Here is a 119,439-nt window from a genome sequence, read left to right as displayed (position 1 = left end):
ATGAAAACACGCTGATGCTGTATTTTGTTTCAAAAGTATTTGTGTTTTGAGAGACCACATCACTTTTGGTTATGGATTTGATGGGAATGTGTTGGAGTCACACACAATCAAAATGCAATATATCGGGTTTGTCATTGACAGGTCAATGTGACCTATTAATTTTTTAAGCTTTACAACATTGATGTATTATGTTTCTTGTGTTATTGTAATCTGTATTTGCAGATTTAGATGATCTGAGTGAAAAGTTTTGAAACTGAGCTACCTTAACTTTTAAGCTTCAGGACGCTCACTTTTTGGTTTAATTTGCTGCTCATTTCTTATTGCACCTTCCCTCTTTCCAGATACCTCTTCCTCATGTCTGGGCAAAGGAAATAGATCTCTCTCAATACCGTTTGCTCACTGAGCATAGCTGGCCAACATCAAACAAGAGGCTGCTGCATGGAGCATGGTAATGCAAAGCAGTGCACCAAAACTCAGGTTTTGTTCTAAGCATGACACCTTTACCAGCAAATGCCAGAAGAGAAGCAGGATATGGAAATGCTTAAAGACCTGGGGAAATATCCATAAGAGGATTCGGGGGGGGGGGGGGGGGGGGGGGGGGGCGGGAGTAGAGGGATATGGGTACTCAAGGAGACAGAGAGGTAGTTAGGCCTTGCTCGCATATTTTGCTGAGGAGCTGAGAAAAAAAAGCACCTCCCGTGGGCACGGAAGGCAGCAATTTAAAAGCCAATACACCAAAATAATTTTGGCTTAGTTCTGCAGAAATTAAGGGCTCTGTATATATATGTGTGTTTCCCTGGCTGCCGCATCCCAGCTGGCCATTTGTGTGCAAGCTTGAGCAGAGAGATGGAAGATTTGAAGGTGATGGTGTTTGTGCAAGTTTGGCGGAAAGAGCTGGTTGCGGATGAGAAGTGGGGAGGGCTCCAAGTAAGTAGGACAGATGTGTGGCTCCACCTTAGAGAAGGAAGGTTGGAAGAGCATCAGTCCAAGGTCACAGATAACTGCTACTGCAGAAATCCAACCTTTATTCAGGGTGATGATCCCAGACCTCTCCCCCAGCTCCTCCTCGGTAGATGTTGCATGGGTGATCTGAAGACAAAGCAGTTCCCAGTGGTATCCTTTCAGAGGGGGTGAGATTTCCCATTTTCTCCTTTTCCAGCCTGTGCTTCTTTGCAGAGGTAAGACACAATGAAAAGAATAGGCTTGTCTTCTCCTGCTCCCTTCAGCACCCTGGGCACCTCTGTCCCTCTGAGGAGAAGGCAGAGGACACACATGGCTGTGACCATGACCTCTGGCATCCATTTGTCATTTCACATGCACTGCATGAGATGCTCTGACTTGTGTATGAGTCTTTAGCTGTCTGAATTCAGTGTAAGCGAAATGTCAGAGGGCTCGTTTCTCTCTTGTGAGTTTGTGTGCCTACCAGATGATGAGTGAAAAATCACCTATGGATATGGTAAAAGTCTTTGGTCAGCTCTTCAGTTGTGTCTGTTGTTGATTGTCAACAAGATTAGATTAGAGCTTGAGACAGCAGGCTTCAGAGAACCAGCACTCATACCCACATTTCCCACTGGCTTCCCAAGAGGCTATCTGGACAAGCCATTTTTCAGACCAAGGACTCAGTTTATCCTCCTGTAGGCATGAGAATGATGAAAAGCTAGGGACCTCTCTTGGGATACACCAGTTGTGATAGTGATTTAATCATTGTTGTTAACTAAAGTGAAGATAGCTCTGGGATGGAAAACACTACTGACAATATTGAACAACTTGATTCGTTCAGCAACTGCTGAACACTTCTGGGATGTTGAAGAGATGATTTAAGTAGCTGGATTATGGTCTGGAGGAGAGCTTGGCTTTGGGATGAATACAAGATGGAGGCTGGCAGCTGCTGAGCTGCCTAACCAAGCTGTTGACACACTCAAATGCACCCCAGAAATACAACCACGCTTTTCCCTGCAACGTGGGAATGCTCAAGTGTGGTGTATCTGTGCTGAGCAGTGCCCATCCTTTGCATTGTGGTTGTGCTTGCTGACCTTGAAGAAACACCTATTCTGCTTGAAGGATTTTGCTCAGTTGCCTTTTTTACTCACTGCCGGGGAAATCCTTCTGGTTTTGGCTTCTCTGGCAGTCCCATGGAAGCCCACAATGCTGGTCATGGATGGCTTCTCAAAGTCATACTCGAAATGCCCATGTACTTAAAGAGCACCAGCTTGGCCACCTCCAGGCAGATGATAATTCTTTGCTGTTCTGACACTGGTATGCGCTACTCTTGGTGGTAATTAGGGCTTGAAAAATGAACTAGCTGGCAGTGACTGAGCTTACAACATGTTGCAGTACCATGACACATCCTCTTATCGGGTATTTCCAAGTACCCGTGTGCAAAGTATCTGCCTCCCACGTCCTTTTCTGAGAGGTGTCTTGTGCTGGCTAACACTTGTATTCACAACTAGTTGCTTTCTCCATGTCTCATCATGACTCACTGCTTCAAGGGCTCTTTAATATGCAATCCACTTTGTTCCCACAGCCCAGACCGCTAAATGATTTAGCAAGTGGCTGCAGAGAAGAGCACTGCGTTTGGCTCCTCTGTTGGGAAGGGTGGGCTTCAAGGCACCTCTGGAAAGTAAAAGTTCCTCTTCCTCAAGGATTTTGAGTGTGTATGTCTTAACACCACCTCTGCAGACATTAATCACAACGTAAGCAACTCCAGAACTAACCCATGTGCTTTCAAATCAGGGAGGTGCAGGGGAAAGGATGATATGATGGCTTAGGCATGGAATGCACACAAAGGAGCATAAATTCAACTGTGCAGCAACCCTGTGAGATCCTAGAGGACCTCCATACAGTTGCATATGAAGCAGAGTAACTCATGAAACAATCAGTTATGAGCCATCTGAAACTCCTTTGGAGAGCTACTGGGAGAAGAGAGCTTTGCTCTTTGTCCTCTTTCCTTTGATCACGATGGGAATAATTTGAATGGACTCGTGCCTTGGACATACATGGGTAGGAATTTTCTCACCCCCAATGTGAAAAGCATTGCTGCAGGCTGGAATGTGTACGAATCTGGGTAAAAGATAGGAAAGTGTTTCCACTGTAGAGTCATCTCAAGCAAAAATTTTCAGGGCAACCTTGGTCTGAACAGAATCATGGGAAAGGGCCAAGGGAACAGTAGGAAGTGATTGGTCAACAATGAGCATGAGTTTACAAACAACACCTGCAACACAGTGTGCTGGGCCAGTGGTCTACATATTCCTTTATTTCAAGCTGCACTAATAATTTCTCCTGTTTTGCGACTTGTGGCCAGATATTAGCGGTAAAAGTGATGCTATACAGAGCAGAAGGCTTCGTTAGGGTGGAAGGGTACCCAGAAGTGATGCAGCAACTCAAGGGCACTGGGGAGGTGTAGAGAAACCTCCAGCCCATCTGAGTGTCACTGCCCCAGCCCTACTCACAGCAAGTGCCTAGGAGGTGGAGTAGGAAGCTATGGCTTGATGTGTAGAGGAGCATGAACAACCAGAAAGTGTTTATTCAAGGCGGGTCCAATTGCTGGATGCCGTGTGACAAGACAGTTATTATGCGGATGGTTGAGCAACTGTCACTGCACGACTGGTAATATCAGAATGAAGCCATTCGTGCAGAACAGAGCCTCCTGGCAAATGCATGTTATCACATCCAAGGTGCCTGGGGTATGGGCTCAGGGTACGCTGCCACTTGCAAATGCCTCCAATGCCCCACGTTTGAACCTGTTTCCCGGAGGAACCTGGCCTACCTCATTCTTCAAGGGAACATAATGCTTTCCAAAGCCTCTGCATGCTGCCACATCTCCAGGTGCTATCTCTCACTGTTCTGTGTTGGCTGTTCACCCAGCCTGAGGATTAGCCAGCACTTGGGCAGGACCTTCATGCACGGTGTACTGGCTCTGGCTGGGACGGCGTTAGCTTTCTTTGTACCAGCCCATATGGTGCTGTGTCTTAGATTTGTGACCAAATGAGTGTCGATAACACACCGGTATTTATTGCTGAGCAGTGCTTGCACAGCATCAAGGCTTTCTCTGCTTCTCGTGCTGACCCACCAGTGAGCAGACTGGGGGTGCACAAGAAGTTGGGAGGGGACACAGCCAGGACAGCTGACCCCAACTGACCGCAGGGTTATTCTATACCATATGCCATGCTCAGCGATAAAATCTTGGGTAAAGGAGGAGGAATGGGGGATATTTGGGGTTATGGCATTTGCCTTCCTAAATATCATTAAGCATGATGGAGCCCTGCTTTCCTGGAGATGGCTGAACAGCTGCCTGCCGATAGGAAGTGGTGAGTGCATTCCTTATTCCGTCGGTTGCACATGCAGCTTTGCCTCACCTATTAAACTGTCTTTATCTTGACCTGTAAGGCTTTTCCCTTTACACTGGATCCTGCATTCGCATTTTACTGGTACTAAAGCATCCAAAAGTCACGCACCTCCAAGGATACATTTTAAACTGCTATTGCAGGTTGGTCCTTGGATAAGCTCCAGGTGACCCTGTTACATTTTACCCTGAAAGCAGCACACAGATGTTGTGGTTTCATATATCTGATCACCTAAAAGGCACCAAGGCCTCTTCTCCAGCCCCAAAACCAACTGGCAGGGTCCTGCCTGATACATGCAGTTATGAGCTCAGCTTCTAAATCAGGCTGGCTGATCCAAACTGCCTTCTGGCAATGGTCCCTGGCCTGTGCTAAGCTGGGAAGCGTTTGGGTTGATGCATCTTAGTCTGGGCTAAAGCAGGGCCAGGCCCATCTACGAACCACACAAGGTGAGCAAGTTCCTGCAGCCACTCAACCCTGTTTGATTTACCAGTACAGAGCTACAGCTTGTGCATCACCCGCTCCTCCAAGCCCTGCTTCTTTCCCAGCATTTCTGCCAATGATTCCTGCTCTACCAGCCTCATCCTCCTACCAGCTTGGCAGGCTCGCTCAAGTGATGAAGCCGTTATTCAAATCCTCAAATGGGCTTAAAAAGTACGGTTTGGTGTTCTGTTTTTCCCACTGTGTTTAGAGGCACACTGAGTCACTGTTGAAAAGGGCTTTGACCAACCCGCTGCCTGCCGTTACAGGAAGGGCTTGCATCACAAACTTTTCAATACCACCTACGTTCCTTCTTGGCTGCCAGGATTTCAAAGCAATCACTGCACAATTACAGGCTAACTATACAATAAAGAAAAGGGAATGGTACCATCCCACTGTGATCTCTCGGAGAACCACAGAACTGTTCTTTAATAAAGGTAAATCGGTTTCTGCTTTGCTGCATAATCAGCCTCTGATGATTTCAGCAGGAGAAATCCCAATTAGAAATGGATGGAAAAGGGGCGTTCCGTCTTGGGAGCATGTTGGAAAGCCTGAGAATTTTTCCTGTTGTGCTTTGTGGTTAAATGAAAGCTTTTACATTTAGAAAAACACCCTGAATTAGCCAGACACAATGCTGTGAAGTAGGATTCAAGCCTCCCTTGCCCTTTTTTTCATCTGCTACAGTCTGTTGAGAGGAACATCACCTTCCACCCCAGTTATGATCCAGAGCACTAGTGTATGGGCTGTTTGGTGGTGGGATTCTCTGTGGGACTTGTTCTGCTTCATATAAATGACTATTTGCAAGGATAAAAGGGTAAGACATCAACATATTTCTAATAAAATTTTAAACAGAATTTTGAAAAAAACCCAAGGTAGCTGCAGTGGTGAAGGAGAGGCATCTGCTGGTTCATCCTGAACCAGACCCCAGAGAGGGCTGTAGGAACTACAGACTTGTATTGTACCACTTGTAAGAGCATTCTGTCACTGAAAAACAATGGTGTTAGCCAGGAGGCAATCTCACAAGGCCAAATGGCCTGTTGCGGACATCTCCAGGCTACTAAGGGCTCTGTCTGCCCCATACGGGTGCCCTTAACCCAACAGCCTCTTGGAAAATGACTGCATCCAGGAGCACAGGATGCAGGTCACCAACTGGATGTCTCCAAATATGCAACCTCCCGCTTGTGAGTGGGCACCTTCTTGTCCTCATGGGAGGTCGTTTTCGTGGCGCATTGCTCATCAATTAGGCCAGTGCAAGTAGATGCATCTAAAGGGGTGCCCATCCAGTGCTGAGGTTTTGCAGCTTCCAGGCAATGCAGGCTGCAGTTTCACCAGGTCACTGGCCATTTCTGCCTCCCTCAAGGGAGGAAGGAAACTTTGCTTCTTTTCCTCCTCCTGGCAGGTGAGGCAAGTCAACCCTATGGGCATGAAAAACCAAACCTAGTCCAGATCAGCAGCCCCTCTACTGCTTTGGGATTTCACAAGCAAGAAAGAGCTGTCTGAGGCTGGGTGCAGAGGGAGAGCTGGACTATGATAAATGTGAAACCTTGCTGGGCATCTCAACTAGCCTCACAATGGGGTGAATCCAGACTAGGTGCCCTCACGCTGGTGATGGTACACCAGGTAAGACCACTGTGAAGACAGAAAGACCACAAAGTGATACAGTACATGGATGTTTGGAGGTCTACCTAAAGGTTTAAAACATTAAACCCAGAAGATGTTTGCTTTACCTGACTTCCAGAGTGGCACTGGGAAGCTCTGGGTTTTTGGGGGGGAGTTCAATATCACCTAAATCTAGTGAAGCAGACAGGCTACGTGCAAGCCCAGCACACATCAGCCCATAGTCTGCTCCTGGTTGCTATTTCCTGCAACAGGACCCTGACATCCATGTGTTCCAGTTTCCATTATGTGTAGCAGCAATAATCAAGGGTGTCTTCTTGTAGTGGGATCTACGAAAGCAAACTTTACTGGGGCTTTTCTGGGGCTTAGGGAGCAAGCAGGGAGCTCCAAAATACAGACAAAACAGAGCAATAGGAAAAAATACCCACCCTGCAAGGTAAAAGCCAAAGGTCCAGACTTGGAGCGATGCCTGCCTTTAGTTTCTCCACTAGGAGCAAGCTCTGGGAAGTTGAATTTACATATCTAACTTCCAGTTGAATTTGCATACCTAATTACAGTTTATTGTGTATATTTCTGCCCAACCTTTTGTGTGGGATTGCTTGGAGGTAGGGTACTGTCTTCTGGCAGTTATTCTCTGCAGCATAAGCAGGGACAGCAGCACCATGGGTCAGCTGAGCTGGAAGGGTGGAGGGTGTGCAAGGAACCTGCCTGAATCCAGATATGTTTTCCGTGAGATAGGGCTCAGTTCTTCATTTTTCTGGCGGATGGGGCAGTGCTGCCTCTGTGACTCCTTACAGAAAGCATGCAGCCACCTTGCCACATGGTCCCACGGGCAAAAGGTGATCTAAGACTCGATCCCCTCTGACATTTTAAACCTAGAAAGCTTTACTGTAAAGTCTTCTAAAACAGGTGTTTTGTTGTTTTTGGCATACAACTTCTGGCATGTGGATCTTTTTTTTTTCTCCTTCTGGAGGACAGATGTAGCTAAGCATGTATATCATGTATATGCCTTTGTAATTTGCTACCTGTTCTGCCGTGATTGAGCTTCTGTGCCATGTGCTATGGGTTCTGAGCACTTGAAAAATCTGATGCTAAAGCTCTTCTACTTTCTGGCTTGTGGAACAGATGGCTGGTATAACTAGAAATTGCTATTTATTTTTTAAGAGATATTTCATCCCTTAAGAAAACATTTTTTCAAAAAGCAGAATGAGGAAAAGGAAATCCTAGAATCATAGACTCATTTGGGCTGGAAAAGAACTTAAGATCATCGAGTCCAACTGTAAACCCAGCACTGCCAAGTCCACCACTAACCCATGGCCCCAAGCACCACATCTACACAATTTTTAAACACCCCCAGTGATGGTGACTCCCTCACCTCCCTGGGCAGCCTGTCCCAGTGCTGGACACCCTTTCGGTGAAGAAATGTTTCCCAGTCTCCAACCTAAACCTGCCCTGGCGCAACCTGAGGCCGTTCCCCCTTGTCCTGTCGCTTGTGACCTGGGAGCAGAGACCGACCCCCCTGGCTGCAGCCCCCTCCCAGGCAGCTGTAGGGAGCGATCGGGTCCCCCCCGAGCCCCCTCCTCTCCAGGCTGACCCCCCAGCCCCCCCATCAGACTGGTGCCCCAGCCCCTGCCCCAGCCCCCTGCCCGGCTCTGGACACGCTCCGGCCCCCCAAGCTCTGTCTGGGAGTGAGGGGCCAGAACGGACCCCAGGGCTCGAGGGGCGGCCGCACCGGTGCCCAGCGCAGGGGGACGGTCCCTGCCCCGGCCCTGCTGGCCACGCCATCGCTGACACCAGCCAGGGTGCCGCTGGCCTCGGCCACCTGGGCTCGCTGCCGGCTCATGCCCAGCCGGCTGTCAACCAGCATTTCCTAATGAGCGTAACTATTTGGTGGGGAACGGTTTTCCAAAGGAAACAGTCAAAGCCTTGTCACGGGAGTTTTAAAATTATAGTGAATAAAATATTAAGGACTACCCTGCAAGATGGAAACGGTCAGAGGCAGATACAGGTGCCGAGGGCTCGAGGGCTGTGGGGTTTGCTGTGCCTTGCACTGGGGGTCTGGCCTGCAGAAAGGAGCTGCAACCTCATGCAACACAGCTGAGCTCCTGGACAGCATGCCAGACAGTGCAGTGTCCTGTGACACTAAATCCAACATTTCACAAAGCAAGACTGACCTCAGGCTGGGGATGCTCCTGTTTTGGTACAAGGAAAAGGATTGTTTTCTCCTTGTCATGCTCTTACAATTTTCCCCTGAGCACCTCCCAGGTACCAGTTTTGGAGATATAAAACTTGGCCAAACAGACCCAGTTCGGATCTGACTCAGTGCACTGCACCACTTTGGTGCAGAAATGAAATGTAATGAAAATAAGACAAGTTTTTAATTTGCTTCCCGAATTTTTAGATCTTTGTCAGCCAGGTAAGCTAGTGAAGTTTGAGAAATAAAAGATGGAAATAGGGAAACTGTGTCCAAGTCATAAACTGGGCATGTTGGATTTTCCTCTGTAATACCACATTCAGGGAATCAATCCCCTTTGCATTACTGAAAGCACTAGGTATGAACATTGAATGGAATTTCATAGGGGTCTTCAAAAGGGCATCCACTACCCCTAAAATGGGGATTTTCAAAGAATTTCAACAATCACAGACAGATTCTGACATTCAAAAAAGATTTGCTCAGACTTTAAGGGACTTTCAGGTCAGAAGAAACTCTTCTTATCATATAATTTGGCCATCTATGTAGCATAGTGCAACAAAAACATAAAGAAATAAAAACGTTGTTAGTTCATTAAGATTTTAAAAGCTGTGCTATAATGCTCAAGCAACAAAGAGTGTGGCACACTTGAAATATCAAGCCACTGTTTTGTTATTTAAACAGAAGTTGAATTATTTGAAAGGCTGACCTTAACTCTGGGTGTTAAGCATCAAAATCCAGATGTTACTGGCTATCTTATGCAAATTGAGGTTTAAAAGAAAGGAGAAAAAAAGACTCTATGACTTCTCCCCCTCAATTGTGGCTTTGTCTAAAAACTTTCCTCCCTTTCAGGAAATGAAAAATAAACTTTGGTTTCTCATGTGCTTTATCCAGCGCCTTTCTAACACAAACAATGCTGAGATATTGCAGTAAGAATAACACAGAAATTGCATGGAGTTTCTTGCTGCAATTTCATAACGAAAAGGGAGTAGCTCAGCGTTTTTCCTTTTTACAGCTTATTTTTTGAAATTACATATACATAGATATTTACATGCATATATTTGAGAGGTGAAATTACGGTTTGCCTTTCCAGCCGTGATTGTAATTGAAAAATACGACCTCTAGATGGCAGAAACTCCCTCTTTTGAGTGGTTTTTTTGTTTGTTTGTTGCTTTATGCTGTGAGGTTTTTTGATCCCTGCACAGGATGCCACAAAACTAAGATTTAGTATAATAGATGGATTTATAAACATTCAGCCTTTTCCAAGCCTGGGGATATCACATGGTGTGGCATCATCCAGCTGTAAGCCACACCGAATTTGCTTTATGCTTATACTGCAAATCTTGCATCTGTCCTCTTAGACAGACAGGTCAAAGTGCTTTTTGGTGGCCAGTCATTCAGCGTAAGTCTGAGTGAAATCAGGATGAGCTAAGTGCCTAAACAGTAGAGGATCTGGATTATTTGGATGCATGGTGCAGCACAAGACAGAGAAGTGATGGGGACATTACAGAATTGTTTACACAGTCTAGCTAATGTATCTCTCAGAAAAGAGCCTGGTTTGGGGGGTAAAAGTTGGTTCCCTTGGTTTAGTATCTAGGCTAAGGGAGTCACTTAGTTGTTTTTTGCTATCGATGGAGTGAGACGGGTGGTTCATTCCTTCTACCTGGGGCATCCTTTTCATCCAAGGACCGCTGCTGCTGTTTCACCTGTGTATAGCCTCACACCTTCTTATGCTGGAATTTATGGCTTCCAGGCCTCGCCTCTGAAGGCAGGGACTGCACAGGCTGGGAGCTGATGGGGTGGCCTGCAAACAAGGTGTTCGCAAGCAGAGGAGGACAGATTGGGCCACTTAGTGAAAACAGGCTTTGTGTATCTGCCTAGCCATGGCATCACAACCAAAGTACATCTTGTCTTTCTTCTGGCTCTGGGTAATAGGCAGGACTTTTTTCTTCACTCATTTCTCCCTCTTTATATTTTTAATTCTCTTTTCCCACCTCAGTTGTCAGCCAAGGGTTTCTGGACCTTGGCCAAAATTACGCTCTTCTAACATGTTTGCAACTCTTCAAGGTTCGTGGCCATCTCCTACCTTCCAGGAACATGTCCTACACTCACAGCTAGTTACTAAAACCACCTGCCCCCAGCCATGGGAGAGATGGGTAAATCTGAGGGGTATGAGGCAAAATTTTTATTCTGCCAGGAAACTGGAACACATGAAGGTAGGAAGCCAAGGACCAAAACCTTGACTATAGCCCAGCACTGACAAAAGTACATGGGATAATCCTCAGTATCAATAAGTGAGAAATCTACACTCAAGCAAAGATTGTGTAGGTGAATAAACAACAGGGGGAAAATATCTAAGGCAGAATATAGTGCAGGGAGATAAGAATGGCAGAATGGCTTCAGATGATGAGTCCATCCAGTCTCTACTGGTGGCTGAGCAGGAGAGCATGGTGAGGGACCAAATGCCTTTTGGAAGGCTGGCCTGATTGTTCCTTCTGAACCTTGTAATAATAAATCCATTGTTTTGATGGCCAGAAAGGACCATTATAATCACATGATCTGAGCTCCTCTTTAGGTCCAGCTCCTGAGTTTCACGCACAAGTCTTTACAACTCCATAAGCCAGCATGGTGAAACACATACACTGTGAGGATGAGGCTCACTTCAGCTAAGCCCAGCTGCAGCACAGGGGCAGGATCTCCCCAGGACCTGCCCCAGGAAAGGTGCATTTCCCAAGGGGGGTGCCATGTTGGTACCCTGGGGTAGTACAGTCCTTAGGGTGTCAGCACTTTGACTTCTCATGGATTCACCTGGCCCCCGCTCATGTTGTGTGGTGGGTCACTGTGTGCTGCAAGAAGGTATCCTCTGCTCACTGGGGAGCCAGGAAAGCGCTACAGCTCCACAACAATTGCAGTACTTCTCACCTCCCTTTAGATGCTTATGACACATGCTTTTATATCTGATCAGGTCTTTAGGCTCCTGCTATTGCTTATAAATCCCTAGAAAATGATGCCAGCCAGTGATTCACCTCACCTTAAATCAGAAACGTACATTTGGTCCGATGACTCACTTCATTGACTGTGCTGGCTGGGTTTCTGTTGATATTAGCAGGAGGCTAAACACCTACTTTGGATGTAGACATCTATGCTACAGACATGAGGTGCTTGATTCAACTGCCCACACACAGGCACCTAGTGACATTTGAGATGTCCTGCAGTAGCCAAGACATCTGCACCCGCTGACAGGTATGACATGGGAGATCTCTGTTGTCTGAGCTAGTACCTGGGGGCAGATCGGACAGGCTTGGGCATCTCACATAGCATGAGGTGGCCGCAGTTAGAGACCTGAACTGAAAAATCAAGTTTCCAATAATGGATCCCCAGAAGGTTGGTTGAAGAAACTATCTAGGATGCTTGCATGGGGGGATGCAGGTTTAATTCTCTGTTGTGTCGCTGTGTACAGACACCAGAGCCACAAAAGGGGAGTGAGCTGGGACATACTCAGCCCATTCTGCTGATGCTGTTTCTCTCTCCAACTCTCACTTAGCTATTCAGTGGAGGATTTGGATGGTGAGTGATATGGCCACCAGACGTGCTTTCTCCTCTCTCTCCATCCACCCCTGCCTTGTTCTGGCTGAAACAGTGATCAAGTTAAAATCAAGACCAGGGAAAAGGTGACAATGTAATGAGATATAAAAAAAGCCAGACACATTTTGCAATTCATCAGGACAGTGAGCCAGGATCAGCATTTCCACTGCAATCATTTCTGCTGCGTGAAAGAGAGATTTGTGCAAAAGCAAATCACATCCATGGATGGGTTCTGAATTAAAGCTGCTTGCACTGAAAGATATGAACATTTTCCTGTTACACTGATGTCTCTCAGTAAGGAAAACTCCACAAACATGCACAAGTTGCATAGCAGAGAGGAGAAGAGGCCTGGATGAGGTTTCAACTTGTCCCACATTTTGCTTATAAAATTCAAAACCCATTAAGAAATGAATATATGATCCGGAAGGAATCAAAGTGCCTTGAGCTGAAGGGAAGGAGAAGTGAGGCGAAGAGATAGAGGGCATCACCCATGAATACAGCCAGTCCCAGCATGAGACCTGGCTTCCACAAGCAGGCAAGGGCACTCGGAGGGACAGAAAGGGATGCCTCTGGAGGGGCACAGAGCTTGGGAAGCTTTTTTTCCTCCATCCTAGAGCACATGAAGGGCTTTATAAAGGGTGATAAAGAAGGAAAATTGTCATTTAGAAACTAACATAACCCTCTATCATTCTCTCTGATTGAGACATTGAGGGTTGTTGCAGCTTGGTGATGCTCAAACCAGAAGGACTTGTTTCATGCTCTCAACAACCCCGTGATAACCTCAGGCAGGGACCTTCATAGCTCTGTAAGGTAAAATATCCTGAAAACTGCTTGATTTTTGTCTGGGAAGTTATCAAGCAGCAATGGGGGTCACCAGGTCCCAATTAGAAGGTGAAACAAACCATAACCGGGACTTGCACCAAAATAGCCCCCATGCATCCCGCATCAAGAGCAGGAGCTTAGCTGCAAAGCCAGGTCCTTTGAAGAGAGCTTCAGTCTGGCTCCCAAAAAACGCAGGCACATAAGCGATCTTTGCCTGGATGTTGTTATTTCCTGAAAATAATGGCCCTGTGTGTGAGATCTGTAGCCATGTTGCTGCCTGGATCCGGGGGCAAAGAGGGGTCTATCCCTGGATCCGGGGGCAAAGAGGGGTCTATCCAGCAGTGGTGGTAAAGGCTGGTTTGCATCCTCGTGTTCTCCCCAGGGAGAGACCCTGTGAGCCCAGGGCTGGGGGTCTCAGCTCTCTCACTCCTCCACAGAAAGTTAGTTTGGCAAGGAGTGGGGGCAGCAGCAGCAGGATCAGGCCCTGCATCTTGTACACAGCTCCATGGTTTGGTGCTTTCATTCCAACAGCCGCTTGCCTGGGGATTTGGAGAATACTGCGGAGATGGAGAAAGGAAGGAATAGAGTTTCACCTTTTATTCTTTTATCTTGGCAACAACGTGTGGTGGGAAAAAAGAAGAAGTTGTAGATGGCAGCATTAACAATAATATAAGCCCCCCCCTCCCCATCCCTCCTCCCTCTCCCTCTGCCGTCCATTCAGGAGACCGGCGATAAACAAGGTCATTTGATTCATTCGGCTTGGGGTGTAAACAAAGTCTTACAATAAAATCCCCCCACCAGGGCCCCCCTTTTCCTCTAAGAATAGATGTCCCCCCCTATGCTGTACCCCCCCTTCGCTTGTCCTCTCCCATCATCCCCGGACCAGCGGCCGCGGGCGTCCAGCCCTGCTGCCACTTCCGCAGTCCCCATCCCAGCTCCTGAGGCCCCGCTTCCTACTCGGTGTGGGAACCTTGGCTTCCCTGGGCAACATCTGCACAGACGGCCTCGCTTTCTCATGCCGGCAGCAGCACTGCCTCATCGCAGGCTCCTGATCAAGAGAGAGAAAAGGGAAAAAAAGATAATAGTAAAACAAACCTGACCCAACTATAAAGGGATTTGCATCCCCCTCCCCAGCCCGTGGGGAGCAGATCCCAAAAGCTTGTGGTCAGCTTCCTTTTTTCACAGGCTTCGCTGCTATCTGTGTGGCCCATGGAAAAACAGGTCTGGGTGTGTGGGTGTGGGTGTGGGTGTGTGTGTGCACGCACAACGGGGAGGCTATGGATTGTACAGGGAGCTGGGTAGTAGGATCAAGCCTAGGATGGGATCCAGGAGGGTGCATGAGCCTCTGCCTGCACCAGGGGAGGTGTTGAGGGTTCATAGAATCACAGAAAGGTTTGGGTGGGAAGGGACCTTAAAGGTCACCTAGTCCCACCCCCCCGCCATGGGCAGGGACCCCTGCCCCCAGCCCAGGCTGCCCCCAGCCCCATCCAGCCTGGCCTTGAGCCCTGCCAGGGATGGGGCACCCACAGCTGCTCTGGGCAGCCTGGGCCAGCGCCTCGCCGCCCTCACAGGGAAGAATTTCTGCCTCATCTCTCATCTCCATCTCCCCTCTCTCATGTAAAGCCATTCCCCCGTGTGCCATCGCCACCTGCCCTTGCCCAAAGCCCCTCCCCAGCTTTCTTGCCGGCCCCTTTAGGCACTGGCAGGTGCTCTAAGGGCTCCCCGCAGCCTTCTCCTCCCCAGGCTGAGCCACCCCAGCTCTCCCAGCCTGTCCCCACAGCAGAGCTGCTCCAGCCCCTGAGCATCTCCCTGGCCTCCTCTGGCCCCGCTCCAGCAGCTCCGTGTCCCTCCTGTGCTGGGGACCCCAGAGCTGGATGCAGCGCTGCAGGGCGGTCTCACCCGAGCAGAGAAAAGGAGCAGAATCACCTCCCCTGACCTGCTGGCCACGCTGCTTTGTGTGCAGCCCAGGGCATGGTTGGCTGGGTTATATGGTGTTTCTAGGAGTGTGGCTCTATGTTCCTGAAGCCTGGATGTAGAGTTGGATGGCTGTGTGTTGTGGGTGATAAAGTTGCAGAGTGGTGCAGGATGGGCCATGTAGAGTAAGGATCCTTTTGGTGGGTCTGAGCCCTCTGAAGGCAGATGGTTTAAACCCTTTCTCCTGGTAAAAGCCAGTTCAGGGTGGGTTCATGCCAGAAGGCAGGCTTGGGAAGCTCTGAGACCTTCTGCAACTCATACCTTGCTTAAAATAAGTCTAAGTGGGTGCTGAGCCAACAACAGGCACACCTGTGGATGTATCCCAATCTGGCATGTCTACCCTGCTTGCCCCTCCTGCCACCTAGACATGCTGGAATGATATTTATGGGTCCTGCCTCTGGGTTTCTGCCCCAAATGTGGGGATACCTTGCATCATAGGTGTTCACCACAAACTCCGCTTATCCTTGGGATTCTCTCCAGTGCCTTGCAATGCCTCCAGGGTCTGCAAGGGGTGGTGGGATGCAGGAAGGGAGATCTCATCATGCACGTGGCATGTAGGAGACTGCATTTCATGCTTTGGTCAAGACAGATAGAAATTAGTAGTAACTGTCCTAACACATGCAGTTTTGCTCTCTGCGTCACAGCAACATTGATGTACTGCAGGATTTAAGCACTGGGAAAACTGGCTCCACTTTTGCTCTCTTGAGTCCAACATAAACTTTCTGCATGCGACCTCAAACGTCCCAAATCCTCAGGAGCACTGCAGTTTCCTACTTGAAAGAACTGAAACAACACCAGGGCAACGCACCTTCACTCCATGTGCCTCAGTTTCCTACTCGTTTCTTCTCAGTGTTCAACTACCTGCTTTAGTTAAAACTGTAAATTTGCAGCATCAGGGGTTGTCTCATGGTATTTCCACATCCCTTAGTACAATGGAAAACAGTTCATCTTACAATTTATCTAATACCACAGTGCTTTCACAAGGGTGTCTTGAGCTCTGTAATAATAGTAAAAATAATAAAAAGGAATGAGTTGTTCTTTCTCAGGAGAGGAAGGCTATTTTCAGGAATGTTCAAGTGATGGGTAATAACAAATAATTCTAATACAAAATTCTAATACAAAGCCTGGGTTTTGCAATTCAGTACTTGCAAACCCACAAATCTGGCTGTGTTTTTACTTTTTTGGTTGCCCGCTGGATCCCTTCCACAATTTATTTCCAGGAGAAGCCTTTTTTTCCCCCTGTATTTCCTGGGAGAGAGTATACTCCCAAATACAAACTGCGAGAGACCGTGAGGGAGGAAAACTGCAGCCAAACCATCGGGTAAATCTGCTGCAGGAAAACCCAGCCAACGGCAATGAACTCTTCTGCTTCAGTTATCACCTGCATAACATAAATACGTCTTTTAGGCAGGGAAAATGCCTCTCTTTCTACCTTTCTCACACACTTGCTCACACACACACTATAAAAATTTCTCGTTTCATCTGCTAAAATGCCGGCAGGTGCATTGCAGTCCTTGCCGACAGGTCCCCTACTGAAACGCAGCCAATGTAGGTCGTCAAGCAGCCTGCACAGCTTTGTCTCTTCTTTCCAGGAGTGGATCTGTGATGGTCTGTTCATCGCTGCTCTGATGAGACGGGGAAGAGCTGTCTGGCGGGAACCAAGAGACTGATGTTTTGCTGAAATTGCTGGTGATGTCCCTGAACAGAGGAAAAAGGAGAGGTCTGAGGCTTCTGTGTAAGATCTGTGTAGCTCTTGGGCAGAACAAAAAGAAAAAGGGAAATTCAGCAGGGCATCGTTTCTGAGTTCAAGCTGCACAACAGCATATTTAAGCTTCAGACAGCACCACTTTCCTGAAGTTCAACATGGCAAAGCTTCATGCCATCAAACGGCAGAAGACTGATTAGCAGAAGACTTGTACAGACTTAGCAAAGCATCTGGGGTGCATATACTGAAAAGCCAGGCAACGGGATGATCTTGGTGTGTTGCTAGGATTTACCTGGTCTCCCTCTAGTTATATCAGTACCAAATAGTACCCCTCAGCTGGGAAAAGAAGCAAAGGACAAAACGTGCTACATTTTTTCTCCAGTGGGTTTCTTTGAACTGTAATAGAATCACTCTAAATCTGATTTTTTAAGATTTGCAGCCCAGATTTTTGACGGGCTTGGCACCTGCCCTTGAGGAACAATGTGGCCTCTCAACAGGGCAACCAGAAGGGAGGGAAGTTCCCCCTACAAAGCTGTTTGAGGGGATGCATTTCAAGGGAGAAGGAAAACTTCAGCTCAGTCCCTGGGAATTCTTCTACAGCCAAGAAATCTGCATTGTTGGAAAGAGTCTCCCAGAGGAAGTGATTGAAATATCATCGTGTGAATCATATCTGTAACAAGGTTGGGCTGTAGGAAACAAACCTTTGCTGAACCCTGGGAATAGATTAAATGACCTAAAAAGACTTATTTTTTTCATGCAGGATTGGCTTTTAGCAGCCCATGTTGAGTGAAGGGTGCTGGTTTCAGAGGTCCAGCAATGCTGGGTTGTCACACATTGCCTGTCACCAACTGTGCTGCATGAGGTGCTTGAGTACCGCTGTAGGATGGCTTTTCTGCTGTTTAGAGAAGGCTGAGCTACCTCAGACGAGGACCTCTGCAGTGATAAAATCTGCTTGTGCATTCTCATGGTGTGGCTGATCTGTGGTGTTTATTGGTGCTCAGAGACTGGCACCATTGGGGCAGTGATGGAGCCACAGGCACAGGAGACACAGCAGGAGGTGAGTGTGGCAGATAATTTGAGGTTCTGCTCCGGGGATAGTGGCTGGTACAGGGATGGGAAAGGATGTTTGGAGGGAGGCATATGGCCGGGGGAGGTGAGTGTTATGCTGGGGTGAGGAGGCTGGACTGAGCCATGACACAACATCTTGGAAAGAATGGTATCCATGAATTCATTTAGGATTGGGATTGCGAATCTTGCTTAGGGCTGAGCAGGAGTTAATCCCAGACGTACTTTCCATGATGCACCTTGCTCGATACTGTTACTTCTACCTGTCACCCCTATCAAGACCATCATCTCAGGGACCATGTATACAGACAGCAAAAAGACAGTCTGCTCCAAGGAGCTTAAAATCTGCATGCACCTGCTGTGAAATTACAGCAACAGTTGACACATACATGAGGAAGGTACAAAATACATTACAGATCATCCCATCCATCTTAATGGGCAGAAAGAAGACTGCAAACCCATGTAAACTGTTGATTCTTACGTAGCTTTAACAAATATCTGTTTTTTCAATAGTTTCTTTATCCTGCCAGACATTCTTACTGCCGGCTTCAACTCAGTCCTCCTGAAGCAAACATTAACAGCTCATCCAATTGCCTATATTTAACGCTCCAAATCTGGCACAGATTTATACCAGTGCTGGTAACAATGGCATTGAACACCTGTCGGTGACTGCATTTGCCCAGGGATTCGCTTCGTTCCATACTGTGTGTTTAATAATTCCTGTGAACAATGGGACAAATAAACATATTTTTCGCTTAGCTCTTACTCAGGCCAACACCACTGTCCAAATTGTACATGAGAGGCCTGCAGAGGCTGGTGGTTGTTTCCTAGACTTGTTGCCTCTTTCCCTCAAAAACGACACTGTCAGCAGCTCTGTGCTCAGAGAGGGCATTTACCACTTGTATATAAGGAAGGAAGAAGGAAGAATGAGCAGGAAAGGGGCAGCGTCGTGCAGGGCTCTGAAGGCAAGGATGATAAATTTGAACTTGAAGCGGTGGATGACAGAGAGGTCTTCTAAGAAAGGCTGAGGAGGTCTGAGCAAAAAGAATGGGAGGTGCATGTAGTGCATGGCTGAAGTTGGAATAATGAGGGATTACAGGAGCCACTGCAGGAGGTGGGAGCTGTTGATGGTTGACAAGAGGGAATATAGCACATTGCAGCTGTGTCCTGGAACAAGATGTAGGGATGGGGATGGGGGGGATTGGTGGGGGTTGGCAGTACTGTCTTTGGATGGGGAAAGGGCTTGGGAGGGAAGGCAGGCTGTGTTTAACAGGGAGAAGATGGCTTCTTTTGGTGTCCTCTGGAGAACTGTTGAGAGCTGAAGGGTCTCTATGACCCTCTGGACAATATAGGCCTTTGCATAATGTGAGTTAGGGACACACAGCAATTTAATCTGGTTTTCCAGACATCAACCAGTGCTAATATTGCCTGCTTTTTCCACATAAATGAGCCCTGCCTTGTGCCAGTCAACAGTTAGTGTCTTCCTCGAAGTTTGTGGATGGACAACAGTGGGTGTCTCAGTAGTCGCTCACCAGGAAGGATGGGTGGACTATTTAGTATGAAAATTTAGGACCTTAAAGCCTTGGATGTTTGAGGAAACATACTGACCTGAGTGGTGTGGTAGCAGCTTTCTACCTGTCAGCTCTGGAAGGGGATCCACCACAAAAGCTTTGCTGTTGACCTTGTGGGACCATGAACTTGACAGTGGTCAAGGAGACAAATTCACCTTCATTCAGATAAACTGAACTCTGGGTTTACAAAAAAAATAAAAAAAATAAAATAATAATTAAAAAAAAAAATTGGCAGGCTGTATCTGTCCAAAGTCTGAATGAATAGAAACTCCAAAGGAAGCACCTGCTGCTAAAGGAAATCCAGGACAAGTTTTATTATCCTTTTTCACAGGTCTATTCAGGACTACATTAGGGGTTTCCTCTTTCCTTTTCTGGTACTTCACACTCATTCACAACAAAAAACATATTGTGCTTATGAATTATATTCCAGAGAATATGGCTGGAGCTTATAAAGGGACTGGCCAAAGAACTTTATTTTTAACCTTACTCCCTTGCGAATTAATTTCTCAAATGAAAGCTTTGCAATTGTTTGGGGTTATTTTTCTCTCTTTTTCTTGGACGGGGCACAAGGGCAAATCCTGCCTGCTCTGTGTTAACAAAAAATCCCTCTCAAGGAATGAGGAGCAAAGAAGGTGAGTGAGGCTCTCAATGGAGCTCAACTGCAGGGAACAAATGGAAAATATCAATGTGATTCCCTCTAAATCAGCAAAGTGTTAGAAGGCCTCCTGTTAATGATGCTTTGGCCACTCCTGTGCATGCAGAAGCCGATGGCAGTTTTTCCATTTCTTATGTGCTGTCGCTGCACAGAACAAGATGGGAGAAAACCCCCTTTGGGTGATGAAGGCTGTGTAAAGAGCAACTGCTGGGTTTGATCTTGAGACTGTTTGAGCCAGTGGTGAGGTACCCAGGAGGCACTGAAGAGTTTGCTTACCCAACACAGCTGCTCAGCTTAACATCTTCCAGGTACAAAGTACACAAAAGCTGAAGGGCTTTCAAACAACCCAAGTGTAACACAAGCCACTTGTGAACCAATATGTTTGCTTTAGTGGGTCATTTTGTACCTGTGCAAAAAGGATGTGAACAGAGCCCTGAGTAGCCTGGGAAGGTTTTGCACCCTTCTGCACCAGCGTGGGTGCCTAAGAGGCCTAAGACCTATATATAGCAAATATACTGTACCCCATGAGTGCAAGGAGCTTCCTGTGCATGCACGCAAAGCCTTTTCTCATTCTTCTGCTGATCTGTCCTTAAAAGTCTCCTTGGTTTTAAATGCCCTTGTCCAACCTGTCAGGAGGTCACAGCCTTGAGCTTGGCTTGTCATTTCTGCCGCCTTCCCCTGCCCTTCTAAGTGTTGGTTCTCCTTCTCACAGGTTATATTTTGATTGGGAGCCCTTTTTAAGAGAGGAGATGGCCTGCTCTGCTTTTGACCAGGAACCAGTACAAGTATTTCTTCTTCATCCTGAGGCTCCTTGTTGCTACTGCAGCGGAAATAGCAAATTATAGCAATTAACAGTGGCATAAATCAGCAACTGTGACCAGATGAGGTCACGGAGGACTCAAGGGCTGCATCATACCAGTAAATTACCCCAGACAGGAATTCCCTCATCCGCACTGCTGAATTGTTTGAGTATTTCTTGACATGGTTTTGGCCCAGGCCAGCGACACTGACCCCAGGAATGGCTCAGGCATTAGCACGGTCTAGCGATCAGCTGGACATCTTGTATGGGGCCCTTGTCTGAAGGGTTAGAGGGCAACCATCACAGGGGCACAGCCAGGCAGCGAGTCCTGGCACTCGTTAGTAGAGATGCAGCCCATTTTTAATGAGCATGGGCCCATTTTTAATGAGTGTGTTAGCGTGGAGATGACATTTCTATATGGGGAACATGCTCTGCCTCCCAGATTACCATTGCAGCTTTCACTGCCCTTGATGCTCTTCACATTTCTTTCCTTGCAAGGTGTTTGCTAAGGGTGGTTTAAGGTGTTGCCCCAGGGTCAAACTGTTGGTCTTTGTGATTCCAAAGTGGTGTCAGACACTGCGTGTCGCTCTGAGCTGAGGTATGGCACCACTCCTGCCCCCACAGACAGCAGTCTCGGCTGGTTGGAAGGTGCAACACAGAAAGCCCTAAAAGTCCTTGCTTCAGGGTGTTAGCACAACAGGGGCTTCACTGTCCAGATGGGTTTGATCTTTCTCTCTTTGGCTTTTAGGATGGTTTTCTGAGTCTTCTTCTTTGATCTTATTAGATGGCAAGAACACTTCCAGATGTCACCTAATACTTTGCAATACAGGTGCTGAACATACACCAATATATGTGTTGAATATACAGCTCATTTTCTACATTGACAAGCTGTATTACTCCTACCATAAGGTAGCTATGCTGTTTTACAAAGCAATATGAAATGTAAGAACTAAAGTCAATGTATAATGTGCTTGGCCAGGCTGGGGAAGAGGTTGAAATCAGGGTTGCGTCTGATCTTGCAGCAATATTTCCATTTGTGGGCAGCCTGGACTTGGGCAGCCAATGAATCCCACTTCTCCTTGCAGCACAGGGGGTTGGGGTCCTTCCTGGCTGACTCCTTAACTGTCTTGTCTCCTTGCCACTCAACACTGCCAAAAAAGACTTCCACGCTTTAGGCCTTTAGGTTTTTCTCCACCTCTGAACTGGTTGCCCAGGAACATCAATGATGATGCAGAATGGTGCTGGAGTCAGCAGATGTGATCCTGCAGCTGTGTTTGACCACCACATATCCCTGTTTTATGGATGGGATGATGCAGACAGGAATTAGGCCATGTGTGCAAGGGGGAAAGCTACTACCTGCCCACTGAGTGAGAACAGAGCTAGTAGTCAAATATGTCAGAGTGGGAGAAGTACAACTTAGGAGAGTTGTGGCTAGGAAGAATTATGCTCCAAAAGGAAAGATACTTCAACAAATAGTTTTTCAGCCCAGGCTGACTCCATTGCCTGCCCTGGATGCATCAGTCAAAAGCAGCAATCATCTGTCTCTCCCCACCTAGTCCTTGAGGCAATAAAAATTTCTCCATGACAATTCTTCTGGTGCTTGGTTTTCCGGTCTGGGTATGTCCAGAGTCACCACTGTCCTGGCTAGCCTTGACAGTGAGGTAATCCCCACCTATCCCACCTGGCATGGGGCCTGAAACTGTGGACTCAGAACACATCCTGAAAAGAAAGCCCTTTGCAAAGCATGGCTGCTTGCATTCCCATGCTCCTGCACATCCTCCTGCTCTACAGCTGTCCGGTGGTTTGAGCTCTTCATCAGGAAGAGGGAACAGCCAGTATGGGATTAATTTTGTAGCAAGAGAATGTGTACAAGCCATCTTGTACTTTGCTCCTTCAGCTCTTCGTCTCAGGATTATCATACATGGAACCCAACTCAGTTCCCCACAGGTAGATGCCTAGTGCCATTTGTGATGTCCACTAGACCTGTGGAGATGGGTTAGACATCCTCAGGAATGTCATATGGCACTAGGCACTTTTGCGTAGAAAACTGAATCCTGTCTTTCATCTCCACCGGCTGTAATGGAAGTTTAGATGAAGTCACATGTAGATACCTGCTTGCAGACACCTAAATTGATCTGGCTTCAGTTGCCTAAAGACAGGCCCCACGAGCTGCCAGAGACTCCAGGGATCTGAATAGAACGGATACTTAAAAGGGAGGTACATGTCTCTGGAACAGCAGTGGTGGGCCTTCCAATTCAGAGCTCAGACCCAAATGACACTAAAAAATTATGTCAAGATAACTGAATCTTTCCTCTAATCTAAAAACAGACACAGTTCCCTTCCATCCCACCATCCTTTTAATCAAAAAGTCAAAGTGTGACGGTATGGGGCACCTGTGCAACTTTCTACATGGTTCTGCTGCTTCTTGTCCATGTTTACATCCCTTATATATTAATGACAGTGGGACTTTGGGTGTGGGGAAAATAAAAGATGGGACATTTTCATTTTACCACCGGACAAGCCTACTGCAGTATAATATTATTTCTAAAACAGAAAGGGCATAGACTAAAATAGCTGGCATCGACAAGCACAGAGCTTTACACAACTTTCTGCCAAACAGAGGCTGAGACCCACATATCTCTCCATCCCTGTCTTAGCTGGACCACAGTCCAGCATCCCTCCTGCAACAGGGTTTTGTTGTCAGTCCAGGCAAAGCAGCACGGTAATGAGCATCAGGGAGAGGTGCCCTGGTACCAGAGCCCAGCTCCCCAGGCTGTGGCCTCGTGGTGGAGTGCCAGAGTTGCTTCAGCATCCTCATGGCATGCAAGTTGCTTGCTGGATAAGTGCCTCCTCCCACTGTGCTTTCAAAGAAAATAATGGTCCTTGCTTCCTTTAGGAGACAGGACACAGGCACCACAGTTGCAGGCTGTGCATCCCCACCACAGACACTCCTCAGCTGTCTGGGTGCACTTGGACAAGCTCTTGCCTTGATGCTGGTGATGGCCTTGCTCCATGCTGCTGGCCTTAAAGCCACCATAAAGTCCAGCCTGAGATATCTTGCTGTACCAAAGCATGGCAGAAAGAACTTGAATACCTTCAAAAGCAGTACATTTTATATTAAATAATGAATGCTACCTCTGGTATAATAAATGCTCCCTCTGGTCAGGTATTGCATGTGGGAGATAGTCTTCCTGCACTCAGCTTGTGTGGGACAATGTCTACTCCCCTTCGTATCACCTCCTAGAGCGGGGTTTGAGCTGCGCTGCTGGGACAGGGATGCTGGTTTCAAAGGAAGCTTTGCTGTGAGCGAGCAGTGAAGCTAAGGGCTAAAGAGACTGAGTTGTGACTGCAAGGAGTGCTTCAAAATTTTCCGTGTTACAGAGCATATCCTCCTCTCCACAAAGACTTCTGCCAGACAGGGAGAGCTTGTTTCCTGGAGAGCTAAAGGATGAAGGTTTTGTTGTACCCCTCTTGTCTCTGCTGCTGGAGACTTAGCCAAAAGGCTGTTAGGACACAGCAGCTGGTCCTTAACTACTTTCCTATAGGATGTAAAAAAGGAGGCACAGCCCATGTGGGAAAGCTGGGAGATGCTCCACTGAACCTCACGGGGGGTTGTGGAGGGGCTGCACAATGATTGAAGCCTTTATAAAATATGGGAGCTGAGTAGCGATGGAGGAGATCCTCTTTCATTTCTCAGTCACTTTCAGAGGGAGGAAGAGTCTGCACCCCACACTCATTTTGTGGAAAATTAATATTATCTGATATTTCTCCTGCAGCCTTAGAAGGGGGGCTCAGAGCCCCATGACGGTGGGTGCTGTATGGAATCAGAGAGGAAAAAAGGCAGCTCCAACATCCATTGCCAAGGTCAAGGAAGAGGGAAGAGGTTCCCACTATTCTCTGTTTTGCTTCTGGAATTTAATTCAGATCAAGGAGGTGAATTTGGGGACAAGCTAAATGAGCTCAGCAGCTGTGGCATTGAAATGCAGGGATCAGAAATGGCAGGAGGAAGGGAAACCCAGTAAACAGTTTTCAGATCTCAACCAAGCATTGCCTGTGAACTACAAAGACCTACGAGAAAGTGGTATCAAACACCCAGCTCCTACTTTGACCCCTGCCTAAGGGGAAATATATCAATGTTGGGAAAATATGGAAAGCAGGATGAGATTATCTACTGCATAAAAGAAGCTGGAAGAGATGCCTTGGGATATTTGTGTATTGAGGCTCTTTCCACGTCCTATTCCTTTATGGGGGGGTGCTATTGTACCTATTGTGGCAGATCTTTATCGGCCCTGTTTATCACGTTGGGTGCGGGGAATGTCACATTGCTGAATGTCAGGTTGTTGACTGTTTTCATAACAGGAAGCTGCCTGCTGTCTTGCTCTGTTAAGGAACTCCCGTATGCACAATATTTTCCAAAACAAGGAAAAAAAAATCTAAACACTCTGCTGTGGTTGGGTAACTGCACGGATTCAAGTTTCTATTGTTCCTTGTAAGGCAAAATCCTGTATAGATTAATACACTTGATACACATATGCCTGTTATTTCTTTTGTGTAAAGATACAGGAAATATGGCTGTTGTTTTGTCAAGATGAAATATTTCCCAATGCTAAAACTAAATCTCGACACTTTCATCAGTGCTTGGGAGCCTGGAGAGCTGCCATGCTCGGGTGCAGGTGGGACGTGGGAGAGAACAGTGCAAGAGTGAGTTAGTCATTGCAACACCAAGTGTTGCAGGACCTTCATCCCTGTGAGCTGAAGTTAGGCATCCGGCTTCCCCTGAGCACCACAGAGAGGGGATGGCTAATTCAGATTTCTTACTAGAAAACTGTGTCTGCCTCTCCTCACTTGGAAAACAAATCACTCAAATGCCTCCTGGCTTCCCTGATCATAAAATCACAATGACTGAGCCTGGGAGCTGCAAGTAACCCATGTGAGCTGCCTGAGAATGCAATTCAGAGGACACCCTTCACAGGGTGGACACTTCTCCGTTGGTAAGTTTGGGCACAAGGTATTGCAGTTTGGGTGAGAGCACCTTTGTTCACAGTCCTGAACTGCCTGCTAGTTGTAGGCACCTGGACTGCTCATTGGAGCAGTGCTCTAATGGGGCTCCTACGCAAGTGCTCTCCAAGGGATAGTCACTCGGAATGGTCCAAAAAGTGTGCAAGCATTGTGCACGAGGTAAAGTACCTTTGATCACAGCCTGATTCACTTTAAGGTACTCTATACCTTAGTGCAATTAAGAGATTTTGGTCTGAAGCACCCCTAAGATGAGGAATTTGAACCTGAGTCTCCCCTAATCCCTCTGGCTGCTTCAATTGATGGACAGAGGTGAGGATTTTCTACAAAACTGAAATAGCTCAGAGTAAGACAGAGGGGGCACCTAAACTTTGGATGTGGGCTCTCTGTTCCCCAGGGGTTTGCTTTTCAGATACCAGATAGCAGGGTGTTGAAACAGGATTGGTGTGTTTTCAAAAATCAGTCAGAGCACAGCCCGGCTGCTGTTTCTAGCTCCTCCAGTTCTCTAGAATTTGGTCCACAACTCAGACACATGCTCTCTCAGATTGCTGCCTGGGCTGCCTTTGCCTGAATTGGCAAAGGGATTTCTTAAAAGTCCCCACAAATTAAATAATTTTGGTACCAATCAAAAATGCAGCATGCTTTCCCTATCTGCATATAACCCTTGTGGTCAGCATACTCGTATCTCAGCCTGGATAAAATCCTCCTCTGCTCTGCAGTATAACGAGAATTATTAACTCAAGCCTTTCTGGGCCTTTGCATAAAGCACAATATACCTTTTAAAGAGCATCTTCCCCTTCTCCAGTGACCAGGTAACCTCATGAGGCTGCCAGCCCAGTGCGGGACATGCTGGCAGAAAAGGTGGGCATGTCGCCGCAACTGGTTTCTAATTCAAAAGTCTGTGAGCAACCGGCTGGTCGCTCCCCAGCAGGACATCAGCCCATGCTGCTGGTTCCCTCTCAGTGCTCCTCTGCGGGAAAGAAGGTACATTCTGCCGCAGAACAAAGAGTTGCAACCCTTGAAGGAAGAAAACACCAAATCTGTACTTGGAAAGAACAGGTTTTGTTGAGAATTTTTGGAAGAAGTTTCAGCCTGAGAGATCAGCTCTGCTCCCTCAACTTTAGCTGTGTCATCCAGGGATGGGGAGACTAATGACCCTGGGAGCCAAAGCTGAGCCAGACTCTTCAGAGCTTCAGCGACTCTATGAGACATCAGGCCAGTGGTAGTGGGGGTCTCATACCTTCCACTTTCTTCCTCCTGAGGAGCTCAAAGCTGACAGCTGCATCCGTACTGCCAGGATGCGAATGCTGGAAGTCAACTGGTCGTGTTGGCAAGCTGGCAGAGGAGTGCCACAGGCCAGAATGGAGCAGGGGAAAAAATGTTTTCAAAAGAAGTTTTAAGAAGACGGACTCAATTACGGCAATCAGAATTCAAGCAAAATGGATTTCTGTTTTGGGGCAGGGCATGGCCTAGAAGGCCCTTCCATCCCGCATTTTTATTATTTCGTGCTCCTGTAAGAGCAGAGCTGTTAAGACCCAGCGACGCGGGGTCTGGCTTTTGTGTTACAGCGTTGAAAAGCAGAGTACGCTCGTCATGGCGTCACCAGAGGGCGGCAAATGCCCGCGTGTCTCTTCACCCCGGCGGCGCCGAGCCGCGGAGCCCCTGCAGCCCCGGGCGCCTCCGGCCGGGCCGCTGCGTCCGCCCGTGGTGCGGCTGCCCCAGCTGCCTTCGCCGCCCGCCCGGTGCGGTGCCACACGGTAGACGCCGACCTAATTGTTCGCCCCACGGCCCCTGCAGACAGGATACAAGTCCAGTGCCAGGTGTTGAATTATTTTCCTGCGTGGTGGTATAGTGCATGGGAATTGTTGATAACGCTAACAATACAGCAAAGGAAAAGCGGGAGAGGAGGAGGACAATTAAGCAGCCTTTGAAAGCTCTGGGGACATGTAAAATACCCTCCCTCTATTCATGTGTCACCAGGTCCATGTTCTTAAGTATAGAAATGTGGGTGTCGTTACTAGGTGAATCTCTTACAGCCTGAAACCTTTCAGCAAGACCCGGTCTGTCTTGTGGTAACATTCACCCCACTGACAGCGCAGTGAAAGGTGATGTATCCCAGGAGGCTGTCAAGGTGGATCACCTTCCCAGGGAACAGCTACACATCCCCGCTATGTTGTGGCTGCACTGGGGGCTGAGTTAGGGTTGCTGGCCCAACGGGCTCTCAGTGAAGAGCCGGTGGGGTAAGAGGTGGGGAGTTGGGTGAAGGAGAAGTATTGTGGGAAAAGGAGACATAGGATGTAGGAGATCTGGGGTCAGGCCCTGAGTCCAGGCTTACTTCATGATATTAAGAAAGTCACTAGTCCTTCTTCACTCCTGAATGACTACAGGAAATACTCAGGTTTTTAGGGTTGAAACTGTATAGAGGGGTATAGCACCATACTGCACCATCTAGCACCCAGCCGTTCATGCAAAGATCTTGCCACCATCCCAGATGTTATTACATGGCAGCATCGTGTAGGTCTTTCAACAGAGTATTGAGGGTAGATTTACAGAAGAATAAAGGCCTGAGAACTTTTCCCCTGGGGCCCTGAGCCCCCCAGGGCTCAAGCTGAGCCTTTAGCCATGTTTCCAGACCCGCATGCAGCTCTTGCCAAGCTGGCTGTGCCACCAACCCTTCCCATAACACCCAGCTCTGGCACTGTCCAAAAGGCCACTGTGTCCCAGCAAGCTGAGGCGCCTCAAGCTCGCTGCAGTGATGACACTTTCCAGTTGTCCGGCATGCAAATCCCAGTGCAAATCACTGGCACTTCTGATTAGGAACTGTTTTGTCAGCTTTTGGCACCATCCCAGCAAAAGCGACACCAATTACTTGTGTCAGCTCCCCTCTGAAAGCAGGAGATGTATGAAATCTCACCCTGAGACCATCCATCACAGCTTGCAATGGGATTTGGGACCTGTCACCCTGATGGTGTATTGACTGAGTGTGGCTGCTTCCAGGACAGAGAGGTTACGGAGAGCATTATATCATCCCCAGCAAGGCATCACAGACTGAAACTGAAAAATGAGCCTTGGAGTCTCTTGACTTGGGTAAATGGTCCAATGAGAGCAACTGCAGTGAATTCAGGCAGCTCCTGGTTCATGTTTATCTGAGGAGTTTTAATAACCAATACCTGATTAAATGGAAAATGTTTGTTTTAAAGCAGCATGGGACCAGGCCTTATTTGTTTGTCTTAACATCAGCTTAGGTTGATGTTACAGTCTTTCCACCAGGCTATGTGGTGAGCTCTTGCTTTGCTCAAGGGCCTCTGGATTTTCCAAACAGTCCTTTTTTTTTTTTTTTCTTTTTCTTTTTTTCTGACTGGTAGCAGCTGGAGTTTTGTGCTGATATCAGGCTTTGTTTGCAGATGGGGTGGGAAATGGTGGGCACTCAACTTGGAAGACAGGAATTGGGGTTGTTTTGGGAAAGTCACATTGCACCCACGATTCCTTAGTGCCTTCTTGCAGTGTAATGGAAAGAGTGTTAAACATCTTGAGTTATTGTTGAAAGATCCTTATAGCAGCTAGTGATCAAACACAAAGTTACAGCAATGGCTCAGCAAGACCATGAGCTCTAGCTTGGTTGCAGCTGGGTTTACTGGGAAGCGTCCTGTACGCTGCTCACTTCTTATATGCTCTCCTAAAAACAACTAAACATTGCAGAGATGTGGTAAGGGCTAGAAGGACCTCTGGTCAGACCCTGGAATAAATGGTCCCTCAACAATTGCCATTACTGTTTGGTAAGACATGCCTGTTCCTGTTTTGCAGTGGTTGCTGCTTTCTATTTTTCCCCAAGATGAAATTTGCTGTGTGCATCATTATTACACAATACATTATATACATAATACATTATATGTATTAATGTATTAATAAATAATACTGTGTGGTGATCTTTCCCTTTGCATGTCACTGTCTACATGTGGCTGTAATCACCCCACAGCTCAAGTCAGCTCCGTCCTGAGCCTTATTCCTCACATTTTGTTGTCTGCAGCTCCACTTTTCTGCTGAAGGATCACCTTGGATGAGTGCAGGACACCTGCTATGGGCTATCCCCTTTCCTCTTTCTTCATAGCTTCATACTGGTACCATCTAGGGTGAGGATATGCAGATATCATCCACAGGTGCAGGAATGATTAGCACAACCCGTGTCCTGAGAAGTAAATCTAGAAACTCAGGTGAGAGAACAATAGTCTTCTACCTCCATTAGAAACTGGCCACCATCATCATGAAGCAGTGCCCAGGTAACTCACCTAACCTCACCAGCACCCACCTGCCAGCCCATCCAAATCCAAAGCAAGTAGAACTGCAGAGTTTGGGTGCTAGTAGGCAGAAACATGCTCCTTACGACTGCACTAGGTATTGAAGGAACACCCACATCCGCACTCACGCATTAAAACTATTGACAAACAAAAGCACACAGCAAAGCATTGAAGAGGGGAAGAATCAGAGCAGGAGGTGTGCTTACACAGCAGGTTAAAAGTGCATTTTCCCACTATTCAGAATATTTATTCTGATTGTTTTATTATTGCCCTTCGTCAAACCACCAGGAATAGATACTCTGTTAATGGAGGAGAACAGTAACATAATATTACAGCCTCTGAGGTCTCCATTTCCTCAGCACCATGGCCACATTTGGCCTGTAAAGTTTGAGCCTTCTCCTGCCCAAGGGGCAGGTTCAGCCTGTTGCAGTGATTATGGGATTTCTCAGTGTGTGCAGAGAACCACAGGGCGCTTCCTGTGTCCCAGCATGCAAGGGAGCCAGAAAATCTGTTTCTCCATCGGACAGATTCAAGGATTGCCCCAGATCCCGGTGCCAGCCAGAGCTGGAGTGACCCAGTCACACTCCATCCCAAAGCTCTGGGAGAAGCACTTCACACTCACCTCTCAGCGCTGACCTTCATCAAAAGCAGCTCTCCCTTGGGTGTGCCAGTGCTGAGCTGTCCTTCTCTGACAATTCGCTCACCCCGTTTCTTGCCACCCACCAGCTTTCCCCTCTTTCTTTGTCTTTTTGGGCCAGCTCACTCCCAGGTTATGCCATGGTCAGTACAACCTCTTTGGCTTTCTCAAGAGATGTATGTGGTCTCCATTGTGAGTGCAGAGTCTTTCTACTGGAGGAAAAGAGTCCAGGAGAGGCATTTAGGCATCTCAAAGGCCACCTTTGCTCATCTGGGGACTGACTCTTGGCCACAGTCAAGCACAGATCCCAGCAAGAAAAGAGAAGAGGGATTCCCAAAGCAAAGTACTAAGATGCACTAAGGACACCAATAACGGTGGGGTATCTGCAGTTCTGCCCTTTCATAGCCAATGCAGATGTTGGCTGAGTCTGATAGACTGCTTGTCCTGCTTTCCCCAGCCTCACATGATGAGTCCACCTCCAAATCACAGGCAATTTCCCCCAAATGCAGAAGACCAATCTGCCACAGAGATCCCAGCTACCACCAGCCATCTAACCATCACTTTGCCAGCCAGCTAACTTCATGGAAGAACACTAAAGAACTCTAGCAGCATTTCTAGTCCAGTTGGGTTTCCCTGAATTATTCATTATTTTCAAAGGAAAATGAAAGTTTTGACCTGTGAAAATGCTGCAGTGACTATTGGCAGAACTGTTCGTTCATGGTAGGAAGGCATATAAGAAATTTTAAGCAAGGGGTGTGTGTTTTTCTACTTTGCCTTTTGCTTTAAGTATACCATGTACTCTTTCTTTGTGTTGGAAGTGCAGAATTAAATCCTAATTAAAGGCTGTAAAAAGGCAGTGAATCTGAGAGGCCAGAAACAGGGACATATTATTGCCCCTTTCATAGATCATGTGAGCGCTGTGGTGACATAATAAATAATCCACCCAAACTTTTTAGAGGTAAACCCCAGCAAATCATTAATAATGTCTCTGGCACCATATATCAAACTGAAGCCTTCCTCTTACAGCTGATCCCCAGCTATTCCCAGCTGCCTATTTGCCTTGCTGTGTACATTTCTACCTCCCTTTGCATCGCTCGCTCTTCTTGTCTTCCCTGCTACTGTATTTCTGTGCTTTGTCCACCTGCATTTGCTTCTGCAGTTCACTGAATGCTGGTGTGAATAACCCAAGAAAACACACATGACACTGTTTAAACCCATATTCTCAGGAGGTTTAAAACTTGCTCTGACAAGAAAAGACTGGCAGAAACTTTGTCAGGATAGGGAGCAGAACTGGATGATCATATAGTAGTCTCATTTATTTCTGGCACGCATGATTTATTTACGCTCTTGTCTGTAATGGTGAAGCATTTCACTCTATGCAATTTTTGCTGTCTAGTCACCCTCTCTCTCTCTTTTTTTTTAAATCTACTTAACCTGTTTCACTATATGTCTGTCTCTCAATGAGTCCAGTTCTGAAGGGCTGGGATACAATCTGTCATTACTCGTCACTTGTTCATGCTTATTGCAGGGAGTTGCTGGGCTTCTTTGGGGTTATCATAATTAGTATATCTGCATATCACTATTATGAAGTATCATGAATACAATATAGGTATTCCTCCAACGATGCCTAAGTCCAGCTGCCTGATGGGTCTTCTGTCCCATGATGTGGGGTTTTATTTTACCTTTTTCTAGGCATTGAAGGAAGACTGGTCACGTAGAGAGGGACTGCAAACACAGGGATGGGGTGGTCTTGTGCTGGATTCCTCCATCTGGAAGATGCACTGCTAGCTGACAGGTCAAAATGAATCGCCTTTTCCTGAAGAAGGCAAGAACAACAAGGTACTCACCCCAGTGGCCAAATGTAATTTTTAATTTATTTATTTTTAATAGACCTGGGAGTTACGAATGCGGTTACGCCATTCCCGTTACAACACAATCCTCTGCCAGTGCTCTGGGCTGCACTAGCAAGCGAGGGCAAAATTTCTCACTCTGTGCGTTCTTGACTTCTCTGCCTCATGCTTAGGGCAGGATGCACTCACCCCACTTTACAGATATCTTCAGCTTGTGGGCACCTGAATGTAGGACACCTGCAGGTGTCCCCACATGAACTGGCTGTCTAAAAGTCTGTTATGGACAGCAAGGAGTGGTGGCTCAATCAGTTGCCCATGCATAGCTGTCTAGCGCCACTTGAGATGCTCTTTGGTATCTGAGCTACCCACATGCAGCTGGCAAACGTGGTCTGGTCAATGGAGTTTAGACAAATGTTCAGGAGAGGAAATGTCCATGTCTGCTTTGGGTTAAGCTCAGCAGCTCTCTGTGCTCTGCTGTCTGCACTAAATAGATCTCTTTTGACTATAGTGCCATCTCATTCCCACAGGGACATCTGCATTTAGATACCTATGATGTGGAACTGAGCCCCATTTACTTGCTCGCATTCCCACAAGCAGCATGAAGTGCCGTCTGAAGTGTCCCTCTCTGGCTCCCACCTCCTGCTCCAGAGGAGAATGTCTTGCAGAGATCCTGCATCCTGTCAACCCTGTGTGAATATTTCTGAGACCAAGAGGTGATTCATGGCACTGAAATCAAACCCTTTCTGTATCATGAGAAAGCATGTTTCGCATCATGTCCGTGACGAGACAGCTGCAATTTGTACACGTGGCAGTAAGTCAAGCCAAACTCATTCGTCTCTGATACATGCCATTGCAGCTTTGGGGGCTGAACGGGAGCCCAGAATGGAATTGAAATGGGAGGGCTGAACACATTTGTGGGTACAAGGCAATGATGAAATGTTGCCACAGCTCTCAAAGGAGCTAAACTGCAGAGATTTGTACAGTCCTGAGGGGACACACGTCCTTCCAGCTGGTAACGAAGAGGATTGTTTTGGTCTTTCCTTACTGTGTGCACATGTGGATGGGTGATTCTAGCAGAGCAACAGCATGGGGCTCCAAGAAGGCATGGTTAAGTTTCAGTTCAGCACCAATCAACCTTGCACATAGCATTCCCCAAACTGGGAAGCAATTTCTTAGCCTTCACATGAGATGTCAACTGCCTTTGTGGTGTCACTTCTATCTACTTCAGTGCTTAATCATCACAGGGAAGTCCAACCCACTGAATACCATGGGACTCTTGAGGACTTGCTGTAGAAATTTCTGTGGCCATCTGAGAAGGTAAGGAAACCTTTGGAACTGGCTTCCCACAGATGTAGTTGAGTCACCATCCCTGGAAGTCTTTAAGAGTTGTAGATGTAGTACTTAGGAACATGGTTTAGTGCTGGACTTGTCAGTGTTGTGTTTATGGTTGGACTCCATGATCTTAGAAGTCTTTTCCCACCTAAATGATTCTATGATACTATGAAAAATTTGAAGGAGATACCTGTGTTCAGAAAAATATGTAGGGTCCCAAGTCCTACCAACTTCTGTGTGACAGCCTCCTACATGTGTTTCTGAGTGTAGCTGTAGAGCTACCTGGCTACGGAAAAGCTTGTAATTTCAGATACTCCCTTTATTTTCAGTGGAAAGCTATCACTGATGCCCAGCATACCCATCTCAAAGACCATCATAAGCTCAGAACTGTAATTTCCACCCAGCTAAGACTTAGCCCATTCTACTTAATGTCTATCCACAGTAACCAGAAAAAGGGTCAAGAAGTAAACTTAGCACTTCCACCACAAAAATGTGGGTCCTGCCTAGTTCTGCTAAGCGAGTTGCTTCTGCATCACGGATGAGGAGTATTAGTGGGTTCAGCTTTTCAAAAAAAATGTTATTCTGGATTCATAGAATCATAGAATGATTTGGGTTGGAGGGGACCTTAAAGATCATCTAGTCCAACCCTACTACCATGGGCAGGGACACCTTCCACTAGACCAGGTGGCTCCAAGCCCCGTCCAACCTGGCTTTGAATATTTCCAGGCATGGGGCATGTACCACCTCTCTGGGCAACCTGTTCCAGTGCCTCACCACTCTCACAGTAAAGATTGTCTTCCTAATATCTAACCTAAACTTTCCCTCTTTCAGTTTAAAGCCTTTGCCCCTTGTCCTATCACTATGTGCCCTTGCCCAACGCCCCTCCCCAGCTTTCTTGCCGGCCCCTTTAGGCACTGGCAGGTGCTCTAAGGTCTCCTCAGAGCCTTCTCTTCCCCAGGCTGAGCCACCCCAGCTCTCTCCCAGACTCTGATCATCTCCATGGCCTCCTCTGGACCTGCTCCAACAGGTCCATGTCCTTCTGTGCTGGGGACCCCAGAGCCAGATGCAGCACTGCAGGGGGGTCTCACCAGAGCGGAGCAGAGGGGCAGAGCTCACTCCCCTGATCTGCTGGCCATGCTGATGGGGATGCAGCCCAGGGTACGGTTGGCTTACTGGGCTGCAAGCACACATTGCTGGGTCAGGTTGAACTTCTCATATACCAACACTCCCAAGTCCTTCTCCTCAGGGTTGCTCTCAATCCATTCTCTTCCCAGCCTGTATTGATACTGGGGGCTGCCCTGACCCACATGCAGGACCTTGCACTTGGCCTTGCTGAACTTGATGAGGTTCACACAGGCCCACCTCTCAAGCCTGTCAGGGTCCCTATGGGTGGCATCCCTTCCCTCCAGCTTGCTGACTGCACCATGCAGCTTGGTGTCATCAGCAAACTTGCTGAGGGTGTGCTCCATCCCAATGTACATGTTGCCAACAAAGATACTGAAAGGCACTGGTCCCAGTACATACCCCTGAAGGATGCCACTCATCACTGGTCTCCACTTGAACATCAAGCCATTGACTGCAACTCTTTGAGTGCGACCACCCAATCAATTCCTTGTCCATCAAGTGGTCCATCTCTCAAATCCATGTCTTTCCAGTGTAGAGACAAAAATGCGGGGCAGGACAGTGTCAAATGCTTTGCACAAGTCCAGGTAGACCACGTCAGCCACTCTTCCCTGATCAGTCAATGCTAAACTCATTCTCTGAGCTTAGCAAGTGCTTTGTGCTATCCATCTTTCTTAGGGTTTCACAGTGCTGCAAACCTTTAGAGTAGTTGATTTCCATAAGCAAGAGCTATTTGCTAAGAAGACCTTGCAATAGAGATTTTGAAACTCATGTGTGGTGGTCTATGGGGGTGTCAAAGGTAGTAGCACCTAAATGTTACCCTAAGTTTCTGGATGCCTCATCTTACTATTATGGAGAATGTCCATCTGACTTGCCATCCCCACTCATACATGCTGTATCTACCCATGCTCACAACTAGCTTGGAAACTGTCAGCAGGCACATCTCCTTCTTTGGGTGGTAACTGCCTGAACATCCCATTTTCAATTGCGTTGAGTAGCCTATGTTTGTAGCATGGGTTGCAGAAGGAAACATAGCATGTCTGTATTGAGTTGGGAAATCCTGGCAAAAAGTCCTGTTATGTGTAAGCGTGCCACTGATGCCAGCATGATACTGGCTGCAATTCAGATGGAAATTGGATCTTCCTTTCTGCTAGCACTGAAACAACCCCAGATCAAACTAATTCTGTATTACCTTTGTCTCCTAATGTCTCTCAGCAAAAATCTTTGTGTTTCTTTTATGTTTTCTAGGGAGGAGAAGTTACCTCCTGGGGTGCTATTGTCAGGATGTTGCATGTTTTGTAGCTAGGCTAATTGAAAAAAATTATGTGTTCTTAAAGTTATAAAAAAGCTTCAAGCAGAGATCACATCAATTGTCTGTTCCACCTGCTCCTAATAATATTTAACAAGCTTATGTCTTGGACAGTGAATTTTTAATGCCCAAATGATAGTGTCCTCTCTGCAAACTCTTTTGCAACCTCACCAATTTCCTTATGACAATTTTGACTCCAGTATTCAAGCTGCATTACTGGTGCAGCCTGAGCCCACCCACTTCTGAACTTGTGGTGGTATAAGTCAAAGGAGACAGTAGCAGTCATTAGGGATAAAAAGGGACAAAGACTGCGTGCCTCAATTTCTCATATTGACTCATCAGTAAGAAATCTAGAAAGCTTTTGGCTTCACACTGGATAAAAGTACATAAATGGCTGGGAACCATTACTCACATCAAAATTTGCATCTGTGTAGTTCATATCTAAGTGTTGTTTTGCTTTTTTTTTTTTTTTTTTTTAATGTATTTACTTGTTTTGGTATGCTATCCTTTAGGAGTCCACCTTCTGTCCTTGAGCTTTCTTCCTGTGCATTTAATTTCTTATAAGTTTGCAGCCACCTAGCCCTGGATGTGTTAGACACTCTTTATTGCCATCAGTCCAGTCCTCACAGCATATATACTTCCCTGTTTCTGGACGTGTTTGGAGCTGCCCAAGTCTTAACAGTGATGATCAGTGAGGATCTTACTCACCTCTAAACCCCGTTGGGATTCACCAGCTAAGCATGTCCTTACCTGCTTAGCTTTGGGGATTGATCCAGTGGGTGTATTCAGAAGATGCCAACCTGTTCCTTGCACAGCAGGAGGAAGTAATCTCTTGCCTGTTTAGTGGTTAGACCCTCTCTCCTAACTTTCAGGAGGTCCTTGTTCTAATAGCTCCGTATGGAGCTTGAACCTACATCTCCCATGTCATAGGAAAGGGCACACTAATCCATAGGTACCCTGATACTCCTCACTATTTCTCTTCCATTAAACTACCCGATGGTGTATAGCAATGATTGCATAGCTCAGCAGTAAGTGCATTGCCCTGAAAGACCATGTTCTCCCCATGGACACGTTATGCAAACCAAAACAGCTTCCAGATGGGAGATCTTGAGACCACTCAAGATTTTAGTTCCCTACTAATGCCCCTCACAGAAAGACACTGGTGGGACTTGAGAAAGCATTTCTGTGTCCATTTTTGCTGACTGTGTTGTGGGCATAGCCTGTTCTGAGGACCCTGACCAAGGCCAATGAGTACGATGACTGGAGAAATACTGGCTTGTGGACACGGTATTTCTTGGTGTGACCAGAGTTTGGGTGACTGTACATGATCAACAACAGAAGGGCAGGTACCTGCAGAGTTAGCTAGACAGCTGTAAGTGCTAAGGGAAGAGCTGTGGTTTAAGCAGAGTGCCTAAATGTCTTTGCCTGGAAAGGCAGTGCTGTTATCTCCAAGCTCCCCTACGGGTTTGTACAACCCATGCTGGAGGAAAGTGGGGTTTGCTCTCTCCATGGATGATCCACACAAAAGAGTAAGAAGCTATTACCAGACCCAGGTGGTGGAGTTGTCTCTTAAGGTCCTGAGTGTCAAGACACTGTAAAATGTCTTCCCATCTTAGCATCCACTGCAGATGTAACTAGTATAGGCCTGAATTCCAATTCTTGATTATTAATGCTGCTAATCCAAATCCATCCATTTTATTTTCTGCAAGCTGGTCTGCTCCAACATGGCCGTCTGCACCAAAAGCAGAATTGTCTGAACCACTCCTGATTTGGAAAAGAGACTCTAAGACACCTGTACTGGCTCACGTATCCAGAACCCTGTTTTGGGGATGGATGCTCTGTTCCTTCTCTTTTCCTTGGTGGCTGTGGGACATGGGATCTCCCAGCTCCCCTTGATGCCTTCCCTGCCACCCTGGCAGGGAACAGCCTTAAGCTCAAGAGGGATGTTGGGTTCCTGTCATCATGCTGGGAAAAGTTTGGTCTCCAAGTCTCCACCAGGATCACCAGACAAGAAGAGATAGGGAGGAGCAACAGGAAAGTGAGGGGGGTGGGGGTGGGGGGGGGGTGTAGGAGGACTCAGCTTTTTCTCATCTTCTGTTCTTCCTCTCCAGCAGCAGCACTCCCACACGTGATGTGAATCTAGGGTGCGGCCAGAGATGCACAATCCTCTTTCCTTGCTCAAGGGATGTCACAGGAAGGTGAAACCTGATGAGATTAGATGAGGTACCTCACTGTGACTGGCTGGCAGCCTCAAAAGACATCTGATGTAACTAAATCCTTGCAGTTCAGTGTAGGCAACAGCCGTGGGAGATAAAGCTCTCACAGAGTGGTTGTATCTTCCTCCCCATGTTCTCCCTCCTCCTGGCATACATTGCTGTTGCAGACTGATTTTGCCAAGAGTTGCTGTCCTGACTAGCTTGGTCTCATCCCTGTAGTTCTCATATTTATTAAATGCATCACCAGGGCTGTGGCTTGGAAAACTGTTACTCCATGAGTAACTTCCAAAATGTTACTCCTTTGTTGTGGATCTGTCTTCTTGGGATGGGATTTTTAGGTGTGCAATATGCTACCAAGTCTCAATGAAGTTTTCACAGAATCACAGATTAGTTGGGGTTGGCAGGGGCCCCTGGAGCCCATCCAACCCACCCCCTGCTCAAGCAGGCTCTCCTACAGCAGCTGCGCAGGATCGCATCCAGGCGGGCTCTGGACGTCCCCAGAGAAGGAGACTGCACAGCCTCTCTGGGCAGCTTGTCCCTGTGCTCCGTCACCCTCAAAGTAAAAAGGTTCTTCCTCATATTCAGGTGGAAGCCTCATATTCAGGTGGAAAATGTATTTCCTCACCTCTGGGGCAAGCATTATGTCTCTGTCCTCAGGGAACTCCTTAGTGTCCTTCTGTTTTTACTTTCCAGGTTTCTTAAGAAGCCGAAAAATATACAGCATGTTAGGAGTGACGCATATTTGCTTTCAAGGTTAGGTTTGGGGCAAGGTGGGAGACTGGGGAAGAGATCAAGACTCCTGTGATAAAATATAATCTGAGCTTTTCAGAAACACAAGGATGCTTTTATGAACAGGAAACCCCTTTTTCTTCAAATCATTGTAGATTTTAATGTGGAATCTCTATTCTCTTTGCTTCATCATCTGACTGACTTGGAGGTTTAGCAGTCCAAATCAACCTCACATGTCTAACGGCACCACAAAGAAGAGGCGAAGCCCTAACACTCTCCAGTCCATGCCATGGTTGGTGCATCATGGAGCCCACAAGGTGAGAGAGCTGGCAGGGTGGGTGTCCTTCCCCGGGACAACTCGGTGCATGAAGCCCTGCAGGGATTGCAGTGCTGGGCTGCCGCTGCCTCCGTGATGACTGACAGAGAGGTCTGATGAATTGTGCCTGACGCATGGAGGCATCCAAGGGAGAGACTGCAGCAGAGGACAGGCAGGCAAGTGGGAGCCTGACCTGGCTGCATCCTTTGCCTGCTCCTTAACAGGCGTGAGTCCTCCCACCTGGTGACGCTCTCAAGGGCAGGGTTGGTCCCTTGTACTTCAGTAAAGTTTCTGCTCTGGATGACCTGGGGGAAAATTGATGCTTGAAAGAGAAATACAGAAATTCTAATGTTTAGCAACCAGCAAATTATTCTCCAAATGCTTCAGTGTACAACAAAGATATTTTTGCATATTCCAGAGATAGAGCCATGTAATTCATGAAGCTTAACATGGAATTAGCCTTGAGTGGTGGTGGTTGCTGTCATGGACAGGAGAGGCACTGCTTCAAGATAGCACTGCAGTGGGAAGATAAGAGATGCTGTTTATCAAGCCCGAGTCCTAGAGCTGTAAGTCTTCTCTGTACCTCGGCACAAGGCATCAGGACTGCCAGAACAGGAGCCAAACTCACCGTTATGCTAAGACAGCCCTGCCACCTGGGACCGTGGAGAATTCCCAGATCAGGGACCAGCAAAGGGGGAGGGTTTTTGTACTGTGACAGACTAATTAGGCATCACAGCAAAGCATTTCCATCCGCTTAGGAAGCACTGTCCTGACCTTGCTCCTACGCCTACTCCCTGTCGTTCACAGGGCTGAAAGAGCCTCACTCAGCTTTTTTAAAACTGGAAAGGAGCTCAAGCACCATCCTTTATGCAAGAGCTGAAAGGTTAACACATGTCACTTTTGTCGGCCAGGACTTTGCAATAGGCTAAGGAGGAGCCAGCCCTTTTTACTGAGGAAAAAGAAAAACAAGCCTGCCACAGCCTGCCCTTTCAACCCTCATGGTGCTACCCCACTTTCACACCACAGGGCTTAGAATAAATACATTTTCTCTGAGCAGGGTTGTGTCCTCTCAGTTGCAGCAAAGACAAAAAGCAATTCTTTTCTGTGCAGCACAAAAACCGTGCAGGTTGCTTTTAAGGTTTTCGTGTGGATTGCCGGGACAAGCAAGCATCAGGCTCCTGAAATTAGAAAGGTCAGCAGGGATGCTTCCTGTTGAAGTTGCACAAACCCTGGTGCTCAGCTAAGAGGGCATGGAGTTAAAATTAGAAGTGGCTGCAGGGTTACAGAGATTGCTCCTTCAGCCTGACGTGGTGATGGGGTCTGCAGCTTAGGGGCATGAGAAAATAAGCATCTCCATCCTGAATATGTTCCAGAGAATCACAGAAAATACCACTCCTTCTGTCTCAGACACAAGGTTTGGGATATCAGGAATTCCTCCCTCAATAATCCCTTTCTTTCCCTGGCATATAGAGGGCATGTACACACCCAGCTGTCCTCACCAAAATTATAAGGACCAAAATAAGTAGGGAATCCCCAGCTGAGTTGTTTCCCAGAAAGACTGCTGTATGGACATAGCTCAGAAGATGTCTTGGTGTTTGGCACTTTTCTGGGATACATAAGACTTAATAATTCACGATTCAGAAGCCCAGAATCTGAGCCCCCTTCTCTGCCGAGAATGCCCTGTGTCTCTTTCTGGGGATGTTTATTCACCAAAAGCAGGACAGCTCCAACAGAAGAAATGGAGAGAGATTCCACAGTCCCAAACAGGCTGTGTTTGCTTCAGACCTTCTTAGATACCCTCCCCCAGTTGTTTATCTTCCATGTACTCAAGGTACCTAACTTGGAGGAGGGTAGATTGCAGGGACTGGCTACTGCCAAGGACGTGATGTGTGGTTGTATGCAAGACCCACTGCAACAGTTTACACCGGTGTTGCATATTCCTTATCCCATGTCCTAACCACAGCCATTCCTCCTGCATCAATGAGGATGTACCTCTCTGGATGAGTAGTGGGACTGATGGACACTCAAGGTCTGTCTCGTTGCAGAAAAGTAGTGTTGCAATTTTGGAGCAAAACACTGCAAATCCCAAATGCCAAATTTTGTAGCTTGATGTATGCATGGATTTGAGTTTTTACATCCCATTCCTAACCTCGTGTTAGGAGGAGCACTTATTCCTGACACCTGCCAAGGAGCCACCAAGTGCAAGTTCTCCACCTTCAAATTAAAGAAAAGAGGGAACTTGCAGGGCATACACACAGCCAGTTTGGAAACTCTTCCTGCCCTCCAGAACAAAGACCACTGGAGGAGCCTGAGGTCCAGAAATAACAACAATCCACCCTTTCTTGTAAGGCAGCTGGGATTTCAAATGTCTGGGGCTAAATACGGTGCTGGGCCAGCAAGGATCCATCAGGAAAGAGGGTTATTTCTCTCTGTTAATGAGAGGAGTGTCTGCTTGTACACATCTGTAAAGACCTCAGCTTTGGAAAGCACGTTTCTTTCATTTTGATGGTTTACACTCCCATTTTCACCATGTTCTTCATCTTTCACTGAATATTTCCTATCTAGAAAACAAACAATCAAACAAAACCAACATATATAAAGAAGCAATTTGTCTGGCTGGTAAAAAAACAAACAAACAAAAAAAACCACAAAAAAAACCAAACCAAAAACAAAACCCAAAAACCCCAAAAAACAACCACCCAAAAGATAAACAGAGATGCACAGCCAAACATGCCATACAGCTATGCACAGCCAAGCACGCTGTACAGCTGTGCAAGTCTCTTGTTGCTTCTCCTCCCTCCTCCTCGGCTCTGCTGAAAGACAGCAGCTGTAATCCCCTCCAGGTGTTGACAAGCATTATCTTTCCAGCCGGTAGAAACGTGACAGCTCTGGAGCTGGCTGGTAACACGTGTTCCCGTGCTGTAAGAGGGAGAGGGAAGCTGCAAGATCGAACACGCATGTGAGTCATACCAGCCAAGGGGAAATGTAAACTTTGGAAGCGGTGCAAGTGTGAGAGATGTAACTGCAAGGGATCCTTTTCGGCGGCGTGCTCCATTCACAGATGCACTGAGTGATCCCAGGAGAAGCTGATGGAGGTAAGAAGTACCTACTTCAGCAATGTCTGTCTCCTGGATTGACACTGCAGCTGGTACCCAGCCCCTCTGAATAGGCCTTGTGAGCAGGCTGTATGGGTGCTGAGCCCACGCTGCCCCGGGGCGGACAGGCACAGATGTGGGTCACTGCCCAAACAGGGACAGTGGCAAACACAGACATGCATGGGACAGGTCTCATGGGGAGGAGCTCCAGTGACCAGTTTTCACAGTTTGATGATTGCATTTTTGTGTTTTATTTCACTTCTTTCTTCTGGCTGGTGCTACAAGTGGGGAACTTGCTGGCTGAACACAGATAGGGTGTGATGTCGAGTATGCACAGGAGGCTTTAAAATGAGGAAAGTCAACAGCTGGAAGAGAAATCCTGGGAAATGTTCACCCTTCTTCTACTAACCTGTTAGGTTCCAGCAGTAGCTTTCAACAATAGCAGAGAAGGGTGATCTTGAAGTCAACAAGCACTTTTAAAACTTCCATGGAATGACCGGCTTGAGCTGCTGCCTGGCAATCTGCAAGTCACCACTGCAAGCACTGTAAAATGCTTTTGGGTAGCTACACCAGGATCAGGTCTTCCCACATGAGACATCTCCATCTGGGCAACTTGTCTAGACTCCTCGAGCACTCAGCAGAGAGAAACAGGCCTGCCGAGAGTGCAGTTCATCTCCTCCTAACATAGTTGTCTACAGCAGATGAATCATGCTCTTCTCTGCCTCTCTCTCCCTGCTGCTCATAATGGGAGTCTGGATGCAGGCTCAGAGGGAGTCATCTTCACCAGAAATATTTAAAGTTAAGTCAATGCATACCATTTCCAGCGTATGTCTGATGCCAAGATCAGAGCTATCACTACCCGGCTCAGTGCCTTTCTGAATCCTGCAAGAATTGATGTGTCAGAAAGCAACATTTCACTTTGCTCCCTATGAAACCAAAATTCTTCTACACATGGCTCTGTACCTGCCAGTCACTGCTGACATGGAGAGACGCGGGCTGCAGGGCCACCAAGCAGCCATGCTGGGCCAGCTGTTCTGCTGCAGACACTGACAGGCACTGAATAACAGGCTCCTTTCAGTGGCAAACACTTTTTCCCTGGCATCTAGAAGAGCTCCTTGGCAGGCAACAGTGAATAAAGGTGCTGTAGCCTTCACCTGATGTCCCTAGGCTGGGTTTAGAACCAAGCATCCTGGTGGTACCTGGCCAACTTCCGAGCTGCAGGGGCAGTCACAGCTTGCATTCAAACATTAGCTCAAAGTGCCCAAGTTAGGATGCTGCGGTCCATGGGCTTTACCCCTCCAGATGACAGTTCTGTGTCACACTGAATAATTGCTGGGAGACCCTGTCTTCACATTGCCTGGAGCAAAATCCCGACACACATGGCTAGAGTTAGTGGTATCAATCCAATCCAGCGCTAACTTTCCCCTTGGTGCTTTCCCTTAATTATAGATCAATGGATGTAACAATATATTTTACATTATTCACACTGGACACCTTAAAAAGTGTTTTGCCATTGGCTTGTGGAAACCTTGGAAAGGTTTAATATAGAGTCAGAATACTGATGTCATGGGACATCACCACGGAATGGGAAAATTGCCCTGCAGTAGCACTGTTTCTTTCTGACCCAGAGAGTAAATTCCAGAGGGATCGGTGATGCTGTGTTTGTGCTGTCTTTAACCACGAGCATAAGCTCTGACAAGGAGGATTCAGTAGGACTATCAAGTCATTTGAATGTTGGATGCTTGAAGGCGTTTGCAATCAAATCCAGCTCATACAAGCAATGTTCACTTAAGTGCAAAGCCAGGCACCAAGCTCATGCATGACAATTTCTGATTGAATCTTCAAATACCACCCTAAAGGTGACCAGAAGCTACAGGACTGGCCCTTCGAGTAGGTATAGTGTTCATCATGTACTCCAGATATGGGAATTAATATTGAGGTACTAGGAAATGAGTGAGTATTGCTGTGTCAGGGGAGAGTAAGTTTTCATTTGCCTGTTGTGCTCGTTTGGGCTGGGGTAGAGTTGATTTTCTTCATGATGGCTAGTATGGGGCTATGGTTTGGATTTGTACTGCAAACAGTGTTGACCACACAGAGATGGTTTAGTTATTGCTGAGCAGTGCCTACACAGAGCCAAGGCCTTTTCTGCTCCTCACCCCACCCCACCAGTGAGCAGGCTGGGGGTGGGGTATAACAGGAGGGGAAACAGCCAGGACAGTTGACCCCAGCTGACCAGAGGGACATCCCATACTGTACGGCATCATGCTCAGCAATAAAAGCTGGAGGCAGAAGAAGGAAGGAGGGGGCGTTTGGAGTGATGGCATTTATCTTCCCAAGTAACCATTACACGTGATGGAGCCCTGCTTTCCTGGTGATGGCTGAGGACCTGCCTGCCCATAGCAGGTGAATGGATACCTTGTTTTCCTTTGCTTGCACGCACAGCCTTTGCTTCACCTATTAAACTGCCTTTATCTCAGCCTACGAGTTTTCTCACCTTTACCGTTCCGATTCTCTCCCCCATCCCACCAGGGAGGCTGTGTGGGGATCAGTTGCCAGTTGGGGTTAAACCATGACAGTCTTTTTTTTGGCACCCAAAGTAGGGTTCAAAGGGTTCAAGATAACAGCAGGTTTGGCTGGAATGTGCTAGCTCGAATTTATAGCTGTTATTGCTGTTTAGCTATTAATCGGTGGGCTCCTGTGCTTGCCCTTGGGGCTTGCTTGTCTCACTGCATATTAGAGTCTGGCTCGTTAGTGGCTGTTTTTTGCTTTTGCTGTTTACTGTACCGCTGCGCTTCTTACCATTTTACTCTGCTGTGCCTGGGAGCATTTTGATAACAGCAGTGGCGATGTGCCTGGGCTGGCTGATGGCCAGGGCATCATTGCTGCTCTTTCTGTGCTGCTGTACTGGACAGACTGGAGCTCCAGTGTGAACTTGAGACAAGGGGGACTGTGACCTGTGGATGAGTCCATGTGGGAGCAGGACACCCTGAAGTATCTGTGGCTGTGGGTAAGCCTACCCCAGAACAGGTACATCCTGAAGCATCTGTGTCCGTGGTTATGTCTGTTCCACAGCAGGTAGACCTCTGAAGGGAATATGGCCCAAGGACAAGTCCACACTGACAAAGATTCTGTGGCTGTAGATAAGTCCTTGCTGCCACAGGTACACCCTAAAGCATCAGTGGATGTACACAAAGTCATGCTGGAGCACCTCCAAGTGTGTGGCCATGGATAAGCCCATGACAGAGCAGGTACAACTCTGGAGGGACTGAAGCCAGGAGAAAGGCCATATTGGAGCAGCTTTATTTCTGAAGGGACTGTGGCTGTGAGTAAGGCCACGTTAGAGCAGGTCTATCTCTGAAGGCATTGTGGCCCATGGATAAGGCCACGTAGGAACAGGTGCACCTCAGAGCAATTGTGGCTGTGGATAGGACTATGCTGCAGCAAGTATACCCCTGGAAAGACTGTGGCTCATGGCTGAGGCTCCATCTGGAGCAGGTAAAACCCTAAGGGACTGCAGTTTGTGGGTAAGTCCAAGCTGGAGCAGGGGCAAAGGGAGGATTTCATTGCAATGTTAAACCCTATGATCTGGTCCAAAGAGACTGGGGTGGAGATTGCAATGGAAATACCTTTGGTTTGTTGTAACCTGGAACTTGGGTTGCGCGTTAGGGGAATTACCATAGCAGAAACCCCTTGTTGCTAGACAGACTAGGAGCAAGGTGAGGAATGCATTGCAATGTTACACCCTATAACCTGGCTTAAAGGGACCAGGTGTGGAGATTATAATGGAAATACCTTTAAACTGTTGTAACCCATGATTTGACTTGTGTGTTATAGGAATTACTACAGCAGGAACCACCTGAACCAGTGGAGGACAAGACTTGAAGAAGGTGCAAGTGCAGCAGTAACCCACCTGAGCTGCCTGTGGTGCCCAGTAACTCCACACAACACACCATCTCTCCTGTCCTGAGTCACCACCATAACAGATGGACTCCAAAGTCATGGACTAGATGAACTCAATGGACAACTGGTGGACATTTGTGGACATTTATGGACATTTACAGCCATTTCACAGGGGTGGTCCTTGGATTAAGAGAATGATTAAGAGAATGATACCTTTGTACTGTACTAAAGGATGGAAGGGGTGGTGGTGGTTAATGAGGATGTATTGGATAGTATGGAACATGAGCATGATATAAATGGTATGGAATAAGTAGAGTAAGTGGTGCAGAGTGTGCTGGTTTCGGCTGGGGTAGAGCTAGTTTTCTTCATAATAGTACGGGGCTATGGTTTGGGTTTGTGCTGCAGTGTTGATCTCACACAGAGATGGTTTAGTTATTGCTGAGCAGTGCCTACACAGGGCCAAGGTCTTTTCTGTTCCTCACCGTGCTCCACCAGTGAGCAGGCTGAGGGAGCATAAGAAGTCAGGAGGGAAAACAGCTGGGACAACTGACCCCAAATGACCAAACCAACATCCCATACCATACAACGTCACGCTCACCATAGAAAGCTGGGGGAAGAAGGAAGAAGGGGGCGATGTTTGGAGTGATGGCATTTATCTTCCCAAGTAACCATTACACGCGATGAAGCCCGGCTTTCCTGGAGATGACAGAACACCTGCCTGCTGATGGGAAGTAGTGAATGAATTCCTCTTTTTCCTTTGCTTGCACGCACAGCCTTTGCTTCACCTATTAAACTGCCTTTATCTCAGCCTATGAGTTTTCTCACCTTTACTCTTCCAATTCTCTCCCCCATCCCACCAGGGAGGAGTGAGCAGGTGGCTGGGCGGGGCTGAGCTGCCAGCTGGGGTTAAACCACAACATCTGTACTTCAAAACTGATTGATCTTCACTAATTAGTTTTAACCTTGTACTTCAGTTTCTTGAGGTAGGTTTTGTTTACACAATTTCAGGGATAGATTCGGGTTTTTTGACATCCACAGCAAATCCAGTTTAAGATGCCCTAGACCATCCCTGACATTTACAAGGAGCTTGTTACGTGACTCTGGACTTACAGGAGATCTGCACCACTTTAGACCAACACTGGAGCATGATATTGGATTCCCTAGGCCATCCCAACTGGCAATAAACATCTATGTTTAAACTTCATAGACTCTTTAGATGTCTGATGCTTGTGATCTTAGATATGGAAGTGTCCACAGAAAATCCATGGAACTGAGACTACCAGATGAGAAAAGATAAACTTTGGGACAGTCAGGGTTCGGCTGAGTTGCGCCCAGACAGAGGTATAGTTCTGCCTGAGATGTCCTAGGAAACCTAAGGCATCCACATGGAACTAGCAGGTAGGGTTGCCTTTCTTCTTGGAAAGGGCCAGAACTTAACTTCTGTGTATTGAGGATGGTGTGGCTCTCTGGGATTCCCTGGAGGATCTCAGAGGGCACTGTAAGCCTTTGTGAGGGCAGCTCATGTGAGGGCAGCTCAGTGGAGACCTAGCTCTCCACTGACTGCTCCACATAAACCCCTATTTCTTAGGCACCTATAACAAAGTATGCACCTCTGGAGCTGAACCCAGTTCTTAATTTGAGTGAAATGAATCTTACCTCTGGAAATCAATTGGTTGGCTATGTGTTTAAGAAGCTGGATATTAAAATGATAACAGTATTAATGAATTAATTTAAAATATTGATTATTTCCACATGTCTGCATACACTTTCACAAACCTGGCACAATACTACACACGTACTTTTCCACCGTACAATTTAAGGCATTTTGTTTTCACCCTCTCTTCGTTTTTTGCTGTTTTATTCTCCCTGCAAATATTGATAAAATGGACCATTTCCCAAAGAGATATGCACATGTATGCAGCTGAGGTATGGTCAAACTTCTCCTGGTATTAGTTGGGCATTTATTCAGAAATTAATACATTGCCCCAGGGGAAAAGAAAAAAAAATACATGTAATCTGGTAGAAAACAGTTGTTAAATGAAGTTAGCAGTTCTATCATGATTTGTAAAGTCCACCCTCTTCAGTAAATGACTGAGCCTCTTCCAGCTGTTTGCTGCAGTGCAAATACCCAATCCTTTTCAATGTTGAAGGTAAAATTTATTTAAATTTTATTGGTTGTCTGCAAGGGCGAGGCACTGAGCAATTGCAAATCCTATTAGCTTCAGAACAGAGCCTCGTATGAAATTGTCTGAGGGATCCCAGATGATTGTAAAGTGTTTAGATACCATCACTGGCATAGTAAAGGTAATCACAAGGAACTGAACTCTACTCGTTTCTAATTTGGTCCATATTGCATCCAACCATTTCTCAGATACCTAACAGGTGAACTAACCCATCCTTTCTGTCTACTGCTACATGATCACATACTACAGTGATGAGAACAGTAGAAACCGATGGGTAGTATGGAAGAGATCTACTGGAATGACCTGTCTCAGTGTTGAGGATTTCTGGTGAAGTGAGGAATGGCCTCAACTTCTACTAAAGAAAAAAACAGAGAAAGTGGGGAAAGACTTTGATATCTCAGGACCTTTTCCTGGGTACAGAGAAAGTGGGGTAGGGTAGGGTAGGGTAGGGTAGGGTAGGGTAGGGTAGGATAGGGTAGGGTAGGGTAGGGTAAGGCAGGGTAGGGGGGAAATGAATGTACGTCTCTGTGGGCTCTGACCAGACTTTGGCAATGAATCCAGATTTTGTCGCATTTCTGTGCATTGGCAATCTTTCCAGGAAAATGGCATGCAACCGGTGAAAGGCATCCTGAAGTCACTCAGAGATGATGCCCAGCAGAGCCACAGACTACTCAAGCAGCAAACAGCATGGTTTAAAGAGTGGGAACAAGAAGTTATCACAAACAAAACAGCCTTCTCTTTCCCCAAACCACTTTCCTATTGAAACAACTACAACTTAATTAATTTACTAGCCCTCTAGAAATGAGGGCAGGTAATTGCAATGTTACTCACAGGATTCAAGAGCAAATTTACCACATTTAACTCAAGAACAAAAGCCAGTTATAATGGCTTAACTCACTGGAGATACTGTAATATGCAATGAAAGTGTACCTTTAAAAAAGAAAGAAAGCATGAAAGAAAAATACTGGTTTTGATAAGCAGTTCTAGAAGTCCAGGTCATCCTGGTCAATATGATCAGAGTCTTCTTTCTTTTTAGAAGCCTGAACTTCATCAGTGTGTTCAACCTCCTTTGCACCTATACCTTCGGCATCTGCTGGGTCCTCATCTCCCAAAGGATCAGTGCATGAAGATGCTTTGTCCTCTTCTTCTTCCTCACTGTCAGGATACATCTGTGAGGGTTTGCTGCTCTCATCAGTTTGAGCCTCTCCATTGGGATGGTTGTTCACAAAGTCAGTGTCATCTTTGCATTCCTCTTCATCTTCAGACCCCTTCTGGGATTTGTGTGAGAAGCTTCTTACAGAAGAATAACAAGAATAGGCTGCTGTTTTGTTCAGAGTCTCTAGTCTTTTGTTGGTTTTTTTGCCTTTGATCTTTGAGGCACTCTCAGAAACCTTGTTGTTGCCTTTGTCTTCATGTTTTTCATGTGCTTTGTCAGGGTTATCACTGGTAGGTTTCTCATCATTCTCATCATATTTGTCATCTCCTTCACTGTTGTTTTCCTCAGCTGAACATGCCTCACCTTCTGACTCTGGATTTGTGTCTTCCACTGCCTCAGCTTCATCCTGCTCAGCTTCTTCATTGCCTTCTGCAACATCTTCAGGATTATTGTCAGTTCCAGAGCCAGCATCTCCTCTGCATATGTCCATCTCTTCCACATCATCAGCTCCAATGTCTTCATCCTCTGGCTCCTCTGCTTCTTCAGCTTCATTGTCAGCTTCATCTTCAGCTTTGGACTTCTCCTCAGCTTCCTGCTCTTCATTTTGAGTGTCTTCTTTATCTTCCTCTTCCCCATTTGCTTCCTTCTCCTCTTTATTTATTTCTTCTTCCTCTTTTGCTTCTTCCTCCTCCTCTTTTGGGTTTTCTTCCTCTTCTTCCACTTCCTGCTCCTCTTGTTTTGTTTCTTCCTCATCTTCTTTTGCTTCTTCATCCTCCTTTGTTACATCTTCCTCTTCTTGCACCTTCTCCTCCTCTTTTGTTTCTTCCTCATCCTTAACGTCTTCATCTTCTTTTTTTCCTTCATCCTCCTCTTTCACTCCCTCCTCCTCCTCTTTTGTTTCTTCCTCATCCTTCTCCACTTCCTCTTCCTCCTCTTTTTTTTCTTCCTCATCCTCCTTCACTTCCTCTTCCTCCTCCTCTTTTGTTTCTTCCTCATCCTCATCCACTTCCTCTCCCTCATCTTTTTTTTCTTCCTCATCCTCCTTCACTTCCTCTCCCTCATCTTTTTTTTCTTCCTCATCCTCCTCCACTTCCTCTTCCTCCTCCTCTTTTGTTTCTTCCTCATTTTCCTTCACTTCCTCTTTCTCCTCCTCTTTTGTTTCCACCTCATCCTCCTCCACTTCCTCTTGCTCCTCTTTTTTTTCTTCCTCTTTCTCCTTCACTTCCTCATCCTCCTCTTTTGTTTCTTCCTCCTTCACTTCCTCTTCCTCCTCCCCTTTTGTTTCTTCCTCTTCCTCCTTCACTTCCTCTTCCTCCTCTTTTGTTTCTTCCTCTTCCCCTTCCCCTTCCCCTTCTCCTTCCTCTTCCTCTTTTGTTTCTTCCTCTTCCACCTTTACTTCCTCTTCCTCTTCCTCTTCTTCTTTTGTTTCTTCCTCTTCCTCCTTCACTCCCTCTTCCTCCTCTTTTGTTTCTTCATCTTCCTCTTTCACTTCCTCTTCCTCTTCCACTTCCCCTTCCTCTTCCTCTTTTGTTTCTTCCTCTTCCACCTTTACTTCCTCTTCCTCTTCCTGCTTCACTTCCTCTTCCTCCTCTTTTGTTTCTTCCTCTTCCGCCTCCTTCCCTTCCTCCTGCTTCTCTTCCTCCTCTTTTATTTCCACTTCCTCTGCTGCTTCCTCTTTTAGTTCCTCATCTTCTTTCTCTTTTGTTTCTCCCTCCTCCTCTTTTGTTTCCTCTTCTTCTGCCTTCGTTATTTCTTCTTCCTCTTTCTCTTCCTCCTCCTCTTTTGCTTCATCTTCCTCTTCTTCTCTCTCTTTTGTTTCTTCCCCCACTTCTTCTGCCTCTTCATTTTCCTCTTCTTTGGTTTCTTCATCCTCCATCTCACAGTTTTGACTCTCTGCTGTTTCAGGTCCTTCTCCATCTCCGTTCAACGCTGAGCTGCCTACATCATTTAATTCTGCCTCCTTTTCCTCATTGCTCTCCACCTCCATTTCATTTGGCTGGAGTTCACCCGCATCATTCTCCTCTTTTGGGTTGCCATTTTCTGCTGCTTCCTCCATAGAACTGCTGGGAATTGTTTTGGTATCCTGGGCTGCTTCTGAGACACAGGCTTCCTCATTGTCGTTTTTCTTCAACCTCAGGATTTGCTGTAAATCAAATGCTTTCATGATTGGGGCATTGGTGGCCACCACTGGGTTTCTTATTGGCTTGGAAGCCATTTTTTTCCTCAAGCAAGAGTCACATGGGCAGTATTCCTCCTCACTACTTTGTGTACTAGTACTGGCCTCAAATGCTGCATCAAATGCTATATCTTCATCTACGTCAAATGGTAAGTCTGATGTGCTCTCTAGCCTCTGGGTTCTAGTCTGGGTTCCATTCTTCTCACTGAAGAGTGACATTTTATGTATAGTTTGCAATCGCCGTCTCCTCTGCTCAATTTGGAGTGTTGACTCATGCTTGAGTGGTTCATCTGGAGGTCTTGGCATATTCTTTCCTGCTCTGGTTTTGATCTTCCTCAGCTCTTTCTCTATGCTTCTTTGTATCCTTTTACTCACTTCCTCCTTCAGCTCTAGTATCATTTTATCTGTCTGCTGATTGTTCTGCAGGTTCCACCTGACTTTGAATTCATTCATGGCACTGACATAGTGAGCCATGAATTCCTTCTCAATTTTTTTAAGCAGTCTCAGGACCCAAACTGGGTCTGGATCCGCTGACTTCTGCTGGACAAGGGTTGTGTCCATACTGGTGGTCATATCGACTTTGGACTCTGGGTCATTTGGAGACTCTTCTCCAAGCTGTTCTTCTACAGCTGCTTTCAGCTCTGTCCCACAATCAGCATCATTGACATTTGCATCATCCGTAGTGGCTAGCTGATCAGCTTCCTCTTCAAGATTTTCTTTTGGAAGTTCATCATTCACAGCTTCAGCTTCTTGTTCTCCACTTTCAGTTAATTTGCTGTTTTCTTGGTTTCCACCTTCTCCCCCTTCCTCCTGACCATTTTCACAGTTACTGCACTGATCTTCCTTATTCTCTCCTGCCTCCTGAATTACAGAGCTCCCTCTAGTAGACTGTGCTTTTTCCTCACCTTTTGATTTTGAACAGGCTGTGGAAGGTCGGGATGACAGCTCTTCCTCCTTACTTTGCCCCTCAGCCTCAGTCAGTTCCGTGCCAGTCTCTACATTTTCCACTGGTTCAACTGATTTGAATCCAGCAGTTTTCTGTGCCATTAAGGCACAGTCCTTGGCACCAGCGGTACTGTCTTCTACTGAGCCACCAGAACCACTGCTAACATCGACCCCAGAGGAGGACAGGGGGGTGAAGTCATAATCTACAGATTTGGGGGATTTAAACCCAGAGGCTGTTTTTGCCTGCTCACTTGCCTCTTGACCTGAACTTGGACCACTTTTTTCAGCTGTGCATCCAAACCACAGGGCCTGAAAAATATTTAGCAGCTCCATATACCTCGACTTATTCAAATATTTTGATGTATCTGATGGATCTTCTGAATTTTCATCAAGGAGCTGGAGACTGGCAAGACAAGTAATCAAAATGTTGGCAGAGTTACTCAGTTTTCTTCCCATAGTGGGGGACACTTCAGGCAAACTGTGTGATCGGTCAAATTTTGTTTCATGTTTTGAACTGAGCAAGGCCTTCATGATCTGGACAGAAGTCTTGACAGAGGTTGGAAGGTCTCTTCTGTTGTTATTTTGGCTGGATGTAACTGACTGGCTGCATTCTGCCTGGTCAGCTTTGGCAGCTTCGGACAAAGCCTCAGGGCTTTCTTCCTGATTCACGCATACTTCAGCCTCTTCATTAATAGCAGTGCCTTCTTCTGTCTCTTGTCCCTCTTCACCCTTTGCCTCATTTTCAGCCTCCTCCACATTCTTTTTCTCAGCTTTTTCATTCTCTGAGATTTCCTCTGTATTTATACTGTTCGATACCTCGGTGGTTGCCTCATTACATTCCTCTTCTGCACCGTCCTCCATTTCATATTTCATAAGCAATGTTTCTGACGGGATTTTACTTAGCCATTCTTGCACAACTTCTTCTGGAGATGTATTTGGTAGAGCAGATGGCATTAAATCGCTCCCTTCCTCCTGCACGCCTGTGTCTTCTAACTCTTCCTCAACTTTTCTGTTGCAAGAATCATCAATCTCTTTATTCTCCTGATCATTTATTTCAGTCGCAGCTGATTTAGACCCATAGGAAGTGGCTTTGGAGGAATCTACAATTTCTTTCTGCTCTTTTCCTGTGGTCAGCACTGACTCAGTACCTATGCTGCTAATGGAGGAATTCTTCAACATGTTTGAACGTATTTTGTTGCTGTTCGGTTTCCCTTTTGGTGGGACGGGGCAATGCATACTACATACCGACAAATTCTCAGACAATGACGCTCGGCTGGAGTTTGACATCTTCACATGAAGATTTGTAGTTTTTCTTGGCCTTGCTTTTGAAGATTGAGATACGTTTGACTGTGAATACCTATCGTTACTTTCCTGGGATGTCTGTGTCAATGAACATTTACCTTTTACTTCTGACTTAGAAGAGGCTCTTGAAAAGACACTTGCAGGATTTCCATTCCTAATGCCAGTCCCAGTTGAGTGGACACTTTTTGAACAAACACTCTCACTCATACTTCCCTGTCTTGAAGTGGCCTCTGAATTAATCTTGGAATGACCCTCTCCAGCTTTTTCATTAGGGCTTGAAACGCTCGAGCAGAGGGAAGGTGTCTTGCTATTTTCTTCTCTATGGCTTCTCTTCTTTGAGCCTTTTGAGGATTCACTGTAGGCATTGGTTGTACTTTTCAAGCTTTTCTCCTCAGTAAAACCTGCAATTACCTCTGCTTCACTAGTAAATGAAATGTTTGAGTGAAGAGAACCTGACCTATGAGACATGGCGTCTCCGACAGATTTTTTCTTGATTTCACATGAGCTTTTGGAGTAATTAGATGCCCTGCTGCATGATCTCGCATCATCTGCATGTAGGGAATTCTTCTTTTTATTCCAAGTGGATTCAAGTGATGACACAGACATTTCAGACTGTGCATCCACATTAATATAGCTGTGTTTGCTCTTTTTGGATCCTTTGGAAGAGCAAGAGGCATTGCACAGAACGATCTCATTGCTGTCACTTCTCTTGCTGTGCCTGTCACTAGCTCTGGAATGGGAGGTTCCTTGCGTAGAGCATCGTTCACTGTCACTGCTTTCATCTCTAACTGATTGGCTGGGCTTTGTTTTTGCTGACACTGAGCTGACATCATTGATTTCATTTTCTCCTTGTTCTGCTTCAGCATCTTCATCCTCTTTCTTAGGGCAGGACTCACTGGAGAAGGAGGAGACTACATTGTCATCAGAGTGGTCACCCTGTTCGCTCTTTGCTCTTGGCGTAGCACAGTTGCTAGACTTGCTGTGCACACTGCTGGCAGGAGTAGAGCACTTAGTGTTATTTTCTTGATTTGTGTTCTGAAGGCTTGAGGAGGACATGCTCCTACCCACACTACTTGTTTCCTCACATACATTCTTCTTGCTCTGTCTGGACTGCAGAGAAGATCCTGACATGACACTCCCAACTCTGCTGCTTTCAACCTCTTCCATATCATCCTTTAGACATTTCACAGAGGAAACTTCAGAACAACTTTCATCTTCATTTTGTAAATTTTTTTTGCTGGCCTCATGGTCTTCAGGGGCGTCTTGAGTATCCAGGTTGTTTTCACAGCTTGAATGTGACATTAAACCCAAGGATGAAGGTCTCTGACTATTGCCCGTGCTTGTCCGAGTGTATTCTTGTTGGTCCTCTCCATTGGAAGCACCTGTAGACAGATCACTTCGACACATACACTTTTTAATGGATCGGTATGCCACTCTGTTCTCTATAGTCTCTGAGTAGGATGAGGACTCTTGCACAATGTGCTCAGAGAATTCCTCACTGGACGTGGTGTGGAGGCTATCCATGGATGCCATTTTTCTGTGGACTACTCTCCTCCGGGAAGATGTGCTGGAGCATGATGACCGTGTGTGCCAGGTGCTTTGTACTCTGGGCTCTTCCCTCTGGGATGTGTGCATGGGGTTTTTCCAAATGTCATAGTCCTGGTGTTTCTTTCCACAGCTGTGACAATGAGCCTCATCACATTCTGATTCCTCAAGTTTTGACATGTAAGAATCAATATCACAGGGATATAATGATTCATCTGCCTCTGAGCTGGCTTCTGGGTTCATTTTCTGTATGGGGTCTACACCACTGTCCTCCTCTACGCCTGACTCTTGGCAAGGCATCTGGTTCATCAGATTGGACTTTCTGATCTGAGTGGACCACTGCAAAGTCTCATCATTTAGCAAGCGGAAACGGACTTTCATCTCAACGGACAAGCTTCCATCCTTGTTCACATGCACCCGTTTTTCTATGTCATCGTTGACCAAGGAATGGACCAGGTCTCCAGGTTTTGAATGTGAGCAACCGTTTGAGAAAGGTGCACCATTATCTGGTGAGGCAGCAAGACCATTAGGATACGACTTTTCTGATGATAAAGAAAATCTCATTGACCTATTGCTTGATGCTGACCGTGGATGGATAACACTTTTTTTGGCTTCCAGTCCAAAGTTCACTGGTGTTTGAAGTAAGTGAAGAAAAGAAAGATGGAGAAACATGTTAACTCATATGAAGATGTCACAAAATATATAGATCAAACCCTCAAACTAGTGAATACTGATATTATTCCATTAAAGCTAAGCCTATCCCAGTTTACATAATTTCAAAATTTGACTACATGATGACGTTTTAATAATATATGTTACGTTTTGAATGAATAATAGGTATTTAAATCTTCTATACATTACCTTTATTATTTTTTTATCTAAATCAAAACACAAACACTTTTTTGTTGTGTTAAGTGCATACCAGAAAGAAGAAATATATACATATATATATATATATATATATATACACACAGACCAATTTATTCCCAAGAGTTTCTGTATTTTATTGTGTTGCAAATAACCTTTAATTCAACTGTGCAAGTTTTCATCCTTTTTATTCAGTTGGGGAAAAATACATGGAGAAGTGACCCTCTTCCTTAGCTAAAGGTCAAGTGTCACACATTTATCGTGCATCATTCACTTCTCTCACACGCCAGGAAACAGGTGTGGCCACGTAGACCAGAGCAGCATGAAGTCCCTGCAGGGATGTGCCACTGTGAATAATTATAGTGTTTATTAAAACATAAAGAACAAGTGGAAAAGAAATTGTGAACTGGTGATAGTTACAAAGAGAAATAGTAGCAGTTATAGAAGTCGTCAGTGATAGTAAGGGAATTTTAAGAATTGTAACCAAAGCACATCTCTAAGGTCCAGTGCAGTGTTCTGCATAGATTTACTGAGGTCCTAGACCTTTCATTTTGAGCAGAGTACATTGCTATCACACCGTCTTGCAAGATATGCATGTCTTGTTTCTAATATATGTTTGTTCAAATTTTACTTTTATGTATCTGGACCATCACATGCCTCTGTGGCATACGAATGTGCAGCTGAATGGAGAGCATTTTAGGAAGGAAATGTTGAACAGGGAGCATACCAACCAAGACCAATAACACATGAAATAGCTGTTATCTAACCATCTTTATGCATTTGAACTGAACTATCTGCTCAGTCTTTTGATGGACAAAGTTTCAGTTTATTCCTGCTGCTCCCTACAATTTTTTATGTCTTGGCCAGTGAGTGCGGGATGCCTCTGTCCTTAAGTTTCTACAACCAGTTGTCAGCATATGAATGAATGTTTTCCGGCTCGTGGTATTGACAATGGAGAGAAACAGGTGCACCTGCAGAACACATTTCATTTCATCTCATCCTAAAAAAAAATCCCTAATATAGGTGAGATTAATTGCCCTTTGGAAATGGGAAGTTTCTTTTCATAGGCCACTGAGGGTGGGTGGCTTAATAACCTGTGGCCTTAGATAACTCATGATGAAGTGCCTAAGAAATATCACCCTAAGTAACCCATAACATACTCCTTCCTGAACATAACTTTTCCATAAAAACATACTTTTTTCCCAAAGGGTTACACCACAGTTGGAATCTGCAGGAGAAACAGTCTCCTGCCGACAAAACCAGGGCATCCTCCAGTCCTGATGCAGGCAAAAGCAGAAACACAGGCAGTATCAGACAGACAGACAAGGGGGTAGAGGATTCGTGGGAAATCTCAAGGGTTTGGGGAGTCTCAGAGGCACACACAGGAAAGGAGGGAGTTCTGGAAGGAAAAGGAGACACAGAGATATGAACGAGGAAGGGAAGTCAGCCAGACACAGGGAGCATGTAGAAGAAAGACTGGAGGGTGTAGGGAGGAAATCCTAGAAGGAAACCAGAGAAAAAGAAGGGGAGGATGGAAAGGGCTGGGAGGCAGAGAGAAGGAAGTACATTTTCCACGTGAAATCTGCACATTGGGGCAGTACAATAGGTGCCTGCAATCTCCATGTTGTGGGACACAGTTCTAGAGATGACTGTGCAATACGCCCCAGAGTTTTTCTTACTTTCATTGTTTTCATTGACATTGTTGCCGTTGGAACGGGGAGCCAGGTTGGGCAGCTTCTCCACTGAGTGTTTCCGCAAATTCTCCATCGATACAGGTTTAAATGGCTCCCGACCGACACACACCAGCACGCTGGGGCAGTGAAGCAGAGCCTGCATGCTGTCGATCTAGAAAGAGAAGAGCAAGTGGATCACCATAAGCCAATAAAGCAAAGCTAGATTCTTCCAGAATCCACTGAATCCAGGCCCAGAATCCACTGAAATTCACTTGTCACCTAAAATAAAATCAACATGGTTCTGGAGAACTTCAGGGTCCACCAGAGTCTGTTGGCAGGCTCTGTTGCAATATTCTTCTGTTGGTAGAGAAGCTCTGCTGTGCTTTAATCAGATCTCTGAAGATAAGGAAGGGGTGGGGGAGATTACCTAAGGGAGATGTCATTTATTGCAAGGTTTTACATCTCCTGGGAAAGATTTAAGCATAATCAATGTGGTAGTGAGGAAAGAGGTGGAACTGGAGGGGTTTTGGTTTCCCCTACAGAGAATTATACTCTTTAATTCTCCTAGTTCCTGTGTGGAACAGCAATAATTAGCTGGTGAATGCTACATTCCAGATTGGCCATCGATTCTCTTCCTTCCTCTGCTCAGGAGAGGATAAGAGCTGTGACTTCCTCTAGTATTGCCTCAAATGCTGTCTCAGATATTACCCCAAGTATTGCCTCAGTACCGGACATTGTGGGACATGGTCTCTCAGTGTGGGAAGTGCCTGTGAAGGAATCTCCATTCCTCCGTGAGTGCCTAGGCTTATACATTGCCTCTTCGCCTTCACCGCATGACTTGTTTCCGGATTACACACCAAGGCCTTCATGTCAGCTGCAGCTAGTAACAGGGAGCAGGGCTAAATGTGGCAAAAAGTCACTTTTACCCCAATGCAACGTCTACCTAGGATCTAAAGGAGCAGGAATCAGTCTTGTGATGAGCACTTGCTAGGCAAAGCCTTGACCCCCTCTCCCACCATGTTTCTGCAATCTCTTATTTGAAAGACTGAAGTAAATCTCCCAGGTAAAATACCTGATGGCTTCCGAAAAGGATGACAAGGCTCTCTTTCTGTCCAGTGGCCAACATCTGGCAGCTTTATGCTATCAGGGGGTCTCCACAACCCAGCTAGGATGTCCCTTCCTCCTCAGCCTGCTACATCAGAGAACATCTCTACAGCATATGGGAGCTCACAGCGATAATGGACCAGACGACCACACAGTACGCTACCAAGATGTTAGCTCGCACCCGTGCTGGGCTGAGCATGATCTTGCCTGTAAGATGCACCCTGACCTCACCGTGTCATTTAATCATCAGCCCTTTAACCAGCAACCTAGTATGGAAGAGAACAAATCTCAGAGGAGCTGCGATGACAGTTCTGCAGTTGTCACATGTGCCTGGCATAACAGCGTGTGAGGAAAGGGTCTGGCGCTCTGAATATCCCTGCAGCCAAGGGATGATGAATCAGGCCCCCTTCAGAGCCCAGGCTTGTTGTTTGTGAAAACCCTCTGGGGTTCTCTGAGATTAGTTAGTACTACTAGGGCTTTGAGAGGTAGCAAGATAATACTGCTGGATCTTCGACAAGTAAGAGGAGGGTAAATGTGTGGAGAGTGAAAGGACAGAGGCAGAATCACAGTCCAGATCCAGTAAAACACATCTAGTGATTGGTCTTACGTGTATAGCATCAACTTTTTAGCGGGAATACACAAAAACCTCTTCATCTTCCCCTTAGTTTTCATTGTGTTTGCACCATAACAACACTTGCGAGCCGAGTCCCGTTGAGTTTGTTGCTATAAAAGCCCACAGTAAGATAGGCTCTGCTCTCTAAAGGTTACATTGAGCATCACTGTAGGTAAGGCAACGAAACTGCCGAGTCTGTGTGAAGAGTACCGTGAAACAGTAATTAACCCTCAGATCTCAGTTTGTCTGCGTCTACTCCTTGCCATTTGTCAATAAATCCACTTCTGGTCCATGTATTTCTGAAGGAAACATCTTTCTAGCTCATTTCAAAAGTTTTTAGAAAGCTTATAATTTAATAAAATAAATACTTTGAGTAGGCTCTTGCCACCTATATAGCTCTTTTCCTTCTTTACTTTCCTGTTCTTTTTTTCTTTTGCTTTTTATTTCTTTTGTGAGATCTTTTGCCCTGTCCTCATACAAGTAGAAAAAAAGTGAGGGCAAAACTGGAGAAAGATAAAAGGAACTAGAGGGGGAGAAGAAAGAAAATTAGACATGAAATCTCTTCCTACCCTAACATATAACAATTTGTCTTTAAACCCCCGCCAAGTTCAGGAACTGTTTGTATTTGTAAAGGGCATTTTTTCAGTGAAAGCTGTTTTTTGCCCAGGGTGTTACCTCACACCATACTGTATCTCTGTAGATAGTATCTGATAGATACTTCAATCACATTCATCACCACTGCGTTGAATGTGCAGAAAATAGATGGTGCCAATGAAACAGCTTGAGGAATCAGTGGAGCTGAGCCAGCCGAATTATTGCGTTTGCATACACTGCACAAACCAAGTCCTTTCAAATGGAATATACTTGTCTTGTGGGACTTAAAGAGTCTGTCACGTAGTATCTCTTGCATCATCAGCTCTTTAGCAGTGTTTTATACCTATAACATAACTTTTCTTCCTAATATCTTGCCAGCTTAATCTCTTTGAATTAATAATTGTAGAAATTAATCTAAAATCAGCACTTTGTAGTGTCTCATTGTTAAAAACATTTTGGTAGTCGTAAGTACAGCTGGACGTTTCCTAAGGGTTAAATACATCATTTTTCTCACATTGATTTAGTTTATTGCAACATCCTTTCTGTCAGGGCAGTAGAGTTGGGATAACAAGTCATCTCTGTTTGCCCAGCACAGAGCTTTCCCACACTGCTGCACGAATCCCATCCTCTCAATAACGCATCAGTGCCTGGACTATAAAAAGGACATCTGTATTCAGCACAATCAATATGACAACTTTTACTGGGGCTAAATTATCTCTGAACAGCATGGCCCCTTTAGGTGTTTAGCAACCTGCAGCTCACTCACAGTGTCCCAGGGTGACATCCTTTGCATAGGTTCTCAGACTTGCTTCTTTTTAAGGTATATTTAAAAAATATTTCTAATATGAAGGGATCAGATCCTGAGCCTGCAGGTGTGCAAGTGTCTTCTGTTGCTCCTGAATGTGATGAGTGAAACATCGGCCCCATTTCGACCTGCGGCAGGATTTCCCCTAGCTTTTCTGAAGTCTGCATCACGCAGCTTAAAACTGGGAAAAACCATGAAAGCCATGAGCTTTTTTTGCTATGCTGTAAGAGAAGTGATCCTGCTTTTCTGCTTGGACATAACAACGACCAAAAAGTTACTGTGGCTTGTGAAACTGTATTTTCCATGCACTTTCTGCCATTGATTTTCATGCTGGGGGTGGAAGCAGGGTATCAAACAGAAAATTGGTGAAGCGGCTTGAGAGATAAAATTGCAAGACTCAGCAATAACACTGTGGTGAAAAGCAGACACAGTAGCTACTCATAATTCAGAAGCACGTGAGCCCCAGAGAAAGAGATTAAGTATTTGATCTGATTAATTTATGAGAAAGTAAACTGATGTTAAATTGCTGTTCAGGATAGGTAAGAGGTAGGAATGATCTTGCAGAGAGGACAGTGTGAATTCCAACATATGGGTTGCTGTTCAAGGCTGAGATGTGCCTCCTCAAGCACAATTCTAGTCTAACTCTCAGAAGTTATCCTACCCTAAAGTGATTTGTTCTTGGACTAGGCTTTTATAAGCAATGCTTTTGTAAGGAACTTCTACAGAGGTATATGTTATCGTTAGATGATGTTGATGATATCTAAGTTGTGAAAAACAAGGAACAGGCATCCTTCTGCAAATGCTGAGAACAAAGGACAGGAAGATAACAGCTAGGTTTTTCCTCAGATTTTTGACATTTAAAATTTAGGTGTGTAGGACTGAGCTACTCAACCAAGGCTGTATAGTCCATGTAGAAAAGGCAGTTCCTGTACCCTGCATTGGACATCTCTTCTATTCTTTCTACTCTAAGACACACAAATCATGCTTTGGAGATGCCCCTTTCTCCTTTGGTGTAAGAACACATTGGAATGATTAGGAGAGATGTAGACATCTAAACTAAGGCAGATTAACTCCAGCCAACATGACTACTCAGTAGTTATCAGGAAGAATCATCTGAGCTCAGTGTTGAATATCAGTCTCCAATGTCCCAGGCCTGTGCTCCTTCTTGAAGGCCATATTATTTCAATGAGTTGTTGCTGTTAATTGCTGTTTTAGGAATACAACATGATTTACTTCAGCTGTGTAATATCAAATGTGGCATAATCCCAATATAAGTAAAATCAGTAATAGAACGGGCTGGGACAAAACTTTTAGGTCTTTCCTGAAGAGGGGGACTGTCAGTGCAGTAAATAGTGAATGATTTTGAAGGGTCCTTTAAATTTCTTGCAGCTGGTGAAAACCCAGGACTTTAGAGACTGTCTAAACTTTACTCTATTGGATCATTTTTTAATTTATTTATACAAGAAATTCCATTTAAACATAAGAAAACAATTTTTTTTCCACTGTGAGTGTGGCCAAACCCTGGAACAGGTTGCTCAGATTTGTCAGATCTCTATCCTTGGAGATACTCAATACCCAGCTGGACACCCGAATAACCTGCTTTCGTTGACTGTGTTTTGAGAAGCGGGGTTGAATACAATGATCTCCAGAGGGCTCTCCCAACCTCAGCAAGAATGTGATTCTGTGATTTATTGTAGGAGAGCTGGTTGTTATTTTCATATAGACATCAGCCTGAGGAAAAGTGTGGTGGAACCAAAAGAGTAGAAGGTAGATGGTCTTATGTGCTTTAGCTGTCACAATCAGTGGAGAAAAATAAATGCCGTCAGGGTGGGATGTGTTTTATTTTAAAGCAGATATTTGGTGCTTTCTTTTAAGGTGTGGAGGGCAAATCAGAAGATGCATCAGTGATATAAAATGGTGGCTACTGGGTGGTCTGCACAGATTTTTTCTGACATTAAAATTTTCTTTTTTTGCTCGGAGATGCCATTTATCTCTTCTGCGCAGTAGCCTGCAAGGAAATCCTTCTGGTAAACAGATTCCTCAGTTCCCTCAGGATGCCACAGCAAGATTTTGACTACTCGTGCCAGGATTAGTACTATTACAAGAAAACAGCATTACATCCCGGTTCAATTTAGCCGTAAAAAGCAAAGGCAACTGATTGTGAATACGTAAAATCTGGTGATCGCCTGAAGGAGTTGTGATAGAGAAGGGAATGCCCTGCCCTATTGTTTCTCCATTAACTCATCACACTTGATTGTAGGCAAATTTTTACAGTCTAGGCTTCTTGCACATTGGTGGAGAGCAATCAGTATTTCTGGAGGACAGATCATTCCACCCCAGGAAAGGCACCTGACAGAGGTGGTACATCTCCCATTGGACATGCCTACCTTTTTCACTGACTAGAGAGAAAGGCGATCATCTCAATGCAGTTGTCTAAATGTAGATACCTAGAGCAACTGGAGATGTTCTAAGGTATCTAGTATGTGCTTGAGAACAGCAGACAGGACACAAGACAAAGAGGAGACCTGTCTTCCACCAGACTGCCATCTGAAACCTGAGCAGGAAACATCTAGCATAATCATGTAGAGACAGTTAAAAAAGTAAGAGTCTTCATTTGCAAGCTGAATCCCAAAACACAGTAACTTCAAGAGTATTGTAGTCCATGACAAGTGAACAATCAGGACTAAAATGGAAGAAAATGAACGCCTTATGATAAAGGTCTTCGATGGGTTCAGAAGGAGTTCCACTGGATCGCTCAGACCTCGTACAAGCCCTCTTTTGAGTTCCCTCAGTGTAACTACCCTGTCATATGAACTCGTGAGAAGGGTTGCTCACAGGTAAGGCACTTGATCTTCAGAGGCAAAAATCCACTAAGCAAAATTCACAGGGAACAAGGTCTAGCAGTTTGCACTCGTTGGGCTGAAATAGACTCCTGTTAAAGTTTTGTTGTGTAATCCCTGAGAATGAAATTATGTTTCTCAATCTTACTATAAAACCTGATCCAAATCCCACTGTAACCAATGGAGAAAAACTTGCCGACCTCTACAGACTCTGGATCAGGAACCAGGAGGATTATGGAGGCTGTGAGTGAAGTTCTGGACGAGGAAGCAGAAAACTTGTTGCCAATACTTGCCTCTGTTGAAGTATTTGTGTTTATATCAGTTTCTGGCCCATAAACGACTGTGACGTCAAAGATCAGGTGCTGCCATGAAAAAAAAATAATAATTGCAATTTGCTGTGTGTTAAACTTATATGCACAGACTCTTCCAAGGAAATGTCAGCTATGTCTTTAGGTTTCATTGAAGCCTTTGTGCTCCTGACAATAAAATTAGGATTTTTCAAAACAGTAAAAGGTTTGTTTACTTGCATACTTCATTCTCTTGTACCACATGAACTGCCTGTCACAGTGGGGTGTGTCATGTATGGGTTGGTTCAAGAAAGCTGGATGTTCTTTCCCATAAAAATGTTTCATAGATGTTACTCTGAGCCCCACTGGGAAGGCCACAATGTGTGAGGTGGAAATGAAAGGACATCCTCTCTTCTGAACTATGTTATATTTTTTCCAGTTTGGGTGCTATCCGTTGGAGGATGGATTGTTTCCATGAATGTGACTGTACAGTACCTACCGCAAAGGGGCTGTGATCTCAGCAAGGACCTCTAGGTGCTACTGCAACACAATTAATAATAAAATCTCATCAATACCTAAACAGAAGACAGAGAAAAACATAACATCTCCAAAAAAAGGACTCTGTTGCTTGTTGTGAACATGCTCTCTGGCTTTTCCCCGAGAAGAAAGAACCTTTGTAAACCTTATTCACCTCAGAAGCTGAATATAGATACCAGTTTCTGATGAAAGTAAAATGTTCGGAGATAACCTTTTGTTTTCCCTCTGCTGGCTGATGGCCAACCAAAGGCATATAGAGTTAAAGAGAGAAAGAATGGGGAAATACTGCAAGACACGGTTGAGATCACAAGTCCGTAAGATAATCCACCTTTCAAAGAAGTGCAGAGATGCAAGAAAGAAACAGGAAAAGCTTGTAACAGACACGTTGAAGAAAAGGCTAACGGGCTGAGTTCATTGCCTATCATGCTGACTTATTGCCTCATTTCCTTGTGCGCTTTCATCTGTTCCCTTTTGTCGTTCAGACTTACAACTCTGTGGAGTGCGAACAGCCCTTTTGTTTTGTACTTGTATTACATTCAATCCAGGGGCATCCAGGCTCTGAGCTGGGGTATTTCCATTTAACAATAATAACTTTTGTATTTTATTCATGCAAAGAATACATTTGCCCTTCCCTCCCCCAGACTTTGTGCTGGAGGAATTAGACAGTGGTTCTTCTGGGGAGTGGTTCTTTAAAGTGATGTTAATCTGTTGGTCAGAAGGTGAATCATGGGGTGTTGCCACTCCATGCCCACATATATATTAGCAAATTAGTAGAAGACAAGGAGGAGGAAGGTACAGGAAAGTGCCTTGCTTGACCTCACTTTCTCTAAAACCAGCACGGGCCAAAAGGCTCTCCCCATCACGTCAGAAAGAATGCAGAACAAGAGGTAATGTTGAAGTGCAGAACTATTACACAGAAATGGATCTAATCCTCTGCAAACAGTAGCACCCAAATGATTTGTCCAGAAAAGAATACGCAGCATCTCTTCCATCTCCACAGCGAACCAAAGCTCACATGGTCTTTTACACACAAAATCAAATATCAGGTCCCAAAATCCACATGCAGGAAGGACAGGCACCAGTGTGTCAATTTGCTGAACATAAATTACATGCTGCTACCTTTATTTTATGCTTATATCATGGGAATATGGGCCAGCCAGTTGCTCTGGATGCTGAAATACAGCAATGTAAGACAATTTGTCATACCAACATTTTTTTAAAAAATCAGCATCTTCTCAAACTTTTCAGACATGAGCTGTCTAGTTTTCTGTTTTGACCACTGCATAAAGTTGCATGAAAAATGATAGCTTTGGGAGTTGTGATCTGGAAATCAGACCATGTAGCACTCAAACAGCCAAGTAAAATATGTGAAAGATAGAGGAATCATGCACTGCTTTCTCAGTCAACCACAGGCAAAGATCATGTTCAGCTATTGCACTGCTGGCAGCTCTTTCTGAAGTATTCACAGGCGCCTTTTCCCTGTGTGTGACACTTTGCACATGCGTAAAGAAAATATTCTGAGTTTGGCTCTGGAAATATTCTGGATTAACATGTCTTTCAGCAGTCCAGGAGAAATACTACAATCAGAAGTTTGGTGGCCATTGGAAATCTTTGGAGTAGCAGCAGAGGAGAAACACTGCATGGAAAAAGGGGAAAGAAGAGGGAAGACTGAAAATAAAAGAAAGGCATGAAGAAAGCCGAAATATTTTTGAGAAATATGTGAAGAGGACAAAAAGCGGAAGAAAACTGATTTACAGCCTGGTTCAGCTTGGAAGACAGGCTGCTAGGATTGTATGAGGGGTGCCACAGTTACTGCCTCTGTGGAGGATGAGCTGGTTCCTGGTGAAGACTATGGGATGCTTCCTGAGGACTTCCACTGAGTGCTGGATTGAATTGAGGAGGTCCCCACATTGCACTGACTTCATATGGAAGTTTTTGATGGCCTTTTGATGTGACCCTGTCAGCTCAAAATGAGGTCTGAGACTGCTCCAGCTGCAAATCAGCCAGAGAAACAGAAAATTACTGTTAAGAGTACAAATTTCAACACAGAAGAGAGGAAGGCATTTCTTAGAAAGTTTTTGCTACAGATGTTTTACACCGTCTGACATGCTGTGGTACCTCACTGAAATCAGTCTACCACCTGCTCCTTTGGCACCGGGTTCATCAAATCTGGTCCATCCAACAAGAGCATTTGAAAATCATGAGTCAGACTAACATCCACCCCACCCCAAGCACCTGCCCTTATCCTCTCCAAGGGCAAGGATTAGCTTAAAAACTGACAAGTCTCGAAAAATGCTAAGCATTTGGTTCTTGTGATTATCTGTGTGGTGATTGAGTCAGTGGGAAGGATACAGCTCATGTGTTCAAGCTTTTCCCCGTGACCAGAAGTTCTCAAAAATTACTCTTTTTATAATGGGGAATAGCTACATCATGGATGAAAGGTTACTCCAGCGGGAAGTTGTTGGGGGGTAAAGAGGGAAGCACAACATAGATGTACTCCAACTAGTTGCAGGAGCTTGGACTGAGTATATAAACACTATTGCTCCTAAATCAAGCTCATAAATCCATATTGTTCTATGGTCTTACTATCCCAGGTGTCTCTTAGCATAAACATTTGCACATTGTGCTTGTTGAACACTATGGATACCGAACATGCACTCCAAAAGCTCAGGACAAAAAGAGAAATATATTTAGCTGAAAACACTGGTTTAATTGAATAATTTTCTCGTTATTGAGTCCAGTGTTTCCCTCCCAATTTGCAAAGTCTGTAGTACAAATGAGAAAGCTAGAAAGCTGTTTACTTCTACACAGTAGAAGTAGCTCTCCTGATGTTAATTTAAGTTATTTCAGAAAAGATGCAAGCTGAAAGAGAACTAGACCCTGCAAAGAGTGGCAGCAGAACCCTTTGAATTCTCTGTTCAGGGCCCAAAAGGATGAAGCAAATGGATGAAAATGCAAAACATGCCTTATTTTCCTGTCCCACTATTGGTTAAGACTCCAAAATCTGCATTTGGAAAACCAGATTTCCTTACGAAATAAACACCCTTTCCTGAAAAAAGTCTTTGCAGAAACAGTGATTTCTACATGTACTTAAAGAAAATTCACAGTTTTTCCAGGAGAGGGTGGAATTCTGCTACTCTCTGTATACTAGGTAAATGAATACATAGAAGTGTCATGTTCACAAATATTATTGCATATACTCAATAATATGATTGGAAATGTCTTTGCCCTGGATTAAATTCAAAAGAATTAGAAAGTAATTACACTTTGCTACATTATTATCGAAGGAACAAAATCTCCTTAGGCTAAGGGAATCATTTGCATTTGGTATATGTTAGATAAGAAAGTATTAGATTTGGTATATGTTAGATAAGAAAGTGGCTAGGACACGGGGTCCGTTTAACTACATGTTGTAAGGCACTGGGCCAAATGATTTCGGGGCATCTCAAAGGTTCATAAAACACACCTGGATATGAGTCTTCTGATGGATCAGGTTCATGGAAAGTTTTGCTGAGGTTTACAGATAGCTTGTGTAAATCTCATTTGAGTCATTGTGGTTTTGGCATGGAATCAGAGAATATTGAACCTGAAACCTGTGGTTTGTTTTTAGACTATGAGTCACACACATGGTGGGTGGAAAGTGGTACAGCTCACTTGATAACAACGGTTCGCACCAGATGAGGGGCTGAAATTGGTTGCAATTATTCATACCCGAACACAGCACGAAACCAAGTGTCACAGTGAGTATGTCAACATGGAATCAGAACATTAAATATCCCAAGGAGGGAAATTATCACCTTTCTTCTCGTATTGTTTACATATAGACCACATTTTAAACCAGTTTATTTGCCTCCATTTATCCCATTTCCCTCTTACAGCTCCATCAGGGTCTTGATGACACCTGTCATGAAGACAGATGAGCTTGTTAGCCCAAACATTAGTGGCCTAGAGGATGCCTGCAAGCAGTTGACAGATGTCCTAGAAATGGCTATATGGATGTGTAAATCTGAGTCAGGAAATATGTCAGACAAGCCTGTTTCCTGGCCTTGCACCCTAAGGTCGCTGCAAATGCAGTCATTAGTATCAAGAACCATTTAATAATAGTGTTAGGCCAATAACTTTGGTAATAACAGCTAAAAATAAAAGTTCTGTCTTTACTGCTCAATTAAACAACTCTGGATATAGGGCACTGGAATAGGGTTGCCTGTACTGTTAAATTTTTGGAATGGTCTTCAGTGCATTTAGAGCCTGGATCAACTGGTACTCGACCAAGCAATTCCTGGGCAGATCTGGGAGTTAACAGACACCAGGGAACATTTTCTAAGAGGCAACTTGAATGGCCACCTAATTTTAGAAGCTGTGGGAATTTGACCCTGTTTTGGAGGCTTCTTAGTATGGTTATGTACAGACAGTGCCATTTGGTGTCAGAGACAGATACGTGCCCTGATACTATTCTGTCTAGTTGAGTAGCTGTAGCCCATGGTGCTGCTTCTGACTGAGGAAGATTTTAGCCTACAGGTTGTTGGAGACTGGGAAAAAACACCAGAAAAAGAACCGCTTTGTATGTGCCCTTCTGTCTTTCCCTAAGACTGCTACAACTGGCCACTGCCACAGATGGCTTGATTTGACCCAGAATTGTTAGTCTTGCCACAGCATTTAATGTGTCTCGTTCCAAACAAACACAGAAGAAAAATGAGGGTCCTTACCCCAAGGAGTTTCTAATAACTAATCCTTTACAGTCTCCAGTTAGTGGTGCCTGAGGAAGCATTCCTTAACTCATGATTGCTCCCCTGATTAACTTGCACAGTAATTCTCTGATCCCTCAAGGAAATTCGGTTGCATGCGGTGCTCATTCTGCAATGTTCTCACTTGCACAGTCTAAGGCAAAACAGCGCCTTTCTGGTTATCTACTCTGCCTTGCTACATAACAGACCGGATCAGATTCACTCATTAAATATAACAACTTATGGTTAGCCCTGAGCATGAGCAAAAGGACATCTAAGTCTTGGCCTGACCCCAACAAACATAAAGCTAGCTGCATCCCTTGGAAAACTTTTCTGACGGTTGATAAATCCCATTTGAGAAGCTCATGCTAATCACCACTGGTAGCCATAAAATATGTAGACTATTTGCCATAACACAATGTGGTTTCAAACGCCACACAAGAAGGAGTATTGGATTTTAAGGAAGAATTTGTTTTCAGTTTTGTTTTAATTTAAGACAGTCAGTAAAAGGAAGGCCTTGTGAATCAAGAGTAAGTGCAGAGATCAGGACATCTGTGACTAGACACATAGTCATGTTGCTGGGTTCCTGTGACTTAGAGAAGTCTTGATGACTGTGCAGATGGTGGACTCTGGATAATTGCCATTTTGAAGGGAAATCCTCTGTTGCTGTGCGGTTGCTGCCACATAATCCTGCACGTCATTTCTTAATTGTCTGTGAGGATTTCTGCCCTTTCTATGATCTCTGTCTGCCTTTTTGCCCCTAAAGGCATTCTTCCCTCTCCAGAGGCACAGGTGGGGATCTGCACATAGGTGCACTCTCCTGTGGTTTAGACCATGGAGAAAGAAAATCCACTAGGTTGTACAAGAAATTCCCAGAATGGAGGTTGAAGTCTTTCTGATGGACAAGATAACCTACAAATTTTATTCTAATTCTTTTAATTGAAATATTTGCTTAGTAGTGCACCTAGTCCCTTTTTAGTGTAGAAATGGTGTCCCTAGTTAAAACTAAGAAAGCTGCAGTTTTCAACTGTGTCATGAGCCAAGTGGTCTATAGATGTAGAGTCCCATGTCTTATGTTTGCTAATATTTCAGTATCTGGAGTACTTCAAAACACGTGCATGAAATCTTGGGCCTGGGTTAATTTTAGTGGCTAGTCTAAGTCAGCCTTCGGATCTTCTTCTATAGTCAATAAAGAGAGGCCAACAGACGAAATTACCCCCCATCCTAAATGCCTAATAAACTGATCACATTTAGATGAATTAAATTCAGGCCTGTTTATCTTTTACTGAAAAAACTTGCACGAAGTTTCAGTGGCAAGTTTCTGACATGTCAATGTTAACCTGAATAATAGAGTTCTCTATTCAGGCACTATTCCCAGTTAATCACCTGCAAAAAGAGTCACTTGACCTGAAAATAACTATGAGATTCATGTTTTTTACTTGCTGAAAATTTAAGTGAGTTTTCTAAGCTAAATTAAACTTCTTTTCAGTCCCTTAGTCATCAAATTACTACTCTGAATTAGAAACTGACAACAAAAATCGCTGTTAGTTTGGGAAGAGGGGCTCCTGGCCCTGCTGAAATCAGTGCCCAAATATTTAAATGCCTATTCACTTCAGTGGGACTAGCTCTTCCTTCCTAGTAGGCAGTCTACTTGATGCTTAAGAGTAAAAATACTGGTTTCACCTCATTGAAGGCTTCAGGAGTTAGCTAGAATAGAAATTCAAATGCGTAAATAACAACAGAACCTCTCTGGATTTATACTAACATTGGAATCAGGATCTTTCAATCACTGTTTCTACTGACCTGAGGTTTATAATATTATTAAAGGCTAATTCTGAATTCATAGCACTGAGGAACTCTCTGGGCCAAGACCAATGAAGACCAAGACCATGATCTGGGCCACAGAAGAAACAACCAGTGAATAGACTGACCTTTCCCAGCAAGTTAATAAAGTACAATTGCGAAAACATGAGCAAGGTACACAAGCAGACAAATGGGAGCAAGAAAAGCCAAAATAACAGCAAAATAAATGTGATCACAAAAGCAAGAGCTGTGCTGGCCTTCAATGGATCGTGATGCTACAATATCACTTTTGACCTTATAATGACCATCATCTGTATTAGGATTCTGCATAGCTGCCCATGACCTTCTTCTGACTTTGTTCCATGAAAAAGAGTTAAAATTGTCAGTTTATTGGCTTCATTAAATTACTAGCATTTCTTCCTTTTCATGTAAAACTTTACACTAAAGCAAAATTATTTTTTTAAAAAACAACAACAACAACAAAAAAGATGCAAAATAAGGGCTATAAAATTAAATGTGAAAAGTTTTGTCTGGAGAAAAAAATGTACTGATGTGCAAAACCAGCAAGATCTGCCGTCCAAAGAGTTTATTTCCCTGTGAGTTATGATTGAATTAAACTTAGAGGTATATTGGAAACATTTGTGGACTAGTTGGACTATGAAAGGAAGAAAAGACTTTTCTCTGCTTTTTCAATTCAACACTACATGAAAGGAACACAAAACAACAAGCCTGTGCCATGTGTGCCTACGTTTATACCCACATAAAGACATAGTAGGAAACCAAAGACATGTAATTTTGAAGCGTTCTGGATTAACTCAACAAAATGGTAAAGGTATTAAACCAGAGCCACTGGGATAGTGTATGCCAACCATACATTATGTGGCAGAGGTGATTTAACTTAAGATCTGAGTTTAGATCTGGAGTTATAGTAGGAGATTGAAGGGGCAACATTCAGGTCTATGAATAGCACTTCCATTGATGCTTGATTCACCTGTAGGAGAGGAGATTTTTCCTTTGTTGTGTTCAGTTTTCAAGAGATCAAGAAAACACTGGCAGCAAGAGATGGTGTGAACCTGCTATTAAACGCTGTGAATTATGTTAGCCTAAGCCAGACAAATACTATCACACAGTAGTCCAGATGCATTGCTTAGGAGTGAATCCTACTGTTATTCAGCTAATCTGTCAAACCATGGGAATGAATGTCAAAAGTTACTGTTCCACACAATCTTAGCCCTTTTTCCCAGAAATAATGTCCTCTGCAACAAATCTTGCAAAAAAAATTACATAGACATGTGATAGAACAAGTTTACAAAATTATTAAAAGGTAATTCAAATTATTATCAAAGAGAATAATATAAGAAACAAGGAAGTAGCCAAGAAATATTAAGCAGCCAGACACCTTTGAATAGGCATGGAAGAATGGAGGCTTGTTTTCATTACCTCTAACAGACAATGCAAATGTAAGTATAAAGGCAAGATGTACAGTCAAAATTAAACTTCAGCCCAGCTGATTTCAGGAAATCCCCCAAATCACATGACAAACTCACTGTTTTCACTCCTCAAGGAAACCATTAGTATCTGGTGAAAACTCTGGAACACACTAACTATGTATTGGGAACAGAGATCTTGAAGATGAGGTATGACACGAAAACTTAGCTGGAAGAGCAGAAATGCTTTAGGGAATCCTTATGAAAGGAGAAGATTGGAAAACCCAAGAAGAGTGACTTTTTTTGTGGTTTAAATGCTTTGCACCTGAGACTAGAATAACAGCTCCAGAATGTCCCAATAGGAATGATCATCGAATACGCAGTAACAAACAGTTAATAAGCAAGAAGTAAATTATTGAAATTAAGAATGGCCAAAAAAATAACTTTAAAGGATTCCACAGAAAAGGGATTAATAATTGCATATTTCCTAGCTATGTGTAAGCTGATAACATTGATCAGGCTGGACCCATAGTCACTGACCACTGCAATATTCTACACAAGAATAAAAGGAATGCAAATTAAATTAATAAGGAACCGAAGATGAACTGCCTATTGACAAGATAGTAATGAAAACATATATATACAAAAAAGGAATCCCAGGGGACTGTGGAGAGATTAAGCAATGGTGTTTGATTCACACTCATTTCTGCAGATGGAAAACATGGAAGAAAAAACAGCAGAGGGGTACGGTCTTTATGGGACCTTTGGGATTTATCATGGAAAATACCATTATCACTACATCAAGGGTAATCTTAAACTCTGTAGCATGCCAGAAAAGATAATCTAGCTGCAACAAAGAGCATCAATATCTTTTCAAGTGGTGTTCCTGTGCAGCTTGGGCTGACCTGTTTCCAGAAACAAAGGCTGTTTCTGGAAGTAGGGGTGCAAAACAAGTGACAAAGTTATTGACATGTTGTTTCCTGCAGAGACCTACATAGCTTGTCACTTACACTGTCAGCAAAGATATTAGTGTGTAAAACTTAGTAGGTGTCACCAGCTTCTGGTCAGTCACTCTACCCACGTCACTCTAGCTGTGTCTTGCCACATCTTGGCACTTTGGGATGAGATCAGACTCTGGGAGAATAGAGTTAGACAGGATGACCACCACTGCAGAGCTGAAAATGTGAGAGATTGCTGCATGTCTTCAGATGGAAAGAAAGATGGAAGTTGAATAATAGTGGATATCCTGTGTTTACGGAGTGTGTATTTAGCATATATCCCAGGTAAAGTGTTGGGTTTTATAATGACTAGAAGAAAAATTGTGGGAGACTCATTTAAGAATCACAAGGAGAACATTAAGACTGCACTAAGAAGGCGGCAAAACTTTTCTCTAGATAAATGAGCAAAAATTCTCTCAAAAGGCAGGAGTGAAGTACCACTACACAGGATTATCATCTCCATGTGGACTGGAGTCCAAGTCTTGAAAACTGGAGAAATCAGTGACAAAATAAAATACTGATCCCTAGATTATAACACATCTTGGCAGCAAGGCTGGGTTTGTTTTTATGCTTTTTTTTTTTTTTTTTTTTTACTTACTTGGGTTGGCTACATCTGTAGATGTGAAGCAAACAGTGCCAGATGCCATTCTTCAGAATGGATGTAAACTGAAGCAACCTGGCTGCTCAGCTGTTGGGACGCCATTACTCTGACCCAAGACCAAACCAGGGAAGATGTTAAGAATTTAGTAGAATGGAGAAAGATGAGGTGTTCTAACATTTTTTAGTTCATTAGTATAGTTGTAGTAGTGGTACACAGAAAACTTGACCTTGCAAATAAACTGATGGAAACTAGAAAAAGAGAACTTAACTGATTCTGAAGGCCTCTAGACACTATCTTTGGCCAGGTCCAAGTTCAACGGACTGTCATCTTAGTCTCAATAGCTGTATGGGAACTTAGCTACACACCTCATTTACAGAAACCTTTAGAGACTGACAGCCAGGTAGCTGAATCTGAAATGAATCAGCCAGGTAGCTGAATCTGAAATGAATCCAACTTCAGATACCCAGTCATTTAGACAGGTTCTTGGAAAACAGCTGTCCAAAGTGCCTATTTCTTTCCATTGACTGCTGAAATAGCCTAGACCAGGGGACCAGGGGTCCTCAAACTTTTTAAACAGTGGGCTGGCATGCGGATGAAGTGGCAGGCAGTCATCTGTGGCTGCTTGGTTTCCCCCCCAACCCCCGGGAGGGGGGGGGCAGGAGGACCCTGGGGGCCCATATTCAGCCCACAGGACGTAGTTTGAGGACCCCTGGCCTAGGGCATGGGACTCATCTTGTCTACTATGCAGTTGCCTACAAGCGAACCATTTTTTTCTGCTCTCCCATTAGGAGAAACACTGACTCTGGACACACTTAGAAAAGATGAATCCCACAGTAGGGTGGCCAGCTTGCTCATCTTGGATGTAGACAGCTGACTGTTAGGCCATAAAGTCTGAGGAGATTAAATATCTATTCTGCTTATCCTAGGCCATGCTTGGTTTGTCCATGGCTATGTTTCTTCTCCTGCTCCTGAGTCCCATCCCATAAATCCTTAGTTTCTACAGGACCCTCAGTGTCCTAGCAAGATTGTAATGCCACTTGCTTGGCGTGCGTGGAGTGGCACTGTCTTTTCCCTGGCATTTCATCTCATCTCTGACTGCAGTCAGCCTGACACTCTTTTAGCCTCTAGTTCAGTAGGGCTGGGAAAGCTGTAGCAATAGGATGTTTGGGAAGGACATTTTCCTTGGATCCTCCAGCTGAGAACAGGAAGTTCTTTCCAGAGTGATTGGCATAGCAGAAAGCACTGTGATATGACATGTTGCCTCCACCAGGAAAGATGGCTGAAGGCACCATTATCCCCTCCCTCTCTCCATCACAGCTGCACACTCCTGTCCCTGTGCCAAGCCAAAATGATTTGGGTTAAAAATATTCCTCCTTTTTTTTTTTTTCTCCCCTCCTGGATTGGTCATTTGAACCCAAGTCATTTCAGTCATCTGGTTCAGAAAGTAACACCACAAATGCTTGTAACATTACCACTGAGGAGCTGGCACACAGCACTGTAAAGGTGGAAAAAGTGGCAAGAAGCGGGATAACTGCTCCACTCAGCTGCATTGCCAGGGACAAATCGGGCTAACATGTGACACCTCTTCAGAAGAAATGGAAGTACAGGTTAGTCTATGTTACAAAGAGAAGGAGAAAAAATCTGGAGAATCTCAGGTTTGCCAGGAAATTCCTTTGGAAACAGAAGAACAAAGGATTTGTTGTGCCCTGAATTTATTATAACGGTCAATCTCAGTTGGCACATTTACCAAAGCATCAATACAAATGAGTCTCCTGATCCTACTCATACCCTAATTACTCACACATTGATTAGTTATATTACCATAACGCTGAGGATCCCACATAATGAGCAGGACCCTGTTAGGAACTATGCAACCACAAGGTGCTACCTGAGGGACATCTTATTCTGTTGAATTCCTGATTGTTAGGTACAGAAAAGTTAAGCCTCTGTTGGGATGTGCCTCACAGGAGAAGGTTGAAAACTCCATTACTAGAAGTTTATTTAGGGTTCTATACTCAGCTGTAGAACATTGAGTTTCTGGGCTTCTGGCAGAAGTTGCCTCCCATTGACTCAAAACAATATCTGATGCATAAAGTTCTTGAATTGTTGAACAAGTTTCTTCTATATCATCCCTTCATGTAATTAATGGGGAGGTAACTAAAGTGACACTAACTACACAAGCTCAAAGGATTAAGGTAATGTGGGTAAACTATTGGCCCCATGAGCTAATAGATTTGCATCACTGATGCAAAGCTGATGTGGTAACACCCGTTAGAATAACTGACCAGCACCAGGTGTCAGAGATACTTGCCTTCTTCCCATCAGCAGTGTAGAGTTTCTTTACTGGGAACTGCAGGATCTCTGAAATCTCATCCAGGAGCGTTTTGAAACTCCTGGCATTTCTGCGATTCAAGATAATTGAGCGTCGAAAACCACTTTCCCCATTTTTAACTAGAGTGATTTTCTTGGGTATTCTGGGGCCGTGGTGAGTGAAAGGTGCGGAATAATCTTCAAGCTTGCCCTCCTGAGCTGCTCTTCTCATGGTACTGGAGGGACGACCATTTCGCGGAGGGCCTGGCCTGTGTCCCACAGAAGTAATGTTAATAGGTTTGACATACTTCTTGTCGGAGCAAAGGTAGCATCCTCCATCCTCCAGCTGGTCCAGCTCACTGATGCAATGTATTCCTCGTGGGGTAGTGATGGTCCGTACCCCAAATGGCAGTGGGACCCGATGAGAAAGGTCATCCATGAGTGCATTGAAGCTCTTGAAGCTTCTCTGATTGATGGCCATCTTGACTCCTGCAAACTGAGGATCTCCGCTCTTGAAGAATGTTATTTTTTTGGCTGGGGGTACCCTGGTGACAGTGCTTGTCCGAGCCACGGTGGGAAAGGGCTGCTCATAGTTGTAGGAGCTAGTGGTTGACAGGTAGTCATCAGGCATCTGATTCATCCCTCTTGCTTAAAGGTAACTAGAACAGAAGCAAAAACAAGAGTAGAGTTTGAGTCACGCAGAATCAGTGCCTGACTAGCATGAGAGCAAAGTTTGTTTTCCTGACGACAGTTTTACCATCTATGCTTGACCAAGAGCAGATTTACCAACACGGAGCTATGAACTCACTGGCTCAGGTAGACAGGAGGAAACACAGCAGGAAGAGTAACCATAACCCTGCTCCTCACAGTTAAATCATCCTTGTCCTGCAGATGCCAATGAGAATTCAGTCAATGTTAGTCGCCCCTAAGGCACCAAAACTATGAGTCAGACCCCAAGCAAAACCCACAAAAACTGGTATTTGTGTATTGTTGTCCTTTGGAGTTTTGTGTCTTCCTTGCTTATATTTTTGAGGTTTTCTCTGAAACAATCAGAGCTAGTGATTACTTCAGGTTTATTTTTACAAGCAGAGCGCTGAGATTCTCATGTAACCCTTTAACCCCATGAACTGGGGCATAACAAATAATACAACACAACTGAATTTGTTCATGTAGTGATTGCACTTTGTAGCACACAACCAGTCCTGAGTGTACTGCAGGGCAGAGTAGTTGCACTACTACAGAGTAGTAGACCGTTGCACATGGTCATGCCATAGACCGCTAAGGCAAGGTCTGGATGAAAATCCAAAGCAGCAGTGCAAACAGATAGCAGTAAGAACTATGACAAGACCTCAAAGAGAACTACAAAAGCTGATTCTGCTAAACAGTGGGAAAATTTGAAAGCAACCTGGTAAGCACAGGTGTGAGGAGAACGATCTGCCCAATTTGTGCCAGAGAAGCTGGTGTCCTTCACTTTCAAAACTAAGCTGACTTTGGTGTTTAAGTCTGGTGGTTCAGCCCCATCTTTTGGAACCCAAATGTTTGTAATGTCTTTGCCATGATGGAGACAAGTGGAAAGGAGTCTGGACTCTACTCTTTCTTACTTGCCCTTATTGAATGCATTGTCTTGGAAGTCCATCACTAAAAAATTCAGACCCCACATGGAATGAAACTACTATGTCCAAAAAGAAGACACTTTGGTTTTGACATGGAAAAAAAAAATATTAGCAGTATTTACAGCTGCTAAAACATCAGCTGTAATGAGTACAACAAATGTCTATTTCATGAATATGAACTATCCACAGTTCACTTGGAGTCAATGACTCAAATGAAGATTCTCAAAATGGCCTTTAGGGATGTCATCGTCTGGTCAGAAGTTACTTCCCAGAGATAGGCAGCAAACCATTTGAATTGTTAGTAAGGAAGACAGTAGCCTGTCTTGTAGCTTGCAGATGATTCTGGCTACAAGAACCTACAGCCAATTTATGTTCCAAATTATGTTCTTAGTTGATAGCAGTTTTCTATTGCAACTTTAAAAAAATCTCTCACAAGAAAGAAATTTTTTTAAATGTTCACAAATTAGATAGAAAACAATAAAAGCATTCCTAAAGACATGTTTCCTTCAGTTTGCTCCTGGTTATTCTACTTGTAGCAGCTTGATAAAGTTCTAGTTTCAAGAAAATAATCATGCTGCTCACAAATTATTCTTTGGTCACCACGGTTTGGTGCTTATCTTCTCTACATTTTAGAATAAAACCATTATTTTCTTGCTACTCTCAAGTGAAGTATTTGTGCACTTTATACTACAGCAAATTCACTCCTGCAATAAATGGAAGTTTAACCTCAGCTAGGTGAGAAAAGACCTTAGGCAACATTTGAAAGATTATTATTTAGACAAATCTCTGCTTTTTTATATCCATGTACACTGACAAAGGTATCAGTATGATTTACTCTTTCCATGTACATTTTTGACCAAGCAATTATTTACTTATTTCCCAGTTAAAGGTCAATCCATCACTCTTTCTTCAAGGGAAAAATACATCTAATTTCTCTATTTATCCACAGCTTTCAGAAAAGTGGCTTTAACTTTTTCTCCATGAGTCCCACATTAGAGCTTTCAGACACTGGCAGCATAATTTCCAAACAAACCCATTATCCAAATTGTAGTCCCTGGACGAATGGTGGTCCACAATATCCTGGATGCACTCCCAGAAATCTAACTGCTTCCCAAGGATTTATTCTACTTTTTTTTCAAGCTGTGAGATAATACTGTAAGAAGTACAAAAAAAAAAAAAAAAAAAAAAAAGAGGACAAATCATAAAATACTTTGCCAATACTAATTTTTGGGGAGAATAATTTCACAAGACTGTTAAGGGATCACCAATATAAAGGAACATTGTGCCATAAGTTTTGGGTGATAAGAATTGGTTACCCACACAAGCCTAGATGATCTGTCAGATCTGTTTTTATGAAGCAGTATATAATGTGAAGAAAGAGCCTTCCACAAAAACCTTGCATGAAATATTAACAGTTCCCACAAGGAGAAGTTCTGTATTGTCCATTTGAAGCCTTAGAATGGGAAGGGGATTCTACTGCATATCTGGCAAGGCAACAAAAATGGTCATCTTGCCCTTTCTATAGATACATAAAATATAGATACATAAAAGAGGAGCCTCAATGCATATTTTTATACTTACATTGAAATACGTCATGCCTCTTGCTCAAGATGACTTTTTCTCATAGAATATCCAAGAGATTAAAAATAAATCAGCAAAATATTTTTTTTTTAAAAAACCCAACACAGCCAAACTACCACCTCCAGGATCTAATGCACTGGACAGTGTAGGGAACAGCTTTAGCAGGTTACATGCTGTCTGTCAATCAAACTGTCCTCAAAATGACTGACCACAGCTTGGAGGGTTAATCAGGACTGTGTTGCTAAGGATAGAAAGAAAAGCTACCTAAGCTGCTGAAGAAGGCTCTCAAATCCACTGGGGCTTTAAGCAGTTTGCCCAATCCTTCCCTTGCTCGCACCCATGTAACTCAGGTATAAATCTGACTCAGTGATACTCCTCTGAAATCATACCGGTGTAAATGAGAACGCAGTCAAGGCCAAAAATGTAATATTTTCCTTTTGCATAAAGGCCTGCAGAGACCTGAAAAACTTTCCTAGGCCACCCCACTCATCGACTCCCTACTCATCCACAATACTTTGGCATCAGATTTATCTTTTGGGTAACTCCAGGGAAATCAATGGAGCTCAAGTAAAGATGATGGTGGCCCTTAAGGATTTGTGTATATGGTTGTTACTTCTCAGCTGGTTGATAGTAGCTTACTCGGGACATTGATGACTGACATCCATAACAACTTCTTAGTGAAATACTGTCTTAACAGGAAAATCTGGTGAGTCCTAACCTGAATATTTCGAAGTTCATGGCAGGTGTCAGAGTCAAAGTCTCAGATGAATGCTCGACAACTGAGTGTCACTGAGATTGGGTCATGAAAAAAGGACAAACCACCTGTGAATGATAAATAATGGGAAATTACTTGTTTTTTCGTAATTCCCATAACTCATGAGAGCTGTCCAGCTTTCTCTAACACTCCCTCTTTGCAAAGAAAACACATACACACACCAGAGAAATTAATCAGCTGGATTCAGGTACAAAATGAGTGGGAAGTCTCACTTTCATATGGCCTGGAATTCTTGTCTTCTAGCAATATTTATTTGTTGCTTATGTACCCATCACACCTGTGCACCTATATCACTTTGAGCACTAAGCACCTTCTTTTGTAGAAAGCAATTACTCGCAGAGAGACCAGAGTCATAAAGTGCTTTTATTGGAAGGTCAGCAGTCTGGGGGTCCTGCAGGAATAGGTTTGGCAAATTTCACATATCAAATCCTTAACATGAATTTTCCAAACATCAGGTTTATGTTTGAGCCATTACACAGTCCTCTTCATACAGCATTGCTTTTCCATCTGTGGGCAGCACACTTAGGGTCAAGAGACCATTCCTGTGGGATCCTTCACCCAGAAGAACAAGTCATCTCTCTGTAGCCTTGCATCTACTATAAGAAGTCAGCATCTTTACTGGAAAATTTGTAGGAGTCCATCCACAGGAAAGACTGAACTCCTCATGAAGGCCATTCTACTCAATCAGGACTGTGACAGGCAGCCTGGCCCCTATTTTTAAATTTCTCATCACAGTTCAAAATAGCATCTCAGAAAGAGTAAACTACAGTAGGCAGGCAAGTCACACACTCCGAAACCCTATCACACCTCTGCTATCCAACTTCACACAGAGGAAGCTGTGTGACCATGTGGTTGGACATCCATTATGTGAACCCTCAGTCAAAATCCAATATATCTGCAGCACGTGTCTCACATCAGCCTTGGCCTTCTGTCTCTCACATTAGGCTTGTTATCCCTGAGGTTTTTTTGCAGCTTTGTCTTTGTTTGGGACATAGAAGGAGAGGAATCCAGTACCACTGTAGAAAGTGCCTGAGCTGAGGCAAAAGAACTGTTAGAGAACTTCACTCAACGAATTTAGCACCAAGTCTATAAACACTATTTGAGAGATGAGAAGGCCTTTAGGAGAAGCATCCAGACTTGACTTACATACTTTAAATCACCAGGAGTCTACCCTGCCCAGCAGCAAAAATACCAACAGTTAACCCACAAAGTGCTAAACATCTGTGCCTTTCCCCTGGCCTGAGTATGCCTAGTGTCACTATTTGTATGGCTTTTGTCAGTATGCGGGTGTGCGGGCTTCTACTGGGAAGTTTCTTTTCCCATACAAGTAATTGTAGCTTCCATTTTTACAAAGAGATTTCTTTCAGACAGAGAAAGGTCTACAAGTCACCATCAACATTGGAATGGAGCTGGCTGAAAAATCCAGGTGTGCATTCTAGGGAAAGCATGAACAAGATTATTTAATTTTATTTTTTTCCCATAAAAGGTGGGAGTTTCTGAAAAGAAAGATGAAACATCATTTTGTAAGACCTAACCGTGTTTCTTTAAAAAAAGGTCATTTCAATTTGCCCTTTTTGAGAAAGAAAAACACTTTTTTAATGTCAAAGTGATCATATTAACAAGGAATACTTATGGTCTGACAAGACCAAAGTATTGTATGGAAAATGACAGAAGTTGAGACGTTTGATTCTTAAAAAGAGAATATAAAGCATTGAATGGGAAGGTAGCGTATCCATTTGCCTGTGATTACATAAGAATTCCCTGCAAACAAAACAGGTAAATTGCATATTTTCCTTCAATTTATTTGTTACTTAAAATTACTTGAAAAGGTTTATCAAACTCTCTGTAGGACTTGAAGTTTTTCATTGTTCAGAAAAGAGGTGTCTGATGGCTGGTATTGTCATTTTATTCCATGGCTGAACGAGCTTAAAACATGGGGCTCTTCATCACCCAGGTCCTTGTCAGAGTTGGTGTCAGGTATAAATAAAACCACCTCCTGGCAGGAATAGCACGTTACTGACCACAGCCGTGGCAGCCATCTCATGAGCCACACCACTGGACCAGTAAGCTGGAAGGCATACTAGAGGTGCAAACCTCAATCTTCTGTGCTAAAAACGACTGTGATTTGAAGTTGAACAAGAGTCAGCAGCGAGCCCCCATGGCATAGACCACCACCCATGCACTGCAATGTATTAGCCAGTGTCCTAAGCAGGCCAAGAGAAGTCATGACTCCCTTCTGCTTGGCTCTTTTGAAAGCATATCTAGACACTGTGTCCAGGTTTGCTCTCCATAGCACAAGAAAGATACTGGCGTACTGGCATGAGTCCAGCAAAGGCCACCAAGATGACAGGACAAAACAGGAGCACATGATGTGCAGGAGGAGGGCGAGAGCACTAGAATTGTTGAACCTGGATAAAAGACCGGGAGGCATTCATATCATTGTGTATAACTACCTTGGACATGGTATAGGTATAGTGTATATAGGAAGCCAGACACATCCCAGAGTGCATAGTAAAGCGTTAAGATGTGGCAACATGTAAAATGCTCTTTAGGTACTAGAAAAAATTCTTCATGATGGTGACCAAAAACCGGAACCTAAGAGGTGGAAGAATAGTTGACCCTGTAGATATCAAAAATTCAGCTGAGCAACCTGTTCTATGGGCCTGGCTGTGAGTGTCTGGTGGGACAAGAAAATCTCCAAAGTCCCTTCCAGCCCAGTTTATTCTGTGATTTAGCAGAGGTAAGGCAGCTTCTCCAAAAGGTTGTCTGCACTCTCCTTGGCTCAGGCTCATGTGGTAATTAAGATCCAGCTAAGTGCCAGTTTAATATTATCCGTCCTTTGCAGTCATCTGAACTGTTCCATCACCAGAAATGTTTTCTGTGATCTGATAGAATACTCCACCTGTAATTAGTTTAACATTATTAGCTCTTCCCTTTTGCGATTACTGAATTTGCTTCTAAGAAAATTAAATATTCATTTATAAATGTGAGGCACATCTTAGTAGATAATGGGGTCTGTTGTTGTTTGCAGGGGGGCTTTAGTGGGGTTTTGTTTGGGGTTTGGGTGTTTTTCCCTGAAAGAATGTACAGGTTTTTGTTTATTTGGGTCCATACCAGTTTGAAACAAGTCAATCTTCAAAGCACAGCAGTCCAAGTTGTATTTTCAGCTACAGCCTCCAATGCAAAGGATTACATTGCACTTAACCTAGGTAATCAAGAAGCCCAGCTTTCTGGAAGATAAGAATTAATCTCAGGGATCAGATTCACCTACACCAAATCTCCCTCCTATTCTAGGTGCGTCATATAAGTAGTTTTTCAGCAATCAACCATGGGTGCAAAGAAAGAAAACCCTCTGAAACTGGTAAAAAATAGGTTTTTTTTTTTTAATGTTCCTTACTTTTAAAAGCATTTATTCTGTAGACAATGTCTCTACAGTTGATACACCAGTCTTCACAGACTTAAATTATCAACTTGAGTCCCTTCACCATGAGATAAAAAACAGTTGAAAAATGTTACTACTTTGCCAAGTCACCCCCACCATGCAAATAACAGGTGCGTTTATGATCTGAAGACCGAAGCTCATGGTATCAGTAGCAGTTCAGAGAACAGAGACTGAACCATAAAAATCTGGTTAGAGGATTGGGACTTCAGAGTGGACAGACGTTACTGAGGCTGGGTCCTCAGCTCTATACTAAGACTTTGTTCAAACTCCTGAGTTATGAGGTTTGCTTTCTGCTCAGGAGGAAACATAAGGATAGTTGTATATGAGAGATATATATATATATAACATAATACATATATATATATAATAAAACAAGATGATGGACGGCACATGGAGTAACCGTTAGGTTCTCTAGGTGAGAAAGAGACAGGGACACGGTGGTGCCTGTTCGTTATTCCTTCCCCTACATATCCTGTTGCCTCCCATCAATCAGTTCTCAGAGTGCCTCAATAGAATCCTACCATGACAGCTCCCCTGGGATGCTGATAATCACAGTCCGCTGTGAAACTGAAGCATTCTTCCACTGAAGGGGGCAGAGAAGTCCTAACTCAGAGGACTGGTTTTCTTTTGCTGAGGAAATGTGGGACTTGTCTTTCCCAAAACAAAACCAAGGGCTTAAGTAAACCAGAGGCAGAGGCCAGTTCTGCCACATAATGTTCAACACCCAGCTGTGGTCTATTAAAGTGACCACTCTGTGACACAGCCCCTATTACATGGGTGTCTGCAACAGGCTCCGACAGCAACAGTCGCATCTGGGTGTTTCAAGCTGCACACAGTTCAGCTCCAGCAACAGTTCAGAAATATCCCTAGAAGCTGGGGACGATGCTTTTGTCATTGCAGGGGGTGTTTCGAGTGCCACATCCAGGCTGTTTTGAAGACCCAGGGCTTTAGGTAACCTGCACTGCTCTTTACTCACATTTCTGGCAATATTGGGGAAAATAACTTTGAGTTTCTTTTTGAGGTGAGCTTGAATTTCATGTCTAAGATGATCTGCATGTTTGTGCCAGGAAACTGATAAAAAGATGTGCTATTTAACACATCAGACAGAGGAGACAGCGTGACAAGACTGGAGCAGCTTGCCAAATTCAAACCTAGAATTGACACAATCAATTACATGAAAGGAACAAGTTCACAAGAACATGCATGTATCACAAGGGTTAAGCATGGTTTGAGCAGGTTGTTAGCAGTTCTTTTGCCTTCTCATGAAGACTGTCTGGTATGCATGTCCCTTGATTATGTGATCACAGCAACACAAGGTGGCTCCTTCCAGGGCTTTTTCCATCTCCAAGGAGGATACAAAAGCTCAGGCATGGAAGTTTTTACAGACAACCGTTTGAGATTTCCTAGGCTGGTTAACAGACACACACCCACTCCCCTTTACAATCCATTTTGCTTCCTCATCTTCCTATCTGTAAAGCAGAATGAAGAAAGAAGCTGAGCAAAGCTGATTACATGAGTACCCAGGAAAGGAAACCAGGTGACTAGAGTGAGCAGCTGAAGAACAAGGAATATGCACGAACCCCAGGACCTGAGGCAATGCATGCCTCAGGAGTGACACTTAGGAGCCAACTACTGAGGCGTGAACCAAGAAAGTCACCACGGGTTTGAAGAGGTTTCAATCTGCAACTGAATCTGGACCTGGCAGCTAAAGGCAATATGTCAGCAGAAGAAACTCACTATAGATTCCAGCAACTGCAGGTGCTGGAAGCTTTTTTTCCCAGTTTCCATGCAAACCCACTCCAACCCTTCTTCCTCAGGACAGTGCCCAACTCTGCAGAGGTACAGGCACCTTATTGCACATCCATCCCCAGAGTTCAGTGTGGGGCTACCCACAGGTGCAACAGAACAACCACTTGCACCCTAGTGCTTTCACCCACCTTAAGGCACAAGTTAATTTCCTCTACACCACTGTCATATCCTAATTTTACATTTTTAACAAACCTTTCACTTGAGATTATGAAAGCTTTGATATGTGACATTTGCTTTTCCCCCACTATGGTGGTTCTCATTTTTCTGAACCATTTCTAACATTTCTAGGCCCCTTTATACCATTTCTCTTTCCTTTCTGATGCCCATAAGTTCCTTCCAAATTATTATCAATTTTTATTTTCTACACTCCTAAAAATTTATTTCAAAAGATGTTAAATCAAATCCCTCCACACTTCAACATGTACATGTTTTCTCACTTTTTTAACATGTTTATTATTATAATATTAAAATTATAATAATATAAATGTTCATATTGACATAAATAATATTGTTATAAAGGTAATTATTGTACTCTGTGGACAGCTTTTTTTCATCCAACAATGATGTTGGATGAATGACTTCTAAACCCCTTTGAAACAATTTTCCAAGCCAAATTCAGCATTGTATGGTATTTGGAATCCCTGGCAGGGCTCAAGGCCAGGCTGGACGGGGCTGGGAGCAGCCTGGGCTGGTGGAAGGGGTCCCTGCCTGTGGCAGGGGGTTAGAACTAGATGGTCTTTAGGTCCCCTTCCAACCCAAACCATTCTGTAAGTCTGATTATGATACTATGATGGACAGTGGAAGCAGTCAAGTTTCTCTGGCATCATGTATTTATTTGGCCTTTTGTCTACAACTCTTGTGCCACACAGTTGTGTACTTATTTCTACCTTAACATTTGTTACATTATATTAGAAGACACAATGTCTCACCTGGAGTCACTCTCTTCTTTTGGATTTGAGTAGACAGGGGAAAAAAATAATCAGGGGTATTGTCCCAGCCCTTTCTCCTTTATTCAACCCAGTTAGCATCAGCTGCCTTTGGGAAGTGATACAGTTCATTTCCCAATTCATTCCCTAATGTCCAACATGCCAACATGATCAGCAAAGCTGATCTGTGTTCTTTCTGATTTTTTCAAGGATTATTCTACTTGTTCTTTATCAATTACTTTCTGTTTATAGTGACTTCCTTCCTCACTTTAAATCCTGTCCAAACAACTCTCTAATAGTTTTCTTCTTTAGGAGAATTTTTTTTTTAAAAGGTGTTCAATAACTCAGCCAGTTTTGAATCATTAGCATCCTTTTTCATTTGTTAATGGTCCTGCTTTTTCCGCTACTTCTGCTCTACCCCAAAGATTTACATCCTTCCAATTTTACTTATTCTTGGTTTTAATTCATGTCAGCAGAACTTTGACCTCTCATTAAGGGTAGCATTGCTAATACTGGTACCCTGGCCAAAGTCTAAATTTGGTGATCTCTGCAATTTTTGCTTGCCTACACTTTTAACACAATGAACTGTTCTTTCTTTTCTCCGCATATTGAATCTCAGTGCCAGATTCTCAGATCAGATGAGCCAGCAGGACTCACTGGAACTCACACGATCCCTTGGGATTAGCACTTGCTGAACATCTGCTCCTTTTGGGCAGTGTGCAGGAGCAGAAGGGACAATGCTTTCTCTCTGCCACCTGCTGTGTGACAATGGTGGGTATTTCCCACAGGCACGCTCCTTCCCAGACGTGTTGCGGCCATTCTGGAAGAACAAAGTGTTGCAATGGGGTAGTATGGTCAGGTGGCTCCACAACTGCTCAACCCCAAACAGGGCTGGAGAGATCATGTGCAACCAGGGAGCGGGAGCAAGGATCAGCCAGTGCCTGGGCACCGTGGGACGAATATATCTGAGCCAGGCAGGATAACTCAGGCTAGATATGGTTGTCTAATGTCTTTACTTGAGACAGTCACTCCAGCCTGCCTACAGAGTCACCAGAAAGATATGCTGTCTTTTAGGCCGTAATCATCTCATCCTGAACTGGATGTCTCAGATGAATTCTGTCTTAAAGCTGCTGTTGCTCTCCACTGTCTGGAAAAGAAACAGTGACAATAAGGTTGTTTCATCAGATGTGTATCATTCTTTGGGTCCTGGCTCCAAATTACCAGAACTGAAAACCTGAATTCATAAAAAAGGAGGGTGAGGTGGGATGGTCTCTTTGTCTGACCCTTAAAAGAACATTTTCAAAAATAATAATAATAAAAACAAAAATTGGGTGGAAAAGAATTACCAGGAATTAATATCTGAAATACTGAGGAGGGGAGGGAAAAAATGCCAAAACCCCCACCACAGTCCCTCCTAGGCTGACCCTTCAAATATCATTCCTTTGATATTTCTGAGAGACGATAAGGAAAAAAAAAGACTTTCTAAATTTAATTAATAAGTCTGCTTCACCTTAGCTTTCCTTTTACTCTTTCAAAACAGCTGAAAGAATGTTTGTTAAAAAAAAAAAAAGTAGTAAAATAGACATTTAATATTGAAACATTCAAAACTTCATGAACAGAATGGGTTGGGTCCTTTAAAAGACTCTACATTTGAACTTCACATTAAAAAATAAACCAAACAAACAGCTAAAAAAGCCACCTCCTGTCCCTCTTCTACTTGAGATGCAGCTGAGATCCATCTCTCCTCCACAGCAATGGACACCATGTTTGTTAGCCTCGGTCTGCTGTGTGAGAGACTGGCCATCTTCTGCTGCCTTCCCTCCACATCTTCTCTGAATGCCCTGGTACTTCTTCCTTATTGTCATTCCTTCTCCTCTTGACATCATGCTTCCTGTGATGTCAGCTGGTGACATCATGCTCCACATTCATGGTAGCAGGTGTAACTCTCCACTGCTGGGTCTCTCCTCTCTTTCCTCTGAGCTCTTTCCCAGATGTAGGTCTGCCAATATTTTTATCGCGGTTAAAAGAATACCTCCTTATCTTTCACCACAAACACGTTCCTTCCCCAGCCCTCCTTGCTGAGAATAACCTGCACTCATGACACTCAAACTCACAATCTCCATGTCATGTTCAACACCTACATCTCCTTCACACCAAACACTCTTATCTGGATTGTTGCCAAATTCTACAGATAATTGACTGTAATCTCTCCAAAATCTCATTCCATCCTTTCCTGCTAAAACATCTGCCTTTTGCTGAGTTAGCTTATCTCGACCTGTATAAACTTCACTAGCTTTCACAATATTGTGCAAGATCTATTCAACATCCTGCCCATAAAACTCTTCACTGCTGCAATTGGGTGGTTTCCTTCAGTTTTCCCATGTTTTCACATTTGCCCTTACCACTCGCAGTGGCTCTGAAGACATTGACCTTCTCCTTTCTTGATCCTGCCTCTCCTAACGTTTTCTGGGGTTGGCCAATTCAGCTCACACCTTGCAATCCATGGAGCAAAAAGTTTTCAGATTCTGTGGTAATAGGTGGCACGTGAAAGCGTAGGGAGAAATGTAGTTCTCCTTGCTGCTGTGTGCCTCCCTTTCCATCTTCTAAAACATGTAGGAGTTAATGCAAAGCGTATATTACACCACAGTCATCACTCAGCTCTTCAGCACCACCATTTCCCAGCCTACAACTGATCTTGATCTGGATTCAGATGTGAACGCTGTCCCATTTGTCCTGCCTCTCACTCAAAGGGAGATATGATAAGAAATAGCAAGATTATTTATTAAGAGGCTTTGCATGCCTTTGAGGAAGCTTAAAGTCATAGCATATTGAAATGGGTACACAGATCCCCAACAAAAAGGGAACAGGTCTGGAACAGTACCGCAAAATATACCTGGGATCACTTGTGCTGATTTTTTCCCATGAATTGGCCAAGTGCCATGTTTTTCTGACTTCAGTGTTCACTTTGCCTGAACTTTAATGGCAAGAGCATCTGCCAAATATGCTTATGGGCTTGCTGAGGTGTTCATGGAGGGCAAGTCAGAACTACCTCCCCACAAGACCTCATGGCCAGATCTCAGTGACATGAGATTGGCTTGTACAGTCAGGAAACAAGGATGACACCAGGTGACTAAGCCTGGTCAGCTAATGCACAAAGAATGCAAATATGAAGAAACCAAGCTACTGAGCAAAACAAACCTGAGCAGTTTGTAGGGAATAACTCCAAATAAGCTCTGATGCAGCAGTGAATGTTCCCTCAAGTAGGACAAAAAAAAAATTTCCACCAGACTGTTGTATTTTATTGAACCAACTGTATCAATTGTCAGTTACCTCTTACGTTCAGGATGTATCTCTTTCTTCTTAGATACACTTTCAGTACCAAAAGTTACTGTAAATGTGTTACTTCCTAGTAACTCTAAATGAAATATTTTAAACTTACAACTCAGCAAGTTATTTTTATTACCTGCAAGAGCTTTATTGCTTTCTGGGCTCTGAGAGGCATGGTCTGCTCTTCTGTCACTCCAGTGCAACCCAGCAGAGCATCTGGAGGTTAACTGGCATCTGTACGTATATTTCCGTAAAACAGCAAAGAAGTGATTTCTTACTCTCACAGCTTTGCTGACTGCACCAGGCTAAAACATCTGAAAACACATGCTGGTTTAAGGAGAAGAACTGGCACAACGTGGTTTTGGGACATGCATTGGGTTGGTTAAGTAAGCAGATATCATTTCTACAGATTTATTGCTCCTTTGGATTCCGGCAGTGCTCTGAGGCTCCTGTTGAGGTGGCTGATGGTAAATGCATGTGTTAGGACACCCACACCACCAGCCAGCACGGGCCCAGGCTTGCTGTCAGGAGCAGACTTGCCCACCACCACCCTGTGATCAGGCTTGCGTGCTCAAGGAGTCACCTCTGCTCTCTGGGTGCTGTACCACAAGCCACCCTCTTTTTGCTGAACAACATCCAGTTGGTCCTGCATATGCCATCACCAGACTTCCAAGCCTGGCTCCTTCCAAGAATGCTGTGGATGCTGAGACCCAGCAGAAGCCCAGCACATAGCACAGAGGGTGGGTAGAAAGCAGGCAGCTTGGGGAGCCTGCAGTTCTTAGATTCTCTCTCCCCCTCAGAGATGTGTAGACACAAACCTAAGTGATAGTCAGGGTTCCCAGAGCATCAGACAGAAGAGGCAAAGGCCAAAAGGGAAACTGAGGCACTGACATATCAAGTGACTTGCCTGGTACCATTTATTTGGCCACTGGGACAGCTCTAGGGACACAGCCTTTGTCTCCTTGGTCCCCATACAGTGATTTACACTACCTCATTAAAGCAAAGGGAAAGAGAGAAAGCCAGCTTCCGACAAAAGTGCATTGTTTCTAGGTGAGCTGCTCTGAAACAAGCACGGAAGGATTTACATTGCCATCGTGGTAGCCCACCTCTCGCACTAAGCCTTTAAGGACATGCAGGACTCTTATCACACAATCCAAGGCACCGGCATCAGTGGAAACACCTAAGTTAGGCAACAAACTTAACTTGCATGCCTTGCTGGAGGAGAAGGACTGAGGGTAACATTGGACAGTCACAAGCCTGCAGGATGCTGACAATTTTAAGAGGTTTTGGAGAAAAACAACGAAATGATTGAGGGGTTGGTTAGATGAAGCAAGGAGGGAAAAAAAATATTGAAAATACTAAATATACATTGCTTGGCTGACTAATGCCTGAGGGAAAATAAAAGAGCTGGCAGGCAGGAGGGAGCTGAGAGCCAAGGAAGAAGTAGGATCTCCACTGTGAAGAGCTCTCAGCCCTTGTAAATGAACAGTGAGGAATGACTACATGCTGCAAGCCAGGAGGTAAGTTAAGCTTGTGGGAAGCTGATGAGTGTAGGCACTACACAAATAAATTAAATCAAATCCTTTCTGAAACAGTGTTTTTGGCACTAGCTGCACCTGGGTCTTGATTTTCTCCTGCGTTTTTCATTCTCTAGGTGGTTGAAATGTTAAGGTGCTAATTCTCTCCACACATGCAGAGGAACCGCTTAATGTAGAGCAAGAGGGTATAATTAGATGTGATGGGATAAAACTGAGAAAAGAGCAAGTGAGGTAATTTAGATTGGAATAATCTTCAAATGAAATAGTGGAAGCCCCTTCTCCCAGGTTATTTAAAATAGACTGGGTGGGGGGAAGTAAGTTGTTTACTTTTTAAAAGGGAGAGTAGACTTCAGGGGAAAAAAATTGCACTGTAAAAGATTAAGAAATCCATGGTTTATCATTTCAAACTGATTTTTTAATATATTTTAACGACCTAAACTGTATAGGCAGTATTTTACACTTGAATGTGCAGTTTGTCCCTGTTTTACATGAACAGGCACAGATTAATAACAACAATTGATAGCAATAAGACTCACCTATTGGCCAATGATTCATGTTTCTCCAAGGCACAATAAGAAGACAGCCATGATTACAAGGAAATAAATTAAAGAGATGAGAAAAAAAACTATTAAAGCACCAAAGGACAGCCAAGGGAGATCCAGCGAAGCTGGGTGGGGGAACAAAGAACCAACACAAGATAGAAACATTATCTTGTGCCCTCAGTTGCTGTAAGGAGCTATTTTGCAGAGTAAAAGATGTAGAAGACAAATACCAACCAATCACCGTCACAACCAATAATTCATAGCGTTTATAGACAGGCCAAGAACCTACTGTAGTTTCAGATGTTCAAGAGCAAATACAAATCTTGGTCCCAACCCTACAAGAAGGCTCACAGAGAGGCAGAAGTTCCCAGACTAGGAGTACGGCCACCAGGCAATATTCTTCCATAACAGACAGATGAAAGCAGGTGGGTTTTGAGCAAGAGGCAACCGGGTATTGCCAGGCTCCTCTCTTCAAAGACTCGATGGGCTGCTGACCCATGACCTCCTGGTAAATTTACATCATTACTTTTCTTCCCTTCCGTGTTAATTCAGCCCCTCAAGACATGTGTTCCTGACATTATGAGTTTCCTGATGTGATGTATAAAGACCACAACCAAAAGGCCATGAGCTACAGGATGAAATTCAGTTCCCCATGCTATTCAAGGGGTCAAATTTGATGATCTAAATAACACTTATGTTATTAACTGTATAAACCTATCTTCAGCCCAAGCAATGAATTAATTTCTTAATAGTAATTCACTGAAGAATTGTCAAGGGTTAATGACCCGAGGCTTGTATTAGCCAAAAAATACAAGCCCTCCCTTTTAGCTTGTACTTAGGAAGACTGAGGGGTTGCCTACAAAAGAAAAAGGGGGAGGAGGGGGACACAAGAAAAAGAGTCTTGTGGGCATTCAGATCTTACAGGGAAAATGAGCAGAAATTCTGATTTAGACTCTAATTGGGTTTGTGGTGAAAGTCACAGTCTCTCCCATCATGGGCCGGTGTTGGAGCAAGCCTGCGACCAGCCTGGCTCCCTGCCTGGGCAGCGCTGCTTAAACCGGCCAGGAGTCCCCTCTGTGCACAGGGGCCCATATCATCTTACGGGCTTGATCCACTCAGCCTCCCGCTGTCCCTGAATAGCAGCGGAGACTTGAGGTGGCTGCACAGTAAATTGTATCAGGGAAACTGAATTTTCCCCTGATATAGAAAGGAGACCTGTTTGCTGGGGAAATGCCTCAGTAGGGACGGACCCAGAGCCCACTGCAAAACCTCCCAGGAAAACACAAAAACAGCCTTCCGAAATCTTCCAGGGGTAACATCTGCATTGCTCAACAGCCACCAGCTATGGCTCGGTCACATCAGCAGCTTTCCCCCACAGGTATAACTCTTATTTATCACAGAGACCTATTTCTCCCACGTGAACACCACATCTCACTTTCATACTAAGAAAGATGCAAAAAAAAGGACAACAGAGCTACTGAAAAAATGCAATTGATACCAACACCAGACCCGCTGCTGCTACCTGCTCTCCATCACTCCCTTGTTGCTCCTTCTCCCTGTTTTGATTCAGAAGTGTATAGAGGGATAGAGAGAGACAAATTCAACTCACCACAAAGAAGGTAATCCAGGTACATAGCTTTGCTCATGTCAATAATCCATGCCAGGTCAGGCCTCCCTTGAGCCCTCACAGCAGAGATCAAAAGCCAGGCAGAGAAATCTCCCAGGTTTATGCTTCTCAGCCCTGCAAATGAAAGATGGAACACTTCTGCTCGCTTGCTGCCTGCACAAGGGGATGGGCCCCCACCTCCTTTCCTAAAGCTTCACATCTCTGCCCTTCTTGCAGCTTTCCCCAACACCACAGGCTCCCATGCGCAACCACTCCTCCCGATAAAAAAAACAAACAGGCTCTTCTGCATGGGGTAGCCACTTGGAATGGGATTAAGACAAGCAGAAAGGAGCTTACAGCTGAGCACCATCTGCAGTGATGATAATTAACTAATGAGGTTTAAATGCTTTTTTTTCCTCTTGGTCCTCATACAAACCTGATGACTGAGAAATTTGCATCACCATGTATACCATGGTGTCTGCTGCTTGACAAGCCTAACCCAGTGCCTCCTCTCCCTTGGTATTCAACTCACAAGCTTGAACGCAGGGTAAAAGCTGGCTCCTGGTGGCAAAGGCTTTCTTGCCTTTTCTGATCACAAAGCCCATGTTTTAAGTCTCCAGCCTGTGATATGCAGTAAATAAATCAGACTAAACAATTGCAAAGGTCCCTCCCAGCCTGAAAAAGACCTCACGAATGGCAAACCCCGCCCCCCCCAAACCAAAACTCAGAACCCAGGACAAAGTTTCCTATATTCCATTAGAGGATCTTAAAGGGCACCTACAAATGATCTTTAAGATCCCTTCCAACCCAAACCATTCTGTGATAAGGAACGACAAAAATCACAACCCCAAAGACACAAGGGGAAACATCATTCACCAGTGGGAAAAGAGGCATCTTCATATCCTGGTGAGGCTAGAAACAAAACAAAACAACACAGTGAGGCCAAGTGCAGACCCCAAATGTCCTAATGCCTAGCTCGATACCTTCACCTCAGACCATGCCTTCTTGCCAAAAGACTCTCTTATTTTCTTACATGAAAACACTGCCCAGCCTGCAAAGCTGATGTCCTCTGCAGTCCCTGTTAACGATTATTCACCCAAAAACTTTCCAGCTTATGCTGAGACTGCATTCCTGCTTCCTTATCTGGGCTTCCTTTAGGTTGTACCAAGAACATGCAGCAATAATGGTGCATGGCTGAGTGTCACCCCAACCTTGTACTGGGAGACAGCATGCATGGAAACTACCTGACCACACACAGGTATCTACACTATGGACCTGGTGAGCATCCTACACTCCCTGCTCAGCATGCTCCTCAGGGCACAATTCCTCCCATTTTACAGCTGATGTCAAAAACAGGTCAGCTGATTCACCCTCAGGAGTGCCTCAGTCTCTCCAGGGAATAAATGAAGTCTGAGATGTTAGCTCAGATACTAACCTCTACCTCATAGACATCTAGAGTTGAAGAAGACGGGTGCCCACTCTCAGCCTGCCCAGTCATACGGTTCACATGAGGATAAGCAAGTGCTTAAGCATAAAACCTTCCTGCATCCTAAAGTGAAAAGAACTAGCTAACCGCAGTACTAAATATCGTCCAATTATTGCTACTGTTCCTTTGGTGGTGATCAGGAATCCTCATTGGAAATATGGCTTCTGTTACATTTTACCAATAAAAACTAGAAGGATGCCCTTCTTTTTCTCCCAAGCCTGAAGTACTCTTTTAACAGTCAGATGTCTTCTCACCTCACCTTAGATGCAGACCAGTGTCAGCCCAGCTGTGCGAGAGCCAACAAATCTCAGAGTGGTTCAATGCTCAGTTACCATTGAGCCTAAAGACATGCTGTGGTTGACTGCCAAATAAATTAGATTTGTGCCAAAATAACAAATGGTACTGTCCCCCTCAGAAGTTGCTGTATTTTTTTTTCTTCTTTTGAGGAAGAAAAAATTAGGGAATAAACCTGCAAATTTTTGAATTTCACCTGGGGGAGGACATCTCTGGGCCCTCTGCTTTAGAATGAGCTGAACCATTTTCTAGGCTCTGTTCGTCATGTCTCATCTAGGAGCAACATCATATGCGAAACACACACATCATAGGCATAAAGAATTCAATGTCTGAGCTTATACAATGAATCCCATCTTTACCCCGCATAAGCTGTAGTTGTAAATAAGTAGTCCCAGCAATTACTAAGTACCTTCAGGTGCTTTTGGTCCTTCTACATGGAGACAGGGAGAGACCTGAGCCAGCTCTGAATTACCTTTGCAAGTGACCATTGCCCTGCTGACGACAGACCGGGGGCTGTTTGCAATGTATTATTCAATGACGGAACTACAGCAGAATCTAATTCTGCATGATTCACCCAAAATAATACTCCAAAACACAAGGCCACAAGAAGAGTGATGTAAAAACATTTTCCTCTTGTGTGTTGTACTCCCACCTCCTTCCCTGCTCTCTCCCATCTGAAACTTAAATCACATCTGCAGTGATCTTCAAAGCAGAGCTGAAAGCAGGGCTCACTGCAGACATGTGTGAGGACTCCACACGTTGCAGCCTGGAACTTCAGGCAGGTGTCATGTTAAATCTCTCAAGGGATTGATGGCTGTTTGTCGTCGAAATGAGGGGAATCTCTCCAGCTTTATCCTGTGCAATGGCTTCATAAGTTAAAGCTGCACATGATCAGCTTGACCTTACGCTGCAGTTGTTGACTGGGGTTTTTTTCCAAAAGAAGATTACACACTGAGTTGCTCAGAGTGGGATTCCCAGCACTTTTCTTCTCTGAGATTGTCGTAATGATTGTTTAATACCATTAACTGCATTTTGGCAACCTTCATGACTGATGAGGAGAACCTCAGTCCATCCCACTCCTACCAGTTTGATGCCAGTGCCAGCAAGAGATGCCCAGAGCCTGGAAGGGGATGGCAGGACAGCAGGAGAGCACCTGAAGGTCAGCACAAGGGGATCGCAGCCGCTCCAGGCAGTAAGCCAGCTTCATCAGGGCCAGCCTTAAACGCCTCTGTGCAAACACACGTAGTGTGGGCAATAAACAAGAGGAGTTAGAGATGTGCACACCTGCAGGGCCACGATCTTATGGGCATCACAGAGACACGGTGGGGTGGCTCCTGTGACTGGAGTGTTGGGATGGAAGGATACAGGAAGGACAGGCAGGGGACACGAGGGGGGTGTCACCCTCTATGCCAGTGACCCCCCAGAGCGCACGGAGCTCTGCCTGGGGATGGGTGAGGAGCCACCGAGAGCTTATGGGTCAGGATCAAAAGGAGGGCAGGGACAGGTGGCATTGTAGTGGGGGTCTGCTACAGGCTGCCCCACCAGGATGACCGGGCGGACGAGGCCCTCTATACACAGATAGGAGCAGCCCCACGTTCACAAGCCCTGGCCCTCATGGAGGACTTCAGCCATCCCAGATCTGTTGGAGGGACAACACAGCAGGACATAAGCAATCCAGGAGGTTCCTGGAATGCCCTGATGATAACTTCCTTCTCCAAGTGACAGAGGAGACGAGGAGAGGTGCCACGCTGGAGGCATTCCCTGTGAGGGCGGCGAGGCGGTGGCCCAGGCTGCCCAGAGCAGCTGTGGGTGCCCCATCCCTGGCAGTGCTCAAGGCCAGGCTGGACGGGGCTGGGGGCAGCCTGGGCTGGGGGGAGGGGTCCCTGCCTGTGGTGGGAGGTGGGACTGGGTGGTCTTTAAGGTCCCTTCCAACCAAACCATTCTGTGATTCTATATTACCTGTTAATCTCAATGTGACTTCAAGACACTAATGAAAATGGACTCACCTGCAGAGGTGGCTGAGGATTTTTTTATTAAGTGTTAAGGGAAATTGCAAGGAGGAAAAGGCATTTTGGAGAACGTGTTAGGTTTGAGAAAACTCCTGCTAGGAGCGTTTCTCAAGTTCAGGGCTGAACCCTAGTGAAATCTACAGGGGAGAGAAAACACCTAGGGTGGATAGCTATTAACCCAGATTCAATCCTTTTTAATAAATTAAGAATCACTCTGTAGATCCCAGCTCCACACCACAGTGACTGTCCTGACCCTGTTTCTTCTTAAAATAAAGTGTCCTATAAGGTCTTGAGCCCAAGAAAAAGCCACGGTGCTCATCTGCATTGAGTGTGAGAGAAAGGCAGATGCAATAGTATGTTGAACGTGACACAGCAGCAGATCATGCAGCAAACTCGGGGGTCTCCTTTTCTAATCCCCCTCTTCCATTAATAAACGCTCTTGCTCCACAACGTAGGACAGACAGGATAAATCTGCTGACTGAGAGACAGGGAGAATCTAAGCTCTCTGATGCCCGTAAAACTCTCCTTATGTTTGGGTATTAGCGCCTATTTCTAATTCATGATTTAAAGGTCTTATGCTTAACAACTGAAATTGCCGAGAGTGTTCGGTCTCCCTCAGAGAAGTTGAGTACAGGATGATTGGGGTTACTTTGGGCAAATCACTTAACAAAGGAATATAAGGCAGCACCTTGTTTCCAGCAGGTGCTTAACTTCCTCCTAGGTTGTCCTCTGCTGAATAGGGCTTAATTTTCTCGATTTAGCTTCTATTTACACATAGTGAAAGGATCTCAGTCCTGGCCTCCCAGAGGTATTCATCAAGAGGTAATTGTGTTGCTCAGCCTGCACAGCAGAAGAGGCTGAGCGTAGACCGCCCTGTTTGTCTCAGTTATCTGTTACCGCTCTTTACCAAAATAATTCCCCCACCTAACAACGCTCACTGCAGTCCCCATGTGCATGGTGATATGTCAGTATTATATAATTTTATGCAAACTGTACTTAAGGACTGGTTTGCTCATATGATCCCAGCTATGGATGACCAACATCTAGGAAGACTATGAAGTCTAGGTATTATCAAGACTACGTGAGGACCTCTGTAGAGTCTAGAAACTTAGGAAATATAGCTGCAGGTACACCTTTGCCCTAACTACAGCAGATCCCTCTTTCCCACTGAGACTGGATTTATTTCTTTTCCAAATCTCCCCTCCTTCTTAATCAAAACCACACTCGACTTCAGCATTGCAGGGTTACTTCAAAAAGCTTTTGGTTCACTCCTATGTTTTATAAAAATAGAATCACCTGAAAACCAAACCAGGAAACACAGATCTGTTCTGAGATGTAGCTGTATAAATGCATTAAACTACTGGGGACAGCACAAGTGAAAATGAAGTTACTCAGTTGCCCTCTGCTCACTTCCATAAAATGGCTCTGGATTTGCACTGCTTGGGGTGACGGAGGAATTTAGCCTTTAACTAATAAATCCACGAAGGGATTGTCCTATTATTAATTCAGGACAGGGACAGAAATAATTACATTGTTAAAAGGGCACAGGTAAAGCACATTGGAGAAGTTTATTATAAAGGTTTTGCTACCCCAAAGGTGGGAAACACCTTTCTGAACTCAGCAAGCTGACTTTTCTGAGCCAAGCCACAGGCAATAGCTGTGCTGTCTTCTGCTGCCCAACAACACCAAAAAGACTAGCCCCATCAAGGTGGATAGCGGAGAGGCCAAAACCACAGGTCTCAAAATGATGATCACCTTGGAGACATTTGACTGGCAGGACAGTGAGATTACCTTGCTTTTGTCTGTTACAGAGATAAGAGATGGCTGTGGGATGCTCGAGCATCTCCCCAGACCTCACCTTATGCCTGAACCCCTCTCTAAGACCAACCCCGGGGCTCCCAGTGGAGCTGTGACCACAGTGGGAGGTCTGAGCAGGACCTTCCATCAACAGTGGCTCTTCTGAGTGAACCAAAAGGGGAGCTGGAGCTTTCCCAGGCTTTGATGCACTTATCTTGGCTGGAGCGCAGCCTCTGACATATCTTCAGAGGTTCATCTCTCAGCACTGTGACACAACCAGGCAGAGCCTACCAGCAGATGCACGGGGTGATATCGCTGCCTCAGCCCAACACCCCTGCCCTCACCATGCTCTCTATGTGGTGGGTTCTGAGATTAGGATCTCAGGTAGCTGTTGGAGGCATCTTTGCTGGACTGAAGTGAAGGTCTTTGGTCTCGCGGCAGTTACACCTGGGTCATGGCAAGGGTTCCCAGGACTGGTTTTTTCACCCTCCAAGGTGCTGCCTATTGCAACAAACCCTGCAATGCAGAGAGCGGTGGGTGTGATGCAGAACACAAGGGCAAGAGACGATACACCTTTCCTACTAATCCCCTTGTACCCAAAATCTGCATAAGAGGGAACTGCCTTATATTCTAAGTCATTAATGTATTAGCACTAAGAGCATTAGAGGCTTGATTAGTACCGTAACCTCCACACCCCCACCCACCACGTGACAGTGCTTTAAAGGGCTCCATCCTTGCCTGGTTCTTGTGCCTTCCAGCAACGATTCATCATCTTCTGCAGCTATACTAAGATACACCTATGTGCCAGCAACAGGCTTGATGTCTGCTCTTCTTAGATGATGTCAGCTCCTTGCAGGAATCAGCTGCTTTGCAAGCAGTTGTGACTGATTCCTATAGCCATACCATGACATTTCCACTTTGAGATCCTGTCTTCAGTCCAAAGGTAGTTTCTGCAAAGCAGAGCTTTTAATGGCTATGGTTTTTCTACAGTTTCAGCTGCATTGGCCTGAATTAATTCAGCCAAGCTGTAGGCATTTACAGAGCAAACTAAGAACTTCCTTAAGGATGATCTTTTCTGGAAAGAATTCAGGCCACACAGAGGAGGTGGAGGTGGGGGGACATCGTATGTGGAAAGCTCCTGTATTCTGAGGAATGATGCATCCCTCTCTAAATCTGAACCAGAAGATTTGGCCACAGACATAGCACACAGGGAAATTGCTCCTACTCATCCCAGGAACTGCTTGCTACTTTGAAATTCAAAAAGTGATGATGGAAATGATAGTTCTGAGTAAGACACCAAAATATGTGGTGATTTCCTGGCTGTGGTGCAGACTCTGAATGCTCCAGCACATGTTCTGCAACCGGGACACAAACTCTTACTTCAGCTCACCTGATCAGCAGCTGTGGTGAAACAGAGGATATAGGACTTGAATGCAGCAGGCAGCCTTTAGGTAAGTGCACCTTCTTGTGCTGGAGAATGTCCCGTGTTCTCTGGGATGCACACACAAATGACCCCAGGAGCAGCTATTCTGATCAACACCAGGACTGGGAAGGGAGAGGCACAGAAGTGTGGATAATCTCAGAGTTCAGACAAAACCACAACTGATTCTTTGGGTTAGGGAGGTGGTGATGATAACTGTGATTTGCTTGCTCCAGCATTTTCATGCATCATGTTTTGGAGATGCAATACTCATACAGAACAGGGAGATGACATCTCTGCTGGGAAACTGAATGGTGCTTGTAGTAGTTTTCTGGGTCAGAGCTGGCAATGTCCACAGTATTATACTTCCTTCAAAACAAAGTGATTGCTTCCTGACTACCTGGGACTGGGGATGGTCCTTAGTACCTGCTATCCCCCAGACTGGGCCTGGGACTTACTTGGCCCCAACCGAAGCTAGACCTGGGACTGTGCTAATTGTATAACAGTGTATATAGACCAGTTACCCATAGCCCGTGCCCTACAGCTGGTTAATTTGTGGTTCTTAGCATTCAGAGAGAAGAAAAAGCTGAAGCCTAAGAGGAAAGCAAGGAACATAAAGACGAGGCTTGAGAGGGCTGAACCTTGAGGAAGAAGAAAGCTGAGTGCAGTCGGGCTCTCAAGTGTCAGAGGGTGCATGACTCAGTGCAGAAATGCCTCCCCAAGGAAATGCTACTGCTTGCAAACTGAAGGCTCCTGGCCTACCCACCCCCTAAACTTGACCCTCTGGGAAAAACTTTTAGAGGATGAGTTTTAAGGACAATTCTGGGACTCAGGAGATTCAACACATCTAGGGAAATTGGCCTGGATTTCTCCTGGCTGTGCTGAAAAGGGAAATGCCTTAAAACTCCCCAACACAAGAACATCACAGGATGCACCGTGTGTCCTTCTGGGATTCAAAATCCACCCTGCCAGCTACTTCACTGAACCTCTGCTCTTCCCAGGCACTGAACCTCTGCTCTTCCCAGGCCTTCTCTCTTGGTTTTTTTCCCTCTCCCATTTTGCTTTCATCTTCAGGGTTGAGTGTAGTTAATTTTCTTTTCCCCTGGAAGTAGCCAATAATGGGAGTCAACAGTTTCCTAATAGGGCACCAGAAGTTGATTCTGTCTTCCCAAAGCCTCTTGCAGAGCCCAAAGACCCCTCACCACCACAAAAGGAGCCACTTCAGAGGGATGGGATGCCAACTTCTGTGGGAGCTCCAAGGATGGGAGCCCTGCAACCACATTTGACATCTGAAGCGCAGTGCCCACCTGGATGTCCTCTACAACAGCAGTGAGGAAGATGGAAGATTTCCTCAAAGAGATGAAAGGAAATGGAGGACTAACCTTGTGAGGTCCAGGATGAGCTGTTTGCCCATTGTGTCTCACCAGGTGGAGGGAAGGGGTGAGAGGAGACCAGCATCCCAAGGCCAGCAGAAGAAATAACCCAAAATTGTGCACTTCTGATACATAGTTTTAATCTGAGCATTCAGCGATTTGTAACACCTACAGCGTATGGCTAGTGGGCCAGATCCAGGCTGTGGGATGGCCTCAGCTCAAGCCGCTTTCAGATAAGGCAACAGCAGGTGTCTTTAGACCAGCACATGAAACCCAGCCTCCCAGTCTATGCACTGCCCAGCACCAACAGCCTCCTCTAGCCCATCATGAGCCCCACACCTGGGCTCCTTGTAACAGCACCATCTGACCTTTGCAGTCTGGTCATCCCCAGGTTCACCCCACATAAACTTCAGACCTTCCCAAGATCTCTAAGTAAGGTGTTCCACAACCTTTGGGTCTTCCCTGCAAATGGAAAGGAAAAGATGCCTCCGGAGAGGGTTTACGTAAAGAGTGTGGGATGGTTATCTCAAAATCCAGGCTGTAGCAGGCAGATGTTGCTTCAGAGAGGGAGTACAATTTGCACTGTGTGTAAATCTAGGCAGAAAATCCCATGGTGGCCTGAGAGCTGCCCCAGGATAGGAAAAGCCCCGGAGGGAAGGGTTTGTTAGAGCTGTAGTTGCTGGGGACACCAGGAAGTCATGCTCCGCTATGCTCTGGGCAAAATGTCTGGGAGCACAGCCCGGCAGAACAAGTCTGATAGGGTTGCTGGCATATTCACACTGGCGTGATTGGTATGAAATCATGCCCTCACCCTACCTCCCAGTGAGCTGCTGAAGAGCTTCCCTGTTTTGTAATAGAGATGGCAACATTCATCCATCCCCTGCCAAGCGGGGATCTGAGTGCAGCGGGTAAACATCCCTGTGCTCCCCTGAGGCCAGCGGGCATGAGGGGATCCTGCCCGCTGCTCCTGCTGACGTGGGGCAGAAGGGTGCTCACCCCGATGCACGCCTGTGGGCTCACTGCAGCAAGCCGCTTTACTCAACACACATGTACTCACAGTAGGGAGGTGGGGGAGAATTTGCTCCTTTGTAAGGCTGGCGCAAGGGACTACTGTTTATCTTAGGCAATGCAGCTTTGAGCTTGGGTTTTGTCCAGACACTTTCCTTGTGCTGTCTTTTCCCCAACCGTTTGAAAGTATACTTATACCACATGGGAATCGAGAAGTTAAATAAAACCCCTGAGATTTCAGTCCTTTGCATGGCAGCAAAAAATACTGCTACTGATTTTACTTGTATCTTATATTGCTTCGGGCTTACATACGTTCTTGGGCATCAGGTCTGGATACAGATTCTCCATCACAGTAGTATTAATCTAGAATAACCAGATTAAAATTGAAGGAGCTACTAAGGTTTTACACCCTTGAAATGCATCCAGAGTTCAGCCCCTCACTTGACGCTGAGTAAAATATTCATGTTGTCTATGACAGTCTGTCCAGGAAGGAGAAATTTGCTCTACTGGATGAAATCTTGCAGAAACCTGGCTACACCTCTGCTGCGAACCCCAGTGCAGATGGGTTCCTCCCAGTGATGCTTTTCTTCTTCCAAAACCACTGTCTTGATTTGTTAAGCCTCTACCCCTGCTGCTGTAGACATGTCACCATTTTGCCCAGCCCCGACTCTTCACTGAAGTGGCCCCAACTCTTTAATGAGAGATGTGAAGAACCTTAATGGAGCATTTTATACTCACTTCCGGTAGTGGAGTCTCCCGAGGATCACCAGGAATGCACTGATAAATACAAGGAGTGAATTAGCCCTGAACTGTGTCTGAGCATGCATACGGATAACCAGACCACTTACTTGAGTCACTTGGAATTTTGGCTACTACTAAAAGTAATGCCAAGTCCCTGGCCACTTACACACTCTCAGAAGCAGTTCCCAGGCATGGACTGGGAGCTAGCACAGGACACCCTGTTTTGAAGGCTGAATTGGACAGCAGGAACATGGCCAAACCGTATCAGGTGAACCAAGACCCAGAGAAAGGACAAGGCACTGCTATTGCAATCAACTTCCTAATGTTGCTTCTGCTGGTTGTGGCTTTGTTGGCTATGAATATATTAGTAGCTTGAGGGTTTTACCCTGCAAGACCCTCAGCTTGCATTGTCTTAGTGGTTTCAAAGCGGGAAAAACCACTTTGAAGTATCTGCATTGTTATGGCCATTTACAAACATCATCAGGCAGTTTGTTTCTTTCTTGCCTCCACTTGCTGCCAAGAAAGAAATTAGAATTAATACTTCCCTTGTTTGCATAGGAGACAACAGAGTCGCTTCACGCCGCTGGGTGTGCCCGCTGCATACCCGGCACAGCCTTGGGGCAGTGATGGGCAGTCACCTTTGGCTGTGGAGCTCAGTGTGAACTTCCTTAAAGCTTCCCTTACATCCAGCAGTGTGCAGAGCACCTGCAGCTGGGGGCTTGTCCCAGGCTCTTCACAGAATCACAGAGTGATGCAGTTTGGAAGGGACCTCAGGAGGTCTCTGGTCCAGCCCTCCCATTCAAAGCAGGGTAAGTCTGAAGTTAGATCTAACTTCAAAGTTATAACATATTGCTCAGGGTCATACTCTGCACTGTTTTGAGTATCTCCAAGGATGGAGATGCCACAACATCTCCGGGTACCTCCTCCAATTTTTTATTGTCTTCATGGTGGATTTCCCCCACCTTTTAATGTCTAACCAGGATTTCCATTTTTGCAATCAAAATCCGTTGCCTCTTTTCCTTTCACTGTGGGCATCCAAGGAGAACCTGACTCTACTTTCTCTATATCCTCCCATTAGCTCCCAGTTGAAGACAGCAATAAAATCCCCCTTAGACATCTCTGTTTATGGCTGAACAAACCCAGTTCCCTCAGCCTCTGCTTGTACATCCTGCCCTTTAGCCCCCTAACCATGCTGGTGACCTTCTCCTTGACTCTAGTTTGTCAAACCTCTCCTTGTGGAAAAGCCCAAAAGTGAGAAGCACAAAACCAGATATAGTATTCTGGAAGTGTCTTACAAGTACCAAATACTTCCATACAAAGAAAAAAAGATCTTCTACTACTATTATGCTGTTCTATTACACTGTGTTACACTCCAGAAGGTGTAATAAGGGTTATTCTCCTCTTGGGCTGTTTTTACTTGAATTGGTGCATGTAAGACAGGAATCTGATCTAAGTGACCAGGGATCTAGATCCCTTTCTCCTTTATGCTTCCACTGAGAATGAGAAGGATAGGGCAAGTGAGAAGAGAAACCAGCAGCAAGGCCATATCAACACAGTTCAGCAGGAGATGTCCACAGAACAGTTGGTTGAAAAACCACTTATCTGACTATCTATCTCACACACTGGATGGAAAGAGAAGAGGAAATAGTACCATGGCGCCATGTTATTTTGCATGATGTGCTGGTTGGCTTCCCATCTCACTCACCTTTTGGAGGTGGTCCATGCCTACCACATGGCCCAAGAGAGTTAACATGGTTTTGTACTCATGCTGGAGTAAACCTGCTTGCCCACTGGGGTTTTTAGGGTACCTAGAAATCAAATTAAGATGCCACTAATGGATAATGCAACACAGAGCTAGTGCCTATGCCTGAACAGTACCTGGACCCCTTACCCCACCAGGCTCTAAGCATCATATTGAAGGTGCAGAGCAGAGCTGTAGAGAACGTATTACTCTGTCCTGGTTTAGACCCTGCACAGGGAAGCCTGAGAGATTAGGTATTTTGATGCTTACAGAGCTGTTTAATCATAAGATAATGCACAGCCTGTTCACACAAATTAGGGTGGGTCCTGTTTGCATAACGTTGATTTCAGAGATGAATTAATCTCACAGACAGCTTGTTTCTACTGCAGATTTTATCCATTCAGCACATTCGATACAGGATCAGATCTCAGGCTGATGAAATTGTTGCAGGGTGGATTTTGAGAGGAAGGAAGGAGGAAAATGGAAGTGCAACTGAAAAATGTAGCTGGACTTTACTGTATAACTGCTACTGGATTGCTAGGGTTAGGTAGGATTCTGCCAAGGCTTCATAACTTGAAGAGGATCTTTTCCTGTTGCCGACCCTTCTGATCAGAGGATGTTTAATAATAATTCACTCCTTATCTGTTTTGCAAATAATACAACTTCAGTCACGGATCAAACATCCCCCCCAGCCTTCTTGTCCCACAGATCTTACAACTTGTCTACCTTCCTTACAAAAATGTGTCCATTCATTACTTTCCCAACACTACAGAGGATCAGGGCACCAATTTCGAAGCATTCCCTTTGAAATAAAAACCTATTCAGGACATCACTGCTTTTAACAAATTAATTAAATTTTAATTAAACATCACTAAGAAATGAAATTTCCCTCTGCAGTCAGCTTGATCTGGAAGGGCCATGGGGCATTCTGACAGAGTTGCAGCTTTTCTCAGCTTTCAGAGGGGAGGTATCTACGCTGATTCATTCATAATCAGCCCACTGAATAATGTATGGGATGCTAATGGCAGTCCAACGTCCTGAGAAGGAGCCAGAATGTACTTCCACAACTCCCTTTGCGGGGAAGAGGGGGGGGGGGGGGAGGGGGGGGCGGAAATAAATTGCATTTCAGTTTAAGAAGCCAGAATGGAAAACACAGCTTTGAGGACTTTGTGAGTTCCTGACAAATGCCTGAAAATGCATTTTTTTTGGATACGTCAGAAACTACGTTCTGGGCTCTCACTCTAATACTACATTTTCTCTCATCTCTCACTGTAGCAGGAGTACTGATACTTGAAAAGAAGTCTTGAGACAGCCTGTGCTCTCACACAAGCCCCATGAACACAGGGACCAACAAAAGACACAATCAATCAGAGACATGGGCTGCTGAGAGAGGGGAAGCCTCAGAGGCAGGAGCAATGAGACATTAGGAGTTGCAAGGCTCTAGAGAGGACTTGCTCTCATATTATTTCTACAAGCCTAGAAACTGCCCCTGATTAGAAGGGGTTTTTAACAGAAACCCTAAGGCTGTAACCACGGTGTCTGGCTTTGGTTAAATTGTAATTCTAGGCCACCCTAAATTACTTGGTATTCAGAAAGCAGAAAAGCTCTTCCTGCCTTGCCCCAGTGCAGGACATCTCCAGTGTGAGGGGCTGGAGAAACAAAGACAGCTGAAGCACAAGATCTAAGCTTGGCAGCAGCCAACATCTAGATGAATTGGGACGAAAAAGGAAGTTTCTGAGTAGTGGAAACACAATCTTTCTGGTTCATTCCTCAACCTTTATTGTCTTTTTGCAAAGAAAAGGCAGGACAGTATGTCTGTGGGATGAAGCTCATTTTAACTGAGGGTTTGAAGGAAGAGGTGGAGGTGCGGAGTTAGGAGCAGACTGTGCTCTTTATCTCACCCTACTCTAGCCTTGGGAGCCGCAAATGGAGGTAGCAACAAATTCGTGGGTGGGTGGTGGCACAAGGTGAACAGAGTCAAGTGCAGAGGTCTGTGCTGTGTATGGCCAGGATGCCAAGAAAGAGGGTGTCTGTACAAGACCCACAAAAGTCCATAAGGGCCATTTGGCCTGAGAAGAAAAGTCTGGTGAGGGAGCAGTGGGCTCAGACGTGCCACCCTGCAAACAAAATGCCTTTGGTGCATAAGTGCAGGAGAGATTCAGGAGAACTTGGAGTGTGGGAGAGAAAAGGGTGCTTGTGACTGACAGCAAGAGGGACCTACCAAGACTTCCTCCCAAAATGCGAGGTCTCACCTCACCATTTAACGGTAGTTGTAATCTCTGGCAGTCTTTGGTCTGAACCATTTAACGCATGCCAGCCAATTCCCAGGCGCAGTCAGGAGTCAACACAGACCAAGGACCGTTCCCAAAAGGCATTTTGGGTTGGGCCACCTGATTTTGGAGGCCCAATAAGTAAAGGCATGGCCAGATCATGCCCACTGGCATAAGCATGAGACAGCAGTGCTGTTGCACTTTTGTTGTCCCTTGCAGACAGCTACCAGTAAGTTGTGTGACAATAGCCCCAAAAGCCTAAACGTTAAGTAACTTCAGCAGCCGCAAGGGGCTCAGGACATTCACCATGAGCTTGAGATCTCTTTCCGCTACAGCTGAGCTTTGGCGTCCCCTCAGCCCGTTTCTTCCCTGCAGATCTCAGGGTGGAAATCACAGCACCTCATTCCATTTTGTGTGGTGCTGCGGTAAATCTAGGGTGACCATGCTTCAGTGGGTGTGACGAGGTGCTAAAAGGGTGCAAGAAAGGGGTGGAGTACGCTACATCTGGTGGGCCTGAACTTACATGGAAGCAAATGTGTAGTTGCACTCAACCTTTAGGGGCTGCACTCAATGAAACCAGCATGTGATCGGAGGACAGCCATATCTTAACATTAATATGTTAACTCAGCATTTCGGCTTCCTGATTCCATGACTGTAAAGTGCTTGGGATGAAGGACTATTTTGTTGTTTTGCATTTGTTGAGAAGCTGGCACCTGCTGGACCCTGGCTGAAGTCCTCTGGCAGTTCAGTGATGATAATACTGCTTAAACAAGCATGAAACACTGGTGGTGAATCTGGGTCTTGTCTGTGCTACTCCAGGCTCTTCATGTGTCGCTGGGATCCATTTAACTGCAGGAACCATGCTGGAGCCAGCTGAATCCAACCTCACCACTCTTGCTCCCTTTGATACCTCCTGGAGAACACGATGAAGAACGGAGTAAGAATTAAGGGCACTTTTTACAAAGGACAAGATCTCTTATTCTAAAATAGATGTATGAAATACCTTGGCCATGTCTGGAGGTTCTCAGCCCTCCTCTTTGACTAGAGGAAACTTAAATAAATCAGCTCAGTCTTGGATTTTTAAACTATGCCTCTTCTAGCAAACTAGGCAGTGCTGGAGCACTGTTGCCCACACCGATAAATAGAGCAGGCATTGGCATGGTTTTTGCTTGGCCAGTTGACACTGAGCCAGGCAATTCCTGCATGCATTTTGGGAGTTTGCACTGATTAGGGCAATTCATAATAGGCAACGTAGGTGTACCACCCTAATAAGAAGCTTAATATTATGATTATTTGGGTGGGGAATGGGCATAGTAATATTTAGATAACTAATGGAGATACAGCTCTTGAATGCCTAAATTTAGGTGGGATAGATAGCACCCTACATTTTTTTCTGTGATCCTTAGATGGATGCTGACGCTCATCCTGCCATTTTCACTACAAGGGCATTCACCAATGCTGTGAACAGGGCTGTGCGTAAATTAGAAGTGGGGGGCAGATCTCTGGCCTTCAGTTCCCCAGAAATAATATTAGCAGTAATGATGGTAATAAGCAGTGGCGATAAGTTCTTTCTCCTCTTGCCTCCCCAGATGTTGTGCCTGTTTTAGTGCTAAGCACTGTAGACCTGGTGTGGTACAGGGTTGTACTGCAGTGTGCATCTTGAACAAATACTGTTCCCAAGACTGGCCGACACTTGTGTGTCACTGTGGTGTTGATAACACACACATTTCACCTCCTCCTTGCTCCCCTGACAAGCATGTGCAAAGCTGCAGGATTTGGGGACTTATATATTATGCGTTTTTTCCTGTATAATCGCACAACGGATATAGACTTAATTTTTACATATGACCCTGTATTTGCAAAAGGTCGGTGTGGTAGTCAGGCACTTTGCACAATAATAACCTGCTCCTGTTCATCCCACAGGTTTCCTGAAAGATTTTCATGCCTAGGCAGGATGAGGTGTACATGGTCAACTCCTGGTCTCACCCCCCCTTGTTAACCATGCCCATGACAAGGCTCATTTTTGGACATCCAGCCTGAAGAAAGTCTGGGTGATGTGCCTCCAAGCAAAATCGGTGGGCATCGGGCTCCTACATCCTCATGTAATTAAGCTCTTTCAGATATTTCCCATCAAAAAGCACCAAGGGAATGCTGCACTTAATCACCACATCAGTTTATTCAACACTGCTTCACTTCCGTTCCCCAGTGGGCTTGGCTGTGCTTTTGCCGTGTGTTGCTGTGGATCTTCCTTCCTGGCCAAATATTTTCATGCTAACAATATTTAATCTCCCAAGGCTCAGCCTATTACTACAGACATTTCTCCCCAAAGACACCACTCTCTCTCCAGCTCATTAATATCACCTTGGAGGAAACTAATAACAGTGTCTGCTCACCAGCTCTTTAGGATTTTGCAGAGAGTAGCGGATGTTCCCAGGTCCCTTAAGAGAGGAATTATCATTCCGGTACTGCAGACAGGTTAGTCAGAGCTCACTGAGGTTAAGGGACTTGGCAAAGGGCATGTAGTGATTTGGTGGCAGAAGCAAGACTGTAATTGCAGAGTCCTGACTCACTCCATTCATAATTACTGTCTGTCGTTGACTTAATGCAGACCGTAGGGTTAGGAAGCGGATCCCCATTTCCTTTCAGCCTCCAAACACGTAACCCCCACACCTGATTTTCAGAAATACTTCCTAGTTCTATAGATGTCACTTTGTGGCTTGACTGAAAATGAGCAATAAGCAATTGGACAATCTGAATTGTTCTCTCAGTTTAGATTTTCAGTATTCTTTCTTCAACAAAAAGCTGCCTTGCTGAAAAAGGTATTTGCTTGTGAAAATCTTCTTGGTTTTTAAATAGAAAATATGTCTTCTCTGACTGAGTTTTGCTTTGTTTAATTGAAAACATTAATTTATTAATCTTATATATTTATTGGAAAATCTCATACTTTTCATCAATAAAAAAAATTGTTCACCTGCATCTATTTAATGTTAAAGTTGAGAGTCCTGAAACTATAGAATCACAGAATGGGTTGGGTGGGAAGGGACCTTAAAGACCACCCAGTCCCACCTCCCGCCATGGGCAGGACCGCTCCCCCCAGCCCAGGCTGCCCCCAGCCCCGTCCAGCCTGGCCTTGAGCACTGCCAGGGATGGGGCACCCACAGCTGCTCTGGGCAGCCTGGGCCAGCGCCTCACCACTCACATTGTAAAAAAATTCTTCCTTATGCCCAACACAAATCTATGCTCTTCCAGTTTAACATCGTTGCCTCTTGCCCTGCCACTGACAGACCTGGTAAAAAATCTCCCTCCCTCTTTCTTATAAGCCCCTTTATATATTGAAAGATGGCAATAAGGTCTCCTCAGAGCCCTCTGATCATTTTTACCCCCAGTTACCTTTTCACAGACTGGAAAGGGACTGTGTGACAGAAACCCTATCTCTTCCCATCCCTGTTGCTGTGATCCTATGTTTCTAAACACTTTTGAGTTTTAAGGTTAGGAGCATTTTTTATTTCCTCTCACTTCCCCTCAAATATTTCCCATTGAGATAGGATATAGTAGGAACACTTCAAAATCAGAAGACGATCCCATCAGAAATGTTGGGGTGGTGTATGATCTTGTGCTGTCAATCAATTTATGAGACAGATGTCCCAGTAATACCCTTTATTGCCCATAAATACAGTTTAGTTCTCAAGCCAAAATCTGCTTTACAGTTTTTAGAGATGAGATTCAGCTCACCTACATTTAGCTGTCTCCACTGAGATCAAATGCCACTCCAAAACTTGGGGAGATAAATCACCTACCCGTTCAGGTTCTTTCCTTCCTGCCAAATAACTGCAATCCTTTAACCACATAACACCTTGCAGTGCAGAAAGCATCCCCAGCTTAAAGACTGAGAAACAAGGATATGAGGGATGCTCCGATTTGCCCAGAGTCCTGCAGCAGGTTGTGGCATGACTAGGAAGCACCACTGGAGAGCCCGGCCCATCCTGAGTGATTCTGGATGATCATGCAGATGTCATCCTCTGAGAAGCTCACCTCAAAACTTACCTTGAAGACTGGACACTCCTAACAGGTCTTGCCCACGTAAATGCTCTTGTGTCCAGCAGTATAGCTGTGTGTGCGCTGTGGCCGTATCCTCAGAAAAAAGAGGTATTATGGTGTCTGAATTCAAAAAATATCATCAAAATTATCCAAGCTTCATATTTTGGGACTTCCATGCCCTCAGATTGGATTGAAACAGGCCAAAAGAGTTACAAATAATGGAGAACAGGGCAGTAGATGTGGATATTGTGGTTGCAAAAGTCATATTTCCATAGCACTTTCAGTTTTTTCTACTTTTTAATAGCTGAGAGTTTTGCTAAACCAGAAAGGTTCAGAGTTAGGCATTTTGTATTTTCATTATGTTCTCTTTAATCTTCTAAAACTAAATAGGTCTTCAAACTAGTAGGACCTGATGATGAGAATGAAGCCTAACTTGACCAAAAAAATGTTAATACACTAAAAAAAAATAATAAGTACAGTATATTAAAAAAAAACAACAAAACCCCACAACTGAATTTTCTGTTTTCTATGGATGTTCTGGGGAGCTTGAATATTGCTATGAAAAATATTTTTTTAAAAAATGCATCATATCTTCAAAAAAATCAAACAATCTCACTCTGACTGGTCAGTCATCACTTTTATTTTCCCTTTATGCATGTTGGCCATGAAAGAGGAGAGAAAAGTGAAAAAGTTGTGTCAAATGCATTTTCTTTTTAAGTGTGTTTAAGCTAAGCTAAACCTAGCATATTCTTGAAGTTCCTTTTTCCTTTTTCTTTTTTTTTTTTTCCTTAGAAGGATGTTTTCCACAAGGAAATCATCAATGGAAAATGTTTGACCAGCTGTACTCTTATCTTTAGATCTGGAAACACATGCAATACATGGAAATCCCCACCTCACTTGAAATTTCAAGGGGTGACTGATTTTTGTGCTCATACTTCTTTCAATATGAGTAAGTGTTTCAGTATTTACTTTTGTTTGCTACCCATCCACTCCAGTTCAAGGAAAAATACAGGAAAATTTCCCCTTTTGCCATTACAGTGCATGATCACAGTGCAGGGTTCTGCGAAGCCCATGCCTATTCATTTTTTGCAGCCCCCTGAACAAGGCCTCAGTCTTGGCTCTTTCTTTTGTCTTCAGGGAATTTTAATCTGGAGATTAACTTGCAGTTTGCAGGAAATAGCAGAGACAACCTGGATATGTCTCGATAGGGACTGGCCATCAGAGCTCAGTCATCTGCACTGTTGTTAGCATAGTCCTTGGGTTGGTTTTGGCCTGAGCCTGCTGGCGTGAACCCAAATAGTCCCCAGTCATGTGCCAGGAATTAGAATAGTCCAAGAACCACTCCTGGTAGGTTGTTTAGATGCAGCTACCTTGCTCTGGATAGAGTTTAACCGTATGGACTTTACCAGACCAGGCCAGCTGGCCATCAAGGCAGAGCATGGGTGCTGGTCCTGGTTAGCCTGCCCGTAAGCAACTACTTGGGTTCATCATGGAATGTTTTGGGTTTTGTCCCTGAGGTTAATGACTCGAGTGCACCTTTGTACCATGGAGCAAAGTAGCAGAAGGGTCTTGTCCTTTGGTGAATGTTGTCCTACAAAACTCCTTGTCCAACTGCTTTACTTGTCAAAGTCCTCTAAGCAGAAGATTTTGATACCCAGGTTATCTGGAGGATATTTAAACAAGAATTGGTTTAACAATTCTTTGGAAGCAGTACGCTCCCACCCCCTCTCCACCTCAGGTAGGAATTGCAGGAAATAAAATAGTAACAAAAATAAAGATGAAGAGGAGGTTAAGTTACTTTTTCCTGTTAAGTGAAAGTCATTTCAAACACCATTTCATGCTAATAGCTGCCTTTTTTTTTTTTTTTCTTCAAAACCAGAGTACCGTAATAGCATGTGTTGACATCTGCAGGATTCTTGCAGGCTTATTTAGATCTGCACCTTTGGGCATACAGCTAAGGTCCCTAAAGGATTTTAACTCACTAGTCTCCCTCTGGAGTCCATGGAAAGAGCTGGCCACCTCTGGAGAGCTAGGAGGAACTCAAGGCAGGAGGATCACCCTTAGGAGACCTTGTCTCCTTTCTCTGGGCTGAATCCAAGCCTCAGGAGCCATTATAATCTCTTTCCAGGTATAACCACCTTCCAAAACCCCAAGTCTCCCAAGGCAAAGTCTCAGCCTGTAAGTCAAAGCTGAGGCTGCTCAAGATGAGCATCTTGTGCAATCACTTCCTTAAAGCATACTTCAAGCACTTCCACCACTAACTGGTGTCACTTTGTCATGAGAGAACCATGGTGTCAGAGCTACACCAGCCTGGAGGTCTGTGTGCCACCATACGCCCTCTCACTGGAGGACGGCATAGATGTAGAGGTTGAAAAACACCATATTGCTTCCTTCTTGGACACTAGGATCCAAAAATGCAGTTATGTGCTGCTTCTGCAAAAGGCAGTGAGGGTGGAGAACACCATCCTAGAAGAAGTATACGAAACACTGGAAGACACAGAAAAGAAGCTGGATATAGCAGTAAAAGCCTCCTGTACCGAGAGGCTGTTGGTGTAGCACTTGGAGCAGACTAAAGGGGTTGGAGATGGCTCCAGCCCTCTACCACCAATACACTCTCCCACCTTTCTACCTCTTCATTTTTTACCTATGGGACTAAGGGTGAGGATGAGATATGGGGCCTGTTGTGTTTTTTTTTTTGCCAAGCTTCAGGTGTGGGAACTAATCTGAGTGCAAGTTCTAATTGCTGGTCACTGCACCTCCTGCCTATATCCTACAAAGGGGCTCTAGTGCAAAATCCTGCTGTTCTTCCAGGAGAGCAGCACTCTCAGCAGGAGCAGCGGGTGCAGAAAGTCTATAAGATTTGGCTTTTCTTCATACAGCCTGGACTGGAATGGACACCTCTGGTTTTATTTCATACCCCAGCCATGAAGTGCTGATCATGCTAAGGGGAAAAAAAAAATTGCATGTGCAAATAATTAAAAAAAGAAGAACCCCCCCAACCTCAGACATACACACACACACACACATACATGCAGACCTGCTTCGGCTTGCATTACAGGTTCTCAGCCCGGGAGCAAAGCACTTGGGAAATTTAATTAAACTTTAATGAGGTGCTTTGATTGTTAGGCCGTATGCCTAGTGGAATTAGTGTACAATGAAGGGTGTCTCGTCATGCTGCTGGCAATAGCTGGCGAGTTTGTATAGAGCAGAACATGTCATCCTAAATCACCTTTTGAACTCAGGAAAGCAGCAGGGAAGAACAACCAGGAAAAGCTCTAATGGGTCATTTAATTACAGCAGGTCGGTTACATGTGAGTCCCGCACATCGAAGGAACTCCCTCTGAGTCACATTTGGGACTTTTCAGGAGGTTGAGGAATGGGAGGCAGGCAGGCTGCTGGTGGGCTTCCTTCTTTTCTTTTTTTTGAATAGGCAGGAGCCTGGACCGGGCAGGAGCCTGGACCGGAGGGAGGTCCAGCATGGGAGATCCTGGGAGAGCTGGGTGGTGAGCAAGGACTTCCATGGATCCTCCACAGGACTTGGCTGCACAGCCTCCCAGTAACCAGAGGAAGGCACTATTTTGTTGCTAGTGGAGATGTGGCTTCTGTTTCAAATGAAGGGCCTATTAAAGCCCTCTTCAGCCACCAGGGAAAAGCTGTTTTGCAATGTAATGCTGGTTTGGAGAGGGCCATTCAGACTCAGGAGAGTCCCACCTCCTTCTGCCACAAAGCTAGGCCTCCATCTCACAAAAAACATCATAGATCCAATATGGGATCTCCAGACATCCCTGACAATCTCAACATTTCTGGGAGAAGCTGCTGCACCGGGCTGCATTTGACTGTCACCCACATTTGGCTTGCAGGGTCCCAGAGGGACTGGGACATGGTGCATCCACCAAGGTATGTTGCCATACAAGATCCCTGATGGAAGGGATCTCTCTCCAAAAGGGACACCCCTCTAGGCATCCAGGAAGGTGAGTCCCACATGCCAGGGGAAAAGAGGGTTGCAAGGCTTACAAAGGAGAATCATAGGATAGTTCAGTTTGGAAATTCCAGCCCAACCCCTCCCCTGCCCAAAGCAGGGGCAATTAGGGCAGGTTACTCAAGAACCTGATGAGTCAAGCTTTCACTGTCTCCCGGGATAGAGGTCCCAAGGCCACCACCATGGAACCTTGTCACCAGGCTTAAGTACTTCCAGAAGTTCACTTGCTGCAACTTGTGCTCATTGTGTCTTACCCTTCCCTGCACACCTCTCACAAAAGACTCTCTGTCTTCCCTACAGCACCTCATTAGGTAGCTGAAAGCTGCCATAAGATATTTCCTGAGCCTTGTCTTCTCCAGCCTGAGCAAACCAGGTCTTAGGCTCTCCTGATACATGTGTTTCAGGACGATTACCATAAGAGATAACCCTCTGCTTGGACCTGTGTCAGTCTGTCAGCAAGAAGGAACTCTAAAAAGAGAAGCTTCAACCTTCTTGCCTTTCTATTTGCTCCTTCAGAGGTTGGAGGATTCATGAAAAAGGTGATCAGTGGCAAGGTAGAATCCATGTATGAGTTTTTCCAGGCTGACATCCAGACCACCTTTGAGATCCTGGAGCTGGGACTCCAAAGAAGACACTAGCCTTGAAGCCACCTGTTTCAAAGCAACCCTGGAGATCCCAGTTCTGAAATACAATCCTGATCTGCTCTCAATCATGTCAACATCTTAATCAACACCATACAAGAGGGGGACCAGGCAGATTCTCCCTCAGAGGCATGGAGGGGACAGATGTTTTCTGCTCTGGGCTTCGCTAGTGTCATTTATCACCAAGACAGGCTCCTGGGAGGACAACTCTGTTTATTTGGAGGCTTGACTGTTAAGGGCTCACAAAGGACTTGTTAATCCTTGCTCCATCAGGAAGCTCTGGGCGTACTTTAGTCAGGGCTCTGGTGTTGCACCGGCCATAGTCAGCAGTGGTCATCTACTATAGGGGCATGCAGATTTTGACGTGCCTCAAGATGGCCAAGCTGCAATGAAATGTCCTGCTCTGCAGCCCCACCAGGTTCTTCTGTGCACATTACTGTAGATCAACAGTCTGTTGTAGGTCAACCCATTACTGCAGATCAGCCCTCAAGGCAAGGTCCTTTACCTCCTCTGGTCTTTTTACTCCATGTAAATGAACTGGAGCTGTGCTGGGAACATGTCCCAGGAACACAAATGTTTAACACAAACCACCGCAGATTTTGAAATATAACTGACATGGGGATAAACCAGAAAGTTATGTCTGCACATGCCAAATGATCATGTACTTTGTTCTTGGAAATCTGGAGGCCACCAAGCCAGTAGCAGTATTTCTTGGCATTTCTATAGCATCATCCACCCAGTCTTACAAAACCAAGCTGTCAGTGCACTGACATGGTGTGGCTGGGAGCAACAAACCATTTTGTGTTCTCCACTGTTTTTTTCAGCAAGACCCATTCATTCCTGCTTCTCTTTTCAGCAGACAATACAACTTCTGTGCTCTCTGAGCAGTTAAGAATGTGTGGGACTGTCATAGAATCATTTAAGATCATCAAGTCCAACCATTAACCCAGCACTGCCAAGTCCACCACTAACCACATCCCTAAGTGCCACATCTACATGTCTTTTAAATCCCTCCAGGAATGGTGACTCCACCACTTCCCTGGACAGCCTGTGCCAGTGCTTGACCCCCCTTTCAATGAAGACATTTTTCCTAATATCCAATCTAAACCTTCTCTGGTGCTACTTGAGGCCGTTTCTTCTTTTCCTATCACTTGTTTCTTGGGAGAAGACACCGACCCCACTTCACTACAACCTCCTGTTAGGTAGTTGTAGAGAGCAAGAAGGTCTCCTCTGAGCCTCCTTTTCTCCAGGCTACCATACACCAGGGTCTTGAGATCTGAGTTACTGAGTAGAGATTGACAGGTGGGCATTCAGCATCCTAAGCCGGTGGGCAACTCCTCCATCTCTCCAACACCTTGCTTCACTGGGGTCCAAGGAAATGGCTGAGTTTGTGAAGTACCAGGGTACTGGCATGATAAACATGGGAATGCATCTCTACCCAAATCCTTTGCTTTTGCAGCAGGGCATGTAAAGCAAGCAGAAAATAAGGCCCAGGGCTGGACATCATGTGAATAAAGAATGTATCCAGCAACTTCTCATTACTGAGGGGCTGTGTTCTAGGTTCTGTGGTGTTCAAGTTCAGAGCCCTGCTACCCTAGGATCCGAGTGGAGAGAGCTGGGTGTGTCTGAGAGGTAAATCCCACCTTAAACCACTGATCAGACTTGCCCAGATCTGTGCAATCACTGGGGAGGGACCTGGCAGGCTTAGTTAAATGTTGAGTGTTGAGTGGCTACATCCAAATTTGCCTGTGAGCTGAAAGAGGCAGTGGTCCAGGGAGGGGGAAGAAAAGTTCAGGCGTGATCCTGCAGTATGATCATGCAATGAGTGCCTTTCACTCCATGATCACATCACGGGATCTCCTGCAGCTCCAGGTCTCCTGCAATGCCTGGCACCTGGAAGGAGCAGGGAGGTTGCACAAACACGGTCCAGCCTGGCATTTCCTAATCCTAGAGCACTTGACTGCAACTGCAACACTTCTTCCATCCTCCTGTGCTCGGGGCCGGAGGGGGGGAAACAGGAACATTTTCTAAGGTTGTAAGAGCCCAACAGACAAATCCACCCAATTCCCACACTCTAGCATTACCCGAGGTCCCCAGTCTGCATTTATACTCACAATTGAATAGGACCAGGATCTAGGGCACACATGCTTCTGCAGTGACCCTCCAGTTATCTGTAACATGCTCCCCAGTGTGATTTTGGCCCAGACCAAGTGGCACTGATGCAGCCAATGCCCAGGTAAGGTGAGCAAAGGGCAGGAGCCGTTTGCAGTAGGCTGTTTGGGTGCCTCTTTTTTGAGGCCGAGAGGGTTTAGTAGGAAGGATGGACCAGTTAGGCTCAGAGCAGACCTGTTCATTTTCCTGCAGAGTTGCAC

At 45.0% G+C, this 119,439-nt stretch overlaps 1 protein-coding gene and 1 long non-coding RNA gene across 8 annotated transcripts; one reads left to right on the top strand and one right to left on the bottom strand.

The window, feature by feature from the left end:
• Positions 1 to 355: 355 nt before the first annotated feature.
• On the top strand, positions 356 to 48,137 carry LOC130151923 (uncharacterized). The gene is made up of 5 exons (XR_008822805.1): positions 356 to 448; positions 32,445 to 32,591; positions 33,130 to 33,413; positions 33,847 to 33,919; positions 39,519 to 48,137. It is a non-coding gene; the product is annotated as an uncharacterized LOC130151923 (long non-coding RNA).
• A 1,650-nt stretch (positions 48,138 to 49,787) lies between these two features.
• Positions 49,788 to 94,547, bottom strand: RP1L1 (RP1 like 1). Of its 7 annotated transcripts, none has more exons than XM_056344711.1 (5): positions 94,274 to 94,547; positions 81,024 to 81,127; positions 77,113 to 77,770; positions 58,475 to 58,640; positions 49,788 to 56,557 (listed from the first exon to the last, which is right to left on the bottom strand). In XM_056344711.1, exons 3-5 carry the CDS (start codon positions 77,749 to 77,751, stop codon positions 49,788 to 49,790), a joined length of 7,575 nt encoding a protein of 2,524 aa, XP_056200686.1. In that variant the 5' UTR covers positions 77,752 to 77,770; positions 81,024 to 81,127; positions 94,274 to 94,547. The 7 variants fall into 7 exon arrangements, with proteins under 7 accessions (XP_056200686.1, XP_056200688.1, XP_056200689.1 ...); XM_056344713.1 differs by lacking the exon at positions 81,024 to 81,127 and having other exon boundaries at positions 49,788 to 51,035; positions 51,126 to 56,557; XM_056344714.1 differs by lacking the exon at positions 81,024 to 81,127 and having other exon boundaries at positions 49,788 to 51,371; positions 51,513 to 56,557.
• Between the last annotated feature and the right edge of the window lie 24,892 nt (positions 94,548 to 119,439).

This window comes from Falco biarmicus, chromosome 6, assembly GCF_023638135.1.
Source record: "Falco biarmicus isolate bFalBia1 chromosome 6, bFalBia1.pri, whole genome shotgun sequence".
Taxonomy (NCBI): domain Eukaryota; kingdom Metazoa; phylum Chordata; class Aves; order Falconiformes; family Falconidae; genus Falco; species Falco biarmicus.
This window is presented reverse-complemented; position numbering and strand designations above follow the sequence as displayed.

Coding starts and splice junctions, on each gene's coding strand:
- RP1L1 (XM_056344711.1), bottom strand. CDS start 77,751: ATGAATCAGATGCCTGATGACTACCTGTCAACCACTAGCTCCTACAAC. Junction 58,641..77,112: donor ACACTGCTGATGGGAAGAAG/GCAAGTATCTCT, acceptor TTCTCTTTCTAG/ATCGACAGCATGCAGGCTCT. Junction 56,558..58,474: donor TGTCAATGAAAACAATGAAA/GTAAGAAAAACT, acceptor TTCAAACACCAG/TGAACTTTGGACTGGAAGCC.